The 141450-nt window shown below is 44.7% G+C and overlaps 7 protein-coding genes, 1 long non-coding RNA gene and 1 other non-coding gene across 14 annotated transcripts; 4 read left to right on the plus strand and 5 right to left on the minus strand.

Annotated features, from left to right (window-relative positions):
- Window positions 1-13134: 13134 nt before the first annotated feature.
- On the minus strand, window positions 13135-51517 carry LOC138384600 (steroid transmembrane transporter SLC22A24-like). Of its 2 annotated transcripts, XM_069470147.1 has the most exons (10): window positions 51116-51517; window positions 50064-50167; window positions 43697-43851; window positions 43428-43596; window positions 32975-33098; window positions 30594-30709; window positions 16382-16596; window positions 14806-14914; window positions 14128-14331; window positions 13135-13195 (listed from the first exon to the last, which is right to left on the minus strand). In XM_069470147.1, exons 1-10 carry the CDS (start codon window positions 51515-51517, stop codon window positions 13135-13137), a joined length of 1659 nt encoding a protein of 552 aa, XP_069326248.1. The 2 variants fall into 2 exon arrangements, with proteins under 2 accessions (XP_069326248.1, XP_069326250.1); XM_069470149.1 differs by lacking the exon at window positions 13135-13195 and having other exon boundaries at window positions 14124-14331.
- Window positions 51518-51946: 429 nt separating this feature from the next.
- Window positions 51947-52053, plus strand: LOC138385535 (U6 spliceosomal RNA). The gene has a single exon (XR_011233768.1). It is a non-coding gene; the product is annotated as a U6 spliceosomal RNA (small nuclear RNA).
- A 9031-nt stretch (window positions 52054-61084) lies between these two features.
- On the plus strand, window positions 61085-63393 carry LOC138385023 (steroid transmembrane transporter SLC22A24-like). The gene is made up of 3 exons (XM_069470658.1): window positions 61085-61486; window positions 62178-62281; window positions 63294-63393. The coding sequence occupies exons 1-3, from the start codon at window positions 61085-61087 to the stop codon at window positions 63391-63393; spliced, it is 606 nt and encodes a 201-aa protein (XP_069326759.1).
- A 12415-nt stretch (window positions 63394-75808) lies between these two features.
- PLAAT5 (phospholipase A and acyltransferase 5) lies at window positions 75809-85470 on the minus strand. 3 transcript variants are annotated; one of them, XM_069470151.1, is made up of 6 exons: window positions 85323-85470; window positions 84601-84691; window positions 82990-83098; window positions 81378-81486; window positions 77371-77633; window positions 75809-75912 (listed from the first exon to the last, which is right to left on the minus strand). In XM_069470151.1, the coding sequence occupies exons 1-6, from the start codon at window positions 85468-85470 to the stop codon at window positions 75820-75822; spliced, it is 813 nt and encodes a 270-aa protein (XP_069326252.1). In that variant the 3' UTR covers window positions 75809-75819. The 3 variants fall into 3 exon arrangements, with proteins under 3 accessions (XP_069326252.1, XP_069326253.1, XP_069326251.1); XM_069470152.1 differs by having other exon boundaries at window positions 77421-77633; window positions 84601-84730; XM_069470150.1 differs by having other exon boundaries at window positions 84601-84730.
- A 4918-nt stretch (window positions 85471-90388) lies between these two features.
- Window positions 90389-101416, minus strand: LOC138384602 (uncharacterized). The gene is made up of 3 exons (XR_011233676.1): window positions 101341-101416; window positions 90812-90915; window positions 90389-90644 (listed from the first exon to the last, which is right to left on the minus strand). It is a non-coding gene; the product is annotated as an uncharacterized lncRNA (long non-coding RNA).
- Window positions 101417-101574: 158 nt separating this feature from the next.
- On the plus strand, window positions 101575-114623 carry CATSPER1 (cation channel sperm associated 1). Its single transcript, XM_069470659.1, has 13 exons — window positions 101575-102052; window positions 103778-103903; window positions 108464-108670; window positions 109331-109444; window positions 109635-109782; window positions 110091-110182; window positions 110310-110453; window positions 110601-110664; window positions 110835-110907; window positions 111023-111083; window positions 112327-112402; window positions 114331-114445; window positions 114597-114623. Exons 1-13 carry the CDS (start codon window positions 102040-102042, stop codon window positions 114621-114623), a joined length of 1260 nt encoding a protein of 419 aa, XP_069326760.1. The 5' UTR covers window positions 101575-102039.
- Window positions 114624-117305: 2682 nt separating this feature from the next.
- Window positions 117306-119182, minus strand: CST6 (cystatin E/M). Its single transcript, XM_069470153.1, has 3 exons — window positions 118894-119182; window positions 117808-117933; window positions 117306-117473 (listed from the first exon to the last, which is right to left on the minus strand). The coding sequence occupies exons 1-3, from the start codon at window positions 119131-119133 to the stop codon at window positions 117390-117392; spliced, it is 450 nt and encodes a 149-aa protein (XP_069326254.1). The 5' UTR covers window positions 119134-119182; the 3' UTR covers window positions 117306-117389.
- Window positions 119183-125730: 6548 nt separating this feature from the next.
- BANF1 (barrier to autointegration nuclear assembly factor 1) lies at window positions 125731-127493 on the minus strand. Its single transcript, XM_069470154.1, has 3 exons — window positions 127364-127493; window positions 126564-126702; window positions 125731-126259 (listed from the first exon to the last, which is right to left on the minus strand). The coding sequence occupies exons 2-3, from the start codon at window positions 126684-126686 to the stop codon at window positions 126113-126115; spliced, it is 270 nt and encodes an 89-aa protein (XP_069326255.1). The 5' UTR covers window positions 126687-126702; window positions 127364-127493; the 3' UTR covers window positions 125731-126112.
- A 322-nt stretch (window positions 127494-127815) lies between these two features.
- Window positions 127816-132573, plus strand: EIF1AD (eukaryotic translation initiation factor 1A domain containing). 3 transcript variants are annotated; one of them, XM_069470158.1, is made up of 6 exons: window positions 127816-128040; window positions 128677-128851; window positions 128997-129105; window positions 129207-129315; window positions 129487-129537; window positions 130509-132573. In XM_069470158.1, the coding sequence occupies exons 2-6, from the start codon at window positions 128765-128767 to the stop codon at window positions 130651-130653; spliced, it is 501 nt and encodes a 166-aa protein (XP_069326259.1). In that variant the 5' UTR covers window positions 127816-128040; window positions 128677-128764; the 3' UTR covers window positions 130654-132573. The 3 variants fall into 3 exon arrangements, with proteins under 3 accessions (XP_069326259.1, XP_069326260.1, XP_069326256.1); XM_069470159.1 differs by having other exon boundaries at window positions 127816-128034; window positions 128648-128851; XM_069470155.1 differs by having other exon boundaries at window positions 127816-128034.
- Window positions 132574-141450: the final 8877 nt, after the last annotated feature.

Here is a 141450-nt window from a genome sequence, read left to right on the forward strand (position 1 = left end):
TTTCATATGTTTTTTGGCTATTTGTACATCTTCGTTTGAAAAATGTCTGTTCAAATAATATGCTCATTTTTTAATAAGGTTATTTGTTTTGTGTCTTGTTGATTTGTTTGGGTTCCTTGTAAATTCTGGATATTAGTCCTTTGTTGCATATAGATAGTTTGTGAATATCTTCTCCCGTTCTGTAGGTTGTCTATTTACTCTGTTGATTATTTCTTTTACTGTGCAGAACTTTTTAATTTAATTAAGTCTTATTTATTTATTTTTGTTTTTGTTGTATTTGCTTTTGGGATCTTAGTCATACATTCTTTGCCTAGGCCAATGTCCACAAGAGTTTTTCCAAGATTTTTGTCTAGAATTTTTACGATGTCAGGTCTTTTTTTTTATTATTTATTTTTATTTTTTTTTATTTCATCTTATTGTTATGGGAGATACAGAATTGCAGGTTACATACATTGCCCATGTACCGCCTTTCCCCCCAAGTCAGAGCTCCAGGCGTGTCCGTTCCCCAGGTAGTGCGCGTTGCACCCATCATGTAGGTATATGTCCCTCCCCCACCACCCCCCCTTCCCGAGTCAGCACCTTCAAGTGTTACCATTCCCCAAACGGTGTGCAATGCACTCATTGTGTAGGCATACCCCCATCCCCTCCCCCACCCCCCACCTCAGTCTGATATCCGATTGGCGTCGTTCCCAGATGTGTATTTAGGTGATGATCAGGGAAACCAATTTTCTGGTGAGTACATGTGATGCTTGTTTTTCCATTCTTGGGATACTTCACTTAATATAATGGGTTCCAACTCTCTCCAGGAGAACCATAGAGATGTTGTATCTTCATTATTCCTTATAGCTGAGTAATATTCCATGGTATACATATACCACAGCTTACTAATCCAATCATGTATTGATGGGCATTTGAATTGTTTCCACATCTTTGCGATTGTGAATTGTGCTGCTATAAACATTCGGGTACATGTGTCTTTGTTACAGAATGACCTTTTTTCCTTTGGGTATATGCCCAGCAATGGGATTGCTGGGTCAAATGGCAGGTCTTACATTTAAGTCTTAATCCATCTTGAGTTTATTTTTGTATATGGTGAGAGATAGGGTTACAGTTTCATTCTTCTGCACGCGGCTCTCCAATTTTCCCAGAACCATTTACTTAACCATTTACTTCCTTTCCCCACTGTATATTTTTGTCTGGTTTGTCATAGATCACTTAGCTGTAAGTATATGGTTTTATTTCTGGGGTCTCTATCCTGTTCCATTGATCTATGTGTCTGCTTTTATACTACTATCATGCTGTTTTGGTTATTGTAGTGTTAGAGTATATATATTGGTTTTCTTCCATGATTCCGGGCTCATAACTCCCAGAGTCCTTGTTATAATGTTGGGGTTCTTCAGCCCTCAGGAGCAGCCTCGTGAGGTAGAATCTCTCTCTCTGACCTTATCCTGTCCTCCTTTCACCTGCCCAAGGCAGGAAGTAGGCTGATGACTACATTACCCCTCCTCCCATAGATATATGGCAGGGTAAAATTGACAGGGGAGAATATGTAACAGAGTAGCTGCCCCTCCTTCCATAAATATGTACACATAAAATTGAGAGTGGGGAATATGTAACAGAGGAAAGGGCTTGAAGAAAAAAAAAAAAATCTGTCTGTTTAAAACTTCTCCCACTCTTTTTGAGAACTGCAGCCTGGCCTGCATCCCTGAGGCAGGTTAAGTCCTTTGTTAAAAGAGATAACTCAGCCATCCCAGGCAGCACCAGCACCCCAGGTTGGTGGCTGGCAGAGGTCACAGGCTTTGTCTTTGCCAGAGATGGGACAATTAGAATAGCTAACCACAAAAGCCTAGAACTGAGGGGCCCTACCTTTAAAAGCTCTGTATTTCTGCTTATGTGCAGGAAAATTTGGAGTTTGAGATGAGAAGGTCTATCATTTTTCCTGCTTTGCTGGCAAAGTAATACACTTCTCTTTACTTCTCCTCAAACTACTTGTTGTTGTTCTTCTGATGTGGCCTTGAGTACAAGTGCTGAGTTTTTGGTAACAATATTTTTTATCTTGTTTTTATTTTATTAGATATAGTAAGTATAATTGTTTCTAATCATATGTCTGATAATTCAAACATTTGAACATTTTTTGCAGGTCTGTTTCTGCCCTCTGTTGTTTCTACTGGTTCTTACTCGTTATACCTTGTTTAATTTTGTCCTTGTTTCATTGACAGTTGATTATCCTTAAGAAACCCTTTATTGTTGGAATGCAAGAGTCACTAAAGGCATTAAAGTTTTATTTTCTAAAACTCCTTCATCTGGTGATATCAGGTTACTAAAAATCCTTTGGAGCAATGCCCAACTACTGCAAATAAGACACACAGGTACATAAGTCAGTAATTGTACACCTATGTTCTACTGTAGCTAAATCCTTCGTGAAATACTCAGCTGATTCTTCTCTGAGAGACAGTATTTTCTATTGGCCTAAAAGGAGGGGTGAAGAGAACTGCTGCATTGTTACTTTCAATTCACTGTGCAAGGAAGAACCTTACAAGTTATGCTTCTCTGTCACCCGGAGAACTATGGATGCTACTGGACTTGGCCTAGAACCTTACTCCTCCAAGTGTGATCTAGGGGTCAACAGCAGCAGCAGCATCACCTGGGAGCTCTTAGAAACTCAAAATCCTAGGCCCATCCACATACTTACTGAATCAGAATCTGCATTTTAACATCATCGAGTGATTCATATGAACATTAAGATTTGAAAAGCATTGGTCTAGAGCATATTAGCTCTTAGAATGAGACTGTAATTACATCATTTGGGAGGACAAGAAAATAGCAAGGTCCTGGTATCAGACTTACTGCATTCTTCTCTGATAAAACTCTGATCAATGTGCTAGACCAGAAATGAAATCTGAATCTAAAAATCTAAAAGGAGATTTGGTTGTTTCCCATACAATCACAGGCAGATTAACTCTTAGGCTTCCATGCAATAGGTTAAGACAAGGTGACACCGAGTATTCCAATATGACTGCAGCAGATGGCAAAGCAGTTCAGATCAACCTTGCCCCTAGGAGCTTGGTGAGAAGAGCTAAAAATCTTGTAATTTAAGGTATGTGCTTTGCTTTTGTTATAAATGCTCCTGGCATGTCTCCAGGACCATGTGAGTAAGAGAGAGCTCTGATTAACAGCAGCAAGAGAACAAGTCACTGAAAAAAGCTTCTGGAATTGGCTGCAGGAAATTTTAATACAGAATGAATCATACCAAGACATGCAGAACCCTTGACAGTCTGATAGTTTGGCTTTTCTTTTTTTTTTTTTGAGACAGAGTCTCACTCTGTTGCCCAGGCTAGAGTGAGTGCCATGGCGTCAGCCTAGCTCACAGCAACCTCAAACTCCTGAGCTCAAGCGATCCTCCTGTCTCAGCCTCCCGAGTAGCTGGGACTACAGGCATGCGCCACCATGCCCGGCTAATTTTTTCTATATATATTTTTAGCTGTCCATATAATTTCTTTCTATTTTTAGTAGAGATGGGGTCTCGCTCTTGCTCAGGCTGGTCTCGAACTCCTGAGCTCAAACGATCCGCCCACCTCGGCCTCCCAGAGTGCTAGGATTACAGGCGTGAGCCACCGCGCCCGGCCAAGTTTGGCTTTTCTTGAAAGTGAAATATCTAGGGGATAAGCTAAGGAGGACACTGATAACGGTAAAGTTTTTCTCTATTCTCCTGAAAAAATCCTCTATGACCCCTACTTTCCTGTTCTATTTAATAAAAAAAATTCTGAAGTTAATGGGCTCATCCTCATTAGAAATGGGGAGAGTGAGACATAGTGACCTCAATATCCACCTCAGGAAGGTCATTAAAATATTTTTCTAGCCACACACAATACTCCCCATAGAAATTATTCTGGGAAGTGTAATTTTCTCTATTTTCTCATGTTTCCAGTGATGTTTTAGTGATCCTTATAAACTATTGGCCACAGCAACTGTTCACATGATCCAGAATTCATCTGTTTCTGGTTAATGATATTTCCATTTTAGGAACTTTCCTAAAGTGCATTTCTAAGAACTTTAAATGGATTATCCTCAGAATAAAACATCGGATGTAATTATTATCTGTAGTACTTAACTGAGAAATTTATATAAATATGACTAATGCATTTGGGAACATTTCAGTATTACTCAAGAGGATCCAGGAAAAACTTCAGGGGACTGGATTGGATAAGGTTGTAACATGAAAAAGTGAAAATTGAGTATTTCAACCTATTTTCTGTTTGGAGAAAGACCGTTATAAAGGATAGGGGAGATCAGCCAATCAAGAGAGGAATTGAGACGTTCTAGGACAAACACCAGCACTGCAGTATCTATCTCAGCCTGTCTGTGGAAGAAGTCTTGGCTCAGCAGAATCCAGCAATAATTTTTTCCAACAAATGAGGAGGCCTTAAGCTACCTTAGCTGAGAGACTCTTCTTAAAACTATCCAACTTCTCTTATTCTGATTCCACGTATAATACAATCTTTTAATAATTTTATTTCCACACAGCTTTCCCATAAGGAGATAATGCGCTGCTCAGGCCAATCTGAGATTTCCAGGGCACTTGACTTTTGTATATCTCATTAGCATTCACATATTGGATTCTGATATAGTTAAATCACATTATGGGAGCCTAGTAACTATAAATTTGGCTTAAGAAATAGATCCTCTCTCAACAAAATAAGAAAATTAATTTTATGAGCCTGCTTGGGGTGAATTTACTAAAGTATGTGTTACCTTGTGATGTAGTTTGGATATTTTTCCTCTCCAAATATCATGTTGAAATTGATCCCTAATGTTGGAGGTGGGGCCTGGTGGGAGGAGTTTGGGTCATGGGGATGGATGCCTCATGAATGGCTTGGTGCCATCCCTGTAGTCATGAGTGAGTTCTTGCTCTATTAATTCACATAAGAACCAGTTGTTTAAAAGAGGTGGCACCTCTACCCTCCCTCTATCTCCCTCTCTTGCCATGTGACATGTTTACTCCTCCTTCTCCTTCCACCATGATTGGAAGCTCCTGGAAGCCCTCACCAGAAGCAGATGACGATGCCATGCTTCTTATACAGCCTGCAGAGCCATGAGCCAAACAAACCTCTTTTCTTTATATATCACCCAGCCTCAGGTATTTCCTTTATAGGAATGCACATAGACTAAAGCACCTTGTTAATGAATATATGGCACCATGTCCTTCCTTAGGACAACCCCTGTCCCTGAGGTTTTCCTCAAATTATGGAGGAGGAAGTCACTAGGGACAAGGCAGTTCCAATGATAGAACAATTCAGAGAACAATTTAATGTAGGTGGTATTTGGTTGGCATAGATAGAATTGCTCAAAGCTTCTTGTTTGCACCACTTCTGGGGAGTGAATGAGCGAGAAGGGTCCATGCTTATCTTTCCACTGGTTTAAGAAGATAAGCATTTTTCCCCCTTTGCAAAGCCACGTCCCACAGTGTACTTCCTCATGTATCCCATCTACCTCCTTTGGGATGCACCCCACTCCTTCTCTGCCTCTACCTTTCTTTTCAGTCCTTTCCTTGTCTTATAAACATCCTTAAGACCATTTTGTTCTAAAAACAAAATAAAAATCACCATATAGATATACTTTGAACCTTCCCCCCATTTCTCACTCAAACTTAATTAGAATATTAGCTTATGCCCTCCATCAGTTAACCTAGCAATGCCCAACCCTAGAAAAATCTTAAGAATAGTTCTAAAGTCAGGGATACTCAAGATACACTCTGTGAAGACGAACTCCAAGCCTTAATAAGATCAAGCTGAGCCACCAGTCAGTTAATTACTACTGGAACAAAGTTCAGCATGCTCTATACAATCAAAAGTTTGTTTCTTAACAAGTTGAACATAGAATTACTATATAACCCAGCAATTCCACTCCTAGGTATATACTCAAAAGAATTGAAAACATGTGTTCAAATAAAAACCTATGCCCAAATATTCATATTAGCACTATTAACATAGCCAAAAAGTAGGAACTACCCACTTTTTGTGGGTAGAATCCATCAACAGATGAATGAATAAACAAAATGTGGTGTATCCATAGAATGGAATATTATTCAGCCATAAAAAGAATGTAATACCGATGCATTCTACAACATAGATGAACCTCTAAAACATTCTGCTAAGTGACAGGAGCCAGACACAAAAGACTACATTTTATATAATGCCATTTATATAAAATGTTCAGTACAGGCAAATCCTTAGAAACAGAAAGCATATCAGTGGTTGCCAGGGGCTGGAGGAGAGAGGTGAAGAAATGAGGAGTGACTGCTTAATGTGTACAGGGACCCCATTTGAGGTGATGAAGAAGTTCTGGAATTAGATAATGATGATGGTTCTACAATATTGCAATGGCACTGAATGCCACTCAATTGCACATTTAAAAATGGTTAAAATGGTAACTTTCATATTATGTGTACTTTTCCACAATTAAATAGAATTATTAGACATGTGAAGTAGGAAAATGTTAATGATAACCAAGAGGGAAAAAAATCAATAGAGCCAACAAAAATTTTAGAATTAGCAGAAAATTATTTTAAAACAGCTATGAAGCATGTGTTTAAGGAGTTAAAGGTAAAGATGAAAACCATAAGTAAAAAGATAAATATCAACCAAGAAATGAAAACAATGATTAAAAAAAGAACTAAATGGCAATTATACAACTTCAAATACAATTTACGAAATGAAAATTTTATGAGATGGACCTAACAACAGTTTGGACACTGTGGAAGAAAAGCTCATTGAATTTGAAGACATGTCAGTAGCCATGAAGAGAAAAAAGACTAGAAAAAAGATAAGAAAGCCACAGTGACCTATGAAATAACAATCAGTCTAATACACATTAAAATGGTTTCCCAGAAAGAAGAAAAGTTTGAAGTAGAAAAAATATTTAAAGTAATAATGGGCAACATTTTTCCTAATTTGAAGAAAACAACAGTGGAATTGCTGGGTGATTTGGTAATTCTCTGTTTAACTTACTGCAGAATCACCAAACTGTTTTCCATAGCGGCTGCACCATTTTACATTCCCACCAGCAGTGTATGAGTTTTCCAGTTTCTCCATATCCTTGCCAACATTTGTTCTTTTTCTTTTTCTTTATTATAGCCATCTAGTGAGTATGAAGTGATATCTTATTGTCATTTTAATTTTCATTTCCTTAATGACTAATGATGTTGAACATTTTTTTCATATGCTTATTGGCCATTTGTGTATCTTATTTGGAGAAATGACTATTCAAGTTTTGCCCATTTTTAAATAGGGTTGCTTATCTTTTTATTGTTGAATTGTAAGAGTTCTTTACATATTCTGGATACCAATCCTTATCAGACATATGGTTTGCAAATATTTTTCTCTAATTCTGTAGGTTGGCCTTTCACTTTCTTGACAGTGTTCTTTGATAAGAACATGTGTGGAGGTTTTCAATTTTGATGTAGTTCAAGTTATCTATTTTTCTTTTGTGGCTTGTACTTTTGGTGTCATCCTTAAGAACCCATAGTAAAATCCAAGGTTATAAAGAGTTACATCCCTGTTTCCTTCTAAGAGTTTTATAATTTTTAGCTCTCTACATTTAGGGTTTGATTCATTTTGAGTTAACTTTTATGTATGGTGTGAGGTAAGGGTCCAACTTCATTCCTTTGCATGTGGACACTCAGTTGTCACAGCACCATTTATATTTTATGTTGAAAAGACTATTATTTCCCTATGGAACAGTTTTGTCAAAAATCAAATTGATCAGACCAGGTGCAGTGGCTCATGTCTGTAATCCTAGCACTCTGCAAGGCCAATGCAGGAGGACTGCTTGAGGCCAGAAGTTTGAGACCAGCTTGGGCGATAGTGAGACCCCATCTCTACAAAAAAATAGAAAAATTAACTGGCGTGGTGGTGTGCACCCGTAGTGCCAGCTACTTGGGAGGCTGAGGCAGGAGGATCACTTGAGCCCAGAAGTTTGAGGTTGTAGTGAGCTATGATGACACCACTGCACTCTAGCCTAGGCAACAGAGCAAGACTCTATCTGAAAAAAAATCAATTGATCCTGGATGTATGGGTTTAGTTTTGAACTCACAACTCTATTCCCACTGGTCTTATGTCTATTCTTATGCCAGTACCGCACTGTTTTGATTGCTGTAGCTTTGTATTATTGTAAGTTTTGAAATCAGAAAGTGTGAGTCCTCCAACTTTGCTATTCTTTTTCAAGATTGTTTTTGTTATTCAGGGTTCCTTACAATTCCATATGAATTTTAAGATCCACATATCATTTCTACATAAAGGCCCACTAGATTTTGATAAGAATTCCATTGAATCTGTAGTTTTCTTTGTCAACATAATATACAGAACATGTTAAGGTTGTGAGTGTTACATATGAAAGAGACATGATGTGCTGTGGAAAAATTGATGATACGCTGTTTCATGCTACTGAGTAAATAGCATAAGGCAGGAAAGCCTTAATTGTGGAGATACAGTTTCACCCTGGTATTGAATGGTAAGAAGACCTTTGCAAGTAAAAGAAGATATATGTGGGATTAAACATTGGAAAAAGATAATTCAGGCAATGATGACAAGTACACAACTATGGATAGGGGGTAGAGGACCATGGAATGATTGTGCAATTTCCATTTACTTAATGTGGCTGGAGACGAATGGGGAAGCATAAGTGGAAAATAGAAGATTTTAAAAAACAATCACACAGAAGAATTTAGATTTTAACCTGCAGATCAAAAGTTCTGATTTCTTAGTTGCATAACAACTACCTGTGGAGTGACTGACAACGAACATTATGTATAGTAAGATATTCTGAGGTAGGAGATTCAAAGGTTAAACCTGAAGCATCATGGTTCTAGACTATGGATTGGCAAACATTTTCTGGAAGGTATAACAAATATAATTTTAGATAGTAAATAGTTTACAGTTTTTCAGTACATATAGCAAATTTGAAGATTTTATGTAGGTTCCTACATAAAAAAAGGAAAAATAAATTCCCATAATGTTTTCTTGACAAGATTTAAAGTATGATAATAATAATAATTGAGTCCAAGTTTTATAATGCAAATCTACCAAAGAGAAGAATGGATTTCTTTTGAGATAAGATTTCCCTTAGTAGGGGTTCAAAATTAATGTTACCTATCAACAAAACCAATAAGAAATGTTTATTTATTAATGATGTTATCCAATGAGATTGTACATATTTAATCTTTGAAATTGTCTTTTCAAACAAGTAGGCCCTACTAAATACTGATCTTAATCCATGAGTGTATGCATTGCTTGGAAGACATTTATAAAGTTCTATTAGAGTGTTTTCTTGATATTATTAATAGGTTAGGTGGAATCTCCTCAATTTCAAGGTTAAATGGATATTTAAATACAGAAGTTTCCTTCAGGGCCGGGTGTGGTGGCTCATGCCTGTAATCCTAGCACTCTGGGAGGCCGAGGCTGGAGGATCACTGGAGGTCAGGAGTTCGAGACCAGCCTGAGCAAGAGCAAGACCCCGTCTCTACTAAAAATAGAAAGAAATTATTTGGACAGCTAAAAATAATTAGCTGGACATGGTGGCACATGCCTGTAGTCCCAGCTACTTAGGAGGCTGAGGCAGGAGGATCGCTTAAGCCCAGGAGTTTGAGGTTGCTGTGAGCTAGGCTGACGCCACAGCACTCTAGCCTGGGAAACAGAGCAAGACTCTGTTTCAAAAAAAAAAAAGAAAAGAAAAGAAATTTCTTTCGTGTTTTATCGAGGCATGAAAAATGCTGCCTAGCTATTAATATAATTTGAAGTTGAAAAATACATCTGCTGTAAATTTGTGTGGAAAAATTGTTCTTGCTTCTTGCTTTCATTTTTTTTTTTTTTTTTAGCACTGGAAGTATATAAAGAAGCTGATAGTACGTGTGATTCAACAAATGTTAGCTGTCATTGGGTGACTTTAGAGTAGTGTAAGAGTAACTTGTGAGTGATGTTTTACCTCACAATCCTCACAATTTTAGGTTGAACTCATAGAGAAACACTACCAAATTCACAGCTTAAGCTAATTTCCAAAGTCATTTTCTGGCTGTTAACACAGGATGATTCTTTTCATTCAGCAACACTTCGCTCTTGGCTCTGAGCTCAAAAAATTATGAAAATTTTTTACCATGGCTAGCTAATCTTTGGATTAGCAGGAATACATGACCCTTATGGAGGAGAAAAATTACTGAAGAAGAAATAGATAATAGCCTTATATATCTACTAAAGAAATAAAATTTAAGGCTGGGCGCGGTGGCTCACGCCTGTAATCCTAGCACTCTGGGAGGCCAAGGCGGGTGGATCGCTCAAGGTCAGGAGTTCGAGACCAGCCCGTCGCAAGAGCGAGACCCCGTCTCTACTAAAAATAGAAAGAAATTATCTGGCCAACTAAAATATATATAGAAAAAATTAGCCGGGCATGGTGGCACATGCCTGTAGTCCCAGCTACCCGGGAGGCTGAGGCAGTAGGATCGCTTAAGCCCAGGAGTTTGAGGTTGCTGTGAGTGAGGCTGACGCCATGGCACTCACTCTAGCCCGGGCAACAAAGCGACACTCTGTCTCAAAAAAAAAAAAGAAAAGAAATAAAATTTATAGTGAAAACACTACAAAATTATAGTGTTAAAAAAAGGCAAAACAAAAACAACAAACAAAAATGAAACAACACAAAAAATCTATAGGGGCAGATAGATTCACTGGTGAATTCTGCAAAACATTTAAAGAAGAAACAATTTCAATTCTACCTAAATTCTTTTTTTTTTTTTTTTTTTTGAGACAGAGTCTTGCTCTGTTGCCCGGGCTAGAGTGAGTGCCATGGCGTCAGCCTAGCTCACAGCAACCTCAAACTCCTGGGCTCAAGCAATCCTTCTGCCTCAGCCTCCCGAGTAGCTGGGACTACAGGCATTCGCCACCATGCCCGGCTCATTTTTTCTATATATATTTTTAGTTGTCCATATAATTTCTTTCTATTTTTAGTAGAGACGGGGTCTCGCTCTTGCTCAGGCTAGTCTCGAACTCCTGACCTCGAGCGATCCACCCGCCTCGGCCTCCCAGAGTGCTAGGATTACAGGCGTGAGCCACCACGCCCGGCCTAATTCTACCTAAATTCTTTCAGGAGAGAAACTATTCTGAAACTAATTCTTTGAGGCCAGAATTACTTTGATACAAAAATGATATGAAAATATTGCAAGAAAAGGATACTATAGACCAATAGCTCTCATGCATATGGATGAGAAATATGTCAATGTAATTTTAGAAAACTGTTATGGACTGAATGTTTGTGTGCTCCCCAAATTCATATGCTGAAACCCTAACCCCTGATATGATGGCATTATGTGGCTGGGCCTTTGAGAGATAATTCCATCATGAGGGCTCGGCTCTCACATATGTGATTAGTGCCCTTATAGAACAGATGGAAGAACTTGCTTTCTCTCTCTCTCTCTCTCATCCATTGAGGATACAAGGAGAAAACAACCGTCTGTAAACCTGGAAAATTGTCACCAAACATCAGATCTGCTAGCGTATTGATCTTGGACCTCATGGCTTCCAGAACTATGATAAATAAATGTTTGTTGTTTAAGCCACGTAGTCTATGGTATTCTGTAGTGGCACCCCAAACTGACTAAGGCAAAAATCTATCTAACATTGAATGAAATTAATAATACATCATGACTACATGGACATTCTTGTATAGTTAAAGGGTGCTTAAACACTTGAAAATTCATCACTGTAATTTTTTAGATTAAGAGATTAAAAACAAAAAATTATCATCTCATAGATCTGGTAAATTACAACACCTGTTCTTGAGAAAATTTGGGGCATTTTAGGAATAAAAGGGATTATTTCAAACTGATAAAGGGCATCTACAAAACACCTGTGGAATCCATCATAGTTAATACTGCAATACCGAATGCTTTCCCCACCAAAGATCGGAATAAGGCAAGGATTTTTATTCTCACCGCTTCTATCCTACACTGTGCTGGCATTTCTCACCAGTTTAATAAGGCAACGTAAAAAAAAGGCAGGTGGATTGGAAAGGAAGCTTTATTGGTAGATGACAGAAACTGGTATAGTAGGTTGCACAAGCTCAGGAAGTGTTTGCTGGATGCATAAAAATTAAATTTAAACTTTTGATTTTTTAACAGCTTTATAACATGCTTTATTTTATACTTCCCCCAGCATTGTATGAATATCTACGCCACTGCCTCTCTGCCTTTCTGAGAACAAATAGTACATTTCAAAATCTTTGTTGCTTTGGCAAATGAAAATTGTTATTCCACTTTAATATATATTTCTTTGATCACCATTAAAATCACCATTAAAATGAACATCTTTTCATTTACTTTATATATTTATTATTTATGTAGCTTTTCGAAAATTACTTCTTCTTGGTCCATGCCCATTTTGTATTGAAGTATAATTTTATTTGATATATATTAAATGTGTACACACATATGTATGTATTTTGAAATCATTTGCCATGTCCATTGTACTTTAATATTTGATATTTATATTTTTAAATGATTAATGTTAGTTTAAAATATAAAGCCGGAAAGAATGCAAAGAAAAGAACAATAGAATTTTATCATTAAAAGGAAACCATACTCATAATTTTTGTGATTTTATTTCCAAAGCGGTAATTAATACTAATAATCACATACGCCTTCAATATGTAAGTGATTATTGGTGCCAAAAATTTGATATGTAAGTGTTTATACATACTTAGGTGTGTTTCTGGAATTGTTATGATTGGAGGTTGCATTGGCTATTACTGTTTTCATGATTGTAGCTTTATAATATGAGTCCAGCATAAGCCTTACCATATATGAGTCAGCCCCATCGTCACTCTATGTTGCTCTTTTTCCTAAATTGTCTTGGCTTTTATTAATATCTAGATTAATTCGGAAGTTCTGCAACTTCTTTACAAAAGCAAACTATTGTTTGGTGGAATGACTTAAACTCATAAATTATTTTGGGACAACTGATATATTTAGTGCCATCATTGTAAATAGCATCTATCTGTCCATTATATTTTCAGCTAGTTTTTTAGGTATATAGGAATAATCTTGATTTTTTTCCTCTTATTTTTCTTTGCCTTGCATCAAGTCTTGGGAAATCCTTAAAATTGTGTTATTTTCATGCAAGTATCTTCCTGCTTTACTTTTCTTGTTTCTTTTCTGCTGACAAACAGAAATTTAAACAAAAACAAAATCAAGAAACAAAATAGAAAGAAGGTATAGAATAAGTGTATATATCTTGCATGCCTAAGAACAAGCTGAACCTCTACCCACCAGCTTTGTTACCCAAGACTCCTTGGATTTCCATACTATTGTGCTGGAAAAGGCTCTGATACCCGGGCATACCTGGGACGGCAGCGTTGAACATTTCTGCTCTCACCATTGTCTCTTTAGACCTTTCACCAATGACATTTTGGAAAATCAAAGGGTGAAATGAAATTCTTGAGGCTATATCCTTATTTGTCCTCATTTTTAATTGTTTTTTCTTATCTCAATGACTCTCTCCTCACAATTTCTACTGCGTGTGGTAGCAAATTTGACTCAATCTTCCAGATATCCCAACAAGATCCACTCCCTTTAATACACTCTTATCTTTGCAAAGAAGATCTTGCTCTGTGCTCTAGTCCCACAATTCTTCCTTGACTAGAGCAATAATCAGATATGTATCTAGGAGGCTATCTCATTTCCTTCCCACAATATATCCAGCCCCCACTGGGCTGATGGGTGATAAAATCAGGGATGAGCATGAGCCATTTGTATCCTAGCAGATTTATGCAAGAAGAACAGGAGTACATATTTCCCGTTAGAGGAGAAGGTATGTGCTATTCACAATAGGGCTAAGTTAGGCCTTTTCACCACTAAAGCTCCTGGTGTGAGGTGGTCTGTGTGATCTGGGAAGCCTTGAGGGGAGTCTGCCACTATGTGGGTAGAGGTGGGGCTGCCACTGAATTAAAGCCCACGGGCACAAATAGAAATAGGCCAGGTCTGAGCCTATGTGAAGGACAGAGGGCTCCAAATGATCGTTGACCTTTGTCATCACAGAGCTATAGCACACAGCCCTCCCCACTCAGGTGCCGGGTGGAGGGTTTACTCACTCATTTTCCACATCCTGGATGGTGTTAGGAAGAGGCAGATTCCTGGTTTCTGGGAGGAGGAGGACAACAAGGGCAGCAAGGATGGGGAAGACGCCGTAGATAATCCAGGGCAGGCGGGGAGAAAACGTCGCTAAGGTCATCAACAGAGGAGCCAGTGCTGCCCCAATCCTACTGGACAGCAGATTGATTCCCGAAGCTGTTGACCTCAGGGCACAAATAAAATACAAATATATCTTGTATAAATCTGTACATATAAGTTTTTATTTGTCATCTTTAGTCATTATCGGGAACAATACAACACTTATTAATTAAACACATGGGCTTTAACAACAGGCTCTTAATTGTGACATTTAACTCTACTGGTCTCAACTGTTCGTTAGTATTATGTTGGTAACTGCTCTAAACCCCCATTTCATCCTTGTTGAAATAGAGACACCCATAGCCACGATGCAGTAGAGTGCTTGTTAAGATTGAGATGATACTTTAAAGGACTTGGCACTTTGCCAGGCATAAATTTAGCTTTAAGTATTCTTGGCTATCAGTCAGTTGCTGTCTTCATTTCTATTATAATTCATTTGTCTGACACCTAAGCAGTCTCAGTTTTTCCTCCGCAGTAAATGTTAATGAGCTCAGAAAGTCCTGTTTTGAAACCAGACAGATGGTCTTTAGCTCTGGTACCTGTATACGGTGGGGATGAGCTCAGGGTAGTGGACAGAATTACTGGTAGTAGCAATGCAAAGAACACCAGCTCCCAGAGTTGCTAAAACCACACGCAGGGTCTGCATTTCTAGAGAGAGGAAGACAATGAGAGTCAGGAGATTTTGGCTGAAGAAACCTGTCACCCCCCAAATCCTTGTAAAAAGATTCTGTTGCAGGGCTTTGCAAGTGTGAAATATGTGGAAGAAAAACTGCAGCATAACCAGAGATTAGGGAATGGTGTATAAACTAAGCACTGTAGATTGAAGAATTTTAGGGCTTAAACATTGAATAATAGGATCTATATCAGTGGCTTCAGCTCTCCCTACATCTTTGAGTATTGCCAGTAAAGTTGGAAATAAGGAGTCAAGAAATACTTGCTTTATTCTTTCTGTGTAATACTTTCTCTGCACTTGCTGTAGGGCATAAAGCTAAATATGGATAACAACTGGAAAATTTATGAGGCACATCTTGAGTAGATTACAACTAAGAGTGTGGGAACAAACTATGGTATGGGACAGGTATTGCACCATATAGTAACAGAAAGAGTGGGTTGATTTGGGAGTGGACAGGGTGAAGAGACAGAAGTTCTAGAATAATAATTCAGGATTGTAAACCTAACATTTGTTCTCCTAGCTGGAATCAAATAATGTCATATTGGGAAACACTGAGACTGAAAATTCAAAGAGACACTTTAGAAATTCAATAAAAGTAATCAACATAGGACTAAAATATGGAGAGGGCTCTCCTATAAGGCAGCAACATTGCATGAGAAGGAGGAGTGGAAACCATCAGTCTGGGATCCTGCCAAATACATTCCAGCTCTGGGAGATCCGTGGAGCATGGAGACCACTGAAGTTCCCGTTATCACTGAATAAGGTCTTTCTATTAATTTGCCAAATGGATTCTAGGAGAGCCTGAGTCAATTTCTTAATCTGATTCTTGTTTAGGGACAGATTATAAAACAGATTAAGAGACATATTAACATGAGACTCTTCTCTTGTTTCTACTGTACACTTCTTTTCTGCTTTAGGACAAAGATTTTTATTTCATGGAAGTCAAGAAGGCTCTCCTAAAAAAGTGTTGCATTTATGGTGATTTAATACCAAACTCAAAAGTGAAACTATAGGGACGAGGGAGTGGACAATTTAGGGACGCCTTAAAAGTCGGAAAATCTCCAAGACAGAAGAGGTGAGATCACCATGTTCCCACTGTGCCCCTCCATGGTTGTTGTTAAAACTGCAACTAGCCAAAAGGTGTGTGGTTAGTTATTCTTGCAAAGAAATTGGTAGGCCTAATTGGGGCCAACGTCCAGATTCATTCTGGATGCGATGGAGAAAACACTGTGTCTGAACCACCCCTTGGTGACCTTGGTTCAGTAAGAGCCCACATCCTGCCACGACTTGTCAGAATCAGTTCCATAGCATCATATTAACTTCAGGGAACCTTTGGCTTTCAGTGGCATTGCCATTCTTTTGGTATCAGTCAAGTAAGACCAATGTCGTTCCTGAGGAATGAGGGAAACCACACTCCTTCCCCAAACTCCTGTCTTTCTCACCTTGGTCCAAAAAGGTGTTGACCAGAATGAACAGTCCTACCAGGAACAGGAACAACATTTGGCTCGTTCGACGACCCATATAATTCATTGCCAAAAGGGCAACAAATCTGGCTGTGCCTGTGACAGCTCCAAAGAGAACCTGGAACAGGTAGATATTCCTCCCCAAGTACTGCAAGTTGAGTATCAGGCCATAAAGGGGTACAGTGATTGCCATTCTGAAGTGAATAAAAGTAGTAAAGACATATTTAATAAGATTTAGAGCCTAAGAACCATTTCCTAAGGTTTTCACATAAGTGCTACATTCAAAATTATTATCAATTGATGATAATATTGGCCCAGGTGGCCTTTGGTCAGTGCTGAAGAAATAGGTTCATTCTGTTTCAGAGAATATTTCTTTTTAAGGCAATGATTTAAATTAACATGAAATTATTGTGAAACATGATGTTAAAATGGGCTCTCCATTGTCATCATTTTCACTGAGGCTCCAAGAAGGAGGTTACAAATACACACATATCCAGTGAAAGTTTATACATCCACCCATATAGAAAAAGTAATATGAAATCTGAGTTTGTCACTGCAGTGAAGGCTATAAAGGATGGAACATAGGGTTAGATGGTGGAAGTTAGGGAAATTGTTTGCAGCAGTTCAGCATTGTGTGAGTCTCTCTTCTCTGCTCCTGTTTTGAGACCTTCTTCATCTTGATCCTAGTGAATGGGTCCGCAAGATATTATATGGAAGAATTTGCCTTGCGTATTCTGGATTTGAGTATCATTGTGGCCTGACATTTCTAAGCACTGTAAGAGCAAGAAGCAATGGGTTATTTGCCTCAGGGATCAGAATTGAAATACAGAGCCTGGCAGCTAAGTATACTTTCAGAAATATACGCAAGGATGCATGGGTATGCTCATAGATTCACATCAGTTCTGGTAGAGATAGGTGGTCTGGAGTCATTTTCTTCTTCTTCTTTTTTTTTTTTTTCATATTTTACAGTTTTATTTATATGAAATATCCAGGAGTCATTTGCTTAATCTGATTATTGTTTAGGGAGAGATTATAAAACAGATTAAGAGCGAAGGGGAAAACAACCTTGGGAGTGAAAAGTGACCACCATTAGGGGCAATACACAACTTAATTCACAGAATGTGGAGAGAAAATTTATGCAGAAGCCAGAGGAAATGCAAGTCTTACAACACAACAACTGCAGTGAGATGCCAAAGGGTTCCAGTGAGGCCTCCAGAGGATTTACACAAAAGCGTCCAGGGGCCGGGCGCGGTGGCTCACGCCTGTAATCCTAGCACTCTGGGAGGCCGAGGTGGGCGGATCGTTTGAGCTCAGGAGTTCGAGACCAGCCTGAGCAAGAGCGAGACCCCATCTCTACTAAAAATAGAAAGAAATTATATGGACAGCTAAAAATATATATAGAAAAAATTAGCCGGGCATGGTGGCGCATGCCTGTGGTCCCAGCTGCTCGGGAGGCTGAGACAGGAGGATTGCTTGAGCTCAGGAGTTTGAGGTTGCTGTGAGCTAGGCTGACGCCACGGCACTCACTCTAGCCTGGGCAACAGAGTGAGACTCTGTCTCAAAAAAAAAAAAAAAAAAAAGCGTCCAGGGAAAGGAGTTGCTTTGACAGGTACCATATCTAGCTTCCAACATTTACCAATGCTCAGACCTCTCCTTCCCGTTAGCTCTTCTTTTTCCCACGCTGAGTATGTAGAATTCAGAAACCTGGCCCACAGGCGAGAGGAGTTGAGAGGAAGCACAGCCTGATTAGACAGAGAAACAGTCAAGAATACCTTATCAAGCCCAAGGCTTCCAAATTCAGCTTGAACTAGAGAAACAGAGAAGCTCCAACTCTGAATGAAGATCTGAGGTTTAATGTTTGTACTTGGCTGAAATATATTCATTACTAAAATGAGGCTATTCTTCCGAGTGCAGAGACGGAAGGTTTTTTATTCCGGAGAAGCGCAGTACATGTTATGTGGCTTGTCAGAAGTTTCATCCGAGGACAGGGAAAGAACCACAGTGCAGGATTAAAAGAAGGGTGAGAAGGGATGAAGTAAGGATCATCATTTTCTTCTTTTGTGATCAGACCCTATGTGTTCTCCTTATTCAACATGAATTATTTTGATAAAGCTGACAGAAAATTTAAGAAAAAATTCATATATTAGAAAAACACACAGGGGAGTTGGGATGTTGAGAGACATTGGCTGCCACATCGTCCCAGGGGAATGTTGGGTTTTAGGCAGTAGAAAGGGGGAACGGGAAGAGCCCAGGTGAAGTCTGGGGGAGAAAGGCACTGGAGCCTGCTGGGGACTTCATGGAAAGAAATAGCAAAATAGAAGGAGAAAAAAAGATGTCTGCAGAAATCTACCCCAGAGAATCTCAGAGCGCAGTGAATGCGGACATGGGGCGTCCTCTCCCTGTCCCACACACCTCCAGTGGTCGGCAGGCTGCCGAGCTGCCTGAGACCTTTTCCACCCACACAATCTTAAATGCGGCTGCAATCATTGAACTGGGACCATCTTGAAAATGAAGCATCGCGCTTCCAGTTGCTTTGGGGGTCGCCTCCGTGGCCACAGCTTGAGCCAAGAGTAGCTGCTATACTGCTTCCCACTCATACCGCCCCTCCCTCTGCCCCAGGGAGCTCCACCCTACAGTTTTCACATCACCTGTTCCCCCACACACAGTTTCCAACTCCTGCACCTATTGCGGTGGACCCTGGAGAACCTGTGTGATCCCAGAGCTTGGACCTTTCATGAGGGCTTCCTTCCAGGGAGAGAGACTGGGAGAACTGGAATGCCCCTTCTCTTTCCCTCAAACTCTTCCCACCCCACTCCTCCCCTGCTCACTGCAGCTGAGAGGGGCCACTGAAAGAGACTTTCAAAAGTGGCCCCCTGCACTTGGCTGGTGTGCCCTCCAATCTGGGGTTTCCACAGAGGGGGGCCGACTCTTTCCCCTTGAGGACCTGCAGTGGACCTAGGGGTGCTAGGTCTGGGAGTTCCCTGCCCACCAACCTCCCCAGAGACACCGCCTCTGGCATGCACCAGATCCCATTTTTCCAGGAATCACGGGGGTTGCTTAGGGGCACACAGGGCAGAATTGAGAGCTAAATTCACAAGGTGGACAGGCCCACATGGGCAGAAAAGACAGGAGAGCGCACTGTGGTTCAGATCCACAGCAAATTCGTGGCGCATCCATCCCGCCCCCAACCCACCACAGGAAAACCACAACTTTGGACTTGGGCGGGTCCTTGGGTGAGGTTGTTCCTGGCCCGAGGTGCCATTGCTGGTAAGCACAGTGATTTGGGTGCCCATTTACACCCAAACACTGAAGGAATCTCTCAGGGCCTGGTAAGAGTGAGGGGGGCAAAAGTCACACCCCACAGCCAGGCAGTGAACTGCACATGGTGTCTTCCTCAGTAGCAGACTTTGCGGTTTGGTGGGGCTGCTCCATCCCCCTTCCTGAAAGCCTTCCTCAGCGACCTGGGAGCTGACCTTTTATCCTTGCTGGGACAGTTCTACAACTTATGTCTGTGGAGCCTGGAGGCAGGCTTGGCTGACCTAGCCATGCTCAAGGTAACCCCTCCCATGCTCAAGGTCACCCCTCTACCTGCCTCTGCTGCAGTGGAGAACAAGCAATCCCCTGGGAGCTTCAGGCTCTCCCCCCCCCCCCCCACCCCACACTGCCTGGGGCATTTAAGTGTTTCTTCTGAGGGGATAAAGCTGATTACAGGCCCTGAAAAACAATTCTGCTGTTGGCTCTTTCCTGCAAGCACCAACTTCTGACAGCAAGAACAACTGTACAGCGCATTACAACATCTAATGACTCAATCAAACAGCGTGTCCTGATTCTTACTCATAAGCATGACCCACCATCTCAGAGATGAACACAGTAACTGCCATGTAAGTTGTACGTAACTCAGGCTATTTTTGAGCGCAGGGCCTCTTAAAGCATATGGAACTCACACATCTCTTTACCTTGGGAGCCGTGTGAAATATTTTTCAAGTTGCATACAACTCATGCACAGAAAACAATAAAAAATAACAAACTTTTTATTAAATTAGAAAGGATCATTTTGTGTTCAAAGTTTTTATTCTATTTTCTTAATAAAACACTGTGGCCCCAAGGAAATTTCCTAGTGTGGTAGTCTATGTGTTAAGGCAGGGGTTCCAGTACAATTCACACAGCTGGGGAGAGGGGAAGACAGCAGAATAGAAGTAGTTCAAATGGCACCACTTTGCAGAAAAAGAATAAACGTTGCAGGTGGCTTGAGCTGTGAGGGGTCTCCCTTCACCACTGCAGACCTCTGGGCTCATGGGGAGCTGCTCAAAATCTGTGCAGAGACATTGCACCAGAGAGTAGGCACAGCAAAGATCTGGGGGTGCCAATCCCTGGTTTCTGTAGCCGACACCATCATGATAGCTCTGGTGCATGGTGTCAGCTCTGCTCGGGACTCAGCTTTCCAGCAGTAGCCTTTACATCATCCCCCCAACCTAGGGAGGAAGCAGACAGAACAAATGCTTCCTTGCATTGCACCAGGACTGGGGGCCTAGCATTCCTCTCCCCCTGTGTGGGATCTAAGCAGAGGAGGAGCCTCAGATGCCACAGGCATCACCTGAGAAGCCTTGGGTGAGTGCCTCAGTGGGACTTAGGTGGGATTGGGCACAGCCTTCACCAACCAGCACCTGTACCCCATGTCTATGGTTCCTGGGCCGCTGAGACAAAGTCCTGCCTGTGCAACTGGGGACTAGCAGTCTCCATATTGGCAGAACAAGCATCCATTGGTGTGGCTCTTCCCCTGTAGTGCCCAGATCCAGCTCTGAACTCTCACTATGCCTGAGCCTGAGGCTCTGCCCTATAACTCCAAGTGACACCAGCCCTGAGATTCCAGAGTTGAACCTAGGCCCCAAGACAATACTCTGGAATCTCCACCACTACTGCTGGGCCAGTGGAACCTCCTTGCGAGCCAGCACGTCACCAGGAACCCCCCAGCCCTGAGCATACATTACTCCTGGATCTGGTTCATGCAAATGCCTGTACCCCTGTCATTCACACCCACTGCCTAAGTGGACTAACCCAGCTGCCACTGTCACCAATTCCCCACAACAACAGTGATGGAGAGGGTCACATCCATACCCCAACTGAACTCCAAACAATGATCTGGGGAACAACCCCTCACCCCAAACAAAGATCATCAAGCACTGGCTTGAACTGAGGAAATCACAGGGGAACAGGTCAAAACAGAACAGCTGTTCTACTGGCTCTTAGTGCACCCACCCCTCCCCTGATGGGTCAACATCCCAGAGTAGGTAACAAAAACTCCATGTAGGGTCCTCCCTTCCCACTAACTAAACAGGAGAGTCCCCAGCAAAGGAGAACAAAATGCCCTGCAATCCTGTGAACCCAGATCTGAGAGAAGAGGAGCCAGATGAGAAGAAACCAACAAAAGAACTCTGGTGACATGAATAAACAAAATAGCTTGATACCCCAAAAGGGACAAAAATAGAGCCACAGTAGTAGACTCCATCTGCAAAGAAATGGCTGAAATGACAGAAAGAGAATTCAGAATAAGGATGGCAAACAAAAATGACTGGAATTGACACGACAGTTGACAACCCACAAAAAGAAGCCAAAAAATATGTCAGAAAATTAATGAAAAAGTCACTAAAGAACCATACAACATGAGAAAAGATATGATTGAACTTAAAGATATGAAAGACTCATTTAGGGAACTTCCAAAACACAGCAGAAAGTATCAGCAACAGACTAAACCAAGGGGAAGAAAGAATCTCAGAGCTTGAAGACAAGGTTCTCGACCTAGCCCAGCCATACAAAGAGACAGAGAAGAGAACACAAAGGCAGAACCATCACTTGCAGACATATGAGAGTATGCAAAGAAAACTAATATATGAATTATAGGATTCCCTGAGGAAGAAGAAGAAAGAGCTAAAAGCAATGAAAATCTAATCAAGGGAATTATTGAGGGAAACTGCCTTTGTACTGCCAGAGATTGAGACATCCAAATAAAAGATGGTCATTGAAATCTGGGAAGATTCATAGCAAATAGGATACCTCTGAGGCACATAGTTCAACCTGGCCAAGGTCAAAATGAAGGAGAAAATTCTACACACAGCTGGACAAAAGCAACAACTGACCTACAAAGAAACCCCATCAGGCTCAAAGCAGATATCTCAGTGGAAACCTTAGAAGCCAGAAGGGAGTGGAGCCTCATCTTTAATCTTTTTAGACAGAACTACGGCCAGCCTAGAATCATAGATCCTGCAAAACTAAGTTTCAGATTTGATGGAGAAACCAAGTCTTTTCCAGACAAGCAAACACTGAGGGAATTTGTCATAACCAGACCTTCCCTGCAGGAAATACTCAGAACTACATTATACATAAACCAGCACAATAAATACACACCAGTGTAAAATCACCCCAAAAAGCTAAAGCTCTCACAACTCTTATCAAACAATAACACAAGAGGGAAAACACAGCAACATGATGAACAGAATAGCATCCCACATATTAAATCTGTCTCTTAACGTTAATGGTTTAAATGCACCACTCAAAAAGCATAGGCTGGCTGAATGGATGAAAATACACACCCAAATATTTGCTGTTTTCAGGAAACACATCTAAACCACAAGACCTCACACAGACACAATGTGAAAGGAGGGAAAAAACTATTCTATGCAAATGGAAAGTAAAAGAGAGCAGATGTAGCCAGTCTCATAGCAGATAAAATTGACTTTAACTCAGCAATGGTAAAGAAGGACAAAGAGGTTATTATATAATGGTAAAGGAACAATACAACAAGAAGACATAACAATCCTAAATATATATGCACCTAACACAGCAGCTCTCATATACATAAGGCAAATTTTACTAGAGCTAAGCAAAGAAACAAATAGCAGCATCATATTTGCCAGGGACTTCAACACCCCACTATCAGAGCTGGACAAATCATCAAAACCGAAAATAAAGAAGGAAACATTGGACCTAAAGCAGCCTCTAAATCAAAAGGAAAACAGACATTTACAGAGCACTCTACCCCCAAACAATGAAATATATATACTTCTCAGCATCACATGGGACATTCTGTAGATTAATTGTATCTTAAGCCATGAGACAGGCCTGAATAAATAAATCATACCATGTATCTTCTCAGACCACAGTGGAATAAAACTAAAAATTAATCACAAGAGAAACACTCTAACCTATGCAAAGTCATGGAAATTAAACAACCTGCTGCTGAACTATTATTGTGTCAAGAATGAAATTAAGATGGAAATCAAAAGATTCTTTCAACTGAACAACAAAGGGGACACAAGCTATCAAAATTTATGGGACTCAGCAAAAGCATTCCTCAGGAGAAAATTCATGCCCTTAAATTCCTACATTAAAAAGACAGAAAGAGCACAAATTAACAACCTAATGTCACATCTCAAGGAACTAGAAAAGGAAGAGCAAACCTAAAACAAAGCCAGCAGAAGAAAAGAAATAACAAAGGTCAGAGCAGAGCTACATGAAATGGAAAATAAAAAAATAATACAGAAGATCAATGAAACAAAAAGTAGTTTCTTTGGAAAGATAAACAAAATGATAAGACTGCTTGCTAGATTAACCAGGAATAGAAAGAAGAAAAAGGATCCAAATAAGCTCAATCAGAAATGAAAAAGGATACATTACAACTGAGACCACAGAAATATAAAATATCATTCATGAACACTATGAAAAGCTTTATGCTTATAGACTAGAAAATGTAGAGGAAATGCACAAGTCCCTGGAGATACACAACCTCCCAAGACTCAATCATGAAGACATAGAACTCCTCAAGTCAGGCCGGGCACGGTGGCTCACGCCTGTAATCCTAGCACTCTGGGAGGCTGAGGTGGGCGGATCGTTTGAGCTCAGGAGTTCGAGACCAGCCTGAGCAAGAGCGAGACCCCATCTCTACTAAAAATAGAAAGAAACTATATGGACAGCTAAAAATATAGAGAGAAAAAATTAGCCGGGCATGGTGATGCATGCCTGTAGTCCCAGCTACTTGGGAGGCTGAGGCAGGAGGATCCCTTAAGCCCAGGAGTCTGAGGTTGCTGTGAGCTAGGCTGACGCCACGGCACTCACTCTAGCCTGGGCAACAGAGTGAGACTCTGTCTCAAAAAAAAAAAAAAAAAAAAAAAAAAGAACTCCTCAAGTGACAAAAAACCAGTAGCCAAATTGAAGCAGTAATAAAAAAAATCTTCCAATGACGGGGAAGAAAATGTGGGGAAGACTCTTTTAGACATCGGCCTAGGTAAAGAAACTTTTCAAAAGAAGACAGAATAATGGCCAGAAAACATATAAAAAAAGTGCTCAATATCTCTAATCATTAGGGAAATGCAAATCAAAACTACAACGAGGTATCACCTAACTCCAGTGAGAATGGCCTCTATCAAAACTTCCCAAAATAACAAATGCTGGTGTGGATGTGGAGAGATTGAAACACTCTTACACTGCTGGTAGGACTGCAAATTAGTACAACCCTTCTGGAAAATAATTTGGAGATACCTCAAAGAGCTAAAAACAGCAGTCCCACTACTAGGCATCTATCCAAAGGAAAAAAAGACATTCTATAATAAAGACATCTGCACTCGAATGTTTATAACAGCACAATTTACAATTGCAAAGATGTGGAAACAACCCAGATGCCCATGCATACATGAGTGGATTAATAAAATGTGGTATATGTATATCATGGAGTACTACTCAACTCAAAAAATAATGATGGTCTAACCCCTCTTATATTATCCTGGATAGAGATTAAGCCCATCCTTCAAAGTGAGGTATCACAAGGATGGAAAAACATGCACCGCATGTACTCACCATCAAATTGGTACTAATCGATCAACACTAAAGTGCTCACATGGTAAGTAATACTCACTGGGTGCTGGTCAGGTGGGGGGTTGGGGAGGTGGGCGCTAGAGCAGGTTGGGTGAGTAAACCCACAGCTAATGGAGACAGGGCACACTGTATGAGGAAAGGACACTCTTGTGGCCCTGGCCTGAGGGAGGCAAATGCATTTCATGTAAGCAAAATGTTTGTACCCCCATAATATCCTGAATTAAAAAAAAAAAGAAAGAAAGGATGAATAAGCCTTTTGACACAATTTGGATGGAACTGCAGACCATTCGCCTAAATGAAGCATCCCAGGAATGGAGAAACAAACACCACGTGTACTCACTATTAAACTGGAACTAATCGATGAGCACACATGTACACAGAGGAATGTAAGTTAGTGGAAATCAGGTAGGGAGGATGGCAGAGAAGAGAAGAGCCAAAAATCTACCTAATGTTTACAATGAACACTATTTGGGTGACATGCACACTTATAGCTGTGACTCAAGGATTACAAAGTGATTCATGTAACCAAAAACATGTGTATACCCATAATACTTTGAAATAAGAAAAATGTTGAGAACCCTTCAAAACAAAAAAAAAAAGGAAAACATACAGAATATGATATATTTGATATAAATTTTATAAATATGAAAGAATACTACATATTACTTGGGGATAAATACCAGTGCAACAAGATATAAAGAAAGGCTTAGGAATGATAAAACCAAAGTTTCCAGAATGGAGTGATAATTACATGGCTACAGAGAGTTATATAGACCTGAATTGTGTTGTATAGATTGTCTTGGTTCATGTTGATAATGGGAATACAGGTGTTTCATTTATTTGTTGTTTTTATTATAAGTTTTTATTTTCACAAGCCTTAAATAGTCTATACTATTATGTTAATACATTAAAAATCTAGGCTGGGCATGGTGGCTTACGCCTGTAATCCTAGCACTCTGGGAGGCCAAGGTGGGAGGATCGCTCCAGGTCAACAGTTCGAGACCAGCCTAAGCAAGAGCGAGACTCCGTCTCTACTTAAAAAAATAGAAAGAAATTATCTGGACAACTAAAAATATATAGAAAAAATTATCTTGGCATGGTGGCACATGCTTGTAGTCCCAGCTACTCAGGAGGCTGAGGCAGGAGGATTGCTTGAGCCCAGGAGTTTAAGGTTGCTATGAGCTAGGTTGACGCCATGGCCCTCTAGCCCGGGCAACAGAGCAAGACTCTGTCTCAAAAAAAAAAAAAAAAAAAAAAAAAAAAAAATTAAAGAAAACTATGTTAAATAATGAGTATTCTTGATTTCTTAGTCTGCTTTGCTAGCAGGTTTTCAGGTGAGGCAAAAAATCATTTTGCATCATTCAAATATTTGAATCAAAAGAGAGAACATATATGAAGAGGAAAAGAAAATGCAAACAAATGAACAAACAAACAAAACGCACTCACTCTGTTTTAAGTTGCTTGAGTGCAGAGTTTAGATGTTGATGCCCTGTGTCCTTAACCCACAGCCCAGTGCCTTTGTGCATTTTATATCTTCCATAAACATCTGATGGTGTTGATGATGATTATGCTGACATTGATGATGGCAATGGTGTTGATAAATGAAGTATTATCATAATTCTGCCATAACCAATGACTATTCTCCCTGCAAACATACACAGGCAGAATGCATCTACTTTCTTCTGCTGGCTGGGACTAGCAAGGACACTAGACTTAGGGCCTCAAGGCAGTCTGGTTGCCACTGTCCTACTCTATGATGCAGAAACTTTATCAAGGACCACATGAATATAGGTGCCTTAGTCACGTTTTTATCTCCTCAGTTGAAGTGGTAGAATTTCTACTGCTCTGCAGAAAGGGAGAGTAACTCTTCAGAGTCATTATTTCCACTGTTCTATGCAGGTAATAGTTCACATGTATATAAATATGATTAAGACAAATGAAAATTATCAGTTATAAGAAAATTTTTTATTATCTGATGACAAATTATTTCTGTTTTGCTTCTTTGTGATTAAAAATCTAAAACTTCAGTTCAGAGCCGGGCGCGGTGGCTCACGCCTGTAATCCTAGCACTCTGGGAGGCCGAGGTGGGCGGATCGTTTGAGCTCAGGAGTTCGAGACCAGCCTGAGCAAGAGCGAGACCCCATCTCTACTAAAAATAGAAAGAAATTATATGGACAGCTAAAAATATAGAGAGAAAAAATTAGCCGGGCATGGTGATGCATGCCTGTAGTCCCAGCTACTTGGGAGGCTGAGACAGGAGGATCCCTTGAGCTCAGGAGTTTGAGGTTGCTGTGAGCTAGGCTGACGCCACGGCACTCACTCTAGCCTGGGCAACAGAGTGAGACTCTGTCTCAAAAAAAAAAAAAATGAAAAAATAAAACTTCAGTTCAACATGAAGAACTAATATGATTACATTTGTATATACCTAAAAATATAGCTCCAAAGTTCATGAAACAAATGCTTACAAAATTAATGTGAAAGATATATTAATCTACAATCATAGTTGGACTTTTTTAAATTAATTTTTTTAATTTCAGCATATTACGGGGATACAAATGTTTAGGTTACCTATATTGCCCTTGCCCCCCCCCCAAGTCAGAGCTTCAAGCTTATCCATCCCCGCACCGTACCCGTTAGGTATGTACACTCATCCTCTCTTCCCCCCTCCCATCTGCCCGACACCCGATGAACGTTATTACTATATATGCATTTAAGTGTTCATCAGTTAATACCAATTTGATGGTGAGTACATGTGGTGCTTGTTTTTCCATTCTTGGGATACTTCACTTAGTAGAAGGGGCTCCAGCTTTTTCCAGGATAATACAAGAGGTGCTATATCACCATTGTTTTTCACAGTTGGCCTTTTAAAGACATTTCTTTTTTTTTTTTTTTTTTTTTTTTTTTTTTTTTGTTGAGACAGAGTCTCACTTTGTTGCCCAGGCTAGAGTGAGTGCCGTGGCGTCAGCTTAGCTCACAGCAACCTCAAACTCCTGGGCTTAAGCGATCCTACTGCCTCAGCCTTCCCGAGTAGCTGGGACTACAGGCATGCGCCACCATGCCCGGCTAATTTTTTCTATATAGATTTTTAGTTGTCCATATAATGTCTTTCTATTTTTTAGTAGAGACGGGGTCTCGCTCAGGCTGGTCTCGAACTCCTGACCTTGAGCGATCCACCCGCCTCGGCCTCCCAGAGTGCTAGGATTACAGGCGTGAGCCAAAAAGACATTTCTTTGAGGTTCTGGTGACAGATGAAAACAAAAGTTCCAGGGATATGGCAGTCTTGTATAGCATCCTTAACCAATTTAAACTAATTGGAAAATAGAAAACTACAATCAACAAGTGTAAAAAACATATTCATACAATATATTTATTGACCCTTTACCAAAATAGACTATATCCACAGGTATTTGGAAACTAATCAGGACATTTATAAAAAAACAGTGGTCAAACGGGATCCAAATTATAACTTAGAAATTATTTTGAACCAATTTGGAGTCAAGATATAGCATCTGAGAACATATAGGAATGGGTGACTATATGAAATGATGGATATGGTAATTTGTTTGAGTATAATAAACATTTTTCTATATATGTATCTCATAATATCATATTGTATACCTTAAATACACATAATAAAATTTCTTTAAAAATATAGGACATTAGTTTGGTAATGCTAACGGGGAACTTTATAGTTCCTTTGTAATTGAGTATTTATCAGAAAATACGAAAGTTTGAAAATAAATGAATTAAGCTTCTTTGCCTGAAGGACACACAGACACACAACACACATCCCTATACATGCAGAAACTCAAGTAAATTGAAGCAAAGAAGTAATACAGGTAAGACCAGAAATCAATGAAATATAAAGTATACAACAGGGCATATAGCTATTTCTTTGAATGGTGGTGAGTGAATTGACAATGCATCTGGAAAATATAAACCTGGACCCCAATCTCAAATACTATGCAAAAATTAATTTGAGATGGGTCAGAGACAGCACAAATGTGGTAGATGAAATAAGTTGTGAGAAGAAAACATAGGAAAATAATTTTATCAGCTTTGGGTAGCAAAGATTTCTTACACAGGATACCAGAAGTTTTAGTCATAAAAGAAAAGATTGATGGATAGACTTTATGAACACTGAGAAATTGAGTTCATCAAAATATACCATCAGAGTGGAAAGGTTATCCACACACTGAGAAAGATACATATATATATATATATATGTATGCACACACACACACACATATATACCCATATATACATATATATAAAAGACATAATAAAAAATGACAATCTAATAAAAATGGACAAAGTCCAGGCAAGATAGGGAAGTCTTCATCATCAGTCATAAGGAAAATGCAAATTTATATCACAATGTGTGATACCATCTATGTTCATTATAATAGCTAAATTAAAGTCATTCAGAATAATTAATATTTGCACATACTAGTACCTTCTATTGGTACATAGAGATTGTACTAATATGTGCCAGTATGGAATGACTAAAGCTCTTACACTTGATGATTGCAGTGTATAGTAGTACACCCACTTTGGAATATTGTTTGGTAGGCTACTATAGAGAAATGTACACATGCTTTAAACCCAAGAACTCATAACAGCCTCCAAGTGGGAAAATCCATAATTCATAAGAAGCACTATGGGTAAATAACTTATGGTATATTCATATAAAGGAAAATGACCTACGACAAAAAAAAAAACTCACAAATTACAGCTATGCAAAACAAAATTGGTGAATTTCCCATATAGAAAAGGTGTGTATGTAATATAGCATGATTCACTTGATACAAAATTCAAGAACAGCCAAAGAGGTAAGAATAGTTGGTGCTTTTGGACAAGGATTAACCTGGGGAAAGGAAGACATGAGAGATGATTCAGGAATGCTGAAATGTGCTTGTCTGAGTAACAGTTACATGGTTTTATGGATTTGTAATTGATCTAGATAAACACTTTAGAAAAAGGCACTTTGTGCATTTTCCTTTATATAAATGTTCCGTCAACAAAGAGTTAAAAAGTCTAAATATATTTTGTGGCAAAACTTCGTATGATGATACTATCCTGTGACAAACTTCATGCCAGAATGTGCTGTTCATAACTTCAGACCACGTAATTAAGTCCAACTGAGTCTTCTGATAATATTAGGCCATCTTAACACGTGGCACTTAATAACATACACTTTGATATCATTTCCTCTTCTCTTTTGTGTTAATCTGCCCTCCACAATGCTGCTACTGATTTTTTTGGAAAAGGAAATGGATTTCCATAACTAATCTTTTAAAATTAATCATCACCAAATGGAGCTTACCTCACAAAGGATGTGTAGAGGACTCTCATTCGCAGTCTGGGCGCACGGAACAAGCAAAAAACTGATGCTCGGCTCTGGGCTCCATCCAACTCCTCCTGCATGATGGATCTCAGAAACTTCAACAACAAAAATAACAAGCATTTATAAGATGTCAATAAGCCAGGCTTGCTGCTAACTGCTAGAAGATGAGCTAGACACATTGTCCACTATCCTCAAGGAAATTTCTGTCTAGTGGAGAATATGGTATCCTTGTCCTTATTCAATGGCTGGTAAATTCAGGCATATGAAAGCCAGGCTTCCTTGCTGCAAGGCAGAGAAATTCTGTTGGGCAATTCCAGCATCAGAGTTTCCTGCAAGATCCTCTGTTGCAACTGCATGGTACCTTGACTTTTTTTTTTTTTTTTTGGTCCAATCCTATGCTCTCACTTTTAATAGATAATGTTCCTGTCAACACTCCCCAATGAAGCTCCTGCACACAAATCTCTGATTTCCTACTTCCTGAGGAACTGAAGCTTCAACCATCACTGCTGGCTGGGGCTAGGGAAAGATGTTAATGCTACAATGAGAATTTAGAACTACATCTTCTGATGAATATCTCGTAACTGGTATTACCTGGAGCATGCTATTGTGATACAAGTATTAACAATTTCACTGGTGGTGAACAGGGATGGGTTAGTTATAGAACAATATGTATCAGCATGTGTATGGTCTCAGGATTTTGAAGGTTTCAAGAAAAATAACCAGAAGGATATTGGAATTGGGTGGCTATTGTAAGGGGTCACCAGTGCATTGAAGACAGATAATGGAAAACTGATAGTGATTGACAACCAATATAAAGTGACATATGAAATCCAGAGGATGCATAAAGCAAGCTGCTTATAAAGAGACCCTCATCTCCCGAGGGGGAGGGCAGAAAAACTGAAGATCAAGCTCCAGGACTAAATGTTAAGAGTACCTTCAGGAAAGCCTAAAAATCTGAACTTTGGCTGGTCTCCTTTGCCAAGTTCATGGCCCTGACTGAGAGGAAGTAGAACTTATGAAGGGATGGGTGTATTTGTGTATCTGAGTTGATGCATCAGATCGTGTTGAATCTCCACATTCTTTTGTACTACTTGGGCTGAAAGAGTGGGTCACTTCTCCCTGTTAAAAGCTAGTGTTCAGCTGGGCACGGTGGCTCATGCCTGTAATCCTAGCACTCTGGGAGGCCAAGGCAGGAGGATCGCTCCAGGTCAGGAGTTCGAGATCAGCCTGAGCAAGAGCGAGACCCCATCTCTACTAAAAATAGAAAGAAATTATCTGGACAACTAAAAATGTATATAGAAAAAAAATTAGCCGGGCATGGCAGCACATGCCTGTAGTCCCAGCTACTAGGGAGGCTGAGGCAGAAGGATCGCTTGAGCCCAGGAGTTTGAAGTTGCTGTGAGCTAGGCTGATGCCATAGCACTCTAGCCCGGGCAACAGAGCCAGACTCTGTCTCAAAAAAAAAAAAAAAAAAAAAGTCTGCATGTAACCTTATCATAGCATTTATTTTATATGATAATGGTCTTTTAATTGTTATATTCCATAGTAAAATGTATGTTCCTTGAGAGTGGAGTATCTGACTTATTCTCCTATTAATTTCTGTCTCCAGACTGGCACAATGTACATATTTTTTTGAAGGAATGACAGAGTGCTAAAATGAACCATAGCAGTATCTGGCTTCCAGTCATGTGGAGGCTAACTTAAAAAAAAAAATCTGTTTTCCTACTCAGACACATTAGTACCCTTTAATGAGGACAATGTAAATGAGAAAAAAGAGACTTTAATCTATTTTACTGACATATCATATTCACATTGTGTAGAACAGTATCTCACTTATATTTGATACTCAAACAATATTTATTGAGTTAGTGAATCAATGCATAAAATTAAAATCAAACTTTTAAATCTTTCTTCTGCATGGTTAATTTCCCTTTCCTTCATTGGCTTTCTTATGCCCCCTAGAAGGCACGAGAGTTACTGAATAGTGGGAAATGAATTGTGTGCTGATTTCTTTCCCCTACCTGTCTAGGTTAGGAGCATGAAAACATGATGGCCAACTTGTTCTAATAATTATGTGCACTTCTGCCAGTGAATATGTACACAAGTACACGTAACTGAATTATATGAACTTCTGTAATATCTATGTCCAAATCCTCGCAAAAGACAAAAGAAATGATGGTTTTTCCAATGCTCACCCCGATCCCCAGTGATGAACTGGTGGGCAACCAGGACAGAGATGTAGGGTCCCACTCACAGAATCCTAATTCTAGAAGTGTAGTCACCCCAGGAACCCACACTAGCATGACTGTAAGGTCATGTTTTCATTTCCTCCTCGGGACCAGCTCCCCTTTCCAGATCACCTCCATGGTCAGAGTCTCTCCAGCATCCTTTTTTCCATTTATGTGTGCAACTCTTCTAAGTTCCTTTAAGCCCTCATCTGGCTGATTGTAGATAATCAGCCACCGAGCAGACTCCACAAGCCATCTGATAAAAGAAGACAATGCAGGTACAGTAAATAATTGTTTATTTGTCACATAACCTTTAACCTGAGATTCTTTTTCCCTTCCACTTAATACAGACTTTATAAATTGCAGTAGAGTCATTTCTAACCAAGTCACTCTCCTACATTGGACTCCTAAGGGGAAGGTGTATCTGGACATCAATAAGTGTATGTTAAAGTATTTATAGAGAAAAATGAATAATGAACATACATAAATCATTCATTTACATTCTTACTTTTTTATTATTAATAATATATAATTTATATACCATAAAATTAACCTTTTTTTGATAGTTCTTTTTTTTATTTCAGCATATTATGGGGGTACAAATGTTTAGGTTACATATATTGCCTTTGCCCCACCTGAGTCAGAGCTTCAAGCATGTCCATCCCCCAGATGTTGCGCACAGTACCTGTTAGGTGTGAATATACCTATCCCCTCCACCCCTTTCCCACCTGCCCGACACCTGCTGAATGTTACTACCGTATGTGCACATAAGTGTTGATCAATTAATACCAATTAGATGGTGAGTACATGTGGTGCTTATTTTTCCATTCTTGGGATACTTCACTTGGTAGAATGGGTTCCAGCTCTATCCAGGATAACACGAGAGGTGCTAGATCCCCATTGTTTTTTGTGGCATATATATAAACAATGATATATATATGCCACATTTTATTAATCCACTCATGTATTGATGGGCACTTGGGTTGTTTCCGCATCTTTGCCATTGTGAATTGTGCTGCTATAAACATTCTAGTGCAGATGTCTTTTTTATAGAATGTCTTTTTTTTCCCCTTTGGGTAGATACCCAGTAGTGGAATTGCTGGATCAAATGGTAGTTCTACTTGTAGCTCTTTGAGGTATCTCCATATTACTTTCCACAGAGGTTGCACTAGTTTGCAGTCCCACCAGCAGTGTATGATGTTCCTATTTATTTCTCTTCATCCACACCAACATTTATTGTTTTGGGACTTTTTGATAAAAGCCATTCTCACTGGAGTTAAGTGATATCTCACTGTGGTTTTGATTTGCATTTCCCTGATGATTAGAGATGTTGAACATTTTTTCATATGTTTTTGGCCGTTATCCTGTCCTCTTTTGAAAAGTTTCTGTTCATGTCCTTTGTCCACTTTTTGATAGGGTTGTTTGATTTTTTTCTTGCTGATTTTCCTGAGTTCTATATAGATTCTAGTTATCAGCAAAATTAACCTTTCTTAAAGGGCACAATTTAGTGGTTTTAAACATAATCACAAGGTTCTTAAGGCATCACCACTACCTAATTCTAGAACATTTTCATCATCCTGAAGAAATTCCCATCACATTCACTCCCCATTACTTCTTCCCTGCAGCCCATGGCAACCATTTATCTACTTTCTGTCTGTATGGACTTTTTCATACTGACTACTTTCTAAAATCAAACTTTCAAATCCTTCTTCTGTGTGAAATCATTCAAAATGTGATATTTTGGGTCATTCTATGAGCCAAATATCACCCTGATTTGGAAGTCAGACAAAAACACAATAAGAAAATTATAGAACCATATCCTTTACAAACTTTGATGGAAAAATCCACAAAATAAGACTAACAAACCAATTCAGCAGCATATTGAGGGGATTATACACCGTGCTCAAGTGGCATTCATTCTGGATTGCAATGATGTTTCAATATACAAAAATCCACCAGAATAATATGTGACATTGCTATTAATATAATAAATGAGAACCCCACATGGTCATCTAATTCATACAGAAAAAGCAAGTTTAATACCTTTTTATAATAAAAACACCTAAAAAACTAGGAATAGAAGGAACCCACCTCAAAATAATAAGTGCTATATTTGAAAAATCCACAGTGAACACTATACTGGATGATCAAAGAATAATAGCTTTTACTCCAAGATCAGGAACAAGTCAAGGATACCCACTTGCATTATTTCTATTCAATATTGTCCTGAAACTTCTAACTAGAGTGATTAGTCAAGGAAAATAAAAGGCATCTATGTTGAAAATAAAGAAGTAAAATTATCTCTATTTGCAGATAATATGAAGTCATATGTAGAGAATTCTGAAGATTCACACACAAAAAAGAAACTGTTACCACTAACAAATGAATTGGGCAAAGTAACAGAATACATAGTCAATATGTAAAAATCAGTTGCATTTCTATATAATAACAATGAACAGAGTGAAAAGGAAATTTCAAAAACAATTTCATCTATTATAGCATGAACAAAAATAAGAGTTATAAATTAACTTAACCAAGGTGTTTATAGACTTGCAGAATTAAAGATACAAAGCACTACTAAAAGAAATCAAAGAAGACAAAACAAATAGAAATACATTTTACATTTCTGGATTGAAAGACTTAATATTGTTAAGATGTCAGTACTATTCAAAGCAATCTACACAGGCAATCCTTATGAAAATTCCAATGACATTTTTTCTGAAACACCCATCCTGAAATGCACATGGAATCTCAAGGGACCCCAAATAGCCAAGACAATCTTGCAAAAGAAGAACAACGGTGGAGGACTCACACTTCCTAAATTCAAAACTTATTCCAAAGCTACAGTAATCAAAACAGTGTGGTACTATCAATGGATAGAGTAGGGAGGCTAGAAATAAACCCTAACATACATAGCCAAATAATATTTGACAAGAGTATTAATGGGGCTGAACAGCCTTTTCAACAAATGGTGCTGGAAAAACTGCACATATGCATGCAAAAGAATGGAGGGGGACCCTTGTCCAATACCATATACAGAATTAACTAAAACTGGATTAGAGAAGTAAATCTAAGACCTAAACTTATAAAAATTTTAGAAGAAGACATAGGGCAAGTGTTCTTGACATGGTATTTGGCCAGGATCTCTTAGGTATGACAGCAAAGGCACAGGAAACAACAGAAATAATAGGCAAATTTGGATTCATGAAAAATTGTTAAATTTGTGCTTTACATAAGACTATCAACAAAGTAAAAAGGCAACCCACAGAGTGGCAAAAAATATTTGCAAATCATATGTTTCATAAGAGATTAAAATCTAGAATATATAGACAACTCCTAAAACTGAAACAACAAGAAGAACAACAACAAAAAAAAACCCAATTCAAAAATGGGCAAATGATTGAATAGACATTTCTCCAAAAAAGATATGCAAGCACTTGAAAAGATACTAACTAAAAAATAGTTTTGCCAGATGTAGAATTCCTATGGACAGATTTTTCTTTCAACACTTTTTTTTTTTTTTTTTTTTTGAGACAGAGTCTTACTCTGTTGCCCAGGCTAGAGTGCTGTGGGGTCACCCTAGCTCACAGCAACCTCAAACTCCTGGGCTCAAGCAATCCTCCTGCCTCAGCCTCCCGAGTAACTGGGACTACAAGCATGCACCACCATGCCCGGCTAATTTTTTTTCTATATATTTTTAGTTGTCCATAAAATTTCTTTCTATTTTTAGTAGAGACGGGGTCTCACTCTTGCTCAGGCTGGTCTCAAACTCCTGAGCTCAAACAATCTGCCCACATCAGCCTCCCAGAGTGCTAGGATTATAGGCGTGAGCCACCGCGCCTGGCCTTCTTTCAACACTTTGAATATCTAACCCCACTGACTTTCAGTCTCCATGTTTTCAGATGAGAAATTAGCTATTAATTTTATTGAGGATCTCTTGTACATGATGAGTTGTTTCTCTCTTGATGGTTTGAACAATCTGTCTTTGGATTTTGGTAGTTTGATTAAGCTATGCCGAAGTGTGGATCTTTTGAGTTGATCTATTTGGAGTTTTTTAATTTCTTGAATGTATAGATAAATGTTTCCAACACATTTGATTTTTTGGGGCCATTGTGTCTTTAAAAGTACTTTCTTCTTATTTCTCTAACTTCTCCTTCTGAGACTCCTCTAATGCATGTGTTGATACAATTGATAGGGCGCCACAACGCTACAAGGCTCTCCTCATTTTTTGTAATTCATTTCTTTTTGTGCATTAAACTGGATAAACTCAATAATCTAACCTTATATTCACTGCTTATTTTCCGCCTGCTCAAATCTGCTATTTAAACCATCCAGTGAATTTTTCACTTCTTACATTTCAGCTCCAGAGTCTCAATTTGGCTACTTTTAAATATTTCTATCTTCACCCATATTCTCTATTTGGAAACATCTTTTTTTATATTTTCCATTAGTCCTGTACATATGGGTTTTTTTTTTAACTCTTGAACATATTTTAAAAACAGATTCACAGTCCTTGTATAATAAGGCACCATCTGCCTTTCCTCAGGTATAGTTTGTACTGATGAACTTTTCTTCCTGTGTAGGAGGCATACTTTCTTATTTCCTTCCATGGCTCATAACTTTGTTGAAAACTGTACCTTTAAACAATAAAATATAGCAACACTGGAAATGAGATTCATCCCTCTTTCAGAGTATTTGCTGTTGTTGCTGCTGCTTGTTGTAGTGGTTGTTTATTTGGTCAGTGACTTTTTGTGAAATAATCTGTAAAATCTGTATTTTTCATGGGTGGCCTCTGAAGTCTCCACTTGGATAGCTTAGTGGTCAGCCAATGAATTAATTGTCTTCAACCAATAAATTTCCCAGTCTCTGTTGAGAGGCTGTGAGTATGTCTTGGGACACGCCTTCAGCGCTCAGCCATGTAGTTTACAATTCTGCCTTAGCCTCCACTCACTGCATATGCAGAGCCTCAAGATCACCCAGAGGTGAGGGGTCAGGGCCTTTTCAGGACTTTCATGAGCATGTATACAGCCATGGACATGCACATGACCTTCTAGACAACCAGGGATATGTTGAAGCTTTTCAAAACCACTACAGATACAGTTGACCCTTGAACAATACAGGTTTGAAATGTGTAGGTTTCCTCATGTGTGAATTCTTTAAAATAAAATTACACCAAGTATGCCTGCCTCTCCTTCCAACCTCTCCACCTCTTCCATGTCTGCCACCCCTGAAGCACCAAGACTAACCCCTCCTCTTCTCCTTCACCTCAGCCTGCTCAATGTGAGGATGACCAGGAAAAAGTTGTTTATGAAGATCTCCTTCTACTTCATGATAGTCAATATATTTCTCTTCGTTATGATTTTCTAATAATGTTTTTTTCCTTTAATTTATTTTAAGAATACAGCATGTAATACAATACATGTATCATACAAAATACATGTTAATGAACTGTTTGTGCTATAGGAAAATTTGGAGGTTAAAAGTAGGCTATTAGAAATTCACTTTTGGGGGCAACAAAATCTATATGTGGATTTTCTTTTTTTTTTTTTTTTTTTTTTTGAGACAGAGTCTCACTCTGTCGCCCGGGCTAGAGTGAGTGCCGTGGCGTCAGTCTAGCTCACAGCAACCTCAAACTCCTGGGCTTAAGCGATCCTACTGCCTCAGCCTCCCGAGTAGCTGGGACTACAGGCATGTGCCACCATGCCCGGCTAATTTTTTTGTATATATATATATTTTAGTTGTCCATATAATTTCTTTCTATTTTTAGTAGAGACGGGGTCTCACTCTTGCTCAGGCTGGTCTTGAACTCCTGACCTCGAGCGATCCACCCGCCTCGGCCTCCCAGAGTGCTAGGATTACAGGCGTGAGCCACCGCGCCCGGCCTATATGTGGATTTTCGACTACATGGGAGCATTGCCCCTAACTCCTCTGTTGTTTAAGGTTAGCTTTGTTATTTTCTTTTCTTCTACTGGCTTTGGGTTTGTTTCATTCTTTTTTTTCTAGTCATTGAGTTGTGGCCTTAATTTGTTAATTTGTGATCTTTCTGTCTTTTTGATGTCGGTATTTAAGGCTATAAACTTCATCCTTAGGACTGCTGTATCTGTAGGCCATAGATTTGGAAAGTTTGTGTCCCCTTTGTCATTCAGTTCAAGGATGTGATTTCCATCTAAATTTCCTCACTGACTCAAGGATCATTCATCAGATGGTAATTTCCATGACTTTGTGTATTTCTCTTGGAATTGAATTTTAGTTTTATTCCACTGTGGTCTGAGAAGATACATGGTATGATTTACATTTTTTTGAATTTTCTGAGATTTCTTTTGTGGCCAAAGATACGATCAATCTTGAAAAATGTCCCATGTGCTGATGAGAATATATATTCTGTAGGTGTGGAGTAGAAAGTTCTGTAAATGTATTATATGTTAGGTCCATTTTTTGTAGAGTCCTGTTTAAGTCCAGTGTTTCTTTACTCATTTCCTGGTTTGATGATCTATCCAGTTCTGTGAGTGGGGTGTTGAATTAAGATGCTACTGTTTATTTCTTTCTTTATATCTAGTACAATTATTAGTAGCTATATGAATCTGGGAGCTCCTGTATTAGCTGCGTATATATTTAGCATTGTTATGACTTTTTCTTGGATCGCTCCCTTTACCAGTATATAATGACCACTTTAATCTTCTTTTTACCACTGTTTAACGTTTATTTTATCTGATATGACAATGGATATATCTGCTAGCTTTTGGTTTTCATTTGCATAAAATATTTTCCCCATCCCTTTACCTTGAGTCTGTGTGAGTCCTTGTGGTTTAGATGTGTTTCTTGGATATAGAAAATATTTGCTTTGTGTTTTTTCATACATTCAACCAGTCTGTCTTTTAAGTGGAGCGTTCAGACCGTTCACATTGAGTGTTGGTATTGATATGTGTGAAGCTGTTCTGTTCATCATGTTGGATGACAACTTATTGGTTTGTTTTCTTTCTTGTGCTGTTGTTTCTTAAGAGCTGTGAGCCTTCCTCTTAGCACATCCAGGGTAAAAAAAAAAAAAAAAAAAAAGAAAAAAGAAAAAAAAAGAGCTGTGAGCTTTAACTTTCAGGTGTTTTTACACTGGTGCTTATCTGTTGTGCTTTTTCATGTATAGTGCATTTTTGAGCATTTCCTCTAGGCCAGGCCTAGCTGTGACAAATTCCCTTAGTATTTGCTTGTCCAAAAAAGTCCTTATTTCTCCATCATTTTTGAAACTTACTTTTGCGGGATACAAATTCTTGCCTGGTACTTGTTCTGTTTAAGACTAAAAATGGAGCCTCAATCCCTTCTGGCTTGTCATGTCTTTGCTGAAAACTCTGCTATTGGCCTGATGGGTTTCCTTTGTAGGTTAGCTGTTGCTTTTACCTTGCAGCTTGTAGAATTTTCGCCTTCATTTTGACTTTGCCCGGGTTGATGACTATGTGTCTTGGGGATATCCTATTTGCTATGGATCTTCTCAGAGTTTGATGACCATCTTGTATCTGGATATCTGGCTCTCTGGTGATACCAGGAAATTTCTTCTCAATAATTTCCTCAAATAGATTTTGCACGCTTTTTCGTCTTCTCCCTCCAGGATACCTATAATTCATATACTGGCTTCTTTCATGTAGTCCCATATTTTCCTGAGTGATCGTTCATTCTCTTTATTCTTTTTTTGAATGTTTGACTGACTTAGTTATTTCAAAGCCTTGTTTGCAAGCTTTGAGATTCTTTTTTCTACTTGCCTGTTGTAGAAGCTTTCTGCTGTATTTTGTGACACCTTAAATGAGTATTTCATTTCTTTAAGTTCAGTTATATCCTCTCTTATGTTGTCTATATCTTTAATGAGTATTTCATATTTTCCATTCCGGTCCTGAAATATTTTTTTGATTTCTTTTTTTTTTTATTTTTTTTTTATTTTTAATTTTTTTTTTTTTGAGACAGAGTCTCACTCTGTTGCCCGGGCTAGAGTGAGTGCCGTGGCATCAGCCTAGCTCACACAACCTCAAACTCCTGGGCTCAAGCGATCCTCCTGTCTCAGCCTCCCGAGTAGCTGGGACTACAGGCATGCGCCACCATGCCCGGCTAATTTTTTCTATATATATTTTTAGCTGTCCATATAATTTCTTTCTATTTTTAGTAGAGATGGGGTCTCGCTCTTGCTCAGGCTGGTCTCGAACTCCTGAGCTCAAACGATCCGCCCACCTCGGCCTCCCAGAGTGCTAGGATTACAGGCGTGAGCCACCACGCCCGGCCATGATTTCTTTGAGCTGGTTTTCAATTTTCTCTTCAATCCCATTCCTCTTGTTTGCCATCCATAGTCTGAATTCCATTTCTGACATTTTGATAATTTCCTTTTAACTGGTGCCCATTGGTGTGGATCTGTCATGGTCACTTGAGGGTGTTTTTTCATATTGCCAGAATTCTTTTGCTGGTTTCTTCTCATCTGAAATGTTTCTCTCAGGTTAAGGTTGATAGGTTTGTGGTACACCTGTTCCCCTTTGCTGAGAATGCTCCCACTTAATGAGAAGAAGAAGAGGTCCTTAGATAACAGTTTTGTGTCCAGCATTAGAGGATTGACCCAGTGAGAGAGAGGCGGATGCACTGAGGGCCTGTAATGAACCTGTTCTCTCGCCTCGGCCCATTTTCCTGTGTTTGTCACAGTCCAAGCCTGTGCTGGGTGATATTTATTCAGATTTGTGGGTTGGTCCTCAGGTCCTGATGGAAGCACTTGACAGGGTTATGCAAATCTCTGTCCACAGAGGCGGGTGTTGTGACTTTTACCAGCAGCTGGCAGGTTCACAGGACCAGGGCAGGCACCTGGACACATCACACCACTGCACCTGATGACAGGTGAGATCACTGGACCTTGATCAGTGCCTGGGAATGCTGTAGATCCTTGGCCTGTGCTTGTGTTTGTCTTGGAACTTTGTCAGGCAACTGCATGGGTTGTGGTTCTTTGGCAGGAAAATGGCTGGACATAGGACTGCGTTGGTTGAACTGACAGATTGAGTAGGCTTGGCGGGCACCTGGATGGATTGTGGGATCTTAGCTGTTGCCTGCATGCATCCTGAGACATTGGTGTTCGCCTCTATGGGTTGTGGGACCTTTGCAGGCATCCTGGTGGGATGCAGGATTTGGTGAGTGACCCTATGGGTCAGGGGACCTCAGCAGGCAGCTGGGCAGGTCATGGGGCCTTCACAGGTGACCCTGGGTGCACTGTGGGACAATTCCTGCTGGTGAGATGGTTCACTGGATGTTCGTGAATGCCTAGTGCATGGCAGGACTGCAGCCAGAGGCACGGCATTTCATGGGACCTTGATGGGTGCTTGCATGGTTTGCAAGACCTTGGGAGGTACCTGGAAAGGTAGGGGGCCTTGATCGGTGCCTGGATAGCTTGCAGGTCTTTGGCAGTTGCAGGGTGGCTTTTTGAACTGCAATGGCGGGTGAAATCTTGCAGGTGTCATGTGCCCCACTGAAGAGGTGCTGTGGCTGGGGCTCTCCCTCTGCACAGCTCTGCCCGTGGCAGGTGCTTTGGTGCTACTCAGGTGGTGGCAGTGGCACTATGGATTTGGTGAGATTGCAGCAGCAGATGCTGAAGGCTGGTAGGTACCTGCTCTGCCTGGAAATCTGGGAGGAGGCCAGTGGGAAGGTTAGGGGAGTGCATAGCACTTAGTCTCAGTTCATGTGAGAATGCCCCACTCCCTGCTCCTTCCTTAGCCTGGCGGGGAAATGGTAAGTTTCTTGCAGTGGAGCTGGCCCCTCCGCAGACCGGGCATTCTAGGGCAAGAGTGCAGAGTGGTGTCTATTGCAGCGACCTGAGGCCAGAGTTGGCAGGATGCCACTGTGTTCTCTCTCTGTGCAATGCTGCTGCACAGTCTCCAAGCAGCTCTCTGATCTGTTCCAAGGCCTGCTGTGGTGGGGGAGCCCCCTCAAAGCTTGGGATACAATTTCTGCTGGGGAAGCATGGAGCCCCAGGATATATTCCCCAAACTTTCCCCACTTGTGGACTCTTTCCCCAGCCACCTTCCGATCTTGCCGAGCTTATCACCCTGCCTCTCTCTCCCCCACTTCTGGCACCTCTAGTGGATTCTCTGATAACTCACAATGCTTGCTACTAAATGGTCCACCCATGGGTGAACTTCTACCTGCAACTTTTGATCTTCTCCTTGAGAGTAGTGAGTGCAGGCTGCTTTAATCTTCGACTTGGCCCACATTCTGCCCTTCCTTTTTATCAAATCTCAATTACAGTGAAAAAACATTCCCAAATCATCTGCATCACATAATGTCTCCCTAGCTAAATCAATAATATATTTGTTTCATGAATAAGTGGGTGTTTTTGTGCTATGAAAAATGATTTCAGGAGAATTATGTCTACTATACAATAATAATGACTACAAAGTGCCGCCCTTCCACGTAGTGTGTTGTTCTATTCAGTACTTTGTTTCTCATATAGCACAGTGGGTGCTAATAGGGACCATGGGACAGCACAAAACCAGAGAGTGAACAGATCTCAAGGATTCTCGTCTCTATTCCCACCATAACTTCCCATATAGGCAAAGAAAATGGAGATTGTCCATACCTGGAAGACAAGAAGATGACAAACATGGGTACAGACAGAGTCAGTTGCAGTGTGCGCCAGTCTTGAATGACAAAAGCCAGTCCTCCCAGGAACATCTGCCCAACACTGGAGGCACATAATAGCAGTGTTGTGACCATAGATCGTGACTGGGAATTTGTCCACTCTATCACTGGAAGAAAACATATATGGTAATGGTAATATCAGACAGAGGGTAATTTCAAGGTCAAAGGCAAGGCATAGAGATAATGAAAGACTTATCATTGACTTACTGAGATGAAAGCTGTTTCCGAGTAGAGTCATGATAGAGAACCCTGCCAAGAAGCGTAGTGAGCAGTAAACGAGGAAGGTGGGAGCAAAGGCTGCACAGGTGTCAGAGATGGCCAGCTGGAGGGAACACCAGCTGCACATGATCTTCCGTCCAAACCTAAGAAATATCATACCATGTAAGATAATTTAGGCACAAAATAATATATGGAAAATTTGGCCAGGCGTGGTGGCTCACGCCTGTAATCCTAGCACTGGGAGGCTGAGGTGGGCGGATTGTTTGAGCTCAGGAGTTAGAGACCAGCCTGAGCAAGAGCAAGACCCCGCTCTCTACTAAAAATAGAAAGAAATTATATGGACAGCTAAAAATATATATAGAAAAAATTAGCCGGGCATGGTGGTACATGCCTGTAGTCCCAGCTACTCGGGAGGCTGAGGCAGGAGGATTGCTTGAGCCCAGGAGTTTGAGGTTGCTGTGTGTAGGGATCGTCCCTGAGCAAGAATTGGCTTGAGCTCAGAGTCAGCGAAAGCTGGACATGCTTCTTGGGTCCAAAGGTCAATGGGTCCAGACACGGCCCATTGACTGCTGACTGCTGAATGCTTCTTGGAGCTAAAGGTAAATGGCCTATTGAAATAGACAAACTGTTTCCTATGGCAAATAGCCAAGGTGTGTCTCATTGTCCTGCACACAGGTATTGAGTTCCAAAGGTTAAGATGCAAATGTTTGCCTTCCCTTGAGCAATTTCCATAAGAAATGGAACATGTCACCTCAGGACTCTGAAGATAGTCACGTACCAGGAACTAGCTGCTGGAAAAATAGGAGTATAAAAATAAAGTGACTGGAGTTTTCCACACTGCAGTCTTTACCGTCTAAGTGTGTCCGTGTGTTTTTTCCGTGTGTCTGTATGTATGTTTATGTGTTCATCCCCCGTTCTGTAACCGGGCCGCAACACTGTGAGCTAGGCTGATGCCACAGCACTCTAGCCTGGGCAACAGAGTGAGACTCTGTCCCAAAAAAAAAAAAAAAATATATATATATATATATATATATATATGGAAAATTTGACACAGAGGACACATTCTGAAATTTAAGATTAACATATAATGAGTGGAACATTGCACTTGACACCTGGTGGCATAATTTTTTTAGTCAACAGCAGAAATCATAGATGTATTCCTCCCTATTTCTTAGTATGAGAGTGTTGTCAAAGCTCTCACACCAGACTATCACCATGTGGACTCTGATGCCCTGTGATACTATATAAAAGAAGATGAAATGGGAAGTTGTAAAGAATATTAGTTATAAAATCATACACATTTAGGATAGTGATTTGTGCGTTGTGTTTAGAGCACTGGGGTTTGAAATCAAGAGATCCGTGTTTGGACCTTTGCACTCTCAAGGTAAAGGCTAAACTTCCTTGAATGGAAGAGAGAAAAGACAGTAAATGAAAGTTGCAGATAGACCGTACAATGGCCATGCTCAGCTGTGTCTGCGTTTTAGCTCTTGGAAAATGAGTTTCAGCTCAAGGAGAAAATAATTCACCCACTGTTCCCCGCAGTGCAGGAACTGACAGAAAGTTCGCAGAGGAGAGGATGAGGGGAGAAAGAGCAAAAGGAACAAACAAGGGAAAGATAAATCGAAAGAAAAGGGAATTATGTGTGTCGTGGAGTGGCAGGAAGGGGACCAAGTCTGGACTCAGTTTTGACTAAGTTACATGAGTTGATACTGAATTCCCAGTAGTAGTAACACATGAACAAACTCTAGTTTTAGACACCTGTTCTGTGCCAGTTGTCACTTTATCGGTATATGTAAGTCATTACAGGTCTTATAAAATGTTTAACTTTCTGAGCGTTTATACAACATATGTTTTATTACTAAATTTTTATGATACACTCAGAATAGAATAAAATTCTTTTTAAAAAGATATATGATATAGGCCATGATGGAGAGGCAATCATTGGGAATCTCAGAAATGAAAACAGTAAGTACAACAAAAATCTATATATCCTTAATAAATTCTCATAATTGTGGTTGTCTGGGTTCAGGGGGAAGGACAAATAGATGTTGCACAGGGAATTATAGGGAGATAGTCTAATGGTGGATATGTGACATTATGCTTTTGCCAAAACCCCTAAACTGTAGAACATAAGGAGTGTGGCCTAATGTAAACTATGGACTTTAGTCAATAACATATCAAAATTGGTCCATCAATTGTAACAAATGCACCACACTACAGCAAGATGCCAACAATATGGGAAACTCTGAGAGAAGGAGTATACGGGAGCTCTCTGTGCTTTTACTCAATATTTCTGTTAACCTACAACGGCTATGAAAATTAAAGCCTATTCATAAAAAAATTCTCATAGTAAAGACACACATATCAAGATGTTCATATTAGAGACTGGTGTGGTGTCAGGGATGCTGTGGGAATCAGGGAATCTGTCACTGGGAGTGACAATGAGAAAAACATACCCAGGGCTCCCTATGGAGAGCTGAGAAGTTTGAAGCAGCAGACTAGATCTACACACAAAAGCATAACTACATCTCCAAACTTAGCAGTGAATGGCAAAAGGTAAGAAAGAGATTGGATAAATTGGCATCATGCCTTTAGTGTAAATTAAAATACCTGCATACCCAAAGATATTAAACGTTTTGCAGCATGTACAAATAAAGAGATTAATAGTAAACACATGGTAAAGCTCTCCATGGTGAAGGATGGGAGTGGAGGAAATGGGAATACACACGACTAGTTACAGGTTTCGGAAAGAGGCCTTGCCCAAATGCGTGGACTATGAGGTCACTGTACCATAAATGATGACAATGAGTAATTTAACCTTTTTGTTTCATTAAAGATACAGTTGTTGCAGAATCTGGCTAGATGCTGACCATCCCTTTCCTTCTTTTAACACCTACAGGAAGACAACATTTCTTATAATTCATTGTAGGTTACCATGGGGACTTATAACTGTGTTAAATGTGTGTGCCCCGTGATGTATGCCAATTCCAGGCCTGACCATAAAATGTCCATTGTGTTCCTACACTCTGTCTCATAGATGTTACAGTCCTAAATGGATGGCCCTGATTCCCTGAGCCACTGCCTGAAAGATGGGTGCCCAGAAGGGTCACCCTACCATATGTGTCTGAAACACCCATGAGGGTTACCTTTTTGCTATGATAACTGATTGAGGTTTTGGGCAGCTAGCAATTATGAGTAATATGGTAAGGCCTGGTGAAAATGGTGTTTAATAAAGATAAGTACAGAAGCCTCATATGCATTTTCTCATTAGAGGAGGAAGAAGAGGAAGAGAGGTGAAACCCAGGATGAAAAAGTTGTGTGGGTCTTGATTTGAATTAATGATGAGACCTTAGGTTAGAGTGAAAGTGAATGCAAGTGAAAATGGGATGAAGGCACAGATGGAAGCCACATGGTACAGAATTTATGAATTCAGAGGGATTTGAAATCTGAACGAAAGAAGTCAATGCGGGGAAACTTGAGTAACCAGGTGAGACAATGCCAGTGGCAGCCACAGTGATGTAAAATGGTGATCCCGTGGTTAGTTTTTGCCTTAGGTAGAGTTGGATCTACTGGATATCACTGGTTACTATCTACATTCTTTCCTGAGTTACCTCTCTCACTCTGTTAGCTATGAAAATATTTATAGGCCGGGCGCGGTGGCTCACGCCTGTAATCCTAGCACTCTGGGAGGCCGAGGTGGGCGGATCGTTTGAGCTCAGGAGTTAGAGACCAGCCTGAGCAAGAGCAAGACCCCATCTCTACTAAAAAAAATAGAAAGAAATTATATGGACAGCTAAAAATATATATAGAAAAAATTAGCTGGGCATGGTGGTGCATGCCTGTAGTCCCAGCTACTCGGGAGGCTGAGGCAGGAGGATCCCTTGAGCTCAGGAGTTTGAGGTTGTGTGAGCTAGGCTGACGCTACGGCACTCACTCTAGCCTGGGCAACAGAGTGAGACTCTGTCTCAAAAAAAAAAAGAAAAAGAAAAAGAAAATATTTATACACTAAAAAATTGCAAGTTATTGTATCTTGACCTCTTTGGTGACCCTATATCAATATATATAACCACCTACCTATAACCCCATTTGCATATCTAATAGACAAATGCAATTTGGCAAGTCTTGACTTTCTCCCCCAAATCTACTTTTTCCGTAGTCCTCTCTCATCTTTATAGTGTCTTCAGAATTTACTAGTTATTTCTGGCCAAAAGCCTATATCCCTGGGATTCTTCTGTTTCTCTCCCTAGCAGTCCCTTAATAGTGGAAAAGAATCTAAACTACCAGCAAGTTTTATTCAGTCTACCCCTAAAACATCTCCCAAATCCAACTACTTACTAGTATCTCAGTGGATCCCCTTTAATTTACACTCCTATGATCTCTCCTCTGGACTATTTCAATAGCCTCCCAAATGGGCCTTGCTACCATTTAGGAGCGTATGACATTTAAAAGGTTTAAATTGCTCTTAAAAATGCAGGTTGGGAAATGAAATGAGAGTAACTTGGGTGAAGGCCTCCCCAGATAGGGAGTCAGGGAAGAGATATTTGAGCAGGTGACATTGGAATTTGAATAATTAGAAGGTGTGGATTGAGCAGTGTGCAGGGAAGGGATATGATGGGCAGAAGAAACAGCAAATGTAAATGCTACGTGGTGGGAACCGGCTTGATGCTTTGAAGACTGCCAGGAAATGAAGGGGGTAGATCAGGTAAGAAAGGAACACATGGGCCAAATCTCAGATCTGGTAGGATTTGAAAGAAACTTGGGTTTTATTCAAAGTGTGGTGGAATATCATCAAGTTTCATGTAAGTCTTGGGGGAAGAAATAGGGAAACAAATTGGAAGCTTGAGAAAGCAGAGATTAACTTGGTGTATGGGTGAAACGTGATATTAACAAGAGTTAAATGCTAGCAGATGACTCATTTTAAAGGACTAAGCTACACATTCTCAAAGGATTGCTAACATAAACTTGGTGGTTATTTGTCAATAATGCATAGTTTCCTTCATTTAATAAGGAGTTGACTTGAGAAACTATAAAGTTCCTTTACTGTCTTCTAAAGCAGTAGCCCCCAGTCTTTTTGGCCCTAGAGACCGGATTCATGGAAGATAATTTTTCCATGGATGGGTGGGGGAAGGGTGGAGCTCAGAGGTGGTGGCAGAGCTCTGTGGCCCAGTTCCTAACAGGCCACAGACCAGTACCATTTATTATGTTAGATCTGATAGGGTCACCACAGAGATCTGAGCTGTGGTTATTGAAATTGATCCTTCCACAGCTGGTCTCCTGGCTGCCCCTATTAACTCCTGCTGAACAATCCGTCCACCCCACCTGTCACTTCCCACTCATTGTCTTATTCCACATCGAACATCTCATGGAAGTTTAAGGTACACGCAAAAAGTGCACATATCAAATGCATACAAGTTTAATGATTTTCACAAGATAAATGTACCAATTTAACCAGTTCTAGATAAGAAATAGAACATCGCTCTCACACAAGAAGTCCATGTCATGCCTTCTCCTAGTCTACTCCCACCAAACATATCAAATATTATTACTTTACCACCATAGATTACTTTAACTGTTTTGATCTTTATAAAAATTAAAATCACACACTATGCAATCCCATGTCATATAACCTTTCCTTCATGTTGTTGCATGAGGCAATAATTTGTTCTCTCTCATTGCTGAATGGAAATTTATATGAATATACCACAATTTATTTTTTTCCATCTACTGTTGATAGATATTAACCTAGACCTGTGATCTAAGAAAGATTAATTCTCTCACATTTTTCATTAGACTGCTTCATTCATTCATTCAATGATTTATTCTGTTATTTGAATTAGTGATACAGATTTTATAACCGTCACACTCACAGCACGTGAGGACTTACACTGCAGGCATGAAATGATGACCAGTCTAATAGTGTCCATAATCATTTACTTCACAAGTCTAGGTGGTTCATATCATTGCCAAGGCCAAAAACACCGCTTCAGATATTTGTGCTTTCAAACATGCAGCTACTTTCTTTCTCAAAACCCCAGTATTCAACTACCTCCTACTCAAGAACCTCAAATTTTGTAATCTGCTCTGAAAATCCCCTCCTGAAACTTTGTTGAAACTTATTTAGATTTTTTTAATGTACTCCTTTATGCAGTACAATGAACAGATTTATTATACCAAACTATAATTTCCAGTTCACTTATCAAACACTCTTACTCAGCTGGAGCTCCCTGGAGTCAGAAATAGAGGTCAGCACATACCACAATGCAAAGTACACAGAGAGCTCAGCACATATTTCTAAAATAAAGGAATGAATATATCATCTGATAAACACCCCAAAAGAAAGTGAGGTGACACTCACCTGTCTGAAAGATAGCCGTATATCAGACTTCCCAGAAGCGACCCAGCCATAAATAGGAACTGAACCACTGATTTTTGTGACTCAGATTCACATACCAGGTCCCACTGGAAGAGAAGGAAAACAGCACGGCAGAGTTGGAGAACAGTTTGAGCCCTTTAGTGGAAACTGACTCCAAAGTCCTACATAGGATGTGCACGACCCTCTGCTATGAGGGCCCTGCCCCCATCTCCAGCTTCAGCTACAGCCACTGTCCTCTGCTGGCCACACTCTGAAAATACTGAACTTACTTCAACCCTTCAAAAGCAGCTGGGTCTTGCTCTCCCCTCATAACCTTTCCAACAGCCTGTATCCATGAGACTACATGTCTTTATTCATTTTCTCTTCATACCACCAACTCCTTATATTGCATTTACTGATATACATTCTTTGGGTATATGATTGAAAAATTGCAGAGAACAAAAATAAAATATTTCTTTTACCAAAATTTAAAAAACTCTATGCAAAAACCTTGTAATTTTTCTAGGAAGGCCACCCTCATCATGTAGGTAGCATAAGGTCCCTGCCTTTGGCTTCCCTTCACTGTGAATTCAACTAGCACAATAACTCTCATCTTTGGTCACATATTGAATCACTTGAAGAGCTTCAAACATCCTGGTGCCTGGGTCCTGTGTTAAGAGGTTCTGGTTTACTTGCTCTGCATATCAGTTTTGCAATGAGTATTGAAAACCACTGACCTAGCATAAGATTTGCCTAAGACTATTTCAATTATTTTAAAAATCATATCCTGAAATTTAAAAAAAAAAAATTATAGGCCTTTCTCACTAGATTTAATGATATAATAGCAGGTTTATGTTTAGTTTGTTCAATTCATTAGCTTTAATACTTGTACACTTGACTGCATTGTAGTGTACATAAACAATTGCTGCCTGCCGAAGGAATGAAGAAAGGGCTGACTTTAGTAACCACATGGGGACTAAATGTGTAAAGCAATTGCATTCTCTGTGTTACCTCCAAACACTTCGGTCACATAAGGAGAACACGAGGCTTCTTACCTCAGTCACAGTGGAGGAGAGGAAGGAGCTTCGGTCATACACCCAGCCGTCCACACAGGGCTCCGTGTCTGGCTCGCTCATGTTTGAGAAGGTCCCGTTCAGGTGAAGGAGCTGCCACTGGGGATGGACAAAGCGACGACACTTCTCTGGCCTCAGGTTGGAGTCCAGTGGGATGGTGATTCTCAGGAGAATGTCTTGGCTGGGGGTCCCGGTGTCATTGTGAGAGACAGTGTCATTGTCCAGGATGTGGACCCAGCAGCGATGACCAGGGACGGCTGCGGTGAAGTTCTCCAATAGTATATGAGGGTACAGCAAGATGTTTATAATACACAAGAAAGCCAGCTGAAAAATCTGGAATCTCCCCAGGCCACCAACTCGATCCAGGAGCATATCAAAGGCCATCAAGGCTGAACAGGTGATCCCCAAGTGGAAGCACAGTGGCCTTATGGAGATCAGATCAGAAGGAGAAAAGATTCCGTTCCACTAAGCACAGTAATCCCGTGTTGATCCTGACACCACTTTCTTCTCAATGGGTCTGGTCACACCACTGTAGCTGAGCAGCAGAAGTTTCCCAAAGGCCTTTGAGTTTAGGCAGCTAGAAAGTTTCAGTGAAGTTACAGATATAATAATTTGTCAAAGAGCCCTTTAGCTGTGGACAACTGAACCTGCTTAAAGGACTCCTCTGTGAAGGATACTGACCTCTGAACTTCCTGAGAAGCCAACAGTGGACTTTCAGGTAGCTGAAATCTCTGCAAGACCTAAAATATACCTTTTCAGTGGGCTGCCATTCTTTTCAGGAAAGGGATATTGGAGACTTAAAAGCAAACTGCTGTGCTCACTTTGGCAGCACATATACTAAAATTGGAACGATACAGAGAAGATTAGCATGGCCCCTGAGCAAGGATGACACGAAATAAAAAAACAAACAAACAAAAAAAAAAAAAAACTGCTTTATGATGTTTTGTGCAAAGAACAGAGACCACAGCTTTTTCTTGGAAAGGGCTGAAGTTTGACCAAAAGTTAATGAAAATTAGTTATTCTTAGTTAAAGTAAAACAAAGTGGAATGTTGGATGAAAATGTTGGCTTTTGGTAACTAAAGTTTTGCTTCAGTTCAAATCATACGATTGACAGTTATTTCAAAGTGTTTGAAGTGGCAAATGAGCATAATATGCAGAGAGGATGGAAATAGTGCTTTTTATTCAGAGATGGGGTCTCACTTTATTGTCCAGTCTGTTGCCTTGCATGGAGTACAATGGCACTATCATACCTCACTGTAATTCCCAGTCCTAGCCTCCATGGGTTGTCCTGTCATGCAGCATTCTGAGTAGCTGGGACTACAGGTGCAAGGTAGCATGTCTGACTAATTTTCAAATATTTTGTAGAGACAGGGTCTTTGTGTGTTGCCAAGGCCGGTCTCGAATTCCTGGCTTCAAGTGATCTTCCATGCTCAGCATCCCAAAGTGCTGGGATAATAGGTATGAGCCACCGTGCCTGGTCAGGAGATAGCACTTTACGTAATAATAGATTATTTCACTAGATTTATTGATTCATTCAAATAACATTTGGGACTTTTTGCTGCTACAGCTATGAAAAGCAATGCTATTTATTTATATATTTCATATCTGTATCTATAAGTTTATAAATAAAACGTGAGGTCAATGTGACAAGGTCTCATATTCTAGTTAACAAGAGACAGCTACACAAGAAATGATATTAGAATGTCATAAGATAAGTATAAGGAAGATACACTGTGTGCCGTGGAAGAATTAAAGAAAAAATGTTTTATCATTCCTAGGTAGATGCAGTGAAGAAGGTCAGTCACCCCTGTAGAAATTAACTTTTGCCTACTCTGGAAGGAAGATTCTAGAGACAATGAAGCAGTGAATGAAGAATGGAAAAGAGAAAATTTCTGCCTGAGAGGACAATACGTACACAATTACGGTAAAAGGCCATGGCATTAATTGTGCACCTACACGATGTTCAAGTGCTAGAAACTAAAGAACATATAGGTTAGTAATGGGAGAAGATAGTTTAATTTTTTAAAAACCCTCAAATAAAGCCTCTAGAATTTATTCTGTAGAGTGTCTTATTCTGGAATTTGAAATTTGTGACCTATGGAACGTCTTAAAATGAAGACTCCTGTCCAGCCTGCAAAGATTCTCTTTCAGGAAATGACTTAGATGGATCAGTTCCGAAGGAGAGAGCTAAGAACCACCGGGTGCCACTGTGCAGTGTTGGGAAGGGTAATGTCTTAGTTCCCTAGAGCTGCCAGAACAAAGTACCGCAGACTGGGCCACTTGAAAACAGAAATTCATTTTCTCACAGTTGTGGAGACCAGAAGTCCAAAATCAAGGTGTCAACAGGTTTGATTTCTTCCATGGCCTTTCTCTTTGGCTTGCAGATGGCTGCTCTCCTGCCACACCCTCATGTGCCCTTTCCTCTATGCATGTGCTTCCCTGGTGTCTCCTCATCTTCTTACGAGGACACCAGTCATATGGGATTAGGATCCTACTCACGGGGCCTCATTTTAACTTATCCCCAAATACAGTTATATATAGGAATTTTGGAGGGACACAATTTGACCCATAATGGGGTTATACAATCAGATTTCTATTTTACTAAAGTTACTGAGGCTATATAGAGATAGTGAGACGTGAATCTTCCAGCAAGGCAAACCGTTCAGAGTCATGTGAGTAAAATGATATAAATAATAATAATTACAGCTGACTATTCTCTGAGTCAATACAGTTATAAGCAGGTTTATTGTGTTCCTTCCTTTAGCTCTCACCCTTATCGTCTACTTTTCACCACTGAGAAACAGAGGCCTAGGAACATTAAACAACTTGCCAGGAAATATAGAGAGTGTAAGTGATAGACCCAGAATGTGGACCAAGGTGGTCTAACTCCAAAGACAAGTCTGTTACTCACTCTAATTGACTAATTTTCTTCTCATAAATTCGATGATTGATTTCATGCTGAGAAATAATAAAGGTATATCTAGAGTCAGAATGGCTGGGAGAGAATAAGCTGAAATCATTGTGCCCATCTCCCAAATCTCCCAGGAAACAGAAAATTTAAGGAGAAGAAGTTAGTAATTACCATGGTGACCCCGTGTAGAAACATGGAATGGAAATTAATGCTCCGTAGACCAAACAGTAATTCATCCCTAGAGAAATGGGGAAGTGAAGGTGCATGCAGAGAAAAAAGTATTGATAATGGCGATCATGATCACTAGTGACATATTGGTACTTCTTATGTGCCAAGCACTGGGGAGGTGCCTTTTGTGCTTCTGTCGTTTATTCCTCACAATGATCCTGTGAGATGGGTATTACTTCTCTTGGTTTACAGGGAAAAGGTAAGAGGGGGATGTCTTATAAGGTGCTCTGCTTAGTTGACTGGGATAGTAAGATGTGAACATGGTATAAACCCTAATAAAACCTAGCAGGAAAGACTAGGCTAGTGGCCAAGGACAAACAAGGTAATTAGGAAACTATGCATAGTCATACAAACTCCCACCTGCAAAATTCTCACTCCATCGAGGCTTCTTTAATTTCATAGACTCTATGATTATTTGTAGGACAAAAGAAGCCCAGGCACTTTAGTATGAGTGTGAGAAGTTTATGTTTTATCCAAATGGAGGAGCAGTGAGAACCACTTGCTCTCTTGCTGGGGTTGAATTCCCACTGGGCTCCACCACTGCTCTCTCTCTGGGTTTTCTGCCTATGGGCTCTTACAAATAGCATCTACCGATCTTGCCTTTCCTCCCACCGTTACTGGCTATTTTGCTGGCTTGATCTAAGTTTCTATCATAAGATGTTTTCATTGATTTGCTACTGAGCTCAGCTGTTTCCTTTGGTCTCATTGACACTTTTCAATATTACAAGCAGGCAAAAGTTGTATTCACATGCATGTTTGCTTAGTGAAGACAAACTGTACAGAAGCACTAGAGACGCATCAGTAAGGCAGGACTGCTGAAAAACCAAGGCCTCCTCAGCAGGCCTCCTCAGCAACCTCCACAGAAAGACGCCCCAGGAAGATCTGACCCTCATGCCTGAACACACCTCCCAGCCCATCAGTTGGGAATCAGCACCTTTCCCACCTTTGGGAGAGGCAAGGAAGCCCAGGACACAGGCAAAATAATTCCGTAGTGTTAGATATGCTCCATCCAACAATCGCCAAACTCCTGACAAGGAAACAGACAGTTATGTCTTCCAATTTCAAAAACAAAAACCAAAATAAACTTGTGATGACCCCCCCGACCCCACCCCCCCCTCCACCCCCGCCTCAGCCACTGCTGTATTAACTGAGAACATTGACAGGAAAAAGTCCCTTCTCATTTTCTTCCCTTCCCTTCCATTTACATTTTAACGCTATCCTATCAGGTATTCATCACGAAATTTGTGCTTGATAAAGAAGGTCCCAATGTTCCCCCCCTTTTCATATTCAAATGTTCATCCATTACAGTTGACAGATTCCTCTTCCTAGAAATCCTTTTCTTATTTGGCCTCTGAGACACTTCTCTATTTTTGTTTAACTAGTTCATTCTTTTTTTTTTTTTTTTTTTTTTGGCACAGTCTCTCTCTGTTGCCTGGGCTAGAGTGCCGTGGCATCAGCCTAGCTCACAGCAACCTCAAACTCTTGGGCTTAAGCGGTCCTTCTGCCTCAGCCTCCTGAGTAGCTGGGACTATGGCATGCGTCACCATGCCCAGCTAATTTTTTCTATATATTTTTAGCTGTCCAGCTAATTTCTTTCTATTTTTAGTAGAGACGGAGTCTCGCTCTTGCTCAGGCTGGTCTCAAACTCCTGACCTCGAGTGATCCTCCCACCTCGGCCTCCCAGACTGCTAGGATTACAGGCATGAGCCACCACGCCCACGCGGCCACTAGTTAATTCTTGACTGCACTTCTGTCTTCTGTGCTGACTCTTCAAAGAGTCCCTACATTAAGACCATAGCATTAAGGTTGTTGTAATCCATCACAAGGCATCCTATATTTTATTTTTTCGGATTTCAGAACAGCAAATATTAGACCACCTAATGAAGCAATTTGTTTCCTGGAACTTTACAACATGAATTGAGACCTTTGAACGGTATAGCCAATTTGACTCTGGCCAGTGTAAAATTGATTATTTAGACCCCTTTTCACCTTCAAAATGATCAGTGATGTATCTTGACTACAAGAAACCATATTTTAGATAAGAATTTCTCTGTCTTATTTTCCTGACCTCAGCCAAAACAGCTGAGGGCATAGAGAGTATATGGTCCACCAAAACAAGATCCTTGATAAGTACTTCATTGAGCCAAGGAACACAAAAGGCAGCAAAGGAGGTGTGGAAGTGGGCTCATGACCGTGAGATCCACTGGTTTTATTGCACACTCCACCAGCCAGAAGGAGCCAGTCTTACAAAGCAATGGAACAGCCTTGTGAAAGTACATCTGAGGAGCCAGTTTGGAGAGAATACTCTGCAAAGAAGGGAAACTATTTTCCAGGATGCAGCATTCATTCTAAATCAATGGCCACTGTATAGACCTTTATCAGAATCAATGATTCTGGAGACAAAATGGCAGAAGCTGAAATGGCCCCATTTACCAAACCCAGGGCTCCGCTTTCTTCCTGTTCCTGCAGATCAAAGCTTTGTGAGTAAAGAGGTCCTTGTATCCAGAATGGAAACAATTGCCCAGGAGAAACAGAGAAAGCATCAAATATTAAACTATGCTAAAAGGCCAGCAGTCATAGAACGAAGTTGCCAACCTGACTGGATTAAGAAATCTTGATCATCAGCAGGAGATGAGGCTGCTATTTCTAGTTACCTACATAAGTTTTCTCTGCCATTGGTGTTTCACTGGAGCATTTCTTGTTAATTTCCTACCTGGTTTTGATGATAAAGGGGCATGAGAAGTAGCCAGGACCTGAAAAAGGAACGGGATGTAGGGCTTCTGAGCCATCAGAGATTACGTTGCTCTTCTTGTGTAACACCTATACTTAGAGTGTAAGGGGAATGTAGGATGAGTTGTAGCAGAGCTAGATGAGTAACTCCTGTAACACTGATGTCATCTGTGATGCTGGCATCCTCAGTTCATCAGACTAACTTTCTCTTGTAAGTTTTCCCTTATGGTTCTGTTCTCTGGTGAGATCAAAATATACAAATCACATGCAACAGTTCACACAAGACAGGAACTGTAGTCGAAGCTATAGTACATCAACTCAATCCTCTTTCAGAACTGAGATGCTAATTCCGCCAACTGCTAGGAATTTTGACAGATGATGGCTCATAGCTGGATTCTATCCTTGGGGGAATTCTCCTTGGATAAAGAGAGTCCTCAAATTTACAAGGCACTCTCCTGAGGTGTAGCCTGTATCCAATGACTGGTCAATGTAGAGTTATGAGGGTTCCTTCTGTGGCTCAATTCCAGACTTCTCTGAAGGACCATCCCAGCATCACATCTTCCCATGGAATGGTTTGTGGCCTGTTTTGCAATTATATTATTATTATTATTTTATTTTTTTGAGACAGAGTCTCACTCTGTTGCCCAGGCTAGAGTGCCATGGCATCAGCCTCGCTCACAGCAACCTCAAACTCCTAGGCTCAAGCAATCCTCCTGCCTCAGCCTCCCGAGTAGCTGGGACTACAGGCATACGCCATCATGCCTGGTTAATTTTTTCTATATATTTTTAGTTGTCCAGTTAATTTCTTTTTTTTTTTTTGAGACAGAGTCTCACTTTGTTGCCCAGGCTAGAGTGAGTGCCGTGGCGTCAGCCTAGCTCACAGCAACCTCAAACTCCTGGGCTCAAGCGATCCTCCTGCCTCAGCCTCCCAAGTAGCTGGGACTACAGGCATGCGCCACTATGCCCGGCTAATTTTTTTCTATATATATATATTTAGTTGTCCACATAATTTCTTTCTATTTTTAGTAGAGACGGGGTCTCACTCTTGCTCAGGCTGGTCTCGAACTCCTGACCTTGAGCGATCCACCCGCCTCGGCCTCCCAGAGTGCTAGGATTACAGGTGTGAGCCACTGCACCCGGCCATATATATATATTTTAAATTAACTATTATATGAAACAGCCTCAGGCAAGTTCTTTAGGATGTAATCCAGGAGAAGGAATTGGCATCGTAGGAAATGAGAACTCCATGTGTGTTATTGCCCCTGAAGACCTTCCAGTGAGACAAGATGTGGAGGTGCAAAACATAGATATTGATGATTCTGGCACCCCCGTGCAGGCCTAGGCTAATGTGGGGGTTTTTGTCATAGTTTTTTACAAAAAAGCTTACAAAATAAAAAGCAGAAAAATCAAATAGAAAAAAGCTTATTGAATAAAGCTGTAAAGAAAGAAAATGTTTTTGTACAGCTATGCAATGTGTTTTTTAAGGTAAATGTTATTACAAAAGAGTCAAAAGGTTTAAAAAGTTAAAAGTTTATGAAGTTTGAGCGAATAGACAACCTACAGAATGGGAGAAAATATTTGCATGCTGTACATCCGGTAAAGGGCTGATAACTAGAATTCACTCACAGCTCCCAGGAATGCTGGAGGACCCTCTGACTCCCCCATCTTTATAAACTATACTTTCGTCTCTGTCTGCTTTTATTTCTATATTCTCTATTTTCTATTTCTATTATTTCCATATCACTTGTGACAACACCTGCCAAATGGACCCAATTTTGCTGGGAGTGTAGCTAACTCCCCACACTCATTAAAAAGTGGGCAAAGGGCATGAACAGACACTTTCAAAAGAAGATAGACTTATGACCAACAAACATGAAAAAATGCTCAACATCTCTAATCATCAGGGAAATGCAAATCAAAACCACAATGAGATAGCACTTAACTCCAGTGAGAATGGCTTTTAGTAAAAAGTCCTAAAACAACAAATGTTGGCAAGGATGTGGAGACATAGGAACATTCTTACACTGCTGGTGGGACTGCAAACTATTAACGGTAAACCTCTATGGAAAGTATACAGAGATACCTCAAAGAACTAAGGGTAGAACTACCCTTTGATCCAGCAACCCCACTACTGGGTATCTACCCAAAGGAAAAAAAGACATTCTATGAAAAAGATATCTGTACTCAAATGTTTATAGCAGCACAATTCACAATTGCAAAGATGTGGAAACAACCCCAGTGCCTATCAATATGTGAATGGATTAATAAAATGTGTTATATGCATGCCATGGAGTATTACTCAGGCATAAAAAAAATGGTGAACTATCTATTGTATTATCCTGGATGGAGCTGGAGGACATTCTTCTAAGTGAAGTATCACAAAAATGGAAAAACAAACACCACATGTACTCACCATTAAAGTGGTACTAATCGACCAACACTAATGTGCACATACGGGAAGTATCATTCATAGGGTGTCAGGCAGGTGGGAGGGGGAGAAGGGGATGGGTATACTCGGACCTAACCGGTGCATTGTGCACTGTCTGGTGGGTGGGCATGCTTGTAGTTCTCTGACTCAGGCAGTGCAAATGCAATTTATGTAACCAAAGCCTTTGTACCCTCGTAATACTCTGAAATTTAAAAAAAAGTTTATAAAGTTAATAGGTTACAGTGAGCTCAGGTTAATTTATTATTGAAGAAAAAAAATTTTATAAATTCAGTGTAGCCTAAGTGTACAGTGTTTATAAAGTCTATATTATTGTTAAATTTTTAAAAGATTTCACTGTAAACTGCTAAAATTATCTCAGCAAGATATATCTCTTTGACTTTAATAAAAAAAAAAGCAAACTACCTGATACCCAAAGGTCCTGAGGCCTTCACATTCACTCACCACTCACTCACTGACACACCCAGCGCAAGCTCCTGTCCTGCAAGCTCCATTCACTGTTAGTGCCCTGTACCGGTGGACCATTTTCTATTTTTCAGACTGTATTTTTACTGTACTGTTTCTATGTTTAGATATGTTTGGATACTCAAACACTTACCATTGTGTTAAAATTGCCTACAGTATTCAGTACAGTAACATGCTGTACAGGTTTGTAGCCTGGGAGAAATAGGCTGTACCATATAGCCTACGTGTGTAGTCAGCTGTACCATCTAGGTTTGTGTAAGTGCACTCTATAGTTGCACAGTGACAAAATTGCCTAATGATGCATTTCTCAAAAATTATCACTGTCGTTAAGCAGCGTGTGACTGTGTATATTTTATGATATCAGAGTGTGATTATTTATGTACCTCTCCCTTACTCACTATAAGAACCTTCAAGATCTTATCTTACATTTACTGTATTCCTGAAAGTAGCACAGAAAACATCCTCACAAATGCCAGGTGAATGAATCTACAAGCCTAGAAAATTAACCTCTGCACGAGTTCACCACGGCTCGCTGTTCCCCCCGTCCCTACCCTCACTTCTCCCATGTCAAGTCACTTGTGTTCAAAGTGATTTTCTGGTGTGATTGGACCTGAAGCAGAGAGTCAGCTGTCAAAAGGGAAGAATTATACTGTTATTTCAATTGCTTCAATTTACTTCAAGCTTGTTTTCACTAATTTCGTAAATCAAAATTCAGCACTATACAAGGAAAGCACTTACTTTCAGTACTTTCCACAGGAAAATTTAAAAAGCACTTTGACTCTCAACAAAGTACATATATTGAAAAAAACTCCAAGCCATGTGACAGGTTTGTTTACAGAGAATGTGGAGATAAAAGTCCAATTTTTTTATGTGCACTGACAACATAAATTTTACAAAAGTAGAAATTTAAACAAATTTCATTGTAAATGGCTGGAAGTATCTCAGCAGAATATTTTTCTGTGACTTTAATAGAAACAGCTAATTACCTGATGCCCAAATAATGTGTGTGACGGTCTTCCACAGTTCTGCTGCACAGGTGAGGCAGGGCCCACTGGGGAGAAGGTAGGGCAGGATCAACACACACCTGGTGTGGAAGGAAACATTTTCTCTCTTTGGACTTACCTAGATGCAGTAATTTAGACTCCTCTTGGGGATAATCTGTTCAGCCTCAATGGCCTTTCAGGAACTCCTGGATCAAGTTGGAGTCCTCGGGAGATTTCAGATACTTCACATGGTTTTTCATATAATTTCTGGCCTTATAATTTGGTCTCATATTTTATTGGAGAACTTCACTGCAGCCATCCCTGGTCTTCACTGCTGGGTCCACATCCTGGACAATGACATTGTCTCTCACAGTGACACTGGGAACCCCAGCCAAGACGTCCTCCTGAGAATCACCATCCCACTGGACTCCAACCTGAGGCCGGAGAAGTCTCGTCCCTTCGTCCATCCCCAGTGGCAGCTCCTTCACCTGAACGGGACCTTCTCAAGCATGAGTGAGCCAGACACGGAGCCCTGTGTGCACGGCTGGGTGTATGACCGAAGCTCCTTCCTCTCCACCACTGTGACTGAGGTAAGAAGCCCTACTTTTTTCTCATGAGTACATGACCTGGTTGTTTAGAAGTAACACAAGTACACATGCTTCAAGCCTGTATTCAGTAGGTGTAGGTGCTTAGTCTTCATTCTTTCAGCAAACATTAATTTCTTCTCTATTAAATGTTAGACACCTGCACATTTAAGGAGGCTAATGAATTCAAAAGTAGACATGATTCTGCTATCCCAGTGCTTTCATTCTTTGGAAGACCAAAGTTTAAGCAATTCACATATTTTCTTATAAATGTTATGGTAAGGCAGTTGGTGGTTGCAAATTAGAAACATCTAGAAGGTTGATCAAAACCTCCATGCCCAGACTATACCCAGAGAGCTGTAATAGGAGGAGGTCTGCAATGATATTTAGGATTCAGAACATTTGTAAATGTTCTCAAATGATTGCACGCTGAGGCCAAGTTTGAGAACCATTTAGTGTGGAGTGAAAGCAGCCATTACTATAACCCACAGGTTCAGGGGAAGCTTCCAAAGGAAAGTTACGTTTAAGCTGAGACTTGAATGGTAAAGTCAGAGAATGCAGAAAAGGGAAGCTGGAGAAGAAGATCCAGGGGCCTGATACAATGAAACTTTCAGTTCACATTAAGGAGTTTTGATCAGGTTCCTCTTAGTTACAGGCTAGCGTGAAGCTCTACTACGCTGGATTTTATTTCTTCCAGTGGGACCTGGTATGTGGATCTCTGTCACTGAATTCTGTGGCTAGATTCCCATTCATGGCTGGTGTGGTTGTGGGAAGTATTGTACATGGCCATTTATCAGACAGGTGAGTGTCTCTGTTTCACAGTTCTCTTCAGTAGCGGGTATTTCCTTCAGCTTATGGATCTGTTATTCATTAAAGAAATATTTATTGTAACTCACACTGTCCTGGAGCTACCTTGGGCCTCAGGAATCTAGAAACACAAATGGAAAATGACAGTCTGTGTGGCAAGGGTTAGTTTGTCAGCACTGAGTGCTGTGTACAAGACACAGAAATGATGTCTCCATTAGACCTGGGGGCAATTGAGACCAGGGTTTGAAAATGTGGTGCCATAACATGTGTTTTAGAAATATGAAAATAGTTACTGTCTCCTTTTTCTGCTGCTATAACAAAATATCACAGACTGGGTAATTTTCTAGGAAAAGAAGTCTTCACAATTGCAAAGATGTGGAAACAACTCAATTCAGTCTGTTCACACTGTTTATGTGAAGACACCTAACACTCGAATGTCTATTGCAGCACAAGTCACAACTGCAAAGATGTGGAATCAACCCAAGTGCCCATCAATTCATGGTGGTTTAACAAAATATGGTATATGCATATCCTGGAGTACTACTCGGCTATGAAAAAGGATGAATTAATGTCTTTTGCAGCAATTTGAAGGAAATGGAGACCATTATCATAAGCCAAGTATCTCAAGAATGGAAAAACAAATACCACATGTACTCTCTAATAAATTCGAACTAACCACTGGGCACACATGTGCACAGAGGGAAGTAAAAGTCTTTGGAGGAGCTCTAAAAATGGCTGATTAGCGGTGACCTCCTGGCTCTCTGCTCCCAGAGTAGGAGGTGAAGAGCTCGGACAGCTACACATGAGTGTATTGCTCCCCTATAAGAACAGCGTTGTGACTCTGCAGAGAAGCAGCATGAGACAAGCAGCACGGGAAAAAAAAAAAAAAGAGGTGAATGGGAGATACAATCACAAAGACTGGAGAGTGAGAGACACACAATAGGGAATAGAGCATGGGATGGCTATAGCCGCCCAGCCATCCAGGGCAGTGTGATCTGGCCCACAGGAGGACCTTGGCTGACCAGCAGCTCTGGCCTGCCTATGTGGAACCTGGGCTGCAACTGGGCATCAGCAGTCTCCATGCTGGTGGAACAGCCCCCATATAGGTGTCTCTGCCCCCAAAATCCCCAGAGCAAGCTCTGAAGCTCTTGCTGTGCCCTAGTCTGAAGCTCTACCCCTATAGCTCAAGGGCCCCTGCCATGCCTGTGACTCCACCCTTGAGACACCAGAGTTGTGCCTGGACCACAATACCCCACTACTGAGTCCCCACCACTATCACTGTGGTGCCAGAACCTCCCTGAGGCCCAAAACTTCACTCAGGACCGGCCAGCCCTGAGCAACTGTCACTCATGGACTTGATTCAAGAGAGTCCCCAACGAAGGAGAACAGGTGCTCTGCATTCCTATTAACCCAAAGCCAAGAGAAGAGGAGCCAGATGAGAAGAAACCAGCAAAAGAACCCTGGCAACATGAGAAAACAAATTAGTTTGACACCTGCAAGTGAACACAATGGAGATACAATAGTGGGCACCACCCACAAAGAAATTGCTGAAATGACAGAAATAGAATTCAGAATATGGATGGCAAATAAGATGCCTGGAATTGAAGAGAATGTTGAAAACCAACAAAAAGAAGGTAAAAATTTTTTCAGGAAATCAATGAAAAAAAGTCACTAGAGAGTTAGACCACATAAGAAAAGATATAATAGAACGTAAAGAAATGAAAGAATCATTCAGGGAATTTCAAAATGCAGTTGAAAACTTTAACAACAGGCTAAGCCAAGGAGAAGAAAGAATCTCAGAGCATGAAACCAAGGCTCTCAAGATAACCCAGTCGTTCAAAGAGGCAGAGAAGGGTATAAAAATGTCCGAGCAAGCACTGAGAGAGATACGGGACTATGTGAAGCAAACTAACATTTGAATTATAGGTATCCCTCAGGGTGAAGAAGAAAAGAGCTAAAAGCCTAGAAAAACCTATCTGAGGAAATTATTAAGAAAAACTTCCCACGCATTGCCAGAAATTCAGACATACAAATACAAGCAGGACATCGAACACCAGGAAGACTCAGCAAATAGGTCATCTCCAAGACACATAGTAATCAACCTGGCCAAAGTCAAAATGAAGGAGAAAATTCTGCAAACAGCAAGACAGAAGCATCAAATAACCTACAAAGGAGAACATATCAGGCTAACTGCAGACTTCTCAGTGGAAACCTTACAAGCCAGAGGGATTAGGGGCCCATCTTCAACCAATTTAAACTGGACAACTGCCAGTCTAAAATTTTGTATCCTGCAAAACTAAGTTTCACAATAGACAGAGAAAATAAATCCTTTCCAGTCAAGCAAACACTGAGGGAATTTGCCATGACCAGACCTGCTTTGCATGAAATACTTAGAACAACGCTATACACAGATCAGCACAACAGATACCCACCAGGATAAATTCACCTAACAAAACCCCCAAAATTCACAACTCCTATAAAACAATACAAGAGGTAAAACAAAACAATAAGGCACTACCCAACAGGATAAATAGATCAACATCGCACATATCAATGCTATCAAACAGTGTGAACAGACTGAATGCTCCTCTGAAAAGATATAGGCTGGCTGAATACATGAAGAAACACAACCCAAATATCTGCTGTCTCCAGGAAACACATCTAAATCATAAGGACACACACAGACTCAATGTGAAAGTTAGAATGACATTTATTTAAAAGTCCAAAAACAATAGATGCTAGGGCATGGATGTGAAAGAAAAAGGAACGCTTGTAACTGTTGGTGGGACTGCAAACTAGTACAACCTCTATGGAAAACAGTATGGAGCGTGAACCAGAGTTGCCAACAGACAAGAAGTCACTTGGAATCAAGATTCTTATCAAGCTACAAAAAAAGCCCCTTCCCCCTCAAAATGTTTTTTCCCAAGGAGAGGAGAATAAAGTGTATAGCCACAGAACTAAAAAAAAAAAAAAAGAAAGAAAGAAAGAAAGAAAAAAGAAAACAGTATGGAGACTCCTCAAAGAACTAAAAGTAGAACTACCATTCAATCCAGCAATCCCACTACTGGGCATCTACCCAAAGGAAAAGAAGACTTCATCAGAAAGACACCAGCACTCAAATGTTTATTGCAGCACAATTCACAGTTGGAAAAATGTGGAATCAACCCATGTGCCCATCAATTCTTGAATGGATTAATGAAATGTGATATATGCATACCATGGAGTACCACTCAGCCATAAAAAAGATGAATTAATAGCATTTGCAACAATCTAGATGGAACTGGAGACCATTCTTCTAAGTGAAGTATCTCAAGAATGGAAAAACAACCACATGTACTCACTGTTAAATTGGAACTAACTTATGAGCACACATGTTCACAGAGGGAAGTACAACTCAGTAGAAAGCAACCAGGGGGTAGGGGAGAGGAAGGGAGGGGAGTAAACCAACCTATTGGGTACTATGAACATTATTTGGCTGATGGGCGCACATATAGCCAGGACTAAAGCATTACAAAAATGATCCATGTAACCTAAAATATTTGTATTCCCTTAATATTTTGAAAAAAAAAAAAAAAGGTGGGATAACAGACGCTGGTAAGGATGTGGAGAAAGGGGAACCCTCATACACTGTCGGTAGGAATGTAAATTATTACAGCCACTATGGAAAACTATATAGATGTCCCTCAAAAAACTAAAAGTAGAACTACCACATGATCCAGCAATGCTGGGTACTTATCCAAAAGAAATAAAATCAGTATATCAAAGAAATATCTACACTTCCATGTTTTTTGCAGCACTGTTCACAATATCAAAGATAGGGAATCAACCCAACTGTCCATCAATGGATTACTGGATAAGGAAAAGGTAGTACATATGCACAATGGAATATTATTCAGCCGTAAAAAATAAAATCCTATCATTTGCAATAACATGTATGGAACTGGGGAACATTATGTTACATGAAATAAGCCAGATACAAAAAGACAGATATCACATGTTCTCACTCATATATGGGAGGTAAAAAAGATTTGAATTCATGGTTATAGAGAGCAGAATGATGGTCACCAGAGGCTGATAAGGGTAGTGGAGATGGGGGGGAATAAAGGGGATGTTTAATGGGTACAGAAATAGTTAGAATGAATAAGATCTAGTATTTGGTCGCATAATAATGTGACTGTAGTTAGCAGTAACTTACTGTATTAATATCTTTTAAAATAACTAAAGGAGTATAATTGGAGTGTTCCTAATACAAAGAAATTATAGATGCTTGAAGTGATGGATACCCCAATTACCCTAATTTGATCATTGCACATTGTATGCCTGTATCAAAACATCAATGTACCCCCATAAATACCTACTCTATGTACCCATAATAATTAAAAATAAAATTTAAAAAAATTTTTTAAAAAGGAATCATAATTTTTTATTGGAACATCTTCCTTAACTCCTTTTGATTGTATATATTCGTAGTACTCTTGTTGGTGGCCCATCTATTTTGCCCAAAGTACCGCTGTGTTTTATTAGCTATTGCCATAGGTTTCTTTGGGTCAGTCTTAGAACCATCATTTGTAAGCATATAAGAGACACCGGACTGGACAGAGGTAGAAGTCAAACAGTGATGCAATTTGTGGTTTTGAAAAGAAGTATATCCGCCCATAGTTTGATAATTCTCCCCTTAAAAATTATAGCATGATTTTCCTTACTTGAGTGTGGACTAGACTTAGAAACTCGCTTCTGTGTAACTCCACAAACCAGAAATGAGAGTGTGTGGATTTGGAGACTAAGTCATAAAAAGGTACTGTGGCTCTGTCTCTTGGCTTATTTACTCCTGAGCAAGTAAGATGCCATGTCATGAGAACATTCCCTGAGGAGAGACCCTTGTGGCAAGGAACAGAAGCCTCGTTCCAACAACAGCCAGAGGGGGAGCCAACGTGAATTAGATCCTCCAGCACTAGTAAATTCTTTAGGTAACTTCAACCCCTGCTAACACCTTCACTGCAGCATTGCAAAAGACCTTGAGCTAGAGGTATCCAGCTAAGTTGCTTCAGGATTCTTTACCCTCAGAAACTGTGTGAGGTAAACATTTATTGTATAAGCTTCTAGGTTTGGGGGTGATTTATTTTGCAGCAACAGATAATTCATATATATTTTGATACTGGGAGCAGAGTGCTGTCCTAACAAATATCTACACATGTGAAGTGGGTTTTGAAGTAGGCAGTGGTCTGAAACTAAAAACATTTTGATGAGAAAGTTATATAAAGCTTGAACGGTCTTGAAGAAACTATTTTTAGAAGCATTATGTGATTTTTAGGCAGCTGTGGGTGAAGCTTAAAGTGATGTGAAAAACATGCTGGCGGGAACTGGAAGAAAAGGCTTCTTGTTTAGTGACTCTTCCATACAGTATGATGAAAACAGAAAATATGCCTCACAAACTGGATGTTGTTGATACAGAGATTTCTTGGTAAAATGCTGAAAATGCAGCCTGGTTTCATCTTGCCGCTTAGAGTAAAATGTAAGAATAGAGAGATAAACTAAAAAAAGAAGTGTTAAACATGAAGAATCTGGAAGTTGCATGTTAAAAAAAATTCCTTGTTAAAATGTAATAGCAGAACAGTGATGCCCCAGATGATTACTCAGTCCAACAAAAGGCTCTCTAAAGATTTTAATGGTACGATTCTCAGATCTTTTCAATTAAAAAAAACAGTACTTTTAAGAAGCTTAAGGGAACTGTTTCTTGACAGAAGCATAACGAAGAGATGGGCTTATGTGAGAAGATTTTAAAATATTTTTTAAATATCTTTTGTTTAATGAGCGGACCTCCAATAAGATTCCCAGGAGACCCAGAAAATTTTTAATAGAATTGTATAAGGAGAAACCCTGCCACTTCAGATAGAAACTGACAGAGACATGAAAATGGACCATTCACAGGAAACAAAAATAGACCATTGGACCCCCAAATATTACTAACAAGAATCAGACCAAGAAAACTGTCTTTAGTCATATGTTCATTTTCATGAAAATGGAAGAATAACTTATAAGGCAGAATGAAGAGCCTAAAGGATGCAGCCAGGAGCTACACAGAACAACTTCTAGGGAAGATATGGATGAGTCTTAATCATGGAACCTGCAACATTTGCCCAGCTTGCTTTTAGAACTGCTATGGATCAGAGTCTTCTCTGTGCTTTGCATTTCCTCTCTTTGAATGGAGATGTCTATGGCCATCACTTTACTGAGTAATGAGGATAGAAATCTAATCTGCTTAGGTTGCAGGTCTACAGATAGAAAGGAACTGTGCTTGAGAGCTGTTTAAGCAAGTGCATAGGAGCAGTCTCATCCCCTCCTGGACCTGGTATTTGCTAAACAAATACCAACACCAAATCCCACCGTGCATCACTTCCAGCAGGAATTTTGTCAGTTGACAGCCCTTCAGCTTAGATGCTCCCCTGCACAAAAGTGAGGCAGCAGCCAAGTAAAGATGGCTGGAAAAGGCATGACTACAGACCCAAGCTTCTAAGGCCTCAAATAGGCCAAGAGAACCACAAAAGCTAAGAACTAATGACTTGAGTTTCAAGATCTCGAGGAGGGTGCACCCTAGTGGAACATGTTGTGAACTGCATCTTTGGGAAAAGCCCAAAACCACAGGTACCTCAGCAAGATGGCAGACAGACCAACAGTCACAGACCATTAGAGGACATTGCGACAGATGCAAGCATAGGTTAGAGGGTAGTGTTAGACTGGACTCTACCTCCCTCCTGTGTCACTTAGATACCATCCTTGGAGGAAAAAAAGAGAAGACAATACTTTGAAATGGCTAAATTTAAACCTGAAATGACTGAGTTTACCAATGCCATCTGCCATCACAATGGGGACTCGAAATAGAGGTGATGTTATATTTTTCGAAGTTATATTTTTGCACAGCCTAGTTACTTGGCATTCTGTCTGCTACATTTACATTGGTGAGTAAAATCCAAAACCCCAAAAAGGGAAATTGTTTTCATATTTCCCTGTAGCATTGCATTGATAATATAAGTGAAGGACAGGCAATATTATGGTTTTCTCTTGTGTGTGTGTCTCCTCCAGACTCTAAATTTCTCAAGGAGTGGTTTTTTTTGTTTTTATCTTTAAATCTCCAGATCTAACACAGTGCTCAGAAAATGGTAGGGGTAGTGGATACTGTTGTATGCTGCCCACAGATGTGGTGAGCTGCCTGCTCCCCACTGCCTTCAGGACTGAAGGATGAGTTCTTCCAGCTGCCAGAAGAGTTGATGGCTGAGGACCTCTCTGGGAGGCTCAGCCCCTCCGTCCTTGGCAGCCTGCATCCACAGACTAGTAAACGGAGGGGTGTGAAAGACTGGCCCTCTTGCCTCAGTTAGGACAACTCTGTAAGGCCATCTCGGCTCCAGAGCTCTCCAGGGGCCTTTGCTGTGACTACATCACAGTTCAGCTTCTCCCTCTGCCCAATCCTGTTCCTTCACTTCCCCTAGTAAACTTCGTGCCCACAAACCTCAGCCTCAGAGCTTGTTTCCCGGGGATCCTGATATGCGATGGTTGATTCTCTATAATGCTGGACTGAAGTGAAACCACAGAAACTGCAAACCCCAAGCACATATTTCCTATGGAGTGAGGGAAAAATCTGTTAAGTACTACCCATATGTCTCACTAACTATAAAGCTTCTCTAAGGAATCCCAGCCATGAGTCTGGACAGAAGGACCAGCTTTTGTGTATCAGAGCACATTCCAGGTCCTGCTGCAAGAAGAAGAGCAAGGAACTAAGATCCTGAGGTGTCCTGTGGTCATGTGCTGTTTCCATCCTCACAACTCCTTCACCTCCTTCTCCATAATAATCACACACTCCTGGAAAACCGGCCCATCACATTGTTTTGAAGCTGATGCCATGAATTCCTGAATCAGCTGTACTGTTTTCTAGGATTTGACAGTCACTTAAACTAGGAAGTTCCTCACTTTGATTAAGCTATTGTCTTGAGTTTTGTGTCCCTTGCAACTACCAGTCCTAACACAGGTCTACTTGTGGCTCTGGGAATGCCGAAAGAACTGAGACTAATGAAGTCCCTAACAGATTTTTTTCCTCATATTTGAAATTGACAGATCAATAATGCCATAAACTCCTTTTCTTTCTACGCTTTTAATACCATACATCTGCCAGGCTGCTCATGTTTGCAGTCTGGGTATATGTTCTTGATGGACAAGCTTCAGTGAGCCTCCCCCACCTCCCTTCCTGAGCCCAGCCTTACAAAGTATTAGTCATGAGTGTGAGCTCTAAAAAGGCTGTTTCGTCAATGACCAAGAAGCAGTTATTAAAGCACTGTTTTTCTATTGCCTTGTGTGTTAGGTCCGGAGCTGAGAGACACACAAGCTTTTTGTGTAGCAAAATGATATTTATTTTGAGCATCTGGGCGCGGATGGGTGGAAGCCAAAAAAGGCATCCATGTGAGAAAAGGGGAGAGCTTTGGGTTCTATAGAGGGTTTTTCTGGGGGAAGTAAATAAATTCTTTTCAAACAACCAGGAGGGATAAGGAAAGTAAGTTCCCCTCTTGCATTCCATTCCTTTACCTCCCTAGGGAGGGATAAGTGTAGTCCTTATCAGGAGGGATAAGGAAAGTAAGTTCTCTTGCATTCCATTGCTTTGTCTCCCTAGGGAACAACCTGGAGAGATAAGCATCCTCCTTATCAGGAGGGATAAGGAAAGTAAGTTCCCCTTCTGCATTTCATTGCCTTATCTCCTTAGGGGTCTGGCAAAGGCTACCTGCCTAATACACCCCTAGGAAGGGGAGAGTGGTGGGTTTTATAGGAGGTTTGGATGGAAGATTGGGGAGGGTGAATACTTTAAACCTAACACTGTGAAATCCCAGGGCTTTGGAGGAGCTGCTCAGGGCTGCCCTGGGTACCCACCCACAGGGTGTAGAGGTATGGAAAACAGAACCCTCAGCATCTGCATTTGAGCAAGACCTATGGAAAGTTCTTGCTGTATTCCCCTGAGCTGAGATGGTAGTGAAGCCTGCTCCTGCTACAGTTATGCCAGACTGGGCTCCTTGAAGCACCAAAGCTGCCCTCCTGATAGATTTCACCGTCCGGGCAAGCTCTGCCATAACCACGAGGTGGTTGGTCTCTGTGATGCATCAATCCCGAAAGGCTGATTAGAACTGAAGAGGTACTGATATTCCGTGGCTCCAGAGTTTCTCCCTGGACTGAGTTCTCACCCCACCCCCCATAAAGAGGACACAGCTCTTGTGAGCAGGTGCTGGATGTGGGGAATCGCAAACTCGGTGTCTGTACCCTTCAGAGACCTTGCATCCCAGAGGTGCCAAAGATCAGTTTTGAAAGTTTATGCTACTCACTTATGTATACTCACCTAAGAGCCAAGGCCTCATAGTGGGATTATATGCAGTTGGCTTCGCCCGTGCTGGTGAGCCCCATGCATGGCACAGCCCTTTGCCTCTGCCCAAATTGTTTCTATTGTGATGCATCTTTGGGCCTTAACAACCCTCTTCCCCTATTTATCTCTTGTCTCATTGTAAATCAACTCTTTGTTTCAATTTCCTTATTTTGCCAAGTGGAGACATTACTGCTATAAACGTCTACTCAGTTAAAGCACCGGACAAAGCTGGCCAAGTGGGGCTGTCTGTTCCGGGGGCTACAAAGTCTGTAATGGAATTAATGGAGATGAACACATAGCGACAGGTTAAAGGAAGGTCCTTATGGAGATGTTTCTAAAGTGTGCAAAACAGTGCCCAGAACAGCGTGAGCACTCAATGAATGTCACTGTTGTTGTTGTCATTATTACCTTAGTCCCATTAACAGTTGGCAGACTGTGTCAACGAGGGCTTCCAGTCTGGCAGATGCCCCTCTGGCTTTCTGCGTGAAGCTGTGTGTCCTGTTTTGGCCAGAGCTGCTCCTTTTTTTTTTTTTTTTTTACATTGGGCAGCTCCGTGATATTATGCCTGAAGAGAGGGTTCTGCTGAAAAGTGTGGAAGCCACTGCTCTGGAAAATCTACCAAGGCCATGGGTTCCTCATCTTTCAGACCCAGAACTCACAGCCAACCCTGACCACCGCTCATGAGGTCAGGCAAAGGTGCGGGTAGCCACGTTTCAAAAAGACAACAAACCTGTGGCCTCCACTGATTTTTTTCAAAAGCCCTTTTCCGAAGAGCAACTGGAAGTACCAAAAAGTAATCATTTATAAAGCATCTCCACATTGTTATAAACTGATGATATGCTTTAATTTTGAAGTTGAACTTTAAGCAATCTTTCTTAAAACAAATGTTAAAATTAATATTTTTATATTTCACCCAGCAAACTAAATAATATGAGTCACCAAGAAGATTTTTTTCAAACAAAATAAATGCCACCATAACCCAGCAAAAAAAAAAAAAAAAAAAACACTGACCAAGCAGCAGCATGGGGTTCATAAATAGTTGGCTTCCCGTTAAAGATGCTCTCCAGCTGAAAGTTGGCTTCAAAAGCAGTAGGAACAGAAACTTTGCAAGAAAAGAACTTTTAGTGGCTCAAATAGCCTTCTTAGAGTTTGTATAAGCATTAATTGTTCTGCTAAGGTGATAAAAAAAAAAGTATTTCGATAATAAGTGTGGGGATCAAAATGGCCTATGATCACCAGAATGCTGTGTATCCAACTTCTACTCCCCTGGTGCTGTGCATGTCCACGTGTGATATAAGCACCCAAATCCTACAGATTCAGGAATCATCCTCATTAAAGTCTTACTTTTTTGACCAACCTCCCCTCCTGCAGGACTGCAGGAAATCCGGTTCTTTGCCAAAGTATTCCAGAGAACACCAAAAAATGCTTCCATTTTAAACCAACATGGAACCTCTCTGGTCTGCTTGTTTCCTGTGGGCCACATCCTTGCCTCTTCTCTCCACAGCTGCAGCATTCCTGGGTGCAAGTAACCATGGACACTGACTCCTCCCTTGATTCCCCAAGCACAGCTGACAGCAAAGCTTGACTGATAACAAACGGTGATTCTAAGACAAAGACTTAAAACTAGGAACTGGAGAGCAGCTTATCTCTACTCCTGCTGTCCCAGGAGGCTCTCCTGTGGCCCTTTCTCCAGCAGCCTCTGGCCTGCCGCCCCAGTGGTGGTGACCATTTCCCTTTTGTCAGTTGGCACCCCTGACTGACATGTTCCCCACCATTTGTGCCCCAGTCCTAGCCAGCAAAACCAGATCCCTTTATGGCCATGTGATGATTTCTGCAGAGGTGTTTGTTTCCCAGAGTCAGCCTCTCCGTCATTAGCAAAACATCTGGACTGCTAGCTCCTATGTCACTGACATCGGGCCTCCCTACCATGCAGAACATAGCACTTTCAAGTTCTCTGACTCGCCATGTGACATGGCAGTGAACCAATCCCACACTGCCTCACTCACAGGGGAAAAATAAGCACACAAAGAAGTGACCAATGCTTATCCACTCTCAGAAACATTTGCGTTCAGATTACTTTCCCTTAGGATTTCCTCCTCAGCCCCCTCCAACAGTGGGCATGTGCCTTCTATCCACAAGACTAAAAAGGCTCACCCAAGTGGTCCCACTCAAAGAAGAGATTTCAATTTCTACCTTAAAATGAAGAAACTGTCACAGGTTTGGTTTTTTTGTTTGTTTGTTTTGTTTAAAAAAAAACACTTTAAGAAACCCTCCCCTCCTCATCTTCAAAGTGTAGGGTGTGCATTCCAGAGCTCTCATCCTGACCGACAGCTTGGAAGTGGAAGGGATGGATGTCCAGCAGGTGGTCTTTGCCCCATGTCCCATTGTGCCTTTAGTCCTCCCATCCAACTCAGAACTTCTGGCCAACCCTGACCACTGCCCATGGGCTCAGGCAAAGGTGAGGGTAGGCAGAGCTTGGCACTTGCGAGACACTCAAAAATGGTTTTCGAATGAGTGAATAAACGTGAACCCTGATATGCTCCAGAGAGTCTCTGTCCCACTGGGTTCAAACAGGAAAGAAGCCAGAGAAGTGTCTTTCTGTCCCAAATATATGCAAGAGATGGATGAGTCCTTTGCTTAGAAGTTACTAAATACTCTTTGGTAAGGGGGAGATGGTTGTTAATCAAACATCCAGTTTGTTTGATTAAAAATTAATATTAATATGGCCCGTGAGTTCAAAAGTCATCTTCACATTAAAAGTTTCACTGAAACATGGCTGAGTTAGTTTATAGCTAAAACGAATATACTTTTATACAATATAAATTTCTGGTACTTGGGTTCTGCTTCAAAGGAAGTCTCAACCTAGACCATATGATGGGTAGAGATTGAAGGGAGAGGTACAGGGAACCCAACTAATTTTCAGGGCTTGGGGGAAGAATGAGGTTTCGGGAAGAGGAACTGGAGGCACTGGCTTCATCCTGGTCATGACTCACAGAAGTGAGGGCAGAGGGAGACAAAGGCACACACCCAGACTCCAGCATCTAGGAAATAGGAAGAGGCAGTGAGTTTGGATTGCCAAAGAAAGGATGGAGGGTGAAAAGTTGAACAGTTTCATTAGAGTCTATTTTCTCCTAACAGGAGAAAGGCTCGTGGGAGAACCCAACACATCTTAGCTGAAACACCTTGGGGGTTCAATCTTGCCCCCTTCCACATTCTTCATATTTTCTAGGCATCCCCAGAGCCATAAGAGAACCCTTCTCTAGCTTTCTTGGGTGGCCTCAGCTCTCAACTGGCACTACAATCCCGGCCATAATTTCAGACCTGTCACCATGTCAACATTCTTCAAAACATAAAAACCACTCCTTGCTCTCTCTCATTGATATGGAAAAGGCCAATTGATTAAATTAGTTTAACTATGCATCTAAAATCAGTAGGAATAGAAACACTAAATATTTTGGTAATTATAAGGTAGGAAAGCAAGATGAATGGTTTTAGCAATGATACTTTCAATCAAGGACTTTTAAACAATAAAGAATAAATTTGAAGTATAATTTTAAAAAGAAAATATTTCTTGGTAAATGTGTTTCTAGATTAAGGTATTGTGGGCCCCTGAATTGCAACTCAACAGTTTTTCTTAAAGTCCTCCCCCCAAACCCAAACCACACTGTGGGTCGAAAAGGGCAGAATTAAGATAAATGGAAAGAAACTAGAAGTATTTTAGTTCAATGAAAAGAATTCTGGAAAGAGTTCTTCATTACTGGAAATGTTTGAGCAGAGGTTTCCAGGGTGTTTCTGATGGCATTCAAGCATCAAAGACCAAGGTCGGCCTAAGAAACAAGCAAGGCTCCTTCCTACAAAGAGAGTAAAGTTAGATAAGTATATGAAATGCCTAGCACAGTGCCTGGCACATAATAGATACACAATAGATATTAATTCTCCCCATCATTAGAGTCCTTGAGTCTATGGCCACATACAGTGGATGTATTTCTGGAGGGGTAATTGGATACATTCTAGATTCTTCCAGAAGCTCACAATTTTTTTAACCAGGGCCATTGACAGAAGAAAGCAAGGGGAGGGAAGGAGCATGTTCTCTTTGTGGTGTCAGTAGCTCTTCCTCTACTTGGAGTTGTCAGCCCCTTCAGGCAGTTAGTGCTTTGGGCCTTATGCTATCCACGACAGCTGAAATAACCGCTCCTGCAGCCTTCGCTCCTTCCATCAGGGCATGTTCTACCTGCAAAGCACAGGAGTTCCAGGACAGTCAGTACCAGTCCCCAGCTTGCACCCTCCTCTACCTCCACCCCACCATTCCCATTCAGGAACTAGCCTGTTTGGAGTCTTTTCCTAAAAGAGGAAGCAGCCTGTGGTATCCTATGTTTCCAAAAATCCCAGAGCTGCAAGAGACCAAGGGAAGCCAGGACTGCATCCTCTTCCTCCCTCACAGCCATTCAGCCCAGGGTCTGCCTCCAGCGTGGGGCTCAGAGGCAAAGGATCTCACAGTGACACAGCCACTGAGGTTCTCATTCTACAGAAGGGGAATCTGAGAGCCAGCAAGGGTGACTCGCTCGGACAGAGCCACACGGTGAAGTGATGTCCAAGCTCAGCTCTGGGCTTGGGTCTCATGACTCCTGGGCCCAGGCTTCTTCAGAGGGCTTCCTGTAATGCCCGTGATCCTTGGGGTCACCTTTTCATGCACAGATGCTCGTGGGATGGGAGATTCCTCACACCAGAGCCCACCAAGGCCTTGGCCCTGGAGCAAGGCCTCACAAGAATGGAATACAGGCTAGGAGAGGAAGCAGAAAGTAAAGCAGTGGGGAGTGAGGGGTGGGCAGAGGGCACCAGGGCCGGCGGAGAGATAGGATAGCAAGAGTAGAGAGACCAACTTTGGGATTTGAACACAGACTGTTCAGAGAATATAAGGAACATAGAAAAAACATAGAACAATTATGTTCTTCCTTGATTTTTTTTTCATCTATTCAAAAGGGGACAATAAACACTTCCACTGGTCATCTCATGGGGTTTTAGTAAGGATCACCTACTAACAAGAGCAGCCCAAACTGTTGCAGATACTTAGGCTTTCAAAGCTCTTTCGCGTGTACTGTGCCACATTTAATTTACCACCGCCCCGTGTGGCAGGGGGTCGCAGAGCCACAGTGCGGCCCCACAGACTGTCGGAGAACAGGAACGACAGCCCGGGGGCCTCATCAATTGGCTGTTCAAGAAAAGCTGAGAATCCATGAGAATCCAGATCTTTTATGTAAAATTTGTCTATTTTTAAATGTTGACAAGTAATTCAAATAAAAAATAATATAAATCCAAGATATGGCCCATAGGCCAGTAGTTTGCAATCTTAGTATCCACCTCTGCCTATCCCTGTAAAAGAAGAAACTTTAAAGGCAGAAACAGTCTCAGAAATAAAGTGACTTGACCAAGGAGACCCCCCCCCCCCACTTAATAGCTGAGCTGGGGCTCCAACCAGGTGTTCTTACTATCAGCCCAATTCCTTTTCTGCTCCTCCATGGGTTAATAGAGGTGAAAATACCTCCTGAACCCTAAAGTCCTGTAGAAATAGAAGGCCCTACCAGTACAGCAAATAATATGACGACACCACTGATTGCCATTTTGGTCACTGAGATGACAAATTCCAAGAAAGCTCCAGGGGAAGCCACCATCAGAGCAAATGGGGCCACACCTGCTGGCTCCTGGGCACGCCGTATCTGAGGCCGTTGACAAAGTGCTCACAGTTCCCTTCAATCAGGCTGTACTGCACGATCTTGTTGACCATGTTTTTCGTACGTTGCATGATCTTGTCCACGGGCAGGGGCAGGTATGTCCCATCGAGCTTGTTGTTGATCTTCCAGGAGCAGCCGTGCAGCACGTCCTCCAGGCGACTGTATTTCACAACAGCACGGTTGCTAAAAATAGAAGTGATGCTGCCAACCCCAAATTCCTCACCTAGAGACCAAAGACAAAAGTTGGAAAGTGCAAGGAGTAGCACCAGCTCAAAGACTTTGGGTAAGCCCCCTCCACTTCTGCTGGGGCCTTGTTCTCACCACCAATAATAAAAGGTGTGGCGGGGTGGGGGTGGGGGTGGGAGGGCACAGGGAGTTGAGTTAAATGAACTGCAGAGAACCAACTTTCCCAAGAAGCCATTTGCCCTTCACTGCACACCCCACTCTCAACCCCCTAAGGAGTCTCTTTCTTATTAAACTCTAGAAGTACTTTACTGTGTGGCCCCGGGCTGTGTTGTACTGATCTGCCCGAGCCCTAGGATTTGAGTCTTGTTTCCTAACCAGACTTCAGTGCTCTTCACAAGGGTGCAATGATCACCCTCTATGTAAGTGTCAGTTCCTGGGTAAGGGGCTACCACGTACATGATCAGGGTGGTTCTGTGACATGCTCCCTCTGTGGCCACCGCAGGGGCACAGGTGAAGCCAGGCAGACAGGGCTCTGCATGGTACCCGCTACCACCAGCTTCCATCTACAGCCACTTGTTGGTTATCTCTACTCAAAGATAGCGATTCTCATCAAGGGTTTGTTTGAAAATAGGGTCCCCGGATTTCAAATGTTTGAAGGCTGCTATATTATCACCTTTAATCCTTAGAGGAGACACAGACTCTGAAAGGGTCAGGAACCTGCCCAAGGCCAGAGGGGTGGTCATTTAAAACCAAGATCCTCTGATGGGGGGGGGGCTCAAGGGCAATATATGTAACCTAAACTTTTGTATCCCTATAATATGCTGAAATAAAACAAAAAAGGCTGGGCATGGTGGCTCACGCCTGTAATCCTAGCACTCTGGGAGGCTGAGGCGGGTGGATTGTTTGAGCTCAGGAGTTCGAGACCAGCCTGAGCAAGAGCGAGACCCCATCTCTACTAAAAATAGAAAGAAATTAGCTGGACAACTAAAAAAAATATATATATATATACAAAAAATTAGCCAGACATGGTGGCACATGCCTGTAGTCCCACCTACTCGGGAGGCTGAGGCACAAGGATTGCTTGAGCCCAGGAGTTTGAGGTTGCTGTGAGCTAGGCTGATGCCACAGCACTCTAACCTGGGCAACAGAGTGAGACTCAAGTCTCAAAAAAAAACCAGGACCATTTTTTTTTCTGCTACTGCCATATGGATATGCAAATGTGTGTACCACCCCCCTTGTAAGTTGTCCAAGAACAGGAAATATTCGTTGTTTTTTTCCTGTGTATTTGAAGAAAATCTGCTGATTTTATAAAAGCTGGGGGTAGACAATTCATCATTCAGGAGCACAGAGGGCAGAATTCATTCTTAAAGAAAGATCTTTGTCTCTGCATCCATGTCAGCATCTATGGAAAACAGTATCGGCCGGGCGCGGTGGCTCACGCCTGTAATCCTAGCACTCTGGGAGGCCGAGGTGGGCGGATCGTTTGAGCTCAGGAGTTCGAGACCAGCCTGAGCAAGAGCGAGACCCCACCTCTACTAAAAATAGAAAGAAATTATATGGACAGCTAAAAATATATATAGAAAAAATTAGCTGGGCATGGTGGCGCATGCCTGTAGTCCCAGCTACTCGGGAGGCTGAGACAGGAGGATCGCTTGAGCTCAGGAGTTTGAGGTTGCTGTGAGCTAGGCTGACGCCACGGCACTCACTCTAGCCTGGGCAACAGAGTGAGACTCTGTCTGAAAAAAAAAAAAAAAAAGAAAACAGTATGGAGACTCCTCAAAGAACTAAAAGTAGACCTATCATTCAATCCAGCAATCCCATTACTGGGTATCTATCCAAAGGAAAAGAAGACTTTTCATCAAAAAGACACCTGCACTCAAATGCTTATTGCAGCACAATTCACAATTGCAAAGATGTAGAATCAACCCAAGTGCCCATCAATATGTGAGTAGATTAATAAAATGTGGTATATATATACCACAAAGTACTACTCGGCCATAAAAAATGATGAATACCTTTGCAACAATCTAGATGGAACTGGAGACCATTCTTCTAAGTGAAGTATCTCAAGAATGGAAAAACAAACACCACATGTACTCACTATTAATTTGGAACTAACCAGTGAGCACACATGTACACAGAGGGAAGTAAAAGTCATTGGATGGCCGGGCGCGGTGGCTCACGCCTGTAATCCTAGCACTCTGGGAGGCCAAGGCGGGAGGATTGCTCAAGGTCAGGAGTTTGAGACCAACCTCAGCAAAACCGAGACCCCATCTCTACTGAAAAATAGAAGGAAATGGTCTGGACAGCTAAAAATATATATATATAGAAAAAAATTAGCTGGGCATTGTGGCGCATGCCTGTAGTCCCAGCTACTCGGGAGGCTGAGGCAGGAGGATCGCTTGAGCCCAGGAGTTTGAGGTTGCTGTGAGTTAAGCTGATGCCACAGCACTCTAGCCTGGGCAACAGAGTGAGACTCTGTTTAAAAAAAAAAAAAAAAGTCATTGGAAATCAAGCAGGGGGAGGGAGGAAGGGAGAGGCAAAAGCCTACCTAATGGGTACAATGGATACTATTTGGGTGATGCACACTCCTACAACTGGGACCCAACCATTACAAAAGCAATCCATGTAACCTAAAACATTTGTACCCCCTTAATATTTTGAAATTAAAAAAAAAATCTGATCTGATGGTGAGGGAAAGATACAACTGTTAATAGTCTCTTTGGTTATACAAGATGGAAGCTCCTGGACTTCATCGGGAAAGGAGAGGTGAAGACGAATTTTTACATTCTTTGAGTAGACTCCAAGACAGGAAGTGGGAGGGGTGTGAGTGGATGGGACAGAGGAGAGAGGCAGTGAGAAAGGGACTCTTCTCTGTGCGACGGTCCCGGCAAGGTAAGAGACTGGGCCAGAGGAGGACAGGACACAGGGATGACAGCTGTAAACAAGTTGTGACCAAAGGCCTTAGGTACAGTGCCCTTCTTTAATTTAATTTTGAATGGGCAATGCTTGCACAGGATACAGATTCTAAAGGCATCAAAGAGTATGCGATGGCGTCTCACTCCCTCCTCATCTCCCAACTGCTCCCACTAGCAGGTCCCATCTCCTGGGACAACCACTGTGACCAGCGGTTCTGGACATTCAATCGAAAGGTGCTTCCCATGCTATTGTAATCGTCCTGTATTATCACCACCTCCTCCCCATCAAATCTCCACCAACGTTTAATTAACCACGAGTTTAATCTCAGCCTTGTGTGAATGCTGTCTTGAGAAATGAAAGGAGGACTGTCTCCACATTTAGAGTGAAGCAGCCTGGAGGACGTTGGAACAGCAGGGAAACAAGGTGAAGATGAAGGTACTGAAGATGATCAGGAAGCTGGAAGCAGCGTTTTGGGACAATAGGAAACAAGTGACAATCAGAACGTGTAAGCATCTGCACCCTTCCCAGGGAATCCTTGGAAGTATGAGGGAGACATACTGAACAGTTGTCAATACAAAATGGAGGCTCAAGTTCTAAAATTTGCATTTTCAAAGAAAGGGTGCTCTAGGAGGTCAGGGAACTTGGGGGACACTGTTTATATTTGTATCACTCTCAGGGCTGGACACTCAGTGGATATTGGTGAACAGAGACTGAGATCCATCACACAGTAAATAAAGGTCCAGTAATGCTTCAGAGTGTTTCACTACTAAAGGGCACCGGCTGAGGAACACAGTAGTTAACTGTGCTTCCATTTCCTTTGCTAACTTCAATATCAACAATTCAATCGAGTATCCACTCTTACTTGGGGGAGCCAGATGGACCACGCAGTCATCTTCCACGTAGATGGCCCAGTGCTCATAGCCAATGCGAAAAATCTCAATCAGGTCTCCAGGTCTGGGTCTTGGTTTGCTCTATAATGGAAAAAATATTTATATATACACATATATATCATTGATTTTTGTACATTAATCTTGTATCCTGCATCCTGGCTGAACATATTTACGAATTCTAATAATTCTGAAGTATGGGCATATCTTATTTTATTGCACTTCACAGATAATTGCATTTTTTCTTTTTTTTGAGACAGAGTCTCGCTCTGTTGCCCAGGCTAGAGTGCCGTGGCATCAGCCTAGCTCACAGCAACCTCAAACTCCTGGGCTCAAGCAATCCTTCTGCCTCAGCCTCCCAAGTAGGTGGGACTACAGGCATGCGCCACCATGCCCGGCTAATTTTTTTTTCTACATATTTTTAGCTGTCCAGCTAATTTCTTTCTATTTTTAGTAGAGATGGGGTCTTGCTCTTGCTCAGGCTGGTCTCGAACTCCTGATCTCGAGCAATCCTCCCGCCTCAGCCTCCCAGAGTGCTAGGATTACTGGCGTGAGCCACTGAGCCCGGCCTTAAGGATGTATTTTAAAAAGACAAGCTAAAGACTGAAAGAAAATATTACAAAGTATCTGACGAAGTACTTGCATACGGTATTTCCAAACATACAAACCAATAGAAACAAACTGGGCAAAACATTTGAACACTTCACCAGAGATGATAAATATGGACGGCAAATAAACACATTAAAAGCTATTCAACATCATTAGTCATTAGGGAAATAAAAATACAAACCACGAGATACCCACACACTTACTAAAATAGCTAAACTTTAGAAGACTGACCGTGCCAAATGCTGATGAGGATGTGGAGGAACCACAACTCTCATATACTACTGGTGAGAATGTAAAACGATATGACCACTTTGGAAAACACTAAGTTAAACATACACCTACCATATGACCTAGCCATTTCACTCCTAGGTATTCACCCAAGAGAGAAAAAACAAACAAACAAACGTGTGTACAGAGACTTGTACGCAAATGTTGAAGCATCTTTATTTGTAATAGTCAAAAACTAGAAACAACCCAAATGCTCATCAACAAGTAATTGGATAAACAAATAGTGGTATATCCATGCAACGGAATAGTGCTCAGTAATGAAAAGGAGACAGAGGAAAAACAGCACATACGATTTGATTTCATTTATGTAAATCTCTAGAAAACACAAACTAATCCATAATGACAAAAAGCAGATCAACTGTTGCCTGGGGATAGGGGTGGAGTGGAAAGAGAGAGAGATTACAAAGGGGCATAAAGAAACTTTTATACATGATGAAGATGTTCATTATCTTGATTCTAGCGATGGTTTCATGGGTATATCCATATGCCAAAATGTATCAAATTGTGTACTTTTAATATGTGGAATTTACTATATGTCAATTATACATTAATAAAGCTATTTAAAAGAAATAGTGCAACCAACATCCCAAATCAGTATGGATGTTTATTAGACATGGCCTAAATAAAGTAAAATGCAATATGTAGAGAAGTCGCCAGAAGGTAAAAGATAAGAATTCTTATAATACCTACCTCAGCTGCTTGGTTTATTAACTTGCCTTCACTCTCAGGCTTGGGTGTTGAATTCAACTCTGCTCTCTTCTGGTTGGGTGTGATCTCCAAGATAACTACTGGCTTCTCCCTAAATGATTTCGCAATCACATAGTTAACAAATAACACTATTTCACAACGAATGGAAAATCTGTATCGGATTCCAAATCACTTCCAGTTCCAAATCACTGCAGACTTGTGATTTTAAGATACCTTTTCAGTTTTGAGATTGTAGGGAACATTTCCCTTTGTGCTTGTTTCTGTGAAGTCATTAGCTTTCATACAAAATAAATTGCTATTTACTGGTTTTCTGGCAATTATTTAAAATGCTAATGATAGCAACGAGTAGCTTTCAGGGTTTGAAAAAAAATTCCAATAATCTTTTTCAAATGTTCAAAGTGATACCTGCACATAGATTAAAAAAGAAACAGTATATAAGAGCTTCTAATGAAATGCAAGGGGCCTCTGCCCAGAGGCAAGCCCTTTGAACTGTCAGCTGTTTCTTCCAGTAATTAGCTCCATATTTTGAGAAAGCTTGTACAGCCACAACACTGTACACTGCAAGTAATATGAATGAAATCAGTATGTTTTGTACCTCTAAACATAATGTTATATTACGGGAGAGGGCTGAAATGAAAGGCAAGAATGTGCTTTTGAGATAGTATAGCAGAGTGAAACACTTTGGAGCCAGAAAGACGTGGGTTTGAATCCTAGCTGGGCCACTTGCTGTCCAACTCTGAGCTACCACATTAATCTATCTGACCCTCAGTTTGATTATCTTTAAAATGGCGATATATTTCTTTCATAGGCCTGTCAAGAGGGTGAAAAGAGAGGGTATGCGAACAACCCATCAGGTACACCACTAACTCAGAAATGGCTTTTCCTTTACCGTTCCCCGTGCTCTAACTCTTCTCCAAAATTTCAGCCCACAGAATTTTTTTTTTTTTTTTTTTTTTGAGACAGAATCTCACTCTGTTGCCCAGGCTAGTGTGAGTGCCGTGGCGTCAGCCTAGCTCACAGCAACCTCAAACTCCTGGGCTCAAGCAATCCTCCTGCCTCAGCCTCCCAAGTAGCTGGGACTACAGGCCTGCGCCACCATGCCCGGCTAATTTTTTCTATATATATATTTAGCTGTCTATATAATTTCTTTCTATTTTTAGTAGAGATGGGGTCTCGCTCTTGCTCAGGCTGGCGCCCACAGAATTTTTAAAAGAGGCAACCACCATGTTTTTAATGAAAGTGGATAAAGGAAATTTGCAAGAAGGTCACATCATTCATCGGTTAGTGAGACCAACCATCAATATTTTAAGCCTCCTACTAAAGTGATTCAATTCTCCGTGTGAGAGGGGTGGGCTGGAGAGTGACCCTGTGACTAGAAACTGCTTGCAAGGCAGCCTGTGGCCAGAGGGTCCCAAATTCAGTACAGTGTTTTCTCACCCAGGAGCAAGCCAGCCTTCCGCTTACCGGTTAGTGGTAGGCTGGTTCACACAAAAACCACCTCAGGATTTGTTTTACAGAACTGCCATCCAAGTCAACTCTTCAAAAGGCTTCTCCCACCCAAAGACCCAGGTCTCAACATGCAAAAAATCTTACCCCTGCTGGACGCTTCCATCTGCTTCTAACGTGCCCTGCTGGGACTGCTTGGGCGGGAGCTGGACCAACGCTTGGGATCCCACGCATTCTTCTAATTCATGAGGGGGAAAGCTATTTAAACTATAGTTGCCTTCTTTGGGGGGTAAAGTCTGTGAAAGGCGAGATTAAGCAAGCGAGCACCTTGCCGGCCATGCAAAGGTAGGCTCCGAGCTCTAGTTTAGAACCGTGCTTGGCTCCTGGTAGCCCTCGATAATTTTGTTGGATGAATGAATGGGGTTGTGGGACGAGGTGCTGGAGAGGGCTCAGTCAGTCTGCGAAGGAAAGACTTTGGAGCTCCCGGGGACGGAATCTGGGAGAGGATGAGAAGGGCGAGCTGCCTCTGTCATGGATCACAGAAATCTTGGGGCTAAGCCCCCGGGTAGAGGCTTCTGCGGAGCGAGAGCCTTCTTAACTCTACCTGGGCGAGCTACCATCACTGCCCCACTTCCACCTGACATACAGTAGGAAGGAGGGAGTCACTGGACGCCCAGCTCGCTATGATTAAATCAGTGACAAATGGTCGTTCTGAAATATTCACTCATGGTTAACAGGCAGTTAATCAACAATGTCTAAGGGAAGGAGCCTTCGAGGTAACAGCCTGCTGGGTCCCGGAGAACAACCCGGGAGGACTTCCCGGCCGGGGCGCGGCGGCCTCGTGGGGAGGGGCCCCATTCCGGGCACACCTGAGTGAGGCGCAGTTGAACGTCCGGGAGCTGGTGGATGGTCATTTGGCCGGCTACTGGCGGTTCTCCCGGCGGGTTTGGGGCGGGACTGGGGGAACCTAGGGCGGCGGGGCTCGCCCCCGCCCCCGGCGGCCGGGCTCAGGCCCATGCCGCTGCCTCGCCGGCCCCCAGGCCTCGCAAGGGACGGCGCGCCGGCGAGTTACCAGTCGGCGCGGCCCGGGGCTGCGGAGCCGCGTGGGCGCGGGCGCTGGGGGCGGCTGGAAGAGCCGCGGAGGGAGGGAGCACCGACCGGGCGGGCGCGGCGCGCGACAAACGGCGGGGGCGCGCGGGCGGCGGGCGCCGTGAGCGCCTCCAGGAACAGAGAGGGGCGAAAATGCGGGAGCTCGAAGGCCGGGGATCTGGGGATCTTTCAGAGGAAAGGCAGGGTAAAAGGGCGTAAGAGGTTACTCGCTGGGTAGCAGGTAACGCAAAACAATATGCGCAAAGGCTCCGAAGCGCCTATGGTAGCTGGAGAAGCTGAACGTTTTGGAGCAGAGGCGCGACAGCGTATGGAGGGCGAGGTTGAGGCCAGGTTAGGGAGCACGCACACTCGGGAGTTAATCTCCAGGGATTCAGAGTTCTTATTGAAAAAATAACATAAACATAAATTTATATAAAATGTAATCTATACATACATAATATGTAATATACATGAAAGAATACATGTAGTTATGAAACATGATGATAAAATTACTACCCCTGAAAACACCATCCTACTTAAGAACTGCAACATACCGAGCACAGATGCTCCTACCTGTGCGTTCCTCCCTTATCCCATCTCCCTCTCTCTCTGGCACCAGAGGTCACCCTCTCTTTACTTTTTTTTTTTTTTTGAGACAGAGTCTTGCTCTGTTGCCCGGGCTAGTGTGAGTGCCGTGGTGTCAGCCTAGCTCACAGCAACCTCAAACTCCTGAGCTCAAGGGATCCTCCTGTCTCAGCCTCCTGAGTAGCTGGGACTACAGGCATGTGCCACCATGCCTGGCTAATTTTTTTTTTGTATATATTTTTAGTTGTCTGGCTAATTTCTTTCTATTTTTAGTAGAGACGGGGTCTCGCTCTTGCTCAGGCTGGTCTCGAACTCCTGAGCTCAAATGATCCACCCGCCTCGGCCTCCCAGAGTGCATCCAATTTTATATGTGGATGAAAAATGTGTGCCTTCACATGGAAATCAAGAATCTCGGCCGGGCGCGGTGGCTCACGCTTGTAATCCTAGCACTCTGGGAGGCCGAGGTGGGCGGATCGTTTGAGCCCAGGAGTTCGAGACCAGCCTGAGCAAGAGCGAGACCCCATCTCTACTAAAAATAGAAAGAAATTATATAGACAGCTAAAAATATATATAGAAAAAATTAGCCGGGCATGGTGGCACATGCCTGTAGTCCCAGCTACTCGGGAGGCTGAGACAGGAGGATCCCTTGAGCTCTGGAGTTTGAGGTTGCTGTGAGCTAGGCTGAGACAGGAGGATCCCTTGAGCTCTGGAGTTTGAGGTTGCTGTGAGCTAGGCTGACGCCACGGCACTCACTCTAGCCTGGGCAACAGAGTGAGACTCTGTCTCAAAAAAAAAAAAAAAAAAAAGAATCTCAAAGAGAAGTTTCAGTTACACACTGGCCCGCATTGTGTAACAACCAAGGAGAAAGGGAATATGATGTTTGGGGGTAGAGGCCAGAAATATCTATTGATATGCAATCTCAAAATCATAGCAATATTTCCTGGGAGTCACTGTGACAACCAGCAAACTCTGCTTGGCTGTCCGCTCTGGGAGACTCAAGTGGGTTTCCCTGGGACCAGAGGTCATTTGTTCCTGGTAAGTGGGAATGAACAGAATGCGTAAGATGAGGTCTACTGCTATGATGGGGGGTGTCTTCATCAGCTCAGTCTGCCGTAACGAAGTACCACAGACCGGGTGGCCTGAACAACAGAAGTTTCTTTCTCACAGTGTTGCTGCCCAACCAGGTTCATTTGCCCGCTGTCCAAGAGGAAGCCAATACACTGAGATAGCTGGTGTTACAGCAGAGAAAGAGTTTGATAATTCCACATAGCACTAAGTGGAGAGATGGGAGAAATTTCTCAAATCTGCCTTCCCGAGAATTTGGGAGACACGTTTTTTAAAGACAGTTTGGTGGGGTTCGAGGGGTAACCATAGGGTTGTAGAAATTGTCTTCTCTGCTAAGCAGGTTCTTGGGTGGGGGTCACAAGACCAGTTGAGTCAGTTCCTCAGTATGGGTGGCTGGTCTGGGTGGGTCAGCTGCTCCGCTGGAATGCGGGACCTGGAAGCTATCTCAGAAACTACCCCTAGGTTTCAAAAGGTAATATTATCTATGGAAAAAGCTAAGACTCTTTATGACCACCAGCTGTGTGGCTCCAGAGTGGCAATTATAGAGAAGCAAACGGGGGACAGTGGCTAACTATTGTAGTTATTTTTAGCCAGGCCTTTATCACTGTTCTCGCCTTGCACACCTTTTCATTAATTTGTAAGGACGGTTTCAACAGTTCTGGAGGCTGGGCAATCCAAAATCAAGGGGCCAGCAAGGTAGGTCTTATTTTGAGGCCTTTTCCCTTGGCTTGTAGGCAGCTGCCATCTTGCTTCATGCTCATATGACCTCTTCTCTGTGCATGAGCAGAGAGAGACAGAGGGAATGCTCTGGTATCTTTTCTTACAAGGACACTAATCCTATGACCCTTATGACCTCATTTAACCTTAATTCCCCCGCAGAGGCCCCATCTCCACATACAACCACACTGGAGGTTAGACCTTCCACATATGAGTGTGTGGGACACAATTCAGTCCAGAACGGCTGGACAGACATCAGCAGTGTCAGTATCAAAACTGGCCTTGACTAGGGAGTGTCCACCCAAGCCTGCTCCCTGCCACCACAGCCACCACACCCATGACAGAGGCTGCCTGAGCCACTGTGACGTCTGGGTAAGGGCTTCATCTGTACAGATGCTCTGGGTGGCCATCCACGTGTGACGACACAAAGATCTCCCCACTTCAGACCTGTTTTTGTGCGTCCCCATACATCCCTCTTCCCCAAACTCCAGTTTGCCAACCCTTCTCCTTCCCGACTCCTGATCAACTGGAGAAGCCACTTGCTACTGCCCTGGAGACTGTGTATGTGACCCTCAGGCCCGTTCCCTCAACCCGGAGTGGCTGACCAGGGCACCCCCTGAAGCTCTCTGCATTGGAAGGAGCTCCCCTCGCCACTGTCTTTCAGAGACATCTCGAGTGAGGCTGCCATGCACCAGCGGGCTCTGTCCAGCCTGCACATCTGTGAACCACTCGGCCTTGCTCCGCTGTGGTCAGCTGGTCATATTGGATGGCCCCACCGTGCGACCAAAGGGCCCCCCTTGGCCAGAGCCTGGGCCAGGCCCTCCCAGGGGCCCATGAGCACCAGCCTAGACTCTAGGACCCAATCTCATCTGAAGTTGGGATCCCACCAGGACGCTGACACTCGTGACCCTTTCTATTTAGCAAAGGCCACTGCCCGACAGTCCTTGATTGAATCAGGACATCTGCCGTGTGGTCCGGGCACAATTATGTAAGTACCTCATGCTGACCGATTGTGCCACCAGAGCGCCGAGGCTCTCTTACATTACTCTCTCCTTCCCTGAGACAGGTGGGGAGGAGGGGCGGAGTGGGGGGCTCTGGCCCAAAGCTACAAAGTGGAAGACTTGGCAGTGGCAGGAAGAAACTGCAGGAGACTCTGACCCCAGCTTCCTTGGGAGCTGCCTTTGCTCAGTCCACAGGGCCCCATCCTGGGATTGCTTCCTCCTGGGCTGGCAGCTGCAGCCCCTGGGCAGGGAGAGGACACACTCTCTGCCCCTTCCCCTGCTGGCAGTGTCACTAACCGCAAGTTCACCCAGCCTCACTGGATGGAGTGACATCCAGAGAGGGCAGCGACAGTAGCTGCTTGCGGGGCAAAGGTCATCCACCGACTTTATTCTCAGGCCCACACTCTCTTCCAGGACCTTCGTTGGTCCCCACCCAAGGCCACTTCCACAAGGACCAGAAGCACAGGCTTGTCTGCCAGCAGGAGGAAAATCTCATGGTGACCCCGGCCCCATAAGCATCTACATCCCCTTCTTCAGAGATAGGATCAGGGCCAAGGACCTCACCATGGCGGTGGGTAGGGGTGTGGATGTGCCTCCATGGATGACTTGAGGCCAAGAACTTGAGACCAGCCCGAGCAACATAGCAGGACCCCATATCTATAAAAAATAGACAATTTTTTTTTAGTGTGATGGCGCGCCTAGCGCCTGTATTTCTGGCTACTTGGGAGGCTGAGGCAGGAGGATCACTTGAGCCCAGGAGTTCGAGGTTGCTGTGAGCTATGATTAGGCTAGTGCACTCTAGCATGGGCAACAAAGCAAGACTGTCCAAAAAAAAAAAAAAAAAAACTGGCCGGGCGAGGTGGCTCACGCCTGTAATGCTAGCACTCTGGGAGGCCAAGGTGGGCGGATCGTTTGAGCTCAGGAGTTCAAGACCAGCCTGAGCAAGAGCGAGACCCCATCTCTACTAAAAATAGAAAGAAATTATATAGACAGCTAAAAATATATATAGAAAAAATTAGCCGGGCATGGTGGTACATGCATGTAGTCCCAGCTACTCGGGAGGCTGAGACAGGAGGATCCCTTGAGCTCAGGAATTTGAGGTTGCTGTGAGCTAGGCTGACGCCACGGCACTCACTCTAGCCTGGACAACAGAGTGAGACTCTGTCTCAAAAAAAAAAAACTATGATCGTGGGTTAGTCCAATTTTACTTATAATTCTGTCAAATTTTAAATCATATAGCTTGAGGTTGTTTTTAGGTGCACTGAGGTTAGAGATTATTATATTTTTGTAGTGAATTGTTCCTTTTATCACTATGAAATAGTCCTCATACTTAGCAGCAATGCTTTTGTATTTAATTCCATCTTGTTTAATATTAATGCTGCTGCAACAGCTATTTTGGTTACTATTTGTCTTAAATATCTTTTACTTTGCCTCAAATTTCAACCAATCTTGAAAATGGATTGAACAAGCCATTTCTGTCACATCCGTGGTAGCAGCATATGAAAGGACTGATGGTGTCCAGCAGATGGCTCACTCGCCCCAAAGCTCCTCCAAACAGTGTGGGACCTCGTGACCTGGAGGAAACCCTCGCTGTCCTTTAATGTCCCACTCAGATGGTGCCTCCTCAGCCAGGCCTATTCTCCACTGTCCTGGTTCCTTGCCGCGCCACTGCCAGAATCGGAGGTGTCCTGACCAGTTGCCTCTTGTGTATTTGTCGGACTCGGAAAGTCCCTCCTGGAAAACAGACACACAGGAGGGGTGTTAAGGGGAAAGGAAGGGTGGGCACTGAGGCCCTGAGACCCCTTAGGGCTGCTCCCACTCCTGGGCAAGAACCATGAAGACCCGCCAGTCTCCACCCGTTTGGGGCATCTTTCCACCCGCTGAGGAGCTCCAGGACTCACCGGTGATATTCGGTGTCGTCACTGTGGGCATACGCCCTTGCCCTGTGTAGAAGCAGGGCAGAGACAACCACCAGCACGACATACACCACTATCTCAGGGATGATCTGGAAGCAGAGCAGAAGGTTGGGACACGGGGCTGTGAGTGCTGGACCAGGACGCTTTTGTCTGAGCTCAAAGTGTGGCCTGCGAAGAACCATCTCTGACTTCAGGGGGTTGGGATCCCCTGTCCTGTCTCAGCCTCATGGGAGAATATCCCACCGGTGTCTGTGAGAGTCACGTGTGTGGGTGAGAGCGTGGGGATTTCAACACTCCCTGCCAGCGCTCCCCTGAGGGAGAGGGTCATTGTGTTTGGGGAAACACCTTGACAGGTGGCTGCAGGTGCGGGGAGGCCTGAGGTGTAGTCTGGAGTCACACAGGGAAAGCGGAGCTGTTCTGTGGAGGACGGGAATAGGAATTTGAGGGTTCAGACAGGCCACAGAGCGCAGGGGACAGATAGTCCTGAGCACCATGGCGGGAGGTGCAGCCTGCAGGGAACGGCTCCTGCCGGAGATCCAAACCTCGCTAAGCAGGGCCGGCGATGCTCCAGGGATCGGTGGTTTGTAGGGTTCTGATAGAAACCTCCGCCCTCCCTCTGACCCTCTGGAGAGAGCCAGCCGTTGAGAGGAACTTCTGGGCTTGTGAGAGTGACATTTTGTGGAGGGGAGGAATGGGGACTATCCCTTTGGCTTGGGAAAAAGAGTCAGTGAAATGATCCCCAAATTGGACTAACTGAGCAGCAGGAGGGACCCAGGAGCAAGGCAGCCTCTGCTTGTTGTCCCCGAAGAACACCCAGGGGTGCAGGGTCTCCCAGAGCAGCTGGGAGGAGAGTTTGAGGGGAATCCATTTGCATCTGAGGGGTGAAGGGAAGACCTTAAGTGCCATTTGAGTTCCAATTATGTCAGATGATAAACATGACAGTATTAATCATATCAATATTAATAAGGTACATGGCACCTGGTAGGTAACAAAGAAAAGTTTCTCAGGCCGGGCGCGGTGGCTCACGCCTGTAATCCTAGCATCTAGGAGGCCGAGGCGGGTGGATCGTTTGAGCTCAGGAGTTCAAGACCAGCCTGAGCAAGAGTGAGACCCCGTCTCTACTAAAAATAGAAAGAAATTATCTGGCCAACTAAAAATACAGAAAAAATTAGCCGGGCATGGTGGCGCATGCCTACAGTCCCAGCTACTAAGGAGGCTGAGGCAGGAGGATTGCTTGAGCCCAGGAGTTTGAGGTTGCTGTGGGCTAGGCTGATGCCACGACACTCTAGCCTAGGCAACAGAGTGAGACTCTGTCTCAAAAAAAAAAAAAAAAAAAAAAAGTTTCTCAATGACCATTTTTAAAAATGGTCTTGGGAGAGCCAGCTGCTCAGGGACTTGTCCCTTTTGGAGAGGCATCTCCTTAGTGTTAAGTTTAGGTGGGAACTCAAAAAGTATGTATAGGATGGAATGTGGTTAATGGAAAACTTAGACTTATAAAACAATAGCCACAGCAGTCTGAGAGTCCTCAGAGGTTGTAAAATCTAACAGACAGTTGCAGACCTTGACGATGCCGGCATTCCTATCCCCCCTGATAAGGACAGAACTACCCCCATCCCTTATCTCTGCAGGATGAAACAGACACAGGGGTCCCAGAAATTGGTTGTTTAAAAAATTGTATTGCAGCAGCCGTTCTGGCCCTGGTACTCACCCGCCCCCCACAAAGAAACCCTCTATAAAACCCAAGACTTTCCGCTCCCCCTCAGGGTGGATGCTTTTTTGGCCTCCACATATTTGCACCAGGTGCTCAAATAAACAGCATTTTGCTACACCTGAGGCTTTGTGTGTCTCCCTCTCTGCTCTGGACCTAACATTTGGTGCTGAAGCCAGGGAGGGCACACCGGGTAGACATGACCTCTGGGACTCTAGCAGGCAAGGCTTGCAACTCAGGAACTCCCAAATCCTGCCTTCCTCTGAGTGCCTGGGTCACCAGTAAGGTTTCCATGGATCTTTGACTAAATTGAGAGAGGCCAGTCTCCCTGGTAGATCAAGAGTCCCTCAGAGCCACGAACCTCCCTTGTCGCTGACAAGGTGGCTGGGAGAAGTCCTGAGCCATGCAGGGTCCTCTCTCTAACTTGTCTCTGATCCTGGAGTGTAGGCAGAGCACTCTAGCTCGGCCGAGTAAGGCATTGTCCACCGCAACCCTCTTGAACCAAGCTGAGAGAGAGACACATGACTGGGACTCGGATCTTCCTTACTGACCTCCACAATCTACACCCTGAGATAGCCTGTTCCTGGTGAGTGGGAGCTCACAAGCTCATTCTCGTTTCCCGATCCCTCTTGTTCTCATTTAGCCAGAGGCTGTTCCCCAACCTCTCTCGCTCTCGCTCTTGTTTCACGACTCATCTTGACTTGAAAGTCCTGCTGGTAAGCTGGAGGACCCTCACCCCTGGGGCCGCCAGTGGACACAGGGACACCTGTTCCGACTCATCGCCTGCAGGTCACTCCCGTGCCATTGCCTCGTTCTAGGGATGCCTAGAACTGAGTAGAATCGGCCTCGTGTGATCCCCCACTCTTTCCAGGAACAGAGGACACTCTCACCCTCCTTCTCCTAAAACTACCCCTTTGGGGTGCCTTCTCCGAAGCCTCAAAACACTAGGTCTCACTGATGAAATTTGGCCAAAATGACTTACCTTTTACTGTAATACAGCTTGGCCACAATGTAAGTTAGAGAATAACTCTCAGTGGCCTGAAAATGGAACTTTTCACTTTAACATACTACAGGATCTGGATAATTTTTGTCATCGCAACAGCAACGGGCCCGAAATCCCTTATGTCCAAGCCTTCTTCACTCTCCGCTCACGACCCTCTCTCTGGCAGAATTGCAATCTGGCACAAATCTTTCTACTACACACTAAACCCCTTTCCCAGCTTCTTCCCTCAGCCAGGACCACCAGAAACTCCAGATCCTGATCCCTCAGATCTCAGCCCTCCTACATACAGAACTCCTCCACGGCTGCCTGAACCCACTCCACACCCCCTCCCAACCCCCTCACCCCACTATGCGCTCTTGCTCTGCCCAAATCTTGGGACCTACCTTGGGATTCTACCGCGCTAGGCTTATACCCACGCTGGGAAGTGGCTGGGGCGGAAGGCCTTGTGCGGGTACATGTTCCCTTCTCCCTTTCTGATCTCTACCAGGTAGAGAAAAGACTAGGTTCCTTCTCGACCGATCCTCATGCTTTTAGCAAAGAATTTGAACATCTAACTATATCATATGATCTTACCTGGCATGACCTCTACATAATTCTTTTCTCTAATTATCTCCTGAGGAGAAGGAGAGGGTTTGGCTCACTGCCCAGGCACATGGCGATGAAATCCGTAGACACACCTCTGCCCAATCAGTGAGGATGATCACCGTTCCCAGAATAGACCCGTTATGGGATTATCAAATAGGAACCCAAGACGGGACAGAAGGATGGGCTAAGAGAGATCATATGATCACATGCCTGTTAGCTAGTGGGCCTGAAAAGGGCTGCCCACAAGGTGGTCAATTATGAAAAACTAAAAGAAATCACACAGGGACAGGATGAAAATCCAACTCTCTTCCTGTCCAGGCTCACCGAGGCCTTATAGAACTATACCCTAGACCCTTCTACCCTCAAGGGAATTTTACTTCTCTATATACATTTTATGTCCCAAGCTGCACCTGACATTAGATGCAAACTTAAAAAAATTAAAGGATGGTCCTCAAACCCCACAAGAGATCTGTTACAAACCGCCTTTAAGGTATTTCATAACAGGGATGAGGAGCAACAACTTCAAAAACAAAAGAGGGACCAGGCCAAGTATCAGATGTTGGCAGCCGTCATCAACTTGTCCCCTCTGTGGAGTGAGGGACCACTGGGAGGTGGACTGCAGCTTAGCCCCTGGAGGCAGAGCCACACCCCTTCCTCCCACCAAACGGGACAATCCCGATCTCGAACTACCGAACCCCCTAGGCCTGGCCGAACCCCTTAGGCCTGGCCACAGAAGACGGACAGTGCCAGGGACCAACAGCCCCCAAGCCGATCGCCACATCGAATCCCCAGGTAGCTCTGTGGGTGGCAGGTAAGCCGATTTCCTTTCTCACTGACAGGGGGCCAACATTCTCAGCCCTGCCAGAATTCCACGGACCTACACCATTCTCCTCACACTCTATTGTGGGAGTTGACAGCCTTGTCACCCGCCCTCTAATAACCCTCCCTTTGACCTGCCATCTAGGCTCAGACATCTTCACTCATTGATTTCTAGTTCTCCCTCAGTGCCCAACCCCACTATTAGGAAGAGATATTCTCTCAAAATTACATGCTACTATTTACCTACTTGTCGATCACGAGCCACAGGCAAATACCACCCTTCTTTTTCTCCTCACAGACTCCCCTCCGTCTCCTATACCTTTTTTGGAATCTGAAGTCAACCCCAAAGCCTCAGATAGTTCAACCCCCTCAATAGCCACTCACCACTCCCCCATCCTGATACATTTAAAAGACCCTTCTCAATTTCCTCTCCAAGCCCAGTACCCAATTCCTTTACGAAGTTTTCAGGGATTGAAACCTATCGTTGCTTTTCTTTCCCCCCAAGGCTTACTTCGGCCCACTGACTCTCCATATAACACCCCTATTCTGCCAGTAAAAAAGCCAGATGGATTGTACCGCCTTGCCCAAGATCTAAGACTCATTAACCGGGCTGTGAGACCCATCCACCCCGTAGTCCCTAACCCTTACACCATCCTATCTCTTATCCCGCCCTCCACCACCCACTACACAGTACTAGATTTAAAAGATACCTTTTTCTGATCCCACTACATCCTAACTCCTAAGACATCTTCACTTTCACATGCACAGACCCAGACTCCAGTCACAACAACTTACTAGGACAGTCCTTCCCCAGGCATTTAGGGACAGCCCCCACCTCTTTGGACAGGCACTAGCCTCTGACCTAACCCAACCAAATCTTTCCCTGTCTGTCCTCTTACAATACGTAGATGATTTACTGTTGTATAGTTCCTCTGAGACTATTTCTCGCCGACATACTATACAACTCCTCAATTTCTTGGCGGAGAAAGGCTATAGGGTATCTCCCAAAAAGGCACAAATTTCCTTACCTCCAGTAACCTATCTAGGATTAGCCCTCTCCCCTGGAAAGAGAAATGACAGTAGACAGAAAAAATCTCATTATTTCCCTACCTCTTCCCACCAATAAGAGAGATCTCCTCTCTTTTCTGGGATTAGCTGGATATTTCCGTGTTTGGGTCCCTAATTTCAGCGTCCTAGCTCAACCTTTATATCAAGCAAACAAAGGGGATCTCAATGAGCCATTAGATCCTATTATAAATATTCCACCCTCTCTTGAAGCCCTAAAAAATGCCCTGACCTCTGCTCCGACACTCACACTTCCCAACTTTACCCAACCTTTCCAGCTATATACTGATGAAAGGCAGAGTGTAGCACTGGGAATTTTAACAGAAGATAATGGCCCAGACACACAGACGACAGCATACTTGTCCAGACAGCTGGATTTAACTTTCGGGGCCTGAGAGCCTTAGTGGTGGCTGCTGCTCCTATCACAAGGAGAGTCAGAAACTCACTTTGGACAGCCCGTCACTGTCTACACTTCTCACTCCCTTGCCGATCTCTCACACCCGGCCCTACAAACTCTGACGTCTTCTCGTGTTCAACAGTTTCATCTGCTTTTCGTAGAAACTCCACATATCTCCCTGGCCAAAAGCCCTCCTTCAAACCCGGCCACTCTCTTACCTATCTCTCGTGATCATTCCGTGCATTCTTGCGCAGACATGCTGGATTATAAAATTCCCCACTTCCCCAGCATTTCTCAACAGCCCATACATACATACCTCATTCCACTTACAACTGGTTCACGTTTCTGCGTGAGAAACAGAGGAGAGTCGGGTATGCTATGGCATCCCGAGAGAACATTATCGAAAGCCAGCCACTGCCCATAGGGACATCTTCTCAAAAAGCTGAATTGGTGGCACCAATCAGGGCACTAACACTCTCAGAGTATGCAACAAGTAACATTTATACAGACTCCAAATACGCCGTTCACACCCTACACTCACATGCCTCTATATGGGAGGAGCGAGGCTTTCTCACTACAAAGGGCTCCCCAATAGTCAACTCGCCTCTCATTCTTAAACTCTTACAAGCTGCTCGCCTACCAAAGGCAGCAGTGGTAATACATTGCAAAGGACATCAACAGGGCCATTGGCCCCATTGCGATTGGCAATAACTTAGCAGACCAAGAGGCAAAAAGAGCAGCCTTGCGAAATCCTCCCACTCCTGCCAACCAAATGAGAGCTACCTCTCATGACCCCATTAACTATTCCCCTGAAGAAAAACATTCCTCACTAGAAGCTGGGGCCGCTCAATTTGGCCCCTGGCTGCTAAACCGAGGAAAATACATCCTCCCAGGAGAACAAACATACTCTATACTGAGAGATATACATAATTCACTACATGTGGGCTTTAAACCTCCACGCCACCTCCTAAAACCTCTCATCCACTGTCCAAACCTATCTTCTCTTCAACAAGACATAACCCGCAAAAGCTCTATTCGTTACTCAGTTTCCCCTCGGGGAGTCGCTACGCCGCCCTCTCTTCCTACTCATCAGACACAGGGTTGTGTTCCTGGCCCAGACTGGCAAATCGACTGTACTCACATGCCTCCTGTCAAAAGAACCAAGTATCTTCTCACCATAGTCGCCACCTGGGTAGAGGCATTCCCCGCAACCTCAGAAAAGGCCTCAGAGGTCTCACGTGTGCTTTTGGAACATATTATTCCCCGATTTGGACTCCCACTTCAATTCAGTCAGACAATGGGCTGGCCTTTATCTCCCCAGTCACACAACAGGTCATACAAACCCTAGGCATACTCGGGGTCTTTCACATTCCATATGGACCCGTCCTCGGGAAAGGCAGACAAAATGAATTCCAACCTCAAGGCTCACTTCACTAAACTCATCTCAGAAGCGAAGGAGCCATGGACTTCCCTGTTACCAGTAGCTCTCATGCGAATCCGAGCAGCGCCAAGGGCCCCACTTTCCTCGGCCCCTAGGAACTCATCGGCCGCCCCTTTCCATTAACTCTGCTCCCACACTGAGACCCCCTGCCCTTAGAAACTACACACCTACCCTGGGGTTGGTGAGACAGCTACTCAGAGACTTTGCTAAAGAAACTTTACCACAATCACAGAGCTCTGTTTCACAGGATCCAACCGGACAGCCTGGAGATTGGGTTTTATTAAGGACCCCACATCTCAAACCACTCCAACCAAAATGGGGGGCTGCATCTTGTTCTATTGACTACACCAACAGCAGCAAAATTCCAAGGTCCCTCAACCTGGATCCACAGTTCCCATCTTAAACCCTAAAATGTGGGAGTTATTACCTCTACCCCCTCTTCCACAGGTCTACTGTAACAGGACCCACAGCCATTGGGCTCACCCGCGTACCAGAGGAACCGGTCTCAAATCTCCAAGTAGATGAGTAATTTGCTCCAAAACAGTCTTTACCTTCACTCCACCCCAACCCCTTCAAACATCGTCTCCTTCAATTTCTCTGGGACACATACTTACAGGGGGATTTTGACTTCCCTTGGGAGGAGATACATCATGCTCTGGACCCTGATCAACCAATTAGTCTCCCCTTAGATTACACTCAACCCTACTGCTTCTCTCCCCACCAAGCATAAGACAGCTGGCTGTCTTAACTTCTATGACACTTCACTTATTCCTCTTTAATCTTCCCCACCAAAACCATGTGGTCCAATAACACATTCTTTCTCACCTCCTAACACTTAGCCCTTTCCTTCTCCTCCCCTGTGAACTAAAATAAAATCTTAAGGCACCCCCTGCCCACTGGCTGACTGCATAGACCCCCTCTTGGCCAAGGGTATGTCCTAAAACTAAATTGCCTGCCATGAGGAGGGAGGTCAGACGTGCCTCATCGTGCCCCCTCCCTTCTTGGAGACATCCTTTGTAACCCATTAACAGGCCTAAGGGTATACAAGACAAACCTGCAGGTCCTCAATTTATACAACAAATCTATGTTAATCAGAGACAAGCCTTTAGACAAAGCTTCATGTCTTTAACCAATTACAAGCCAAAGAATCTTTAAACCCACCTATAACCTGTAAGCCCCCCCCCCCCACTGCTAGATGGCCCACCTTTTCAGGCCAAACCAATGTACGCCTCCCATGTATTGATTTGTGACTTTACCTGTAACCCCTGTCTCCCTGAAATGTATAAAACCAAACTGTAACCCAACCACAGCGAGTCCACTTGCTCAAGACTTCTTGGGCATGGCTCCGGGTCATGGTCCTCAAATTTGGCTCAGAATAAATCTCTTTAAAATTATTTTACAGAGTTCAGCTGCTTTTCCATTGACACTCCTCAATTTAGCAGCGGTTGTCACACGTCCATTCAGTACAAGTGGCTGAGAGCAGCACCCTGACAGGCACAAGCTGGGAAGGGACAGGTGCAGACCAGATCAGTGTCACTCACAGCAGAGGGGCAAGAGCTATACAGGAGCAAAAAGCGTGTCCCAGGGCCCTGAGGGGAGAGGGGTTTGCTTCTTCCCAGGGGCTTCAGAGAGGGTGGGGTAGGAGCGGCCTCCCGGGCAAAGGGGGGGCAGGATGAAGGTGTCGGAGTCAGTGAGTCCCGGGAGCTTAGAGTAGAAGCTGGGCCTCTACAGTAGAGTATGCTGGTCCTTTTCCATTGTTTTTTTTACAGAAAATTTTTTTTATACATAGAACTTTTCAAGGAAGAAGGATCCCTCAAGCAGCTGAGATTGTTGCTATTTGATGGGAAATAATTGCAGCTGTCAGACCCTGGAGCCCCTGCATTCCGGGGTCATCGTGTGCAAAGCTAAGACACAGTGTGGCCCTCCAGGGTCACTTGAGGTGGCTGAGGCCAGAAGGTGGGGTGTCAGTGGGCATGGGGGGAGGTCTCCCTAGAGATCAGACCTTGGCAGACTGAGATTACAAACTGAGTTTCCTGACTGAGGCTCTGTCTGCCGCAGGGCGTGGGCTGTGCTGCTGGGGTTAGTCTTCCCTGAAGCTGCCCATCTTCCTGCCCCTTAGCTCCTCTCCAGCTTCCTGTCCCTTATTGACCTTCCTATTTTTTTTTTTTTTTTTTTTTTTTGAGGCAGAGTCTCGCTTTGTTGCCCAGGCTAGAGTGAGTGCCGTGGAATCAGCCTAACCCACAGCAACCTCAAACTCCCAGGCTCAAGTGATCCTCCTGCCTCTGCCTCCCACGTAGCTGGGACTACAGGCATGCACCACCATGCCCGACTAATATTTTCTATATATATTTTTAGCTGTCCATATAATTTCTTTCTATTTTTAGTAGAGATGGGGTCTCGTTCTTGCTCAGGCTGGTCTCGAACTCCTGAGCTCAAACAATCTGCCCGCCTTGGCCTCCCAGAGTGCTAGGATTACAGGCATGAGCCACCGCGCCCGGCTGACCTTTCTATTTTTTATTTTTTTCATGGCTTCTAGCTTTTTTTTAAATTTTATTTTATTTTATTTCATTTTTTAATTTCAGAATATTATGGGGGTACAAACATTTTGGTTACATATATTGCCTTTGCACTCCCCAAGCCAGAGCTACAAGCATGCCCATCCCCCAGACAGTGTGCTCTGCACCCATTAGTTGTGAATTTACCCATCCCCTCCAACCCTTCCCACCTGCCTGGCACCCGATGAATATTACTTCCATGTGTGCACCGAAGTGAAGCCCTTTTGAAGAAGACCCCCAAAGCAATCACAGCAGCAACAAAAATAAATAAATGGGACCTGATCAAATTAAAAAGCTTCTGCACTGCCAAGGAAGCTATCATTAGAGCAAATAGACAACCTACAGAATGGGAGAAAATATTTTCATGCTACACATCCGATAAAGGATTGACCTTCCTCTTGACTCACGGTGCAGAACACACCCTGCAGGCAGCTACAAGACCTTTCCAACCTGCCTCCCTCACCCTCCTCCTCCTCCTCCCTGGACTCTGTCCCTCAGGCCAACTGAGCAACTTCCCCCTTTTGCCCCCCAGCACTGTCTCTGGCCTCTGCAGCCCTCACATCCGGGTCTCTCTGCTCCAGCACTTCCCCACACCCACTCCTCCTCTCCCCTCAGACACCCCACGCCTGAGGGGCTGCCCTGACGGCCCCCGCCTGGCTCAGCCGCCTCTCCCTGCTCCTCCCCACATCACTGCCTGCACTTCCCCTCGCTCCACGCCAGACCCAGGACAGCCCTCTGGGCACAGAAAGGACATAGCCACTCCGCCACGAACTCATAATCTCCCATGGAAAACAGACTTTTGGATGATAACAGAATTTTTATACAAGCTTCCAAATAGAAGCTGGCACTCACACTTCCCCAGACTAGGAAACCGTACTGAGTCCTTCCCATGGGGGGTCGACCCCCTGTGGATTTTCCCTGATAAATCAGGGGGTGCTTACTGAAGGCATTGCTGGAGGCACCCTGAGGCCAAAGCCCACAGCGACTGGCGAGTGCTGATCCCCTGCCGGCAGAGTGGTCTCTGAAATTCTGGGAATTTCACTTTCGATTTCATGCCCCCACGTGATTGCTCACAGCCAATCATTTTCTAACCTAACGTTGCACAACAACAAAGCCTCACAAGGGATCACAGTGTAATCAGTCGGCCCCTCACACCCAGAAACAGGAAGGGCAATAGTGCCCCCTGCGTAGCCAACGACATACCGGACAGTCCTCCCTGACCTGGGGAAGGGCTGCTTTGGAGCCAGCTCAATGTCTCCTCATTGTCACCCTGATTATTGAGTCAGCTTTTGCTCTGCAAACAAGCAAACCCAGAATCTTGACGGCTCAGGACAGACATTTCTTTCTCACTCACCTAGCATGAGGGCTGGAGGTCAGTGGAGAGGCTTCTGGGCTCAGTAGCGTTCGGCTTCAGGCAGGGGGTGAAGGCCAGGTCCCCACCTCCTGGGTTACACTCTGGGCCCAGGTGAAAGGAGTAGCCCCGACCAGGGACAGCTCCTCCTGGCAAAGTGCACAGCAGCCCAAGGAGCTGACACCAACCGTGCAAGTCCCTCTGTGAACTCCTGCTCAGGTGTGCTCAGAGACAGTGTGCTCACTCCCTTCCACTGGCCACAGCAGATCACACGACCAAGCCACAGGCAATGAGGAACCCTGGTAAGTCCCCAGATGATGACAAGGACACATCATCTGTCACCTTGAGTGGGCACAGCAGCAGGGGGTGGGGGAGAGGGAACCGGTCTAAGGCCAGAAACACTTCCCACAGCCATTCGGAACTGAAGCCCCAGAAAATACTGGGCTGGAAGGGATGAGGGGTGGCCGGCTGGGTGGGGACACTGCATCCATGTGTGTCCACAGGAATAGGCACAGCAGGTGTGCGTCTAGGTGAGACTCTTGTGGTGTCAAAGGATGCACTGCCTTCTCTGGAACACCTTGGCTGCAGGTCACAACACTGGGTTGGTTGGGGTTCTCCAGAGAAGCAGAACTGTTAGGAGATATGGACATACATATGGAGATTTATTGTGAAGATTACTCAAGAGGCTAAGAAGTCCCAGCATCTCTAGATGCCCTTACTGATTCTGACGCACAGGTGTTTCGAGAATCTCTGGAGTGTTCTGAGGGTGTGGTGATATACACAGAATGCACTCTAGGAGAAAAGAACTTCGTGTTGTTTCTTCCCTCAGCAAGACCCTGTCTCTACAAAAAATTAAAAAATTAGCCCCACGCAGTGGCACATGCCTGTAGTCCCAGTTACTCAGGAGGCTGAGGCAGGAGCATCACTTGAGCCCAGGAGTTTGAGGTTGCTGTGAGCTATGATTGCGCCATTGCACTCCAGCCTGGGCAACAGAGTGAGATCCTATCTCTGAAAAAATAAAAGTGAAAGAACCTGTTGGTGGTGGTGGTCGTGGTGGCTAGTCCTGTAATCCCAGCTATTCAGGAGACCAAGGCTGGAGGATGTCTTGAGGCCAGGAGTTCCAGACCAGCCTGGGAAACAGCAAAATCCATCTCAAAAAAACAAACAAACAAAGAATCTGTTGTTTTTCAGTATGTTACCAAAGAAACAAACAAAAACCTCTTCAGCATCACATGCCATGTCATCAATGTATCAAGTTATTGTTCTGTCTGAGAGTAGAACTTTCTCTTATGTAGTGCATCTTGCATTAGCATTTTACTCACTGTCATTTTACACCCTGGCTAACCATTATGTTCTCACCATGTGTATGACTTTTCTTTTTCTGGATAATAGGTTCTGCTACCAAATAGCTTGCTTTTTGAGCCATGGGACCTTTAAAATAAAAGCCTTAATCTTTTTGTTTTGAGATACCAATAGATGTTTTAAAAATATCTCATTTACTTGTCAAATGGCTGTGATTTGTAGGGAGGGTCTTTTCAATTTTGTTGGAGCCATTGCTACATGTGTGTGTTGCAATTCTTTGTCACTAGCCAATCTTGCCAGATTTTCCCACGGTCCTAGTCCTAGAATCCTCTTTCATTTCATACCTCATATTAAAAAATTAACATAATGGACCGTGAGACCCATCTGTAAAAGACAAATGCTAATAATAAGATATAAAATAAAAGGGCAGGACAGATGACTAAACAAAAAAACTTGCAAAAAAATATGAAATCTTCACAATGAAATTCACTACTGACCTGCAGAATTCATGATTTAGAGTGTTTACATCAATAGCAAAGTAGCAGGAAGGCAGCTGAGTCACAGGATATAAAAATTATTTCTTTAGAAGGAAAACTTCCTCTGATTTTTCTTTCATACCAGTAGTCTGTTCGTTCCCATAAGTCAGGTGTTGGTGCTTACGGGGAGGTCGGGAAGGGAACTCAGAAGGGCAAGGGTGATATGATCAGCCTCGACCTCCTCTCCAGGCTATACGTGTTCACAAATTATCAACAGACTTCCCGATCTCACATTAAAAACTGAGAAAGGACTCGACCAAAAGAACACAGTCCCACTGTTCGCTGCCATGCGGCTGCTCGATTACATCTGTCACTGTAAGTACTGGCAACATGTGGCACATGACATTCAAAACCGACGCTTTTTTTTTTTTTTTCAATCACAATACAGAATCCCTGGGCCCCAGTCACTGAGCTAAGGACTCAGCAGCCTCCTCCCCGCCCTGACCCCAGTTTCTCCTGCCACCACCTTCTCTGAGGAAAAGGAATCGTATCCTATGTCCGATATCCAGAACCTGCACTCTTTCGGCCCCTTTGCTGGTGCAAATAAGGGTGAGGACCTGCTTCCTGCCAGCACTGAGGATTATATCCATATAAGAATTCAACAGAGAAATGGGAGGAAGACCCTTACTACTGTCCAAGGGATCGCTGATGATTACGATGAAAAGAAATATAGTGAAGATGTTTAAGAAGAAATTTAGGCCAGGCGCAGTGGCTCACACCTGTAATCCTAGCACTCTGGGAGGCTGAGGCGGGAGGATCGTTTGAGCTCAGGAGTTCGAGACCAGCCTGAGCAAGAGCGAGACCCCGTCTCTACTTAAAAAAATAGAAAGAAATTAGCTGGACAACTAAAAATATATAGAAAAAATTAGCCGGGCATGGTGGTGCATGCCTGTAGTCCCAGCTACTCAGGAGGCTGAGGCGGTAGGATCGCTTAAGCCCAGGAGTTTGAGGTTGCTGTGAGCTAGGCTGATGCCACGGCACTCTAGCCCGGGCAACAGAGTGAGACTCTGTCTCAAAAAAAAAGAAAGAAAGAAAGAAATTTGCCTGCAATGGTACTGTAATTGAGCATCCAGAATATGGAGAAGTCATTCAGTACAGGGTGACCAGCGCAAGAACATGTGCCAGTTCCTTGTAGAGATTGGACTAGCTAAGGACGATCAGCTGAAGGTTCACGGGATTTTTTTTTCTTTTTTTTTTGAGACAGTCTCACTCTGTTGCCCAGGCTAGAGTGCCATGGCATCAGCCTTGCTCACAGCAACCTCAAACTCCTGGGCTCAAGCCATCCTTCTGCCTCAGCCTCCTGAGTAGCTGGGACTGCAGGCATGCGCCACCATGCCCGGCTAATTTTTTCCATATATTTTTAGTTGTCCTGCTAATTTCTTTCTATTTTTAGTAGAATGGGGTCTCACTCTTGCTCAGACTGGTGGCGAACTCCTGAGCTCCAATGATCCACCCACCTCGGCCTCCCAGAGTGCTAGGATTATAGGCGTGAGCCACCACGCCCAGCCAGGTTCATGGGTTTTAAGTGCTCGCGGCTCACTGAAGCTTAAGTGAGAATTTCCTTGCAGTGAGTAGAATTTCCCCTCTGTCCCTTGTCACAAACCTCTTAAAAACCTCACAGCTTGTATAATGCAACCATTTGGGGTCTGCTTTTAACTTGGGCTAGTGCAACTCCTTCATGCAAGAAACTGAAAAGAGCCAAGAAAAAAAATACAGAACCCCTGGTTTAGAAATGTCTCGGCCAGGCACGGTGGCTCACACCTGTAATCCTAGCACTCTGGGAGGCCGAGGTGGGTGGATTGTTTGAGCTCAGGAGTTCGAGACCAGCCTGAGCAAGAGTGAGACCCCGTCTCTACTAAAAAAATAGAAAGAAATTATATGGACAGCTAAAAATATATATAGAAAAAATTAGATGTGGTGGCACATGCCTGTATCTAGGTGAAACTAGGGACTAGACCACTTGGCCTCGTGAATTTCTTTCCAACAATAGGGTTAAAGCAACTGATGAAGCCATAGCGTCACCATGGACTTCTTTTTTTTTTTTTTTTTTTTTTGAGACAGAGTCTCACTCTGTTGCCCAGGCTAGAGTGAGTGCCGTGGCGTCAGCCTAGCTCACAGCAACCTCAAACTCCTGAGCTCAAGGGATCCTCCTGTCTCAGCCTCCCGAGTAGCTGGGACTACAGGCATGTGCCACCATGCCCGGCTAATTTTTTCTATATATATTTTTAGCTGTCCATATAATTTCTTTCTATTTTTAGTAGAGATAGGGTCTCGCTCTTGCTCAGGATGGTCTCGAACTCCTGAGCTCAAACGATCCGCCCACCTCGGCCTCCCAGAGTGCTAGGATTACAGGCGTGAGCCACCGTGCCCGGCCATCACCATGGACTTCTTTGTCCAGCTTTGCCATTGACCTGCTGGGTCACCTTGGGCCAGCCCTTCCCTTTTCTTGACTTCATTTTCCTCATTTTACAGTGAAGGAGTTGGACACAGTAATTCCTGATTCCAAACTACAGCCCAGGAGGAGGCATTTGGGAATTAGGCCCAGGCCTCTCGGTGACATCATAGAGGGAAGAGTTCTGTGAGAATAGTCAGGCCTTCCTAGAAGCCCAGTGTTGCAGTTTGTGTTGAGCTTATCTTAGGAGAGAAGGGAAATCCAGGAGGGGCCTGTTGGGCCCAGGTCTTGAGCTCTTTGTTCCAGGGTTCCCAGCACAGTCATGGATCAAACCTCAATGTCTGAAAAGGCTCAAAACGAGGCAGACACCAATAACTTGGACATGTTCTCTCAGCCCCACCCATCATCCTCACACCACAGGCCAGGCCACAGTGGAGCTCACCGCCGCCATAAGTCCCCTGACTACAGGGTGGCCCATCACCACAGTGAGTCCCACCATCATGGCACACCCCACCATCATGATGGATCTCACCACTCTCGTGAGTTCCAAGACCTCCAAGACAATCCCTCCTTCTACCATTCCCCCCAATCTCACCACCACGATGAGGCCCTCCAGCATGGCAGAGCCCACAGCCCCACAGCTCTTGATACAGCTGCCTCTCATGGCATTGTCTCTTCCCATGATGCCTTTGGGGAGGACTACTTCAATGATGGGCACCACCATAGTAGCAGGATGCATCACAGTGGGGCCCACCATGTTGGATCCCACTACGGTGAGTCCTCCCTCCATGTTGGTTCTCAACACAGTGAGTCCTCCCACCATGTTGGATCCCACCATGGTGAGTCCTCCCTCCATGTTGGTTCCCAACACAGTGAGTACTCCCACCATGTTGGATCCCACCACAGTGGGTCTCATCACCATGGCAGACCCCACCACTATGGCAGGTCTCACCACCATGGCAGGCCCCACTATCATGGTGGGCCCAAACCACTTGATGAGAATTTGTCCCAGTACTCCTATGGTGGATCTTCCCACCACGACGGGTCCTACCACCACAGCAAGACTTCCCACCATGCTGGGCTCCACCGTGGCGAGCGTTCCCGCCACAAAGTCCACCACCACGGAGACCACCACCGCAGCAGAGAGCACCACCATGGCTTGCATCGTTATGATGACTCTCACAGTGATCGCCAATACAGGGAGTACCCTCAGGTCACTTCCCAACTCTCTATCCCAGGCAAGACCCACAGCCTGGTTCCGAACTCCCTCAGCTCTGCCATTTCTCTTAAGACACCCCACCCACCTGGTGGGGCACAAGCTAGAGGCATGGCCTCCAGCATAACTCAGGCTCTCTCTAGAATTTACTCGCTTGGCTCCCAGCTCTCCAGCAAAGTTCCTCCTAAGGATCCCTCCTCCAAGGACTCAGTAAGCTGGGACACAGAAGATGAGCAATTTCAGAAGCGCAAAAGTGAGTCTTTCCGAGGCCCCACACCCCAACTCCCACACCCTGGCCCAGATTCCAAACCTGCCCCAGCCCCTATGCTGACCTTCCACAGATCATGAGGCTTGACTCTCACCTGCATATGTAGTTCACTGGCTATTCACTCTCCTGACTGTTCATCATCCCATCTTTTATTTCTTGAATTATGCACCTCTTCAGGCCACGAGATGTTTGTGATTCAGTCACTGCTTTGTTCATTCACACATTCACTTCTCATACACTGACTCTTGATGAATGTGGGTACATAGCCTGCCAGGGCTCTGGCAGCACAGGGAAAAATCCAACACTGTTGCTGCCCTCAAAGGGCTCCAAGACTAGGAATGGCCACTTAACCAATCACAAACCATCCAGTGATAGGGGCCTGTCCTCCTCCACATGAGAACATTTACCGCTGTGGATTCTATCTGTCCACATTTCTCCCACTATGTGGGAGCTGCATGAGGACAGAGCCTAGGAGCTAGTGCCTGAATGAGGCCTTACTGGAGGGCAGGGAGAGACCTTGCCTGTTAACTCACAATCCCCCAAACTTAGTTCCCAGTAGTTCAGTAAACATGGCAACAATCTCACAAACAAGCAGAGAAGGGTGAGTGTCTTAATGAATGCAGACAGGAAAGGCAGCTGGAAGAGGGAATGTTTCAGCAGGATCTTAAAGGGAGAGGGTGAGTTTACAAAGAGGATGGGGTGTTGAGAAGGGGGATTTTCCATGTGTAAGTTGCCATGTGAGTAAAGAAAGGCATGGAGGTGAGGAGCTGGAGCTCTCAGGATCCACTCAAGCCAACTCCCGCTCCCAAACAGGCTGGCACCTGCCAGGGAAGGTGTCGGCCTGTGGCCCCAATACCAACACAGGCTAGCATAGAGGTACCTTAGTGAATGACAGGCAAGCAAGCAGGAATGACGATGAACTCTGACCCTGTCTGGGAGGGTGCCTGGGCCCCCCATGTCCCCCATCTGAACAGACTTGACTTTCTGTCCCCCTTACAGCCGGCCGGTCCCAGAGGGCCCACAGGAGGATGCACACTTGGAGCCGTTGGCTGTGGGGAAAATTAAGCTACTTCATTGAGGAATTCCGGAAAATGATCTGGAACCTGACCCACTCCCTGGTCTTTGAAGGCTTCATTTTCTTTGTCATCTGCCTCAACACTGTCATGCTTGTGGTCCAGACCTTTGCCGAAGTGGAGATCCGGGGTGGTAAGAGCCAGGGAGCTCCGTTGACATGGAGAAGCCCACTGATGTTGTTCCAGGACCTTCTGTGGGCCTGATCAAATGACCGGCCATTTATATAACTTAGCTCGCTTGATCTTCGCCCAGTGTTAGAGATGAGGCTCAGAAAGATACTGCCAAGGTCAGCGGGCCAGAGATTCGAACACAGGCTGAACTAGCGGCTTGCTGTTTGCAGCAACAGCCGCCAGGGGGCGCATCACTCTGAAGATGCTGCTTTGGGCGGGAAGGGTTAGGGGAAGCCAGGATTTGCGGGAAGGGCAGGAGACCCCCAAGAGAAGGCCCCGGGCGGGGGATGAGAGTGGAACGCCTGGGAAGGCCAGCCTCTAAAACGCCGTGGAGCAGGGTGAAGGAGAGGATCCGCCACAGCTCACTGTTTCAGGCTCAATTCTAAGCACTGTGTTAAATGCATTTAATGCTCACCACAACTCTATCAGGTGGAGTTTTATTATCCCCATTGTAAAGACAAGAAAATTGAGGCACAGAGTGGTTAAGTCACACAGCCATTTAGGGCAGAGCCAGGGAGAGCCAAGCTATTTGGGCTTGTGTGAGGTCCCAGTGGTGAGGAGAAGAGAAAGGAGAAAGGGTGCTGGCGGTGGTCCTGAGTGAGGACCCCTGGTATCCCCACAGAGTGGTACTTCACGGCCTTGGATTCCATTTTCTTCTGTGTCTACGTACTGGAAGCTCTGCTCAAGATCATCGCCCTGGGCTTCTTGTATTTTCGTGATCCGTGGAACAATCTGGGTGGGTGGGGCTGGGGCTGGGTGTGGTGCGTGTGCATGGGTGCATGTATGTTTGGCGGGAGCCACTGAACTGTCTGGGGGAGGCTGAAGATGAAAGGGGGCAGGGACAGGGGTGTTGGCATCAGGAGGGCTGTGGGGCGGGCCAGGGGCCCACAGGAGCCTGCCACACTCAGGCCCCTGTGTCCCCTCAGACTTCTTCATCATGATCATCGCTATGCTGGACTTCATGCTCATGCAGCTCGACTCCTTCTCCATCTATCAGCTAAGCCTCTTCCGGGTCCTCAAGGTCTTCAAGAGCCTTCGGGCCCTCAGGGCCATCCGGGTCCTGCGGAAGCTGAGGTCAGAGCAGTCATGGCTGCCCACCCTGGTATGGGGCCTCCGATGGAAGGGCGACACAGGCCTAGGCCCCCCAGGGATCCACTGTGACCGCCCCAGGGATGGAGGTCAGGAGGTTGCAGACCCATGCCTGCTCCTGATAAGTCTCCTGCACTCCAGTGGGATCAATCTCTTCATTTTCCAGAGAGGAGCCAGGACTCACCCAAGTCACCCACAAATCAGGGGCCTCCTGCCTTCAGTGCCAGCTCTGGCTGCTGGGCACAGATCACCACCCCCACTGACTTGGCCCCCTTCTCCACTTCTGCCCACAGTGTCCTGACCAGCCTCCATGAAGTGACAGAGACCCTGGCTCGGTCCTTGCCGTCCATCACAGCCATCCTCATCCTCATGTTTACCTGCCTCTGTATCCTGTGCTGGGGGGGCTGGGGGCTGTAGTGGAAGGGGCAGGAGGGGAGGGAGCAGGGACTGGGGGCGGAGGGCGCTGGGGCAGGGATAGGACCTAGGAGCCTGGTTTGGCCCTGAACAGCCAGTCCTCTTCTCCGTGGTACTCCGGGCACTGTTCCGCAAATCTGACCCCAAGCGCTTCCAGAGCATCTTCACCACCATCTTCACCCTCTTTACCATGCTCACCCTGGACGACTGGTCCCTCATCTACATAGACAGCCGGGCCCAGGGTGGGGCAGGCCCCTGGCTGCGGGGAGGGCAGGGGACTGGCTGGGTGGGCAGACCCTGAAGACTCAGCCACCCCATCTGCTGGCAGGGGTGTGATGTGGCCAGGCGAGCACAGCCGAATGGACCCCCTCTCTCCCACTCTCCCCCAGGCGCCTGGTACATCGTTCCCATTCTCATGATTTACATCATCATCCAGTACTTCATCTTCCTCAAGTGAGGACCCACCACTGCTCTGCTTCCAAGCTTCCCTCCCCTTCCCCCACCTCCCCCGGGCACCTCCACCCCAGCCCTCTCCCCTTGGCCAAACCACACAGAACCCAGGGAAGGTGCAGGGCCTCTCCTATGGCCTCCTCCTTGAGAGCACCCCTCTGTGCCCTCCCCAGCCTGGTGATTGCTGTCTTGGTGGATAACTTCCAGATGGCACTGCTCAAAGGCCTAGAGAAAGTGAAGCAGGAGGTACCAAGCAGAGTTGGGTAGATGGACCAGATCAGGAAACACAAGAGGGAGGTTCAGGGTGCTATAGGGACGGGCGGGCATGGGACTCTGGCAGGACCGTGGCTCTTCTTCCCAGAGGGCCACCCAAGTCCAAGAGAAGCTGCTGGAGGACTCGCTGACGGAGCTCAAACAAGCAGGTACTGACCTTGCCCGCCCCGGCCCTGCCTGCAGGCTGGGCCCATCTCCCCAGGCCTTCAGCCTCCTTCCACAGTCAGGCACAGAATGCCTGGCTCAGTTCAAAGTTTTGGAATCTGAGCCTCGGGAGGACTTTCAGAGTTTAGGGCTCTAGGACAATCCGCCCAATGCCGATTAAACTGATGGTCAATTCTTGAAAGACCCACTTGGGAAAAGACTAATTGGCCAACTTATAATTCACCAAACCCCCATTTCTGTTAATAACTTATAAAGTTCATAGCAATTGGCCTTCCATGGGATGGTTTCAACTGCCATTGTGGGTTTTGTCAAGGTTATACACCCTTGTCTGGAGTCACTCAACATGGATTGAAAGTCTACAAAAATGAAGTTTTCTGTACATGTTCGTTTTCACACCCCTGATTTTCTGGGTGAATTGATTTTGAGCCAGTTGGTTTGCTTCCTGCTTAAGGATTCTCAGAACTTCAGAATCTGAGCTCCAGAATCCCACTCTTAGGATCATGAACACCAGAAAATTAAAGGTCCTGTGAGATCACCTCGTCCCTCACCTGCACTCTCCATCAGCAACAGACACTCAGTGCAAAATGGCTTAATCAAAAAGAGAAATTAATTGGCTCAAATTACTTAGCAAGTTGAGGGTACATGGGCTTTCAGGAATGGCTGGATCCAGGACTCAAATCATGATCAGAATTTGGTCTCCTTTAAATCTCTGTGCTCTGTAGCCCTCTGTGTGGACTTTTTTCTAAGGGCAACTCTTCCCTTGTGGTGGCAAATGGTCACCTGCAACACTAGTACTGAATCCTCACAGTTTAGCCATCCCTAGCCCTCCCAGCAGAAAAAGAAGTCCTCTTCTCCTAGCAGTCCCAACGAAGTCCCAGAAATGACCCCCTTTGTGCATAATTCTGAACCAGTCACTGCAGCCAAAAGGATAGGCTGTTCTGATTGGTCAGGCCTAAGTCACATGTCCTTGGAGCAGGGGGAGGGGTGGGACCAACCCCAGCTAGACAGCGTGGATTGAAAAGGGCTGGAAGTGGTCCCTCAGGAAAATTGGGACACTTTTACCAGAAGAAGAAGGAATGGTTAATGGACGAGCAAACAAACAAAACTGCCACACACGCCCTGCCTGGAGAAGCAGCCCCTTTGGAGGAGTCCCAGGCGGAAGCTCCTTTGGCCTCTGTCTCCATGACATATGGGGTCTCTCCCACCCCCTCCCTTCTCTACACCCAGAGCCTGAAGGGGAGCTGAGTGAAGGCACCATGAAGAAGCAGCTCCTGGAGAAAAAGTTTGGGGCCATGACTGAGAAGTGAGAGACGCCAGGAGAGGGAGGCCTCGGGTCTGAGGGAGAGGGCTGGGAGCCTGGCCACGGGCTGGGAGGGGAAGGACTTTGCCTGCCCCTCTGATACACTAAGCCTGTGTATCGGCCTGGCGGGGGGACGTGGAGACCACGAGTGGCTCCTGCACACCCAGGGGTTCCTGTACCGCCCACCAGCAGGGATTCCGCTCATGCCGTTACTCAAGAAACATCCTGACCTCTGTCAGGGGCAGCCCTGTGAGGGCTCCAGGGACCCAAAGAGGATACAGACTCAGTCCCTGCCCATGAGGGCCCCACCGCTAAAGGCCTGTGCTGGGCCCCAGAGGATCGATCGGTGGACTTCAGCCACGTGGAGGGATGATGAGGCGGGTGGGGGGAACAGCGTGGGTAAAGGCCTGGGGCCCAGGTGGGCGACCTCCATTCCTGTCCACTTGAGTGGCCAGTTGGGCCAGGACAGCTGGGGACTCATGGCTGGGGACTCGTGCTCATGACTGGGGTCCTTAGTACAGGCCCCCGCTTCCTGGCTCTTAGACCTGGCCCCCCAGAGATCCTTCACTCTGAGAGCTGGGCCCTGCCCCACCCTGTCCAAACTGGCTCCCATCCAGCTCCCAGGGCAGGCCTGACTGCTGGCATCCTCTGGGCTCTCCTCGCCTGCAAAGCGAGCCCAAGCGCTGTGGCCTGGCGTTCAGGGCCCTCGGGTCAGGGCTGAGCTAACCTCCCTCTCATCGGGGCAACCACAGCCACTCTTGGCTCACGTCTGCTTCACCCACACCATTTCCTAAGCACAGCTCATACTTCTCTAACTCCAGGCCTTTGCCTACGCTGTTCTCTCTGCCTGGAATGTTCTCTGGCTGCTGATGCCAGGCTCAGGTGACCAAGAGTTGGGAGAGCCGAGGTCCAATCCTGGCTGCTTCATCTCCTGGGTCACTCTCCTGTCTGTCCTCCTTGTTGCAGCTCCTTGGCCACCATGCTGGTCTGGGCCCTTGGCACCTCTGGGTTTGCTGGCCTCCAAACCTCCCCACTGGTCCACCTCCACCTCCACAGGGAGGGGCCTTCTCCCTCCTCCCCCGAGTTTAAGCTCCTGCCCCCCTTCGGGTAAGGTCCAGGCTCCTTGCTTGGACCCTTCCCAGGTGTCTCCACCTGCAGTTCATCCACTTCCTGAAACACCCTTCCCGGAAGCTGCCCCGGCCCCCCAGTTATGCTCCTCCTGAACCCACACATTGGAGCACCAGGGACCCTGCCCAAGCCTGGCAAACCCTCATGTGTCTTTCAAACTCAGCTTCCTCCAGAAGCCTTTCCAGACCCCAGCACTGGTGAAGTTTCCCTCCTCCAGGCCCCTCCACACCCACGTTTGCACCGACCACAGTGTGTCTGGGGTTGTCTGGCGCTGGGGCAGGACTGTTTCTTGTTCATCTCTATGTCCTCAGAGCACTTTGCAGTGTTGTTTTCCATGTTCTTTGATGGATGGATTGATGAGGTGGGGGAGGCGAATGGGTGAATGGGTGGTGGAGTGCTTGGGTGTATGACTGAGCACACAGCAAGGTGGGGTGGAGACACAGGGAAAGGAGGGGGTGGAGGGAGAGGTGAGTGGACGGGTGGGGGTGGGAAGAGTGGGTGAATGGATAGGGAGATAGGTGGATGGCGGGTGGGTGCGTGGAGAGGTGTGGGCAGGTGACGAATGGGCAGGTGGAGGGATAGATGGTTGGGAAGATAAACGGTGAATAGTCAGAAGCCCCCATGGCACAGGCAGATGTGGGGCTTTTCTGTATGTGGAAAAGGAGACATATGGGAATAGAGGTCTAGGGTGATGTAAGTTTCGGGGGGAGTGGAGAGACGGCCAGAAGAGCCATCCGGGTGGCTCTGGGAGCCCGGACGGCCCAGCAGGCAGGGGGGCCCAGCGCTTGCCTCCCCTCCCCCAGGCAGCAGGAGCTCCTGTTCCACTACCTGCAGCTGGTGGCGGGTGTGGAGAATCAACAGCAGAAATTCCGTTCCCAGGCATTCATCATTGATGAGATTATCGATGTCACCTTTGAGGTAGACCAAGCAGGACAGTGGGAGGGGCAAGGGGGGCCTTGGGGTCTTGTGCCCAGAAGTGGCCCCAAGTAATAGTCACATGGATATTGGGGAGGGCAGAGGCCAGCACCAGCTCCTTCACCAACCCTCCATGCCTCCCCGACCCCTGCAGGCTGGAGAAGAGGACTTCAGGAGATGACCCCCAAAGGACACCGGATATAGACTTCAGTCTCTGGCAAGCTGCCCACCTTAGTGGGTCGGGACGAGTCCCCAAATCTGCTGGAATGATTGTCTGGGCCCTGCAGGGCTGGGTTCTCAACAGAGTTTTGAAACCCCAGATGGCCCTGTGTCCTCACTGGCTTGGTCAAGGCACAGAGTAAGGGAACTTGTGCACGTGCGTATCCACACGCAAGCGTGTGTGTGCTAGTGCTGCCTGGGAAAGGGGCCGTTCTCAGATCCCCTCCAGCCGCACCAGGGCCCGGCATCCTAGCTCAGCCCAGCAGTGCATTAGCAGAAACCAGAGGGGTGACGCAGAAAGTCGGCTGGGCCCAGGTGCCAGCTGTGCCAGGAGGGGATACAGTGGGCAGTGACCCTGCTTTGGGGAGGAAGGCCTACCTGGCCCAGGAGTCAGGAGAAAAAAGAACAGGCTGGAACAGCCCAGGGTTGTCTGGGTCTGGGGGACCAGTGGTCTCCAGGAATGGGGACTCAGAGCCCAGGAACACCAGCCTGCCAGGACCCTTAACATCCAGTATAAGGGTGCCAACCCGATGGGGATATCATAAACCCAGAGGTCAGGGGTCATTGCCATACCCAGCCCAGCCCGGAATCAGACTCCAGAGCCTCTGTGAGGGGAAGTAGGGTGGAGGCTGCTCTAGTCCTTCTGGCCCCAGGGTGGCGGCCGGGCAGGGATGTGGAGTGGATGGCCCTGATGCTGGAGACGGAAGCAGGGGATGAGGTTTGTGACTGCTCCCCACGCTGCCTGGTCCTGGGCTGAGATGAGTTCCCCTACTTACAGCCTGGGCCTGGGCTGGATGTCCAGAGCCCCAGTCCCCACGGCTGAGGGTGGCAGGGGTGGGCACTGGCCTGTGCTGGATGCTGGAGACCTAACACTGAGTCAAGCTCATGCCCAGTCCTGGCCCAGGGGGTTCCCCAGCCAAGGAGGGATTTTCCACTATCTACAACAGCTGTCTCAGGTCTAGCAGAGGCGAGTCCAGGGTGCAGGGCAGGCTGGAGGGAGTCAGGAGTGGGTGCCGAGGGGCGGTGGACAGTTCTGCCAACCACCCCCATCTCTGGGCTGGACCAGAGCCTCCAGAGCCTCAGGACAGAAGCAGCACCTCCCTCCCTTGCCTGGCGGAGGGCACTGGCCCAGGGCGCAGGAATAGACTGTGCAGATGAAAGTTCATCTGGGATTTGGGCACAGATTCCAGGGGCAGAGGCCACCTGGCAGGCATCTCTGGGCCTTTCCTCCCCCCACCTCACACATTCATTCAACAAACATTTCCTGCCACCTACCCTGTGCCAGCCCCATGCTGGGGCCTCCTACTTGCTGGCACATGGGAGCCCTTCCAAGCAGCAGCCCCCACATACCCTGGGCTGGATGAGCTGCCACATCTGACAGACTTGAGCAGAAGCAGGGCTGGATGTTGTCCCCTGTGTCCCTGACTCCTGTCAAATGCAACCACTCCCCTCTTCAGACTCCCCGGTGGGATTCAGCATCTATTTCCTTCCTCCCCATGCCCACCCTCAGATGGCCTCTGAGGGCAGAGGGCAGGGTCTGGGAGCCGGGCTGCTGCTCACCAGTGGGTGTGAGGCCGTCACAAAGGAATGGCTGCCTGCCTGGGCCTGATGGTGCAACACCTCGTGCCCCCACGGCCGTTGGCCCAGGTTTGGGTGTGTGCTTGTGTGTCTGAGGAACACCTCTGCATGTGACATGCGGGTCTTTGGGTTGTGTGTCTGGGGCCTGTGTGTGCCTCTCCAGGTTATTTCTCTGGGGTGTGCTGCTTCCGTGCATTTCTGCTTGGGCTTTGGAGTTGCTAGGCTATGTCTGTGTTTTGGGGGGGTATATGGTGTCTGGCAGCATCTCAGCGTGTGTTGTGTGTTTCTGTGTGTATATATCTGGTGTGTTGTGTTTTGGGTGTGGAGGTGTGTATATAAGGAGTATGAATTGCAGCCACAAATTCAAGTGTGCAAAAAAGGTTGCAAGTGCTTTCTTTAAATGACATTGAATTGAATGTATTCCCTCATCCCTCTTGTGGGCAGTAGATTTGAGCTTTGTCCCTCTGGGATCCCTGTCCTGCCCCTTCCAGGAGACTTTGCAGAGGCAAGGTATTGGAGTCCCTCTGGTGTGTGGCTCACAGTGTGGACTTGAGAGGCACTGTCCCAGCCCTCATGGTCTCTTGGCCTGCAGGGGCTCTGCCATCATTGGGCCACATGCAAGCATAGCAATCATAGGCTGGGAGCTCAGCCTCCTGGGGCCTGCCTGGCTGAAGCCACCACGTACCACCCCTGAGCTCCTCTAGGGTGCTGAGAGGGCACAGAGCACAGGCTCCTCCTCAAAGGACTCACGGATACCCTACCAGCCCTGTTCTAGTCTTGGGGCACCATCCCTCTTCTGCGACTTTGCCTCTAAGACTTACCTCTAAGACCACTGGGAGTCTCTGGCTGTGTCTGGGGGCTCTGGAGATTTGTCCCTCTCTACCTTCAATGCTGCGGTATTTGGGGGACTCCAGATTTGGGGGCTGAACCCTGCACCCTCAGCACTATCTGGGCTGGAACAGCAGAAGCTCAGCTGGGGGTGGTGTGGGTGGCCTGTCAGCACAGGGTGGGGTGTCGGGAGGAAGGGGGAAGCACTCAGAAGAAACCAACAAAAGAAGCAGCGCTGGCAATTTATTGTGACAGATGTCCATGGACCTGAAATGCCCTCTACCGAGGCCGCCCGCCCCTGCCCCGCTCCTGATGAGGACTATTACACCTGCACGCAGTTGTGCTTTAGCAGCTGGGAGGAGTTCTGCCAGGGAACTAGTAGGATCTCAAAGTCACAGCGCAGCTTCTGTGGAGAGATACGGGGGAGAAGGGAGGTGAGCCCAGCCCCGGCCCACTCACTGCCAATAGCCAGCCCTCTGCCTGCCAGTGCCGCTCTGGGGCGAGAGAGGGGCAGTCACTGGCCCGAAGAACATCAAGTTAGATGGCAGGGGCTAGATCCCAGATCTCTGTAGCCAACTCCCCCACTCCCCAGGGAAGCCACAGCTTCCCTGCTACTCCCCATCCTGGCCTGGAGGCTGTCATCAGAAGGCCAGACGGGTCCAGCCAGACCAGTTCGGGCTGGATGACCTGAGGGTCTGAGGCCCTGCAGAGGGCTGGGGCCAGGGGTGCTCGGCTGTTACCTCCTGCTGCGTTCCTGCGGCCAGGGGGCAGGTGGTGAGGTCGATGTGGTCTCCAGCAATCCTGTTCTTCTGGCAGGCTGTGCTCTCCATGTCTACCGTCAGGTAGTACTTGACGCCAGCCACCAGCTGGGGACGGAGGGTGGGGGCAGGTCAGGGTTGCCTGGAGACAACCCTTGGTCCTGCCCTCTCACCTCCCTCCACATTGTCCCATGCCCCCAGGACACATTCAGCACTCTGGCCTGGGGGTTTGGCCCTGGGGTGAGGATCCCCAGGAGAGGACTAAACCGTGCGGGAGGCTGAGACCCACTTGCACACAGCTTCCCGAAGCAGACATGCCATCGGAGCTGCCTACTGTCCCCAAGGGCCTCCCCTCCCCGCCAATCCACCCTGTCAGAGCAGGGACTATGGAGGCAAGTGAGGTGGGTTGTGCAACACAGGAGGGAGTCTTGTGTTCCTTTGAAATGTAGATATTTTGTCCACTATGGATTTTTGGAATTATTTGGTTTTTTGAGTTGGGGGGCTGTTTTTTGTTTTGTTTTAGACAGGGTCTTGCTCTGTTGCCAGGGCTGGAGTGCAGTGGCATCATCATAGCTCACTACAACCTCAAACTCCCAGGCTCAAGTGATCCTCCTGCCTGAGCCATCCCAGTAGCTGGGACTACAGGTGGTGACCACCACACCCGGCTGATTTTTCTATTTTTTGTAGAGATGGGGGTCTCACTATGTTGCGCAGGCTGATCTCTAACTCCTGGCCTCAAGCAATACTCCGGCTTTCGCCTCCTAAAATGCTGGGATTACAGGCTTGAGCCACCAGGCCCAGTCCATTAATTCAGGTTTTTTAATACAGGGTGTCCCAAAAGTCACCCTACATAGGAAAATGGGAAATTATAGCTCCTGTTGTATTGGGACATTGTAGCTACAATTGCCCATTTTCCCTATGTATGATGACTTTTGGGGCACCCTGTATTGTAGGAAAATGTTATTTTGATTGTTTGTGTGGCACCTCCTTCACCTTGCACCCTGGCAGCGCCCCTGGCCTCCCGCCCCTGCCCTGGTTCTGCCCTGGCTGTGCCCCTGCCCCGCTTACCTGCCGCTCCGCCTTAATGATGTGCGTGTCACGAAAGTAGTAGAGGCTGTTGCTGCCCATGTTGTAGCTGGCCACGGCCGCCTGTGTCGCCTTCTGAACCTGTGGGTCGCTGGGCGACAGGTCCTGGCGTTCTCCGAGCCAGTGCCCCTGCGGCCCGGTCCGGGCGTCGCAGGACAGCGCCAGGAGGCAGAGCGCGAGCAGGGCCAGGCCCATCGACAGCGGGAGGTTCGGACGCGCCATGGTCGTCAGTGCCCAGCTCGGGGCCCGCGCCGCTTTTACCGGCTCAGCGGCCCTGTCCGGCCCCGCCCCACGCCCGCCGTGCGCCCCCGCGGGCCCGGAGCTGGGGCGGGGCCTGGAGGCCACTGAGCGCCCGGCCAGCCCGCGCCGCCCGCGCTTTCCCTGCGCCCCAGCTCCTGCGAGGCTCGGGGAGATCCCTCGCGAGGCTGAGGGGGCAGCACACAGGCCCCTGTGTACCCCGAGGCTCCCTTGCCATCCAGGACACACCCAGTCCGGGAAGGAGAGGATGGCGACAGTCCCCAGCAACAAGTGCCACTATAGGGACAGTTCACAGCAGCGCTGTCCAGCATGAACCACAAACAGCAGCTATTATCCAGCTCTTACTATTGCTACATTTCCTAGTCGTGTGACCTTGGAGAAGTTATTTAACCTCTCACTGCCTCAGTTTCCTCTTCTGTAAAAAGGGTGTTGTGCGGGGTCCATGAACTGATACAGGAAAAGTGCTCAGAAGAGGCCTGGTGCTATATGGACAGCAGGTAAGTAAGAGACATTACTGCACTGAGCCCGCATGTCCGACTCCCACAGCCAGCGTGAAGTGGCAATGACTCATGTCCCTGCTTTACAGAGGAGGAAACGGCACAGAAGGGAGAAGTGGTTTGCCCAAGGACACCAGCTGGTAAATAGTAAATGGTGACACTGGCTTTTGAGCCCGGGCAGTCTAAGTCAAATCTGTGCTCAGACTGAACCCAAAGGATAAGAACGTGTTAGAAGGAGGGGGCTGTCACACCAGCTCTGCCATTTTACTGACTGGGTGACTTTAACCAAGTCCCTCGACCTCCCAGAGCCTCAGTGTTCTCATCTGAAAAACAGTGACAATTCTTATCTCCTAAGGTCCTTCTGACATTGATGCCTCAAGACTGGGTCACCTGTAGATAGAATGAGTATGTGCTGAAGGTACCAGCAAAATAGGGGGCCCATAAGGTTTTTGAAACAATCCAATGATTAATATATAAACAGCAGCACTGACGCAGTCAACATGGGAAAAGTTTGGATTTTGTTGGAATTCCTTATCTGTGTATCAGAATGCAGCACGGCTCACACTTTTTCCACATGCTGCTGGGGGACAGGTGTGGCGCGTATTATCCTTGGGGCACTAAGATCTTGTCAGTGCTTAAAGCCTCCAACTTAACTGGGGCTCGGAAGAGCTACTAGTTATAGTACCCGACAAACAACTGGTGCTTAGTAAGTGGTAGCGACATTGTGATGAACAGTGTAAGTAGGCATCAAGCATATCACACGTACCTCTCCAATGCTGGGCCTCTCAGAATCCGGTGCCACGAAAGGAAGTGATTTCTCACACAGAAACCTGGGCCAGAGCTGGTCACTGCCCAGTCCAGCTGCCGGCCTGCTACCCCACCCCCCTCAGCCCAGCTGTGAAAAACAAGCCCTGCCACCTCCCTGGCATTCCAAGGAACAGTCACAGGCTTCTTAGGGCTCAGGTGTCTGCCTTAAAGGGACAGACTCCAGTTTGTGGGAAAGGCCCAGCAGGGGTCCTGAACTGAGGGAGCCTGTAGAGGAAGAGGCCCAGCATCACACAGGGGCGGTGTGGGAGAGGCAGCCCCAAGGGGCTCCCCCAGGTCTGCTCTCCTGTCACTTGGAGCTCAGCCATGGTCACACATATCTCCAACAGCTCCCTGGAAAACTAGCCAAGGCCCAGTCTCTGACTCACCAAGAGCCAATGGTGCCCAGCTGACTGGCACTGGCAGTGTCCCTACCTGGCACTGCTTCGTGCTGATGCCGAAGGGTCTCTTGCACCATAACCTAAAAGTTTCCAACGACTTTTCACCCACTGGCTAACTCTCACAAGCACCCTGGGGTAGTAAGCATTATCTTCATTTTGAAGATCAAAAATGTTAATCAGAGAGGTCAGGACACTTGTCAAGGTCACATGGCTAGAAGTGGTGCAAGTGAGAATAGAGAGAGGGGGAAGAGAAATTAACAATTACTAGGCTCTGTGCCAGAACTTGTGCCAGGGCTTTGACACAGGTTCTCTCACTCTCATAACAGTTCTGCAGAAGCAGTGATTACTTCTTTTTGCAAGGAAGAAATGGGAGGTCAAATGGGAAGGCTCAGTAACAGGGCCTGCAGTGGCATCCATATGCCAGTGACATCCTGGTGTGTGAGTCCCGGGCTATTCTACAGGGATATGAGGTCTGCTGTGCCAGGGTGGAAGGGCAGGGGGGTTCCCTGGGGGTGGGGCATCCCTGGGAGGACTTTCCCAGAGCCTGGACTCTATCCTGTCAGGACCACTCTGGCTTCCAGAAGGAGGCTTGGACCAAGCACGAGCTTGAGGTTGGCCACAATTTTGCTGTGGCCCAGACATCCCAACCCAGGTTGCCCACAGCACCCCTCTCTTGCCCCTGGCCTGATGGGTCTTCATGACCAGGGTAGGGCCCTGGGATCAGGTCCTCCACGGCCTTTTTGCTGCCCCCCAAACCTCATTCTTTGAACCTTCAGCTGGGAAGAAGATATTTCCTCCTCTGGGGCTCTGCTCCTCTTTCCCTGTCACAACACATCCTAGAAAGGAGACCTTATGGCAAGATCTGTGATCCAACAGTGACTAAAGTTCCCCTCTGTGGAGGAGCTCTCCTAAGTGCCAGGGGCTTTGCATTGATGAGCTGGTTGAATCTTCACAAGCTGCCCTGGCTGACAGAAGAGGAGACTGCAGCTCAGGGTGGTGAAGCAACTTGCTCCATATCACACAGGGAGGAAAGGCCCAGAACTAAGCCTAGCTGACTCTTCAAGGCTGCCATCAGTCAAGGCTGGGAGTGACAGTAGAGAGCCGCAGTCCCTGAAGAGAAGGGGGCAACTTAGAAGGGGACTGACCGTCATGAGTACCTACCCAGAGCCTTCCACACCATCTGGGCTGCCCCTGGGCTGGGTAGAGAAGGTGTCTTCGGCTTGTGTTGGTCCAGGTCACCTCCCCCCTACTTCTTTTCCAGCAGCAGCAGGATCCCTTCAGGGACCCAGAGTGCATGGGTTGGGTCCACCCCAAGCTCTCAGCTGGCTCTGAGCACTCATAACTAGACTGGCTGAGGGGGGCAAGCTCTGACTGGGTAGGGCAGATGGTGGAGCAGGTGGTGGGGTTGGGGGAAACTAGGTCAATATTTGCTGACTTCCAGGCCCACTAGTGGGTGGCCCACTAGTGGGTGGCCAGGTACATCCTGTTGGGCACTGTGGGCTGACACTTAGATAACCTGACTCCTGCTCTTCACCACCCAGCTCTGCTTTCTGCTCCAGCATTTCAGGCCTTGGTCCCTTTGTCCTGCCAGATGAGTCAGGGATGGATCTCCGAGAGGTCACACTGTCAGAAGGTACATTCTAGATGTCCTTGTCACCTGCTGTCCCAGGACTGAGCCAGGAACTCGTTTGGGTTGCAATATGAGCCCAGATAAAGGATCCATGGCCTGCCAACCTGTCACAGGCACTGCCTGAGCCCCAAGGAAGGAGGTTCCAGCCCCTCCAGAGGCAAAGCCTTTGGGTGGGCCAGGGAAAGGCAAATGACGAGGAAACAAAGCAAACACACGACTTCTAGGGTTCCACCAAGGTCCCAGTGCCAGAGCCAGGGGAGGCAAAAGCAGGCAACCAGTGTGGGCAGGAGCCACGGGCAGGGCTTCGTGGAGGGGGAGGGGGTCTCCATTACCTCACAGAGCACCAGCAACGAAGCAGCAGCATCACAGCTGAGGCGTGGGGAGGCCATGACCCTGCCACGTCCCCACCTAAGCACACTAGGCTCATGTGACAGCATCACAGCACAAGGGTTGAGGCTGAAGGCACTCTGAGTGACCCTGGACCCATCCAGGAAAACATCAGAAACACAGTAGTCTGCAACTCCAGGGAGACCCCTGGTTACCCCCTCAGTCTGGACTTCAGACTAGCACCCTCCCAGGAAGTAGCCTGTAGCACAAGCTGGCCCTGCTGTGGCCACCTCGTGTCCCTTCCGGGGAGGGCCACTCACATTTCACAGACCCAGCCTTGCACTGAAGCCTCATCCCCACTAATAATATAGTTTCTGACTTGTCACACAGTTGTTCTAGGTCTTTCGTTTTCCTTTTATCCTTCTATTGAGATGTAGGTAATATACAGAAAAGAGCCCAGAACATTCTTGTTCAATTTCACAAATTACAGAGTAGGTATTATCAACTCACAGGTCAAGAAATAGAAACTGCCACTCCCTCCCCAAACCTTCCACTCTTCACGCTCTCCTCCCTCCCTCCCCCAGAGATCATCACTATTAACTTTTGTAATATGCATTTCCTTCCTTTTCCTTCTAGTTTTACCACCTAAGTAGGGATTCCCTAAGCAAGAATTTACATTTCAATTACCTAAATGAAATCACACTATTTTGTTTTGCTTCATCTGCTCAGCACTGAGATTCTTCTGTTGTACACAGCTGCCATTTGTTCATTTGCACTGCCATATAGTGTCCCAAGGCATGAATGTATAATTACTTATCTATTCCAGTATTGATAGCCATTGCAGCTGTTCTCTGTTGGGAGCTATTATTATAAACCAAGCAGCTGTGAACACTCACATAGGTCCTGATGCAGGTGTTCGGGAGTTTCTTCCAGACACGGTCCTGAGAGTGGAACTGCTGGGTCACAGGGGTGTGTCAGGTTTACTAAGTAACACCCAACAGTTTTCCCAGAGTGTTCATGGCCATGTACCCTCCTACCAGCCGGGTATCAGTTCCTATTGTTCTGTGTTTTTTTTTTTTTTTTCGGTTTTTTTTTGAGACAGAGTCTCACTCTGTTGCCCAGGCTAGAGTGCGGTGGCGTCAGCCTAGCTCACAGCAACCTCAGCCTCCTGGGCTCAAGCGGTCTTTCTGCCTCAGCCTCCCTAGTAGCTGGGTCTACAGGCATGTGCTACCATGCCCAGCTAATTTTTTTCTATATATATTTTTAGCTGCCCAAATCATTTCTTTCTATTTTTAGTACAGACGGGGTCTTCCTCTTGCTCAGGCTGGTCTCGAATTCCTGAGCTCGAGCGATCCTCCCGCCTTGGCCTCCCAGAGCACTAGGATTACAGGAGTGAGCCACCACACCTGGCCCTGTTGTTTTCTTATCAACACTTGGCAATTTCTGACTTTAAAAAATTTTTGCCAATCAGATGGGTGTTAATGGCATTGACACTTCTGATTACTAATGAGTCTGAGCACTATGTCACCCTTATTTACTATTAAAGGATCTTCTTTTGTGTCTGCCTTCGTGGTCTTTCACTCATTTTTCTGTTGTCTGCCTTTTTCTTGATTGCAATTCTGTATGTGCTCTAGATATACTCCTTTGGATTTTCTCTCTCTCTCTTTTTTTTTTGGAAACAGGACCTTACAGTGGCCAGGGCTAGAGTACGGTAGCATCATCGTAGCTCACTGCAACTTCAAACTCCTGGGCTCGTGCTCACTTCGGCAACACATATACTAAAATTGAAACCCCTGAGCTCAAGCAACCCTCCTGCCTCAGCCTCCTGAGTAACTGAGACTACAGGTGTGTGCCACACTTGGCTAATTTGTTTTAAATATTTTGTAGAGACATGGTCTTACTACATTGCTCAGGCTGGAGAAGTTTCTAATATTAACGGAGCTGAATTTATCAACTTAATTTTTTTGTACCCTGAGATCATGAAAACCTATTTTCCCAATTTCTATATTTGTGTTTTAGCATCTGTCAATCTCATGACATCAAACAGTAAACTTTATGAGGAAAATTCTGTTTTGTTTATACTGTAAGAGTCACTCTTCAACGATGCTCTGATGAAGGAATAAATGCCAAGCAAAGAGGGGTAGTATACAGCCAGTATTCCAAGTGGACCCTACAATAACCTCATTTTCCAAGTGGGGAAATTGAGGCTCAGACAGGCTCAATGACACAACCAAGAAAAATGGGGCTCCCAGGTACATGAGTTTCCAAGCTACAGTTTCAGCCAGCCTGGCTACTTCCCAGCAGCAAGTCCATGGGCAAATTACTTAGCCTCTCTGAGTCCCAGGTTTCCTCACCTATAAAAAAGAATGATTTATTATTATGGAAGAAAAAAAGTCTGCAAAGATCTTAGCTTCAAGCCTGGTTCAAACTACCAGTTCAAGAAAGAACAGGACTAAAATAAACGGAATAAAAGTGTTAACTCCCTCATACTCTCCCCTCCCTCCAAGAGCAGGGCAGACAGCAAGTGCCCTGCCCAAGCCTCCCAGAGGCCAGGTGAACTCTTGCCCACATCTGGTCCAACCTCTTCCTGGTACCTCTGACTCCCACTGACTTTTCCACCAGGTGCTGCCTAGCCCAGCTGTTGCTTGTGTGACTTCTGGAACACCACAATCCATCTGGCTCCCAGGAAGATATCAACCCACACCATCTCCCACATTACTCAGGGATTGAGACATTCCAAGACACCTGCCTGAGGCCCACATGGCTAGGGTGGCTGCCCTCTGGGAGTGGGAAGGGAAGCTGCCAGTTTCGGTCTACACTGATAAGAAGTGAGGGAGACGCGGTCAGTCCCGGGGGAAGAGGCAACTCCCAGCACACTTGCTTTTCAATGCACAAAGCCCAGTCATGAAGGCCACTGACTTTATTGATCTAAAAAACTTTACAAGGACAGTGACTGTTCTGCCAAAAAAGGAGCCAAATGGCATCAAACAGACCGGAGATTAAAGGTGGGGGTGAGGGAAGGGACCAGGAATCCACTCAGGAAAGCTGGTAACTGCTAAAATGGAACTGGCAGGGGAAGAAGGGAGATGCATGCAAGAGCAAGAATTCCAAAAAAGTTGAAATGGTGAGGGGAGAAAACTCCCTAAAGACCCTGGAGTACATCGGAGGTGACTATGACAACAGCAATCTTTTCCTTTGTAGAGGACAGAGAAGGAGTCCCCACTCAGCTGCAAATTCTGGAGACTCAATGCTGGGACTAGGGATTGCGCGATTCCCAGAGAGCATCACAAGAAGGCGTCGCACCACTCTCGAAGGCAGCCAAAGCAGTCCCGTGACTGCTTGGCATTGGCGCCACATGTGTCCTTCAGCCATTCCCGGAAGAGGTCTTCATCTTTCTTTAGCACCAGAAACTGGCCAAGGACCACATAAGCCTGTGAAACAGACAAAGTAAAGGGCAGACTAAGTGCTCAGTGGGGGCTAACAGTAAGGAGGCTACTTTGTGGCATTCAAAGCATGTAAGCCTTGGAGACAGGGCAGGTTTTGTCCCTTTCTCTTCTTCACCAGGCGGTCAGGCTCTGGCAGTCTCATAAGATTATACACTCACTTTTCCTCACTCTCAACCAGCTAGAAAAAAAATTTTTTTTTAACAAAACCAAGGTGGTATTGACTTATCTGCCAGAAAAGACTGTAGTCTCCCACTCCCGCCCCTCCCCAGTACATGCATCCACCACACACCTTGTCAAAGCCCCTTTCCTCCAGCTTCTTGCCCAGGACTTCACCAATCCCAGCGAGGCTCCCCACTGGCTTTTCCCCCATAGGCTCTGCCACGAAATCTCGGTGCTTTTGGGAGGTTGTCATCTTGATCGGGTTTAGTCTGGGAATGCCAAAAAAAGGCAGGTTAGGGCCGAAAACCAGAAACTCACAAGGGCCCTTCAGCAAACTCTTATTAAGAAGTAACTAGGCCGGCCACTATGGTGGCTTACTCGATTCCTCTCATTTCAGATGAGAAAACTGAAGTGCAGAGAGACACTTTTCCCCACTGCTCAGAAGAAAAACATCTTTTACTTCCTCCGGGACCTGGGTTTTGATACTGCCCCAGAAGACATACTATCCCGCTCTAACAGGTGGCAGGGCAGTGGGAAGTGGCCAGGGCCCGCCCTGAAGCTGTCACTCCGTGACCTTGGCCAAGCAAAGAAGGCAACGACCCTGCCCGGCACAGCCACCTCGTGTGAAAAGCAAACGAAAAGTCTCTCTGCTCCACTCGCCCATTCACAGAACCAAGGTGCGGACTCCCAGCCCAGCACACTGGCGCCCGCAGCCGGGCGGGGTTCGCGCCGCGTTCCGTGCCGCCGGCCCCGCCCCCTCCGCTCCCACGCGCCGCGCCGCGCCGCGCCGCGCCCCGCCTCCTCCCGCAGCGCGGCCGGGCCTCTCCGAGAGCCTCTGGCCCGCCACAGCGCTTGCAGCTCCTTTTCTCCCCTCCTTCCCGCGCCCCCTCTGGCCTCCAGTCAGGGTCCTGCTCCACGGCTCACGCTTACCAGCACCTCCAGTTCCCGTAACGGCTCCTCGTGCCACCCGGCCGCTCCCGCTGATACCTCAATCCACTAGAACTTTCTCCAACTTCCGCTTCCGGGTCGCCTCAAGAGCCGCCTTTAAAAAAAAACAAAAATCCCAGTTGGGCACTTCTAGCCACTTAGAGAGCCATAGAGTTGAAACGCCTCGGGCGTCGCCAGCGTACTTAGTAGGTGCTGCTTTCCGGTCCTTTGCGGGAAACCCAGGTGCTTTCTATGGCCTCGCTACTCCAGCAGTTCCTCCGGTCTGAAGGAGAGAGGCCTCCAGGGAGAATACTTCTTTTCTCTGCTGCCCAGCACCCGGAACTCAAGGACTTAAGCTTGACCGACCTGGCGGTGGGAAGAGTTAGAGGGACGGACAAGGCAGGGACAGGGTGGCCGGAAGGCTTCCGAGAGAGCGCCGGAAGTACAGTTTTCAGAAGGGTCCGAACTAGACTCGCGTCACCCTTCTAGCTGTTGGGCTGGTAGGACCTGTGAACACTGGAGGCCTGAATTCAAGCTGACGCCACTGTCGCGACCGCCGAGTTCTTTTTCTGTGCTTTCATTACCTCAGCCTTGAAGTTAGTAGTGGAGTAGCCGCTTTCAACCTGGAAAACGGGGTTGCTCGGCCATCGCCCCTGGCAGCCAAGGGCCAGAGAGTAAGTGTAGGTCTTTCTTTCTCTGAGGGTCTTTCCTCCGGGTTGGGGGGAGGAGGGCAAGGAATGACAACTAGAGATGTCACGTCGGCGTTTCCTTTGGAAACCATCGGTCTTGGTGGTACCGGCCATCGTCTTCTAAGTTCCCAAGTCAGAAGTCTGGCAAATGCCGCTCACCAAGCCTGCTCACCTGACCTTTGATTAACTCAGTCCTGGCTTGGACCGTCGTGGTGGTCACCTAATTGGTCTCTGATTGTAGTGTGTTTCGAGATTGAACAACCATATTGTATGGCTGTACTAGACTTGGGGTGTACAAGCATGTTGAGGAAAATACAGTTTATCTCAAACTCCTTCCGGAGAGGTTGGCAGAGTGATTTGTTTGGAACATGTGTTTGGTTTTATGATCACACCAATATTTAAGGCAGTAGGAGTTATTTTAATGTGACATACACTGTGCTGTCTTTACTGTCTTATTTTAAAACAATGCTGAGGTAGCTATCATTTTCTCTGGCTTACAGAAGTTGAACAGTTAGGCAATAGCCAAGGTAGGATTTGAATCCAGGCAATTAGACTTCAGAGCTCATGTTCTTAACCAGGACACTGTGTCATTCCTTAGTAAAAGGCCCCTCCCCATCTTCAAAACAGTCCTGGGTTCTGAGCCTGCCATCCAAGGAACTCAGGAGGAGGAGTTGACAGTCTCTGCATCCCTAACCACCCTGGGACAGGAGCCAGCATGTCTCAGGCCACCAAGAGGAAGCATGTGGTGAAGGAGGTGCTGGGAGAGCACATGGTGCCCTCTGACCAGCAGCAGATCGTGAGGGTGAGTGGCAGTGGGCACAAGTGCTCTGCCCACCCCCCAACCTCTCCACTCTTGTAGGGCCCCTGGGGTGGGGGTAGGGTGCAGTGTGGCTCGGAGGGTGTTTGGTCTGACTAATGAGACTGATTCTTGGTCTCTCCTGAACCAGGTACTCAGGACCCCAGGGAACAATCTACATGAGGTAGAGACAGCCCAAGGGCAGCGCTTCCTGGTGAGCATGCCCTCCAAGTACCGCAAGAACATCTGGATCAAGAGAGGTGAGAGAGGCAGCCCTAAAGGAGAGAGAACCATTTCCTGTGGCCTTGGCTTTCCCCATTGCAAGCAGGACTGACTTTGCCTGTTCTCTTCTTACCTACAGGGGACTTTCTCATTGTTGACCCCATTGAAGAGGGAGAAAAAGTGAAGGCTGAGATCTCCTTTGTGCTCTGCAAGGACCATGTGCGCTCTCTGCAGAAAGAGGGGCTCTGGTAGGGTGATCCCCTTCATCACTGGCTCTCTGGCTTCTGAGGGGATTGAATTCCTAGCTAGGGATTTGGGAGAGGAAAGAACATGGCATTTCAGGCAGGAACAGCTGGAAATAGATCTCTTGCTGAGAGATTTCTGTGTCCTCTTTGACCCTGGCTCTTCTCTTGGCACAGGCCTGAAGCCTTCTCTGAAGTGGCTAAGAAACACAACAACAACAGGAACAGGTGAGGAACAATATAGGAAATAGGGATTCACACCTTCATGCCTTGAGGGAAAGATAGAGCCTTCCTTTTTCCCTATATAGGCTTACGTGTTGAGAGCTCCTGAATATGTAATATGATACGCGGTTATGTGAGTATGGCTTAAAGGTCAGAGGCTCTAGGTTAAAATCCTGGCTTTGCCACTTAAAGCTGAGTGATTTTAAGCAAGTTATTCAATGTAAGGACTCTATTTCCTCATCTATAAAATAGAAGGTTTGTGAGGATTAAAGGAGCTAATGCTGAATGTACTATATACAGTACCTGGTATGTAGTATGGGTCTGTTAGGTGTGTGTTGGTGGTAGTAGAATCATGATCATTCCTGTCTAAAACCAATCGCTATAGCAAACTTTTGGGGTTGGCAGGCAGTCTTTTTTTTTTTTTTTTTTTTTTTTTTTCTTTTTGAGACAGAGTCTTGCTCTGCTCCCCGGGCTAGAGTACCGTGGCGTCAGCCCAGCTCACAGCAACCTCGAACTCCTGGGCTCAAGCAATCTTTCTGCCTCAGCCTCCCAAGTAGCTGGGACTACAGGCATGCGCCACCATGCCCGGCTATTTTTTCTATATAGATTTTTTGTTGTCTGGCTAATTTCTTTCTATTTTTAGTAAAGACGGGGTCTCGCTCTTGCTCCGGCTGGTCTGGAACTCCTGAGCTCAAGCGATCCTCCCACCTCGGCCTCCCAGAGTGCTAGGATTACAGGCGTGAGCCACTGCGCCCGGCTCCAGGGGCTGTCTTTACCCTGTTTCTTTGGCCAAGTTTTTCCCACTATTTGCTCTGACTCTGTCCCTCATTTTAGTTTTTAAAGGGATACTGCATTTTGGCAGGCCTGTGGGACCCTGACTGCTTGGCCAAATGATCCTCCTTTTTTGGAACTTCTTGATTACAGATCTGGTTTTCCTAGAAAATGTTGGGCTACCTCTATGCTTTTTCTCCACACAGACAGACTCAGCCAGAACTCCCAGCTGAGCCACAGTCATCAGGAGAAGAGTCCAGCTCTGAAGATGATTCTGACCTCTTTGTTAATACCAACCGCAGACAGTATCATGAGAGTGAAGAGGAGAGTGAAGAGGAGGAGGCAGCCTGAGACCCTGGGACCCACTTCTGTACTTGCTCAGGGTCTAGGCCCTGGCTTTTCTAGGCTTGGACATTCCCAGGGTGCTCTGCAGACCGTCACCCCTGGATGGGGACAAGGCAGGGCCCCTGTCTGAACTGACCTTCTGACTTAGGAGAATTAAACCCCTGGTGGGTGGTGACTTATACTGGTGTCCGAGTGGCTCTCTGTGGGGGAGGGAGACTTGTGGTGACATAAAAATCTATTCCTTGGTAGAGGCTTCGCAGGCCAGTGGGCTGAATGGGTAGGAAATGAGGAATGACTGGAAGCTTTCCCAGGTGCTTTGTCCCTCCCCCCTCTCACTGGGCACTTAGTGCCCGGCCCTGTACTGTGCCTCCTTGCATGTGTTTGGCAATTGGGAGCAGTCCTACTTCAGTGCCTGCTTGCAGTCAGTACTGATTCAGGCGTTCAGGATTACAGCCCTAGGACGTGATGCCCATCTGCCTCTGAGAGACACTCAGGATGAATCCCGTGGTGCCTCATGAGTTGCTTTCCCTGCCTTTCTCATCATCTGGTTTTATAGGAGTGCTCACCTCCATGCTGCCGTGTACATCCCCTGGTTGCACCCCATCTCTCTTCCACCCTTAACTATTTGTCACCACCAGAATGTGTGCTATGTGGTCAGCAAACCCCTCTATATCCTTTACATTGTTTTGAATGGTCCCTCCATCTCCTGATTTAATTTGGAACTTGGTTATTCCCTGAGGATATCAATTTTCTTATAACCTTTTAAATGGAGGCTGCTCTTCAATCCTCACCCTTTGTGCCCAGCACCAGAAAGTAGGGTCAGTCACCTCCTTGTGGCTACTCAGACCATCACTTCCCACCATGTCATCCCATGTCTCCTTTGAAGCTTTTGCCTCTGGCTATGCAGTCTCGCTGCTGGCATTGACCTTCCAGTCACTGTTCAGTCACAGAAGAGTTTACTTCTGACTTAGAGTCTTCCACCCCTGCTGTGTCATTTTCTACATCTCATGGAGGGAGCTGTTCAGCACTATGGCCCCCTGGTTCCTTGATATCCCCGACACCACTGCCCTTGTCTTCTATCCCAGCCTGCTGCCTCCATCCCTAGTCACTCCCTGGAGCCCTGATCAGTAGAACCTTTTGAATTTAAATTGCTGTACATTCACCACCTCCTAGCTTTCTTACCTACTTGCCGAATTACCCCTTCTGCACAAACTCTTTATCATTCTCTAAACCCCCTGAAATTCTCATCATTAATCTCCAGTCTTCATCTCCCTTCTTGTGTAGCATTGGTTCCATGCTCTACACCCTCCACTCCCCTGTCTCCCTCAATTCTAGTCATCTAGTAAAACGCTAACTCTCAGTGAACTCAATCATTCACCTCTGTGCCCATACCCAAGTCACTATTAGGAGAGAAAGTAACAAACATGGCCCAACAATTGTACCTTAAATTGATAATCACAAACCTCAAGTGGATACTCGGCACTGCCCAGCAGATCTACTCTGGGATGTCTGTTTCAGAACTTCTGTCTCATCTACCAATTTCCCCTTCCTGTAGTAGTTACAGACCACGGCTCATACTTCATTATGAAATAGCCATTGGAGGGAACATTTCCTCCCCATTGCCAGCTCTCTTCCCATCTTTTTACTTCCCACTGTAAAAAGTGGGATTTAAACCTTTCCTCTTGTGCTTTGGAGCTTCCTCTTACTTTCTTAAGGACTTTGTTGGGGTTTTTGTTGGTGGTGCTGGGGTTTGGTTTGGTTTAGAGTTTGGGGTTTTTTTTTTTTCCTGTGTCTTTCTCTATTGCATGTGATGTGTTAGCATCAAATGTGCTATAAAATCTCCCATTTCTGAATCACAAAAACCTGTACTGAGCCCACATCCTCTCCAGCTACCATTTCATTTGTCTGCTCCTTATTTCACTTTCTCCTATGTTTGCTTAATGTGGCTTTAAATGTATACATATGTGTGTGTATACACGTGTATAAAATGTATATACGGAATATACAAAAAAATGAGTTAAAGATATGTATGTGTATATCTTTTAACTCATTTGAAGTTTGTTTTTTATGGGAGGTAGCGAGCTAACTTTTTGTAAAGATAAAGCCACTTGCCCGTATATCATTTTTTGAACAGTTTATTCTTTCTTCACTGGAAATATATTTTAAAAAATAAAATAAGTTTCCTGCATATGTATGGATCTCTTTTTGGAAATTCCAATCTAGTCTGTTGATGTATGGTTCCTACACCACATTTTATAGTATGATTGATACTTGATAGCTCCCCTACTCTGCCATTCCTTGACCATTTCATATTTTCATATTTTTCTCTTACATAAGAATTTTGTTTATTTATTTTGAGACAGGGTCTCACTCTGTCACCCAGGCTGAAGTGCAATGGCACGATCACAGCCCACTGCAGCCTTGAACTCCTGGTCTCAAGTGATCCTCCTGCCTTGGCCTCCCAAAGTGCTTGTCAATTTTCATGTAAAAATCCTATTTTGATTTTCATTGGCATGATTTTTTTAAACAATGGTTTGATTTTGGGAGAAGTGGTATCTTAATAGTTTTGAATCTTCTATTCAGAAATTAAGTATGTTCTTTGTTAAGGTAGTGTTGTCATTTGGGCCTTTTACATTTCTAGTTTGATTTAGTCTTAAATCTTAGGAATTTCATAAAATTCCTAGTTACTCGTTATGAATGGGATCTTTTGAAATTGTGTTTCTAATCGTTACTGGCGTCCATCTCTGTCCATCTTCGTGTTGCTCACACCTTGTTGATCTAACTGGATACTCGTCAGTTCCCAGAGTTCTTTATTTGGTTCTCTTGGCTCTCTAGGTAGTCAAATCATATCCTACTAGTGGTAATTTTATCTCATCCTTTGCACTCACTTCTTTTTCTCCTGAATCAGAAAGGCCAGGACCTCCACTACATTGTTGAGTGGAACCCCTCATTGTTCCTCTCTTAGTGGGAATGGTTCTCGTGTTTCATCATGAAACAGGGTTCTTGCTTTAGGTTTCTGGTAGGTAACCATGGGCTCAAGATGCTTCCTTCTATTCCTAGCTTACTGAGGGTTTTTTTCCTTTATTCAACAGTGATGAATTTTGACATCTATTGAGATAATCAAAAGATTTTATTTTGTACTGAATTACATTAATATGTTTCCTAATGTTGAACCAACCTTGCATTCTGATATAAACCTTGCTTAGTTTTATAGTATTTATTTATTTAGGATTTTTATATCTACCCCTGGGCCAATTTTACTTTTTTTAAATGATGTCCCTGTTCTATTTTGATACCAGCATTATGCTAGTCTTGTAGAATGGGTTGGGAGACATCTTTTTCTTCAGGCTTGAATAGTTAATAGAAGAGGAATTTGGTTTCTTTTTGATGGGCTTTTTGTTTGCTTTTGATTTTTTTTTTTTTTTTTTTTTTGATACAGAGTCTCACTCTGTCACCTGGGCTAGAGTGTGGTGGAGTCAGCCTAGCTCACAGCAACCTCAAACTCCTGGGCTCAAGCAATCCTCCTGCCTCAGCCTCCCGAGTAGCTGGGATTACAGGCATGCGCCACCATGCCCGGCTAATTTTTTCTATATATATATTTAGCTGTCTATATAATTTCTTTCTATTTTTAGTAAAGATGGGGTCTCGCTCTTGCTCAGGCTGGTCTCGAACTCCTGAGCTCAAACGATCCGCCCACCTCGGCCTCCCAGAGTGCTAGGATTACAGGCGTGAGCCACCGCGCCCGGCCGGGAATTTGTTTCTTCAATGTTTAGTAGAGCTTGTTTATAAAAATACCTGTGCTTGGTGTCCTTTTCAGGAGTAGATCTTTGACTGCCTTTTAGTTTCTTCTGTGGCATTCTGTCTAAAATTTTCTATCTTTGAGCCAATTTTGATAATTTATGTCATTCTAGGAGTATATTTCATTTAAATTTTTCAGGCAAAATGTCATGTAATATTTTAATTTGGAGGGATTTTCTTATAAGTGACAAAATTTAACTCAAATTAGAAGGAAACAAGGGCAGAGTGGTGCACCCCAGGCAGAGCTGACCCGAGGCCAGCATTATTCCTCAGGGCTCTCTCGTCTGTCTCTTGAATGTCTCTGTTCCTGGTTGATCAACTCTGTTTCCTCCTACATGTGTTTTCTGCAGGAATCTCCAGTTTATACTCTGTCCTTATAGACAACGAGTCCCTTCTTGAGGATCCCTGTATTTTAGGGAAGACCAACTGGTCACTTGCCCTGCCTTGAGCAGTTCCTGTGGCCAGGGCTGGGGGTGGGGAAGAGAGGCATCGTGAGACACACCTCATTCATATGTGTGTGTTTCCCACAGAATAGAGAGATTCCATTAACAGAAAAAATGAGGGCAGATAAAACTGGCAAACATATGTCCTGTATTCTGTGTGTTTTCTTTTGTTTGGCTGGCTTTGCAAGAGGTTTGTCGTCTTTATTGGCCTTTTCCTTCTGTTTCTTCAGGTTTATTTACTCGTTTCTGGTTTCTCGAGTTGTACGCTTAGTTAATTTCAGTTTTCTAATATATTTAGAGCTATACATTTTGCTCTAAGTAGTCCTTTGTCCCTCACTTTATCGTGTGTGGCATTGTATCTATAAGCTTGGTCTTACATTTTTCTCCAGCTCTCCCAGTGATTCCGTGATCTACCTAATAATATCTTAGTCCCCCTAAAACCTTTTCATCTCAGCTTATCCATCTCTTATCAGCCATTTAGCTTCTGTGGGCTGTAGCTAAGAATCCCGATGGAGGTGGGGTCCTTGTATGCTGCATACTACTTTCCTTTGTCATTCTCTGAAGCTGGATTCTGCCTCTATGTTCCCAACTTAGTGGTGGGATCGAACGATATATGAATAGATCACCCAGAATGAGCCCTTTTTCCCTAATGCCATGGCCAGTCTATGTAATTGGTTGCCTACTAGTACTGGCCCCTCTTGGCAGTTATGTTTGAGACTTTGTGGCCCTTCAGACTCTACACCTCTGTCACTTGAGGACCAACCTTTGCAGCCAGGTCATTTCTGCTTCCTGCTGCAGCTCAACATACCTTCCTTCCTTGTCACCTAGCCACCCATATATATGTACCAAGGAGCACAAATGGCAATCTTAGCTAACCATATGTCTTTTCTCCTCTAATCTGTAGATGTGGTGAAGTATCTTGACATTTTCTTGTGTTAAAACATCCTTGCATTCCTGGAATAAAAGTTATATATTTTTTATTATATTGCTGGAGTTTGCTGATATTTTGGGAGAACTTTGGCATCCAGGTTTAGGAGTGGGGTTTTTTCTTTCTTCTGCTGCCCTTCTCTGATTTTTTTTTTTTTTTTTTTTTTTTTTTTTTGAGACAGAGTCTCACTTTGTTGCCCAGGCTAGAGTGAGTGCCGTGGCGTCAGCCTAGCTCACAGCAACCTCAAACTCCTGGGCTCAAGAGATCCTCCTGTCTCAGCCTCCCGAGTAGTTGGGACTACAGGCATGCACCACCATGCCCAGCTAATTTTTTCTATATATATTTTTAGCTGTCCGTATAATTTCTTTCTATTTTTAGTAGAGATGGGGTCTCGCTCTTGCTCAGACTGGTCTCGAACTCCTGAGCTTAAACGATCCGCCCACCTCGGCCTCCCAGAGTGCTAGGATTACAGGCGTGAGCCACCGCGCCCGGCCGCTTCTCTGATTTTTATATCAAGGTTATACCAACCTCATAAAATGAGTTGGAGAGCATTCTCACTTTATTTTCATTATAAGTGTTTGTGAAAGATTGGAATTTTGCATTTCTAAATTTTTAGTAAAATGTTGTGTAAAACATACGCATTTTTTGAGGGGGTCGGTGGGTTTTGAACTAGATTTTTAGTGGTAATAGATTACTCAGGTTTCTTTTCTTGAGTTATTTTCAAGGAAAAAAATATTTTCATATTTTCTCATCTTAATTATGGCTTCAGATTTACTGGCAAGTTATTTGTAGAATTGCCTTAAGTTTATAATCTTGACAGTACCCAAAGCTCTGTCTCTTTTTATATCTCATATTGTTTATTTGTGTTTTCTCTTTCTAAGTTATCACACATAAGTGGCATTGTATGGTATTTTTCTTTTGGTGACTGACTGATTTCACTCAGCACAATGTCCTCAAAGTTTATTTATGTTTAGCATGTGTTAGAATTTCTTTTAAGATAGAATAATTCATCGTACATATAAACCACATTTTGTCTATCCATTTGTCCATTGATAGACATCGGCTTCCTTTTTAGCAATTGTGAATAATACTGCTGTGGACATGGGTGTACAAATCTGTCTTGGAGACCCTGTTTTGAATTATTTTGGATATATGCCCAGAAATGGAATTGCTGGATCAAATAGTAATTCTATTTTTAATTTTTTGTAATCACCATACTCTTTTCCATAGTAGCTGCATCATTTTACTTTCCCACCAACAGTACACAAGGGTTCCAATTTCTCCACATCCTCACCAACACTTGCTGTTTTTTGTTTTGTTTTGGTAGTAGCCATCCTGATGGGTGTAAAGTATCTAGTATTTTAATTATAGTTTAGTTTTGAGTATTTTCTAATTTCCATTATGGTTTCCTTTTTGGCCCATATATTATTATATTTAAATATTTGAGTGGTGCACATCTGTAGTCCCAGCTACTTGGGAGGCTTTAGGTGTGAGGGTCGCTTGAGCCCAGGAGTTTGAGGCCAGCCTGGGCAACATAGCAAGACCTTGTCTCTAAAAAAATTTTTACATAAAAATAAATGTTTAGGCCGGGTGTGGTGGCTCACGCCTATAATCCTAGCACTCTGGGAGGCCGAGGCGGGCGGATTGTTTGAGCTCAGGAGTTCGAGATCAGCCTGAGCAAGAGCGAGACCCCGTCTCTACTAAAAATAAAAAGAAATTATTTGGACAACTAAAAATATATGTAGAAAAAATTAGCCGGGCATGGTGGCACATGCCTGTAGTCCCAGCTACTTGGGAGGCTAAGGCAGAAGGATCACTTGAGCCCAGGAGTTTGAGGTTGCTGTGAGCTAGGCTGACGCCAGGGCGCTCTAGCCCGGGCAACAGAGTGAGACTCTGTTTCAAAAAAATAAATAAATAAATGTTTAGTTGGTTATTTTTAATAATGTAAGCAGCTTCAAACCCACAGCCGTAAAATAAAAGCTAGGACTTTAACCCAAGCAACACATTCGTCTCTCCCACCCTACCCTGCCCATCCCACTCTCTGTTCTCCCACCAAGGTAACCATCTTCTTGAATTCCTTGTGTCCCTGCTTTCTTTTTATATGGTCTTCTTGTATCTATATGTGTTCTCAAAAAAATGTTTTTAATGTTGTATTTAAGTTTATGAAAAGAATAACATGCTGTATATTTTGGGCTTCTTTCACTTAATACTACATTGCTATTAATATGATTCTCCATATTGTTATATGGTTATATGTTACTGTAGTTCATTTGTTTTGACTGGATGATACTGCCTTGTGGGATTATATCACAATTTGTCCATTCATTCTTCTGCTGATGGCCTTTGAGTTCTTCCCAAATTTTTGCTGTTATAAGCATTCTTGTACGTATCTCTTAGTACATGTGGGAGATTTCTCTTGGGATGATTCCCGGTAGTGAAACGACTGTGTTCTAGCGTTAGGAGATACCTCCAAATGTTTTCCAAGGTGGTTGCACCAATTGACACTCTCCAGCAGTAGATCCCTGTAATGGGTTTAATTATTTCTTCCTATATTCTGTCAATTTTTGTTTAATATATTTTGAGTTTATTTTATTAAGTGCAACATATCTAAAATTGCTTTCTTTTTATTAATGGAACCCCTTAGTATTATGGAGTGATCATTTCCACCCCTACATGGTTTTTTCTTAGTTTATTTCATCTAATGTTAGTATAGCTACCCCAGATATCTTCTGGTTAGTATTTTTGCTTAATACATCTTTTTCCATCCTTTTACTTTCAACCTCTGCATGTCCCCATGCTTGAGATGTCTCTAGGTTTATCTGGAATTTTAAACATTTGAATCATTATTTGTCTTTTTAACTGGTTCTTGTTTTTTGGGGTTTTTTTGAGACAGAATCTCACTTTGTTGCCCGGGCTAGAGTGCCGTGGCATCAGCTCACAGCAACCTCAAACTCTTGGACTCCAGCAATCCTCCTGCCTCAGCCTCCCAAGTAGCTGGGACTACAGGCATGCGCCACCATGCCCAGCTAATTTTTTTCCTATATATTTTTAGTTGTCCAGCTAATTTCTTTCTATTTTTAGTAGAGACAGGGTCTTGCTCTTGCTCAGGCTGGTCTCGAACTCCTGAGCTCAAACGATCCACCCGCCTGGGCCTCCCAGAGTGCTAGGATTACAGGCGTGAGCCACCACACCCGGCCTGTCTTTTTAACTGTTGAATTTTGTCCATTTAACTTATTGTAACAATTGATATATTGGGACCCATCTGTCTTTTTTTTTTTTTTTTCTTTAGTGACAGGGTCTTGCTGTGTCACCCAGGCTGGAGTACAGTGTCATAGCTCATTGCAGCCTTGAACTCCTAGGCTCAAGCGATCTTCCTAGCTCAGCCTCCCGAGTAGCTGGGATTGCTATCATGTTTGAGGGACAATTTTGATATATATAAAATTCTAGATTCTGAATGCTTTTTTGTCAATATTTTGAAAAGACTACTCTATTGTCTTCTTGCATCTAGTGTTGCTGTTGAAAAATCTGATGTCTGATTCTCATTTGTATGTGATATGGTCTTTCTATAAGCTTTTTTCTGATATTCTTAAATTTCTGTATGATGCACGAAGGGGTGGGTTATTCCATTTTATCTCCTTTTTTGGCACTTTATGTCTTCTCAATCTAAGGTGCTTTCATGTTTGTATTTATTCCAGGAAATTTGTCTCCATTATTTCCTAAAATACTTTTTCCCTCCATGTTCATTTTTCTCTAGAATTCCTATCATTTGGGTATCACCACCTTTACTTCTGTCTTTAATATTTCTTAGCTTCTCTTTTACATTTTCTATTTCTTTAGTCCTTCCTCTTAGAAGAACTTCTCAGTCTGGTCTTCTAATTCACCGTTTCATTCCTAAGCTGTATCTGTAGTATATCCTGTCTATTGTGGTCTTGGTTGCAGCTCAAGTTGAGTTTTCTAGCAGGTTTAAGCTACAGAACCATACTAGAAATTTCACTGATAGAGAACTCTGGGGACCCCCTTCAGGGATAGCCCCGAGAGGCAAGGCAGCTGGGGTATTTTCCCATCCACTCCCGTCTGCGGCTGTTGGAGGGCTGCTCCTGGGCACATTAGCTTCCAGCCTCCGGTGTGTGGCCAGGCCTGCTTTCAAGGCCCTGGGAGACTCCTCAGGAAAGAGTTGCAGTCCTGGCCCTTGAAATCTGGCCAGCAAACATCAATCTGTTATATGCTGAGCGGACACGTGTGGGATTCTTCTGCAGCAGCAGAAGTCCATACAAAAGTCCAGGGCCAGTGAGTACCAGGGGAATATATTAACAATTTGCAAAGACTCCAGTCAGCTGCAGTTGTAATTCCATGGGGTGTAAAGGAGATGGAGCTCAGTGGCAGGGCTTGGTTTGCAGCTTCCTCATCTTCCAACGCTTCCTGTTGCAGGGGCCTGTTTAGACTTGGTTTCTTATCTGGTGGCCCAGTACAGAGGCTTTAGTAAAATCCTTAAATGAGTGTGCTGGCTTCAGTGTCCAAAGAAGCCAAATTGGTGTAGGCCTTTCTTCGTAGTTGAAGGCACAAGGCCAGCACTTTATCCTTAGTAACCGCTTAATTGTTCTCCAAGGAAGTTACTTGGGTTACAGAACCCTGCGTTTTGTCTTCATTCAAGGCCCAATCTTCTCTGCTTACCTGCATCTGAGGAATACGCAGAGAAGTACAGGCAGTTTCCTCGGTAGGTGCCACTGTCAGAGTATCATTAATATAATGAAAAGTCAGGACATTACCGATGGCTCATATTGTGCTCCTGTTGATGACATGCTGCAGGAGAATCCCAAAGGCCCTGTGGAAGTCATAAAGGTGCATTGCATGCCTTGCCTACATGCATCGAGGAATAAGGCATTAGCAATGGCCAAGGCTGTGTACCAAGTGCCAGTGGTGGCAGCAATTCTTTCAGTTATTATGATAGATTCTGATTGTGCTAATATGTTCACTTTATTATTAACCCTTGCTAATTCACACTGAGTTGCCAAGCATCAGAAACCTTGGTTGCTAAAAAGACCACGTAGTTAATACTTGAACAGCATTTGGTATCACTTTGTTCTAATAATTCTTACATGAGCAGAGTACTTTCTTTTGCTCTAGTATGCAATGTGGCTCCAACTGCACGACCTTGGCGGATATGAGGGAGGTACAGGCGGTTCCTGTATTCAGCCAGCATTTATAGAAGCTACCAGAAGGGGTCACCATAAGCACGTAAAACCAGCAAGTCAGCAACTTGTTCTGGGTTGCAGAACCCTAAAACGTCTAACCCAGTTATACAATCTGATAAGGGAACAGCATTTTCAGTCCAATCAAAGGGTCTAAATGCCCCAACAGCAACTGGGGCTCTGCACGCAAGGACCACCAAGAACACAAGTTCCACACCCCCAGAGGGAAATCCATTTACCAAGGCATTATTGGAGAAGTCTGGGATCACGCCTTCCTACAGGCATTTGCAAACTGGAGCATGCGGTCGGGGAGTGCTTGGAGGATGGTGGGGAACTGCCCTGTCTTTCAATTTGAAAGTACCCAAGTTGGGGTGCAGGGAGACTCACACATCAGTATCTATGGCCATGCATGTCCCCTCCAGAAACCCTGCTCCAGACAAGGGCG

Source organism: Eulemur rufifrons, chromosome 6 (genome assembly GCF_041146395.1).
Source record: "Eulemur rufifrons isolate Redbay chromosome 6, OSU_ERuf_1, whole genome shotgun sequence".
NCBI classification, from domain to species: Eukaryota; Metazoa; Chordata; class Mammalia; order Primates; family Lemuridae; genus Eulemur; species Eulemur rufifrons.

Excerpts from the sequence above, each read along its gene's own strand:
- LOC138384600 (XM_069470147.1), bottom strand. The coding sequence starts at position 51,517 with ATGGCCTTTGATATGCTCCTGGATCGAGTTGGTGGCCTGGGGAGATTC. Across the intron at positions 33,099-43,427 it reads GTCATCTTCTTGTCTTCCAG|ATGGCTTGTGGAGTCTGCTC; the intron begins GTATGGACAATC and ends TTCTTTTATCAG. Across the intron at positions 13,196-14,127 it reads ATCCAGGATGTGGAAAATGA|CAGAAAAGAAACAAGAAAAG; the intron begins GTGAGTAAACCC and ends TCTGTTTGTCAG.
- BANF1 (XM_069470154.1), bottom strand. The coding sequence starts at position 126,686 with ATGACAACCTCCCAAAAGCACCGAGATTTCGTGGCAGAGCCTATGGGG. Across the intron at positions 126,260-126,563 it reads AGGAAAGGGGCTTTGACAAG|GCTTATGTGGTCCTTGGCCA; the intron begins GTGTGTGGTGGA and ends TCTGTTTCACAG.
- CATSPER1 (XM_069470659.1), top strand. Across the intron at positions 108,671-109,330 it reads CGAAGTGGAGATCCGGGGTG|AGTGGTACTTCACGGCCTTG; the intron begins GTAAGAGCCAGG and ends GTATCCCCACAG. Across the intron at positions 109,445-109,634 it reads TGATCCGTGGAACAATCTGG|ACTTCTTCATCATGATCATC; the intron begins GTGGGTGGGGCT and ends GTGTCCCCTCAG.
- CST6 (XM_069470153.1), bottom strand. The coding sequence starts at position 119,133 with ATGGCGCGTCCGAACCTCCCGCTGTCGATGGGCCTGGCCCTGCTCGCG. Across the intron at positions 117,934-118,893 it reads TCATTAAGGCGGAGCGGCAG|CTGGTGGCTGGCGTCAAGTA; the intron begins GTAAGCGGGGCA and ends CTCCGTCCCCAG. Across the intron at positions 117,474-117,807 it reads CCGCAGGAACGCAGCAGGAG|AAGCTGCGCTGTGACTTTGA; the intron begins GTAACAGCCGAG and ends ATCTCTCCACAG.
- LOC138385023 (XM_069470658.1), top strand. The coding sequence starts at position 61,085 with ATGGCCTTTCAGGAACTCCTGGATCAAGTTGGAGTCCTCGGGAGATTT. Across the intron at positions 61,487-62,177 it reads TCTCCACCACTGTGACTGAG|TGGGACCTGGTATGTGGATC; the intron begins GTAAGAAGCCCT and ends TATTTCTTCCAG. Across the intron at positions 62,282-63,293 it reads CATGGCCATTTATCAGACAG|GAGGACCTTGGCTGACCAGC; the intron begins GTGAGTGTCTCT and ends TCTGGCCCACAG.
- EIF1AD (XM_069470158.1), top strand. The coding sequence starts at position 128,765 with ATGTCTCAGGCCACCAAGAGGAAGCATGTGGTGAAGGAGGTGCTGGGA. Across the intron at positions 128,852-128,996 it reads ACCAGCAGCAGATCGTGAGG|GTACTCAGGACCCCAGGGAA; the intron begins GTGAGTGGCAGT and ends CTCCTGAACCAG. Across the intron at positions 129,106-129,206 it reads GAACATCTGGATCAAGAGAG|GGGACTTTCTCATTGTTGAC; the intron begins GTGAGAGAGGCA and ends TCTTACCTACAG.
- PLAAT5 (XM_069470150.1), bottom strand. The coding sequence starts at position 85,470 with ATGGGCCTGAGCCCGGCCGCCGGGGGCGGGGGCGAGCCCCGCCGCCCT. Across the intron at positions 83,099-84,600 it reads GATGGAAGCGTCCAGCAGGG|GGAGAAGCCAGTAGTTATCT; the intron begins GTAAGATTTTTT and ends GAAATCATTTAG. Across the intron at positions 77,634-81,377 it reads GGTCCATCTGGCTCCCCCAA|GTGAGGAATTTGGGGTTGGC; the intron begins GTAAGAGTGGAT and ends TTTGGTCTCTAG.